Source organism: Pagrus major, chromosome 17 (genome assembly GCF_040436345.1).
Source record: "Pagrus major chromosome 17, Pma_NU_1.0".
Classification (NCBI taxonomy): Eukaryota; Metazoa; Chordata; class Actinopteri; order Spariformes; family Sparidae; genus Pagrus; species Pagrus major.
In genome coordinates, this window is record NC_133231.1 from 25,936,190 (window position 1) to 26,079,655 (window position 143,466).

At 39.7% G+C, this 143,466-nt stretch overlaps 9 protein-coding genes across 10 annotated transcripts; 2 read left to right on the plus strand and 7 right to left on the minus strand.

Annotated features, from left to right (window-relative positions):
* Positions 1–369: 369 nt before the first annotated feature.
* Positions 370–3,538, plus strand: LOC141012485 (uncharacterized). The gene is made up of 7 exons (XM_073485979.1): positions 370–416; positions 1,382–1,574; positions 1,658–1,768; positions 2,018–2,074; positions 2,192–2,362; positions 2,942–3,061; positions 3,297–3,538. The coding sequence occupies exons 2-7, from the start codon at positions 1,404–1,406 to the stop codon at positions 3,363–3,365; spliced, it is 699 nt and encodes a 232-aa protein (XP_073342080.1). The 5' UTR covers positions 370–416; positions 1,382–1,403; the 3' UTR covers positions 3,366–3,538.
* Positions 3,539–4,317: 779 nt separating this feature from the next.
* On the plus strand, positions 4,318–9,292 carry LOC141012606 (uncharacterized). Of its 2 annotated transcripts, none has more exons than XM_073486124.1 (8): positions 4,318–4,447; positions 4,594–4,697; positions 6,256–6,435; positions 6,548–6,658; positions 7,009–7,065; positions 7,839–8,000; positions 8,602–8,721; positions 8,974–9,292. In XM_073486124.1, the coding sequence occupies exons 3-8, from the start codon at positions 6,265–6,267 to the stop codon at positions 9,040–9,042; spliced, it is 690 nt and encodes a 229-aa protein (XP_073342225.1). In that variant the 5' UTR covers positions 4,318–4,447; positions 4,594–4,697; positions 6,256–6,264; the 3' UTR covers positions 9,043–9,292. The 2 variants fall into 2 exon arrangements, with proteins under 2 accessions (XP_073342225.1, XP_073342224.1); XM_073486123.1 differs by having other exon boundaries at positions 4,338–4,447; positions 8,971–9,292.
* A 10,132-nt stretch (positions 9,293–19,424) lies between these two features.
* Positions 19,425–26,109, minus strand: rpz4 (rapunzel 4). The gene is made up of 3 exons (XM_073485949.1): positions 25,991–26,109; positions 22,422–22,485; positions 19,425–22,115 (listed from the first exon to the last, which is right to left on the minus strand). Exon 3 carries the CDS (start codon positions 22,087–22,089, stop codon positions 20,914–20,916), a length of 1,176 nt encoding a protein of 391 aa, XP_073342050.1. The 5' UTR covers positions 22,090–22,115; positions 22,422–22,485; positions 25,991–26,109; the 3' UTR covers positions 19,425–20,913.
* A 234-nt stretch (positions 26,110–26,343) lies between these two features.
* Positions 26,344–30,958, minus strand: rpz5 (rapunzel 5). The gene is made up of 2 exons (XM_073485291.1): positions 30,900–30,958; positions 26,344–29,336 (listed from the first exon to the last, which is right to left on the minus strand). Exon 2 carries the CDS (start codon positions 29,266–29,268, stop codon positions 28,087–28,089), a length of 1,182 nt encoding a protein of 393 aa, XP_073341392.1. The 5' UTR covers positions 29,269–29,336; positions 30,900–30,958; the 3' UTR covers positions 26,344–28,086.
* Positions 30,959–46,612: 15,654 nt separating this feature from the next.
* On the minus strand, positions 46,613–48,422 carry LOC141012514 (uncharacterized). The gene is made up of 2 exons (XM_073486019.1): positions 47,606–48,422; positions 46,613–47,303 (listed from the first exon to the last, which is right to left on the minus strand). Exons 1-2 carry the CDS (start codon positions 48,178–48,180, stop codon positions 46,613–46,615), a joined length of 1,266 nt encoding a protein of 421 aa, XP_073342120.1. The 5' UTR covers positions 48,181–48,422.
* A 4,810-nt stretch (positions 48,423–53,232) lies between these two features.
* rpz (rapunzel) lies at positions 53,233–60,345 on the minus strand. The gene is made up of 3 exons (XM_073485557.1): positions 60,292–60,345; positions 57,589–57,675; positions 53,233–56,230 (listed from the first exon to the last, which is right to left on the minus strand). Exon 3 carries the CDS (start codon positions 56,181–56,183, stop codon positions 55,497–55,499), a length of 687 nt encoding a protein of 228 aa, XP_073341658.1. The 5' UTR covers positions 56,184–56,230; positions 57,589–57,675; positions 60,292–60,345; the 3' UTR covers positions 53,233–55,496.
* Positions 60,346–66,648: 6,303 nt separating this feature from the next.
* LOC141012636 (uncharacterized) lies at positions 66,649–74,017 on the minus strand. Its single transcript, XM_073486161.1, has 4 exons — positions 73,336–74,017; positions 71,221–71,520; positions 67,913–68,003; positions 66,649–67,542 (listed from the first exon to the last, which is right to left on the minus strand). The coding sequence occupies exons 1-4, from the start codon at positions 73,703–73,705 to the stop codon at positions 67,131–67,133; spliced, it is 1,173 nt and encodes a 390-aa protein (XP_073342262.1). The 5' UTR covers positions 73,706–74,017; the 3' UTR covers positions 66,649–67,130.
* Positions 74,018–75,124: 1,107 nt separating this feature from the next.
* LOC141012020 (uncharacterized) lies at positions 75,125–82,756 on the minus strand. Its single transcript, XM_073485401.1, has 7 exons — positions 82,119–82,756; positions 81,694–81,963; positions 79,378–79,483; positions 78,554–78,801; positions 77,805–78,013; positions 76,929–77,088; positions 75,125–76,733 (listed from the first exon to the last, which is right to left on the minus strand). The coding sequence occupies exons 1-7, from the start codon at positions 82,474–82,476 to the stop codon at positions 76,549–76,551; spliced, it is 1,536 nt and encodes a 511-aa protein (XP_073341502.1). The 5' UTR covers positions 82,477–82,756; the 3' UTR covers positions 75,125–76,548.
* Positions 82,757–94,123: 11,367 nt separating this feature from the next.
* Positions 94,124–112,990, minus strand: il21r.1 (interleukin 21 receptor, tandem duplicate 1). Its single transcript, XM_073486150.1, has 11 exons — positions 112,598–112,990; positions 110,533–110,669; positions 106,202–106,403; positions 105,729–105,847; positions 105,313–105,418; positions 103,756–103,946; positions 103,130–103,263; positions 102,814–103,009; positions 102,490–102,589; positions 100,496–100,589; positions 94,124–96,485 (listed from the first exon to the last, which is right to left on the minus strand). The coding sequence occupies exons 4-11, from the start codon at positions 105,787–105,789 to the stop codon at positions 95,742–95,744; spliced, it is 1,626 nt and encodes a 541-aa protein (XP_073342251.1). The 5' UTR covers positions 105,790–105,847; positions 106,202–106,403; positions 110,533–110,669; positions 112,598–112,990; the 3' UTR covers positions 94,124–95,741.
* Between the last annotated feature and the right edge of the window lie 30,476 nt (positions 112,991–143,466).

The following is a 143,466-nucleotide window of genomic DNA, read 5'->3' on the forward strand; positions in this document are numbered from 1 at the left end:
TCCCTTAAAAGTACTTTTTTAGATGTGATTTTAAAAAAGACACTGACTCGACCCACCTTATCACCTTGGACAGGTCAAATTTGATATTGAAGTTGAGTGCAGCCAAAGATGTGAGGATTACCTTGTACACAGTGATGTCTAAATCAGGAAGTAGCTGACTTCCATCATGTCATATTATTTGACAAATGCAACACATTCTACAAACTATAAACAATAATTTGTGCTTTTCCCCTTCTCAATATTACTTTAAACAGCTCCCTCCAGCATCACTGATTTGCTTTTGGGGGAAATGGGACTTTTATTTTGAAACCAATTTGAATGGCCTTGTGGGAAGTAACATTTTTTGCTGCTGCCAGATGAACTGCTGCTGGCAGAGGGACCAGACTGAATACATTACAGCACTGAATCATCAACAGGTGAGTTCTCATGTGTTCTTATGAGAACTTTATAAGGTGAAAACATGTTGAATAAGCTCTGAACTGGGTGTTGTGGATAATTTTGAATAGTAAAGTTTGTACTATGTTGTATTGTTTCTGTTGTCTGTGTGAGTGAGGTGAGTTTTGAGATATCTGAAAAAGTGGTTTAGAGGAAAACTAAAGAAAATGCAGCATTTTCTAAGATACTGAAGATTACCTGAAAAGAAAACTAAACAACCCATTCAGATGAAGAAACTTTGTTTTGTTTTGTTTTTTGTCTTTGCAAAAGTTTCAATAGATTCAAATTATAATAAATTTTAACATAATAAAAGTATACCATATGACTATATGATAAATATTTAAATAAATGCAATGCGCTGTATGTAAAGCACCTCCTGAAACTGAAACAAACAGTGCTTTTACTTTGGCAGCTCAAGCCACTGCAGCATATTTTAGGACAATAAGTTTAATCTCGCTTCCTTAAAGCAAAACCACGGCTGTAATACATCTGCATATTTGGATTTGATAGGGTTGTTGGTCGATACCAGTGACTCTGTTTGCTTTACTTTACTGAGACTTCAACACATTCAAACACTGACCTGTTCAACCCTCAAACACAGACGCACGCAAAACAAAATGAGCGACTTAAAGGATAAGTTCACCCGAAATATTTTGAAAATATGTCATCATCTACTCAGCCTGTGCCGATTGGAAATCTGGTCAATTTGGGATCTTTGGGCTGCCGTAGACTTGCCCAAGTCCCCATCTACTCAATTGTTTAGGAGAATGTTACAATGCTGTTTTGCTGCTGAATTTACAGTTTTGGGTGAACTTATCCTTTAAGAGCTTCAACCAAAAGTCAAAAAGCACCATAATTCAAGGGGACAGACTTGGAGAAGAGGAGGCACACCAATCTCTACCGAAAAAAAAAGAAAGAAATCAAAGTCCGCCGTTTTATGTTTCAGGTGTGTGAGCTGGACAGTGAAAATGCCCAAACCTGTCACCAAAACCAAAGGAGTGACAGTCATCTCTGTGGCAGCTGACAGTACGAGCATGTTTCCACCACTGAGCCGGATCCTGAAGGCTGTTTGCTTCAGTCCATCGCGTTGCTCGGTGTACCAGGGGCTGATGGACACGAACATCGTTCCAGCTCTTGGGGTGAGAGGAATTAAAATGAACGTATGCAAATACAACTTTAAATGTTAAGATGTTGAGATAGGAATGTTTTGAATCTTTTACAGACTATACAGATCATGGTGGGCCTGTTCAACATTGGACTTGGGCCAGGACGAACAAGCACAATTTCTGGGGATTTGGCCAGTTTGGGAGCTGCTTACTGGCTGGGTGCTGTGGTAAAACTATGCTATCGTGCTTATATGACCATGAGACCATATTACTCTAATATCTCTTGTTTAATAGCTGTTATGTGACATTACAGTTGTGTATCCATCACATGTCCACATAGATTCTAATAACAATGTGAGAGGATTCCCTTGTTGAGGGACACAAGAGAACAAAAACAGTTCTTGGTAATATTTATTTAAACAAATAAAGTTTCTTCTTCATTGTCGCTGATATGAGCTGTCTGCTTTCATCATCAGTTCATTGTAACTGGAATCATGTCCATTGTGGCCGGACAGTTCCCTTCTTCCTCCTTGGTAAGTCAAGTAAACCAAACTCCGTTGACTAATTAAAGGGCATTAACACTGCACTGTAAATATGATGACGTGTTTTCTGTTTTTGGGACTTTTAATTGACGACCTCTTTCCTCTCAGGTGGGCTTCACTGTGTTTATGAACATTTCTGGAGCCATCTTTGCCATCACCGCCGTTGCGCTGTATTTTATAGACCTGTCAAACGCCTCTCTCCTCTGGATGTGTGACCAGAGCCGGAACGATGCTGACTATTATGAGGACAACTGCATAAATGTGGCGCTCTATGCCCAGGTAAGTTTGCTCAAGTTAAACTGGAAAATGCAGTTAGACAGCGGTGGAAGAAGTATTCTAGCCCTTACTTAAACATGTTACATGGAATATAGAGTAGTTATGAATCAGTCCCATACGCCTCTATATGAAGATTACCTTTTTGCGTATGTTTATTATAGTTTTTCTTAACACCTGTCACTATGTTGGAGTTCTACTTATCCAGGTCAGATAGGTAATAAATTAAATTACTTTTTGTGGATGAGTGCTGAGGATGAATTGAGGAGGAAAGAAGCATCTCTGTGCAGCACAAAAACAAAGTTTACACCCTTGTCATCTTTATTTCCACAGGATCCACTTCCTTTTAAGTATTAACACCATACTGTGAAAATATTCTATTACAAGTAAAAGTCATGCATTGAAATGTAACTGTATGATTCAGGAAAATGTACTTAAAGTATTAAAAGTGAGTGTACGCATTGCAGAAAACTACTTTGAAAGTACTTACTGTTTGCGAGCTTCTCTGCACTGAATTGTAAGAGTCAACATGAGTTAGAATAATACTTTAATGTTTCTTTTTTAATTGAATTTTTCATCCATCAGACTTTGCTGACTTCCATGGACACCACGATGATCGCCATGGCTGCTATTCAGCTCGCCGTCAGTATTAGGGTTGCTTATCTGGGCATCAAGGCGTTGACCAGTGGGATGACAAAGGAAGAGGTATGAGCCAAGAAGACAGTGCAAACATGTATTAGAGGGCAGTGAAGTTTTCAGGAAGTTCAAGTTAAATATTACAAGCAGTAAAACAATAGCAGTAGGAAGAACAGGAATAGACGTTGTAGTAGGGATAAAACAAGTAGCAGCTGCATTTCATGCAATATTTAATACTTGTAGAGTTCTCAAGTTTATCCTGTTTTTGCTTTTATATGAAGTTAACCTTTTTCTGTGCAAACAGGGTTGCAAAGATGTTGAAGGCCAGCGGCCACAGTTGAAGGAAGTCCTCCTGATGAATCCTGGTGCTTAAAATCATTTCAGCATGACTATCAATAGGCTGCACATCATTGTAATACTTGTGCTTTTACATACAGTACACTTGCAGGAAGTGATTAAAAAAAAGACACTAGCATTTTTTTTTGCCAATCTTCGTGTTTTTTCTACCTGCTGATGAATTGATCTTTTGAAATAAACTCGTTTGAATAAAACATTTAAAATGGTGAAAGGTGTCCAATGAATGAGTTTTAGGTTGTGATATTTTACTGTTGAAGTTGAGTGTATTTTCACTTCTATTTTATATAACTATTTATTATGAAAATTCAGCATTTCTTTTTCAATAGCTTAGTAATAAGATTCGGCATTGGTTTGGAGTCACTGGGTCGCATGACATGGAAGCTATTGAAAAGAAATGCTGAATTTTCACAATAAATACTCATATAGAATAAAAGAAGCAGTACAACCCATTAAAAGAGGTGTGGCCTATGTGGCCTTTGTAGTAATACAATTCGGCATTGGTTTGGAGTCACTGGGTCACATGATATGGAAGCTATTGAAAAGAAATGCTGAATTTTCATAATAAATATTCATATAAAAGAGAAGAAGCAGTCAAATTTAATAAAAAACAGGTGTGTCTTATTCGTCCCATTTAGTAGAACAATTCGGCATTGGTTTGGAGTCACTGGGTCACATGACATGGAAGCTATTGTGAAAAAAAACCTCATTGTCTTCTAAAAATATGTTTGCAAAATAATACATAACACATTACCAATCAAAATAAGTGTGCTACATGAAATCAGTTCATTTTTTTTTATCATAATTTCCACTAATATCATCAAGTCAGCATGAAGAAACAATGTTTTCGTGTAAATCAAACAAACAATAGGGTAATTTATTGATGGTCCCTAAATCAGCCTCCAGCGCAGGGCGAGGTTCTGGGAAGCAGCTAAACGTCATCCTGCTGCCAACACTGGGTGAACCTGGGTAAGAGGCGCCGCTGGGTGTTTCCTGAGTGAATGTCTGTCCAATATCTAACCTTAAAATATACGAGGGAAGTATACTTTTACTTTTGAATGGACACAGACGATTGTAAAACTAACTGAATTTGGATTGCAGGTCAGTAACTTATAATATATACTTACATTGTTATGTATATACTCAAGTAAAGGATCTAGCTAATTCTTCGGCCACTGCTAGTTATCATTTTTTGTGCAAAAGGAGTTTTAAGAGTTAAATTTGGTGATGACGCTTTTATTTTGAAGAAATCAAACAGAAAGCAGGAAGTATCAGTTTTTGGAGCTGCTGTCTGAACTCACTGTGACAAACTGACCGTCGCACTTTCAAGTAGTCTTCAGCGACAGACCAGGTGAGTGCTCCACACTAAAAACACACATCTCCTACAGATATTAACAATTAGACAGTCTTGACTGGATGATGTAGTTGTAGCTTATGTGGACCAGGATCAGAACTTTATGTGTGCTCAGCTCCTTTGCATTTAAAATCCTGTTAATGAATTGAACCCTGAATCCTCATTTTTGTGAGAGCTTTTATCACATCCTGTTTTGTGTCAGCTTTAAGATCAGAGGTTGAGAAGAAAAACACAAGAAGTGCAGCGATCCCACATGAGCCTCACCGCTGCGTCACTGTTACTTTTGTTGAAAGAACACCTTATCACAGGTGTCACATACCTCAAATAAGTGCAGGTTGATATAACTGTGAGTCCTCAACTTCCACTTGGTTTTATTTCCACACGATATACAGGATTGTAATGTAATCTAGTTGCAACTAATGATTATTTTCATTACTGACTAATCTGCTGAGTATTTCCTTATTTAATAAAATGCAAGAAAATAGTGAAAGATGTTGTGTTTTATTCTATCTAACAGTCCGGTTGCTTTACATGTTTTTGTGTTCACCTTGAGTCTCTTTGTAGTCATATGTCTGTTTGTAGTTGATTTGAATGCGTGGTCGTTCTCCGTCTCTTTGGAGTTGTTTTGTGTCTGTCTGTGGTTGTTTTGCATCTCTTTATGGTAGTTTTGAGACTCTGTAGTTGTTTTGTTTTCTTTGTAGTCTAAATTTGTGTCTCTTTTAGTTGTTTTACGTGTTTTTGTTGTTGCCTTTCGTAGTAATCTTTCTAGTTGTTTTGTGTCTGTGGTTGTTTTGTGTCTGTTTTCGGTTGTTTTGTGTTTGTTTGAGGTTGTTTTGCATCTATTTTTGGTTGTTTTGAGTCTCTTTGTAGTCATATGTGTCTCTTTCTAGTTGTTTAAATCTGTGTGGTCGTTCGCTGTCTCTTTGCAGTTGTTTTGGGGCTGTTTTTCGTTTCTTTTTGTGGTTGTGACTATGTTTGGAGGTAGGGCTGTGCAATATATACGATATATGTCATTATCATTAGACTATATATCGTCTTAGATAGATTGTTTCATCGTGATATGGCATAAGTAAAGTGATGCAATTTGATGAACTTACCAGACGGTTCTACTTTTTCTAATACTTGCCTTTACCCACCAGTATTTATCAGTAATCTCATTGTGTTCATGTTATTTGGTAAAGTACCAATAGTCATCCCGACAATATTTCGCAATATCAGTATCAATATCAAAGTAGGGCCCATTTGGTCAAAAATATTGTGATACTTGATTTTGTCGCCCAGTCCGAACATTTATAAAGCGTTTTTGAAAAGATTAAAAAATATCGAGGTATATATTATATACCGCAATACGGCCTGAAAATATTGTGATACTATTTTAAGGCCCAGCTGTAGTCGAAAAGTGAACATGTTCTCTGGTTTAAGTTCAGTTTCCAGCTAATTTTTTTTTTCATTATTTATGATTTGTTCATTTTATTCTTACCTTTTAATAAAGTGGTGTGTACTGTATATTCATTTATCTAACCATCTGTCCCAAAATCTCCGTGTCATGTTGCAGGTGTGAGAGATGACTGTAACTGCTTTCAGACACAAGGGAGTGACTGTGGTCACTGTGGCGTCTGACAGTAACAGCATGTTACCACCGCTCTGCCAAATCCTCAAGAGTCTTTGCTACAGTCCAACATGCTGCTCCGTGACAGAGGGGCTGCTGCAGACCAATGTAGTATCAGCGCTTGGGGTGAGAGAAATAGACATTTATGCATCCACATGCAGTATTAAGTGGTTGTTTTAAGAAGTTAAGTTGTTCAAGTGTAAAACAATGATATTCAATTGTTTTTAATCTTTCACAGGCGATAATGATCATGGTGGGCCTGTTCAACATTGGACTTGGGCCAGGACGAATGAGCTACCATCCTGAAGATTTTACTCGTTTGGGAGCTGCGTACTGGCTGGGTGGTGTGGTAAATAATATTGTTGTATTGATATTAGATCCAAAGCATATCTATTTATTATTTTGTTGAACATTGCTGTAGAGTATAATGGCCGGATCAGGACTCTCTCTGATGTTTTTGTAATTCTTTACTTTTTCAAATGCGAGCAGGATTTCATGGCCGTGGGATTTCCTGAGTAATGAAGTCCACTGTTTCTAGAGAATAACATTGCTTTATGAGGAATGATAAATGAAAATATTACTGGTTTTACATGTATTTGTTTCCTTTTATTCTTACAAAAAAATCACAAAATGAGTAAAATATAGTATTGTGCATTTTAATGATTAATGTCACTAAGCTGTCTGCTGTCCTCTCTTCAGTACATCGCAGCAGGAGTCGTGTCTGTTCTTGCCAGCCGGTTCCCCTCTCGTTGCTTGGTAAGTAAAGACTAAAGGCCTTTTCAGACATGCACTTCTTAATGGTAGGCTGATGGCAATGTAACATGTTAGTCTTGTGTCTGAATAAACGCTTCGCAAAGGATTTCTGTATCACAAGTCTTAATTGAATGCTGTCAGATTAACTTAAAGGCTGCTGCAGCAAAAGGTGCAACATATACAGAGAGAGATCAGATGCCTTCTATGACCACTGGAATAAATTCAATATCTAAATCAGCAGCAGCAGCCAATTTTGATTTATTGATGAGATTCTTGACACATTAGATTAACAAGTAAACCCTATTTTTCCCCTTGCAGTCTGGTGGGGAATAAAAACATTAAGCATGTGAGCACATAGGAATTGATCAAGAGTCCTGTTCAACGCTTCCACACTGTCTGATATTATAAAACAGGGAACACATTACTCCTCTAATGACGTTAAAAGGCGAAACTGTGGATTCACAGAGAAAAATCTACTGGGGATGTGAAAGAACAAAAAAAACTTCTTCCTTGTTGTCATGAGATTTTCATCTCCCTCACTGATTCCCACTTCCTCTTGCGGCTCATTACTTAAATGTCCACTCATATTTGAATAAAGCTGTAAGGAAAACGAATGTGAAAGACACTGACTGTATGTCTAAATGACTAAAAAGGTATAATTTTAAGAGATAGATGAAGTTAGAAATGTTATGGATTCTGTACTTTAAAGGATTTAGGACTCAAACATACAGTTTGTCGGAGCACTGTCCAAAGAATAATGGAGTCTCTCCTCTCAGGTGGGCTTCGCTGCGTTTGTGAACATAATTGGATCCATCTTCGCCATTGTTGGCATTGTGATGTATGCCATTGACCTTAGTGAAAGCAATGTTGGCTGGATGTGTGACTGGGGCACTACTGATGGTCCTGACAGATGCAAATTTGTGGCGTACTTTGCCCAGGTAAGTTTGCTTTTAAAGGATAAAGGTGGTTTCATGATATATTTTTCATATTTTCAGTCTCTCAATACTCAACTTTTCTACTCTGTAGCTCCCTCGCCCAATCCCATTGATTCATACTGATGACATAATTCAAGAAACAATGCACAGATAGTTTCTTTTTTTTAAAACAAACAGGCTCAGCAGTTTCTTAAAAACAAAAAACTGGACCTTTGTTAAATATTTTGAGTTGTGTACTTGATCCCAAAAGTCTGGGAATGTTCAAACCCTGAGAAATCTGAAACTTATTCAAGGTAACAGTAAAGGGATGGAGTCAGAGAGCGAGGAAGGAAGTTGGTGAAAGCGGCTAAATTTAACATTAATAAAACTAAAAAATTCATGTCAGATAGATTTTCCTCAGCGATGGTGTGTTCATCGACAGCATCAGGTTACTTTGGATAGGTTTTGGTGACAATTACAAAAAAAAGTATTTAAAAGTTTTTGTTTTTTTCTCAGCCTTACCCTTTAATGTCCAACTTGAAAACACAATCATACCATATATAGCTTTCAGTCTGAAAAATGAAAGTGAATTTGTTCTTTCTGTTTCATTTCTTGTCTTCGTCAGCGTTTGTTGACAGGCATGGATGTCACCTTGATCGTGATGGCTGTTCTCCAGCTGTGTGTCTGCATTAGCTTTGCTGTTCTCGGCATCAAAGCTCTGCGCAACAGGAAGGTCGAGGTCGAGGTATGAATCAAGTTAAAAACACCGCATCAAAGTGATCAAAAAGTGTGTTTTAGTACAATAGTAGAGGTCGTAGTAGGTGGTCAGTAGAAGTTATAACAGCTGGATTACTGTTTAAAGGTTTAGTACGAGATGATTAAGACTATTATGAGGTCTTAAATTGAACAAATTAAAAACATTTAGTCAACTCTGACACAGCAGAATTCACAGCTTTATGATGTTGTTACTTTAAGAAACTTTGTTCTGTGTCAGCAGGGTGACAGAGATGTTGAGATTTACCAGCCCGTGCAGACCGAAGACGTCCTGACCGGTCCTGGTGTTTAAAATCAATCCAAACACAAAACTGTAAGAGCACGAATAACCAACGTGTCTCCATATAATCCTTACATGTATCAGATGAAAATAATCAAAACTGCTTTTTATCACAAAAACTCTTCAATTTTATACTAAAGATTTCAATCTAGAATCACAATGTAGTTTGGCACAATGTGATTGGAAGTGTTATTAATCCTTTTTATATCAGTTAAAGTAAACTTGCTTGAATAAAGACGGGGAGAAGTGGTGGTAGCTGTCATTGTTTTTGTGTTGTTTTTTTTAATTCATGTCAGCATGGATGTCACTGGGTAATAGGAAGTATGAGTGCGATATACAAGAAACAACTGGCACATATTTAACTGTTAAATCAAACCCATAGATGGGGAAGTATCATTGTTGTTGCTGCTAACTGAACAGACAGGCGGTGAACAACCAGTGTGTCGCAGTTAGAGAGAGTGTTTAACCAGGAAGTCATCGAAAAACAAACAAAGTACAAACAAACAATGTGATCTTACGGAGACGGAGCTGGGGGTTATGAATATTAACGGTAATCATGTTTTTAAATCGGAGAAAGTCTGAGAGGTGAGGGATAAAAGGACAATTTAACATTTTTAAATAGATTTTTTCTAACATATTTGAACAGATTCTTTGTTATGTGGGTGACATTCAAAACCTTGATTACGCAGCTGTGTGACAGATATTATTACTTTCCTGGTATCTGATACTGAGGAAATGTTGAGGCAAACACAAGGAAGTATCTCCTTTTTGGGAAACTTCATTTGAAAATATGATAATGCCTAATATGTCAAGTCATGATCATATGCCTAATAAAGTATTTTAATTGCATGATATAAGTTTAATGTAAAGGTAACACTTAATGCAACGTTTGTGTGGGTAGCTGCGTGTACAGTTGTGTCATGTCCTTCATTTCCTCAACCTGTGATGACACTGTTTGTCACTAGGTGGTGTTACATCTCTTAGAGTCACACACATACTTGTACATTACCTGCTGAACTGTGGGTTTTTCCATGTTTTGCCAAGTGCAGTAAGTGTAACTAAGTACATTTATTCAAGTATTGTACTTAAGTGCAATTAAGAGGTACTTGCACTTTACTTGAGTTTTTCCATTTTCCAGTAATTTATACTTCCACTCCACTGCATTTATTGTTGTACTTTTTACTCATTACATTAATTTAATAACTTTAGTTACTAGTTACTTTTTAGATCACATGCTGCATCACAGCCAAATATGTGCATCGTTCGTCCCATAGTAAACAACATATGCATACATGTAATTTACTTTTACTGGAACTTTTGGTACTTAAGTTCATTTAATATCTGATACTTTAATACTTATACTCAATAACTATTTGTTATATTTTAACACAGTATCTTTAGTTTTACTTAAGTATGACCTTTTGGATACTTTATACAACACTGGAAGTTGAACAATGTTATTCTATCCCCAAGCTTGACTTTATGCAATATACAGTAAATACTGGCTTGTTTAATAATGATGATCCCTGAATCCCTGAAAATGAATATAATAAATATAGATGCAGCATTTGTGACAACTAAATACAAAAGCTTTGATGTATTTCTGTTTTACAGATATCTTTTCACTTTTTCAGCCTTTAAACTTCTGTGATAATCTTGTGTAAAATGAGATGAGTGTTGGAGGAGGGTGTGTTGAAATGGACACGGACAAAGCATGAAACATAATGAAAGACAAATGTTTATTTTAGGATTTGAAACAACTCAAAAAGTGTGGGAAAAATAATAGGACACTGGGTCATGGTGTCTTTTTATCCTTGCAATATAAAAGAAAAACAGGTTTTATTTAAACTAACAATTATTATTTGTCTGTTATAGCTGAAAGAAGGGTTGTTAGAGTCTGTCTGTTATCTTTCTTTACGAGTATTTGTATATTTTCTACCCGACGTGCAAAGATTGACAGGACCATGACAAAGCTGAACCATCGGTTTCTGATTGCGCAGGTATTAATGTGGTGAGAAATGTATTTAATTTACAGCTCTGGTGCAAGACTTTACATAAAGTTATTCTAAATGTTATGAATAAATCTGAGGGTACAGTCAGCGGATGACTTGTATTTAAACTGGTGGATTTAGACACAGTATCTACCTGAAAAGTACTGAGCTGTGATCTAAAACAACAACCAACCAGCAACAAGTTATACATCCAAGCATTGTCATTTCATTTCATTTGATTGTTGCTTTGGTTCAGTCAGTCCCGTCGTCTTCTTAAAGATACAATAAAGATACAATCCCTTACTTTCAAGGTTTTAAATCCACATTCTCTCCCACGTAATTCTTGTACTTTTATAGCAGTGTGTGGTTTTAAAATAGCAACACTGAGCTGAGAGGAAAATGTGGGATTCTGGGCAGCAGAAGCTATTTTTTATACAGATTCAGACTTTTTCTTCCAAATATAAGTTTTATTTCTTGAAGCAGGAACGTGACAGATGCACCTGTCCTGCACTCATTCATCCTACAATATTCTGTTCTTATTAAAGCTACCGCAGGTGCCTCGAATGTACTTGTTGATTCATGTTGAATTCCTGTTGCACAATACGGTTACAAACACACAGAGCAGCTTAAAGCAGAGCCACAGGTATGTCTGTGTTGTTCATGTGTTATCAGTCCTGAATGATGAGGTGTAAGACGTCTACGTAACCTGGATTTAAAGGTATAGCAGGATTAGAAGCTAAAATGACTCACAAATTGTTTGACATTGTTTAGTTTGTTTAAAGACAGACGAATACAAGGCAAAGACTACATGTAAATTAACAATGATTTCTGTTTGCACAAGTTGGGTCTGTAAACACAGCAGAAAAGGGCATAAAGCGTCTCTTGCCCCACCCTCATTACAACCACTAAGGTGTACTTGAGCAGGCCCTTAACCCCCAACTAAAAGTTCATGTGAAATTCATGTTTTCACATATGAAATATGATATTCACATGTGATATGTCACACACAATCTTACATATGAACTATACAAATACCTCACATATGAATTAATCATATGAGAAATGCGGTTTATTATTTGATATTGCATGTAAAAGTGTTGTTTTCACGTGAAATATCTGGAAATCCATGATGGTGTCAACTGTAGCATCAACATGATTTTGAAGATGATATTTTAAGATTTTAAAAAAAGTTACATAATGTTGCTTTATGTATATTTTGACGCTGCTACTTTAGTACTTTTACTTAAGTTGGAATATGAATGTAGAACTTTTACTTGTAACAAAGTATTTCTACACCGTGGTTATGCTTTAAAGGATAAGTTCACCTAAAAACTTAAATTTAGGCGTTACCTACAGTACTTAACCTCATGCTGATGGAAAGTCGGGTGAAGTTTCGTCGTCCAACAAAACATTTCTGGAGCTTCACAGCAAAACAGCGTTACAGCATTCTCCTACAAACTGATGTTGATAGGGACTTATTTTAAAATGTAAAATATAACACAAAAATAAACATAAAATGGCTCCATACAGCTTGTCTGGCATATTCCAAGTCTATGGATGTTGAGGGTGTAAATAACATCTTGTCAAATCAATTTGGGATCTCCGGGCTTCAATAGACTTGGATTATGCAGGATTTGCTGTATGGAGCCAGTTAATGTTTTTTATTAGTTGTTTTTTTACATTTCCCAAGTCCCCATCTAGTCCCCATGCTGCAACGCTGTTTTGCTGTTAAGCTCCAGAAATGATTTGTGGACTACAAAACTTCACCTGACTTTCCATCAGCATGAAGGTGAGTAGATAATGCCTGAATTGAAATTTTTGGGTGAACCAGAACAATGTTGTTTAACAGTTGGTGCTCTGGGAACAAACATGTCACCTACAACTCACATTCTCTTTTTTTCGACTCTTTTCTAACCTTTTGGTTTGCTGTGTAATTGGAGAGAAACCAGTCAGACGTTATCTTGCAGAGGTGGAGATGACTGAAGGCTTTGCATATTTTCTGCTGGTGTCAACAGATAAATAAGAGGTATGAAAGGATTTGGAAGACGCCTCAGGTCACACTTTGAAAACAATAGCAGATCTGGCGATGATACCACCCCAAAGCTCTACAGTAGAGAATTCTCTTTGACACAGAGTCATAGCAGTGCCACATAAGCCTGTTGGGTCTTGCCCAGACATCGGTATGTAAGAAGGGGGAGGACAGAGGATCACAGTAACAACAACGGTGAGGAAGGGGGTGCCAAGTGAAAACATGCTGTGAGAGGACAGGGATTACGAGACAAGAAGTTTGTGGCTTTAGCGGGGAATTCTTCATGGTTCTCAGTTTTATCTCATAAGCATTGAAACAAATCAAAAATTTAACCCTGAATTGATTCTTGCCCACAAGAGGGCAGCACAGAAAACTGTAAACACTGACATATTATAACCTAAAGACCAAAACAAAGAGCTGAAACATGCTAAAATGCCCCGTAGATCTCAGGGGAACTACAGAGTTGAGTGGAGCAGCTTCAAGTTCTGCAATTTAAAAAAATATTCAGAAAAATAAACAAATTATTGGCACCATTTAATCCCAATAACGCATTGCAAGGTGGATCATGACTCTGTTTTCTGCTAAAAGCTAAAAGTTACAGCTAACACAAAATCTTAGCTCATTATTATGATGGTATCTAATGTGCTTTCCCTCTAACATATTTTACAATTTAGGAAAGTATCTACAGAAGGGAACTCTTCTCAGATATCTTTGTAAAGCCTTTTACAGTCTTTAGTTTTCTTCATAGTGAGAGGAATCCTGTCTGAGCTGTAATCCAAGGCCAGACACAGGCAGCTGATCTCTTCCACTGGAAACTTTGTAAGATCATAAAATACAACCAATTAAACAATTATGCATGGATAATCTAAGTCAAAAAAACATATTCTAAAGTAAAATACTGTGTATAAACAATCATTACACTGCTAGGTTGCTTAACCGAAGGCTATGAAAGATGACTACGTCTGGCTGCAGCAGCTGAGCCACAAAGAAGTCCTTCAAAAACCATCGGCTCTACGTGGGAACACGCTGGTAGCTGACTAACTTCATTGGGTTTTCTTTGAAGCCTCCTTCACTTCACTTAGCATCAGCAGACTATTTTGTTTGCTCTTGATAGAAACCAGAAATATTTGTTTCCTAATCTTAAAGTAAGCTGCATTCAGAGCCCTGACCAGATGATGCAGACACGTAGCCCCTCCCACGGCCCATCTGACCCGCACCATCTGATTAAAATATGTGACCACTTTTTTTTTTTTAACCATAATGACTGCGTTTTACCATTGAGACTGAATTAAGGCAGAGTGGAGGGTTTCACTTAGGTGATGGGTAGCAGTACTATGTATTCCTGCAAGGCGGGCGAATCTTTTCGTGGCCACGTGATGTTTTTCTGCGTTCCTGAGATCATCTGATGGGGCCGGGCTCAATGCAGGGCTGTGTGGGCAAATCATATTCATGGAGGAGTAATTCTGGTCTGATTAAAAGCATCACTTCACAAATTCAACTGTTTTGTGTCAGCTGCCCCTTTAACCCACCTGGACGGAGACAGAAAGTGGCCTGTAGCAGCTTCTCCATACAGACGGAGAACAGAGCTGAGAGATCACGGCAGAAACTCTTACATATATAATTTGTCTCCAGCTGTACTCCTAGTAGTAGAGGAGTCTTACTTAGATTCACGATACTATAGTTGCATTAATTTCCATAAATATCAATTAAAATCATCATTGGCCCATCGAGAGCATTACTTGATTTTTATGTCTTTATATCTTTTAGCTTTTTTTAATCTGTTGCTTCTTTTGAACGAGACAAACTCCTGGTTTTGGGCATTTTTCTTCATATGGATCTCATCAACTCTGCTATTCCTTCAAGGTCGAGGTCAAGGTCAAGCAGAAAAATCCTGGAAATGCAAAACTTTATCCACTTTTTCCTCCGAATTAGCTCTGGCTCCTGAACCGTTTCCATTCTAACATGTTCTCACTCCCAACTTGTCAAATACAGCAGCTTGGTCAGTGGCCTTCAAGCTTGAAGTGAACTATGAAGCTCTACCTTTAAAGGGCTCTGCAGTCAAGTTAGCAATAACAAATATGTAACTTCCGGTTGGACTTTCAAAATAAAGCTTGCTACAAACACTTGACATGAATTTTGGATTGTTATTAATGTTGTGAAAACGCTGGTTAGGTTTACAAGTTAGGTTTCAGAAAACAACTTGGTTAAGTTTAGGAAAAGATAATATTTGGGGTAAAATAACTATGTTCAGTCATGTTACTTACATAACATAACTTAAAAAAACAAAACAATCTTGACTATTGGGACACAACCACTCTGACCACCCCCAATTTGGTGTCTTATCGCTCTTGACACTACTGCACTAGACTGCTGCTTCAAGAAGTGAGGCTTAGAGGAGTAACTACAGCATCAGAGGCCACTGACCAGGTTGTATATGACGCCTTGTGAGTAATAACAGGCTCTTTGATTCATGGTGTTTGCACCAGTTGTAAATGGAACCACTGTAATCAATGGCGTATCATCAATGGAGGACATTACTCAAAGCTTAATGGAAGCAAGATGGCCAATTGCATTGATTACCTGCAATCGGGGCTCTATTCATATTCATATACACATCTAATGTTGAGCATAAATGAGCCTTTACATTCATCAGGTGGACACAAACACGACTCTAAATAAATTGTTGCTCCATATCTTGCTCGATGTTTAAATAAGTTACTGTTTGCAAACAAGTTTCAGCGTCTGTTGATCTCTATTTTGTGTTCACGCTTGTGTCCACTTCACCAAAATGGCCAAAATATCAGTCATTGCAGGTTTGAAATATCCAGAATTTTCTGCTTTTGCATAATTACTGCAGATGTTTGTCAGTGTTGATCAGTTTCAGGCTAGTTTTCTGGAAGCATTTTTCTCAAAGTTGCTGATGAAGCAGTGTGTGGGCCTCAGCTCACTGAGCATTGATGTAAGTGGGTCACTTGCCAGTGGAAATTTGGAAAGCACTTGAGAGAGATTTGCTTCGTTAAGAAGCGAAGGGAAAGTTTAAATTCCTTCTGTCTCCGTCTGGTTCCATTGGCAAACAGGTATCCAGACAATAAGGTCGGTCTCCTCTGCATGCAGGGTTTGGTAATTCGAGTATTTTTCTCGAAATCAAAGACAGTCTGAGTTCCTGCTGTTTCTTACTGAATTTCTTATATAACTTTTGCTGGCACTGGCTGAAGTCTCATCTCTGTTCTGGGTTCCTTTTCTCCTGTCATATCAGGTTTAACTCATGTCATTGTCCACGTTACTGTACTTTTGTTTCAGTCTGTGTTACAGTCTGAATTTTTTCTTTTCTCTCTGTTCTCAGCTCTTTTTTTTAACATGAGGAGTAGATGCAGAAACAAAGACGACTGTGGCACTAGACCACAGAATCCCTCAGAATGGTTAATTTGAATATTTTCCAAGGCCTGAAGAAGTAAAACTGCCCAGTATTTCACAAGAAAAGAGCAAAGATAAGATGAACCTGTTATTTGTTTATTTTTCCAAAAGTGTTATCAGTCATGTGACTCCTTTATATTATATTGATCTCTGGATGTGGGGTTAAGTTGGGAACCAATGCAGTGGGCTGACATCTCCCTCTCTTTCAGAGTTTTTCTAGTGAACAGGAGACATCTTAATCTGGAGATACTGTATAGATAAACCAGTTTCCCCTATGTCATTGGAATTTTATGATGAAGCAGTATAAATACCCGTTTCATTGTAAACTTGATTTATTTGGCTCTTGTTTTCATGCTATCCTGACAGGTCAGAGGTCACGTTTAGCTTGAGTTCACTGCGTTGGTCTTTATATAAAGGATCAAATCTCCACAGAGGTAACAGCAGCTTGTGATTTTGATGAAAAAGTCACTATATTAAAAACTAAATATTACAATTTCAAATCTAGATTTATATATCCTTTATTATAAAATGACATGCATGTTGAAAGACAGCCTTAAGTGTCATGATTGGGGTCTTTTGGTTTGTTGATTTCCTGTTTTATTTTGTAAGGTTCATCCTCGTGTCATGTGTTACTTCCTGCCCACCTGTCCCTGATAATCCTCCTGTGAATTTGGTCCATGTGTTTTCCTCCTCTCTTTGTCTGTTTTCCTGCTCACCTGTGTTCAATTAGTCATCACTCCCTGTGTTTTTAAGTCCTTGTCTTCCCCGCTCTCTCTGTCAGTTCATCTGTTATGTTTCCCCACCTTCAGTCCTGTGTTCCCACTGCGTCTTTGGTTTGTACTGTTTTTTATTTTTTATTTTGTACCATATTTAGCTTTTTGTGTACTTATTATTATTATTATTATTATTATTATTATTCTACTTAATTTCGTTTTTTTGTACTTTTTTAATTTTTGTTCTTTATTTAGTTTTTTTAATTTTTAAAAAACTTTTTTATTTTTTTATTTTTGTACTTTATTTAATTTTTAATTATTGTACTTCTTTTGTACTTTATTTAGTTTTTCCATTTTTTTAAATTTTTTTTCACTATTTTTTTAAATGTATTTATTCTTTTCACTTTATTCAGTTTTTCCATTTTTGTACTTTATTTAGTTCTTCTATTTGTTCCTGCCTGCTTCTTGTGTTTCTGCTGCCTGCCTTTTTGTTTCTCACTAGTAGGACTTTGGATTAATAAGTCACTGCTTACTTTTTTAAAGCTTGCCTTTTGTTCCTGCCATTGTGTCTGTATTTGGGTCTTCACCTTTTTGCCACACTCTAACATTAAGTGACTATTCTTTACTGTTTTCCTCAGAAGTTCTCTCTGTTTGTGTCCAAATCAAAGAAATCTTAGTAAAAATACACTTAGACAACAATGTGTGACCCACTTGTTTTGCTTTGCACTTGCTCATTTCTGTTGAGGCACTTGACCCGTCAGTGTGATGTACTGCAGGGACATGAGTCTTTATATGCTGAAGATAGAAAAGCCACAGCCACATAATTATAGAGCACTATGGGTGTTTCCAAACAGGCTAACCATAATAAACTTTTCTCTTTTTTCTCTTTTTTTCTTACAAAGCTGTGTTTTCTCTATAGAACAGCTGAGATTTACCTTCATGGTATGTTGCTCACCTCAGATGGGTGGAATTTGGCTTATTTCTTCCCACTTTCTCTGGTAATTTAACAAGTCTCAGCTGTTTTGACTGTAACTTATGTGGTGAAACTAACCCGTACTTAGTCACAGAAAACAGTAGCCATGGCACAACACTGGTTTTACTGGGTAGCAGGGGGCAACAGCTAAAGCGGCAGTCCCAGAAGAACCAGTGGGCCCAGATTCAAGCGTCTGTGAGGGTGAGAATTGACCTTTGCTAAAATAACTCTGACTGTGACATTGTGAAGGGTTTATCTGATATCACTGTTGGTGTTGTTCATACATCATAATTATTGTTGTTCCAGGGCCAGCATGGAAACTGACCAGTCACGCCGTTGTGATGTCACAGCTTTGTGACTGGTGTTGCTGTTGTTCCTGGAGCGTCATTACAACAGAAACTGTGAGGGGCGAGCTGTTGTGCTTGAGTGGCTTACTTACTCACTTATTATTTCCATGTTTATACAGTTTTCTGTCGCAGTTTTGGCAACAAAAATACTTGGTTAGATTTAGGAAAACATGGTTTGGGTAAAATAGACCCTTTCACAATGTGAAACCCTTTTTTTTTTAGGATTACTTTTCCCATGCGCTCAGTTTTCCCTCTAGTTGCTCGGCTATAATTACAAAAACTTGTACGTATAGTGCCTGTAAGCATTGTGTTCATTAATGTTGTTGTTGACAACTCTAACTCCTCCTGTGGGCGAAAATAAGTGGACAATTATGAATGACAATATAGTAAAACCAACTCAAAACCAGAATAAATGTTTGCTAAGTATGTTTTGGCAACGTTCCTTTATGCTGCAACTTCCTTGTCACAATGCTCTTCTTATGCTCTGCTTAGGTTTAGGCAAAAAAAAAAAAAAAAAAACACTCAGGGTTCCTGCAAAAATGGCTGGAAATGTCCGCAGGGGGTCTAGAAGTGAATTTTTTTTGATAAATGAATGTCTTCAAACAGTAATCGCAAATATTTGCAACCTATGTCATACATGTTCATCTTTTGACCAATAAAATAAAATAACACTGAAGCTGTTTTACAATGATTTTGCAACAATATTAGGATTATTTCAGGTGGTTGCAGTTATTTGGAGTTAAACTCTTAAACAGGTTTAGTTTTATTGAGTTTAAGTGAATATCAAATCCACCAAAACCAGTTGCCCAAAAAAAGAGAAAAGATTTGCTTCATTTCTTCTGAGTCAGTCCTGTAACCAGACAGTCAATGTGTATCTTTTAAAACAAGAAAAACTGCAATTAATTCACAAATATATACACAATGAAATGGTGCATGACCGAGTTTATTTGGGAGAACTATTACATTCATTGCTTTGGTGTACCAACAGGATTTTGAATCTGAGACACTGACCACCCAAATATACTGCATGGAAATGAAAATGATATAAAACAGAAGTATAACATAACTTTACAGTTAATATGGGTCATGTGTTGGTGAGATAATAGAATATTCAGAATTAGTAATGACATGTAAACAATATACAAACAAAGAGGAAACACAAAGATTACTGTGATGTACAAAAAACACACTAAATATGTGAAGCAGTTGCAACAGGTCAGTGGTCTACAAGTTAAAGAACAGAATCTCTCTGCAGCGACTACAACGTAGTGTAAATGTCACGGTCAGGTCAGTCATGCCTATTTTGATCAAAATCCCTTAGAAGAAGATCCCAAAACCCAAATCAAACCCAAGACTGTTTCAAATAACTTCCTCTAAAACCAACTGTTTATTGCTAATTAAAGTAAATTATCTACATAAAAGTACAAAGCAAATGCAGTCGAGGGTTTTGAGCATCTTTCCAGTTTGTGTTGCATTCTTGTGACACAAGAAAAGCTATGTGAGGCATCTGTATGTAAACAAAGTGTTGCCGTCACTACACCTCGGCATGTTCGTGCAGGGCGTGTGAATAAAGTTTCATGGAGCTCACTGAAGCAAATGTTGTTAGAGCATTTTTCTCTTGTGCTTTGTTGCTTGTACAGCAGCCAGAAACATGGTTTTACTATTTTTGTTAGCTGAGCTCAAAAAAGTGAAATCATGCAAGTGATGCAATCATCAATATGTCCACGCACATTTTCTCTCATGGTTTTGGTGTTTATGTTCTTGACCAGGCGACGTCACCGCTTATCAGTACCAGAGAAACCTAATCTCTGCATGACACCTGGATTCTACATCGGCAACTTTCCCAGCATGAAACAACCACGTCAGTAGAAAATACGGTCAAATGTCAACTGTGAATAGTCACCAATTTCTTCACTGGAATATAAAATATAGCCAGAACAAAGGGGTGAGCTCCTCCATCTGCTCTGAGACATAAGCACAGCTGCATGTGATCACAAAGGTCATTATTATTAGTTAAAGAATTTAGTTTATGTTAATTTCTTGTGCAAGTATCTATTGCTAATCTGTCTGTCCTGGAAGAGGGATCCCTCCTCTGTTCTCTTGCTCTTCCTGAGGTTTTGTTTACTCTTTTCCCCTCTTAAAGGGTTTTTTTGGCAGGGGGAGAGGGTGTAAGGATAGATTGTGTAGCCCCTTGAAGCAATTTTGTGATTTGTGCTATCGGACTATGAACATTCTGAGAAAAACAGGGTAATTTAGGAAGTAAAAGGACTATTAGAGAGTTCAAATTAAGGCACGTACTGTGTAAAGTTTCACTGCTAAGGTCAAGAAAAAAGGCAGTGATAGACTCTGATTATCGACCTAAGCTTACAGACATAGAATGAGTGACTTTTGAGAGTTTTTGTCAGTGTCTACAACTTCAAGCCGAGTGCACGCAGACGTAGAAGTTTTTCTGCTCCTCCCAGTAGTGGAGATCGTCTGTGAAGCTCCAGGAGCAGGCCAGGTCTTTGCTGGTTTTGACCGTGTGGACCATGCAGTCGCCGGGCAGCTTCTCAAAGAGCAGCTCTGCTACACTCACCACCGTGATTTTCTTCTGACTCTGGATCAGCTGCTGGATGTGATTCTTATCCACAGGCTCAGCCGAGGAGCTGTAGGACACCCAGACGTTAAGTTTCTCGTCAGATGAAGGCACCTGGAAGCGACTCTTCCCAGTCGGGCAGTGGAATTCTTTCTTGTTGGCGAACAGGCCTGAAGGGGACCTGAATATACGCACAGACCAGCCCACCCAGTCATACTTTCTCTTTAGTTTCTCTATGATAGCATCAGCGAGCTGCTGGTTGGTGAGGTTCGACTGGTCTCTCACCAGTCGACGGGAATCCAGCTCGGCTTGTTTGGGGAAGCTGACGATGCAGTCTTCAATGACAGCATTCATTTTATCCTGGACCACCTTCATCTTCTCGCCCCAGTCTTTCAGGAGCATGTCCTCCTCATCATATCCCTTCAGAGCGGCATGGCCCAGCAGAGCGATGATCCCGATGCAGAAGAGCTTCTTCATCCTGGCACAGAAGTCCTCCATCGGCCGGCGACTCTTCTCCTCGTAGTTCAGGGTGATCTCAAGCACGGACTCCCCAGAGAATGTATCTCCGGTCACAGCGTTGTAGAGGCTGATGAGGTTTTTGTCACCGCCGGTCTTAGCAAAATGCTCAAGAAAAAGCTTCTTCTTGACCTCCCGGAACTTGGGTTTGGCGTTGAGGATGTCCATGTACTTCCTGAACTGGTTAGTGATGTTCTCCTCCAGTGGGAAGTACACAGCATCCAATCCGCTCTTCTTGATCTCTTCGTTGATCCTCTGAAGCTCCTCTGAGACCACCTCCAGACGGTCTCGCACCTTCTGGAACTGGTCCTTCATGAATGCGGCCTCTTTGCTCTCCACGTTGTCCAGAGCCAGTTTAACGATCGGAGCAGCGATGGAGAAGACGGGGAAAAGGTCACCGGCGATACTGGCCACCACTTCAGCTCCCTGTTCGAACACCTCCATCACAGTCTCCACCATATTCTTCTTCTCCGCTACAAGCTGCTGTAGCTGGTTTGCCATGTTTGCTGATGTCTCTCAGACTGATTCTAACAGGAGAAACATAGTGACATGGTCAGAAAGAATCCAAATTAGTTCTGTTGTTTAATTTAAAGGTACAATTTGTGAGATAGTTGATTGTTTGACATCTTCAAATACTGACTCTCTGGTTTGGTAGGTGGGTATGCCACTAACCCAACGTGTCCAAAATGACACTCAACAATCAACTGTCTTACAAATTGGACCTTTAAGCAAAGTAAAAACACAGACTGAGGTCAGAAAACTGAACAAAAGTGAGGCAGAAAGTCACCACTTCCTTAAATCTTACTGGCAGAAACAAACGTTGGTTTACTTACAGTTCTGTTTCAGTGCTGGTGGACTGTGGCCTGCTCCCTTGCTCCTCTTACAACACAGCAAAAACTGATAAGGAAAGAGAGAAACAGCCAAGTGAGCTTCGGTGTCGGCTGCTGGCCACACCCAGTGAGCAATGACTCAACAATGTAAAGGGAATTCAGCAGCGACGGAGGGCCAGTACTGGTTGAACTGTTCGTGTGTTATTTGTGTGTTTACTGTCTGGAAATAAACAGTTTTATTAAAATGCTGAAAGAGATTTTAAAAGTTTAAAAGTAGATTGTATTATTATAATGATAGGAAGTAGCTCTTATATATCCTAAACAAGCAATATAAAGTAGTTTTGATACCTTTGAGTTTCAAGTCTTTGTGCTAAGCTAAGCTAAACTAGGCTGACTGACTGATGACAGACATGAGAGTGGCATCAATCTTCTCATCTAGCTCTCTGTCAGAAAGCGTATAAGCAAATGTCAAATTGTGAGACTTTTCCCTTAACTTTAAGCAAACATGGATGAGATCTGAAAGTGAGAGTCAGAACAGCCCCTCAGCTCGCATCACCAGATTCATTTCCATGGCAACTAAGCAAACTTCATCTGCAGTTGAAAACAGTGTTATGTTAGGCATATTGGGATATGGGTGCACATATGCATGTGCATGGATACGCAATAAGAGTCTAATGAAATGTCTCCTGTCACCTTAAAATATGATCCAATTGTGTGACATAGTTGTGTAACATGGTGCCGTAAAGCTTTACACATTTCTCCTGGTGGATCCTACCCACCCACCAAACACCATTCTCTCTATTACGAGACAGTGTACCATCAAAATGATTTTAATGCTGGTATTAGAAGGCAAAATAGTTACATAGTGTTGCTTTAAAAGCTCGTGATGCTATGGGATTGTTGATATGAAGGAAATTATTTCCTGTCGTGCCCTTTAAAAACAAGAAGTCCACTGGATTTGGAAAATCTTTATCTAGAACGAAAACAGCTCCTCTCAAAGGCCAAAAAAAACCTGACTGTAACAGCAAACCAGATGGACTTTCTGGGCATGTTCAGACATGTCCTTTTGAAAGACTGGAAATGTGTAATTCGGGTGGAAATTACATTTTGAGACAGAATGATTATACAGTCATCTGCTGGCTTCACGAAATCAGTCTCACATTCACTGTCTATGTAGCTGCTGTAGCCAATGAACCTGCTGTCACATGTTTTAACTCAGGTCTCTGGCCTCCAGACTGTTGTTCACACAGTTTTGTAATAGTGGCTGAAGGAGAAGCTGTGTTTCTCCCTCAGCCAGCCCAGTCAATATTGGAGCAGCAGGCGTGGGAAGTGATTAAGTGGAAGAGGTTAAACCTGCTGGGCAAGGGTGCGTTTTCCAGTTTAACTCAGCAAGTTACCACGGCAACAAGACAGTGGAAAATAATCTGTCAGCTCGTTCATCTCCCTGCTGAGGTCTGCTGCTCTGTGGGGTTTATCAAGCTCGACTGCAGAAGACTGCAGCACCCATTACTCAGCCTGCACCTCTGCAGGGGTCAGACACATCTGCAGACAAGAGGGTGGTTTAAATTCCAGCAGGGATGTTCAGATATGAACAAAGATGTCGGCCTGATGGCTCCAAAATGAAAGGAATAGTTTGACATTATGGGAAATGTTACTTTTCTTGCCGAGAGATGATGAGAAGACAGATGCCACTCTCAAATCTGTCATTAAATATGAAGCTACAACCAGTAGGTGGTTACCTTAGCTCAGCTTAGCTCAGCTTAGCTTATCTTAGCTTAGCTTGTCGTAAAGAGGGGAGGAGAGCATGTGGATTTGGTTCTGTACAAAGGTATAAATCCACTACAGTCTTTTTGTTTCATTTGTACAAAAACCTACGTTTAAAAATTGACATATAGCGGTGTTACAGGGTTTTATGTGCCGGACAATTTCTTGGCCGGGGGCAGTGACTTCCTGGAGTCATGACACGCAACCCTGTGAAACTTCTTGTTTTACCTTCAAATTTTGTATGGATTTAACAGACAGGATTTAACATGTTAACTTGTGTGACTTAGAGGTGCTAATAGGGAGATTTCTTCACTTTTGGATGGAGTCATGCTGGCTGTTTCCCCCTATTTCCAGCCTTAATGCTACGCTAAGCTAACCAGCCACTACCTGAAGTAGTTTCCCCACATTGTCAATCTATTCCTTTAAATGGACGTCATTTGAATGATATCCACAAAGCTCTAAAACTTGTGATATGAATTATAAAATATCTGCATGATTTCCTTGTACGACTCGAGAACAAAGACAACAAAGTGCAGGAAATTCCAGCAGGATGTAAGAACATTTACAGACGCTGTATCTTATTTGATTTGGCCGAGCTAAAAACTGTGATTCCTGTTTTCTACTGATGCTCTCCATCTCACTGAGGGTCCCGGGGGAAGTTTAACTGCAGACTGAGTGCATGTGAAACACCTTCACACGGACAACTCAAACATAAAAGTGCTTGAAGAAATCACATTTTCAGAGACAAAGAGCTGGAGGCGCAGATTCAGTTTGCAGAGTACCAGAGGCATGAATGCAGGGATATAAACAAGTAAAACAAGTCTTGTTTTCAGTCATTTTTACACTAATATTCAGTAATATACATGGGTGATAAGTCATTCAATACATTTACTCAGACGGTACCTCAGTGCAACTTTGAGGTACTTGTTTTTTTTGTGAACACAAGTATCTGTACTTCTACTTAAGTAAAGTAAGAGTAAAGAATGTGAGTACTTTTGCCACCTCTGGTAATGAAAATCAACAGTAGGCTTCATTGGAAACATGTTCAATTCTTGATATTTCATAAAGACAATCTCATTTAACAGCATCTTTGATGATGATGATAAAAAAAAATGAACTGAAATGAAAGACACCACATGCATGCTGCCGTCCACTTCACACAGCAGCCACAGAATGGCTCTGACAGGGTTCAGATAGTTCATGTTTCATTGATGTGATGTGCCAGAGCTTCCTCTGAACGCAGAGATGACCAAACCCTTCTCTGACAGCTGACCACTCAACTAATCGCTCTGTTAATGCGCCCTCTTAATGGAAAAAGTATCGATCAGTCTGTGTACAAGGGCTCTAATTGTATCATTTTACAGGCGGTGGACAGAGAGGCAAACAAACATCGCAGGTTAACACCACAGATTAGATTTTTTTTTTTTTTACTACAACGCAGCACACAAGTGGAGAACGCCTTTAAAAACTTTGACACTTCCTGGAAAAAGTGAAGCGGTGGCACCAGAGCTGGCAACCAACGCCCATAAAAGCACATACATTATGTTTAGACAGCATAAAAACCTGCATATTCATCTAATCACCCACTTTGCTTTATTAAACGAAGCTGCGTAATAAAATATGTAAGCGTATTTGACGTTTTCGGTGCGTAAAGAGGGGGAAAAAAGATCGATTATGTAACGAGACACTGGAAAAGAAGTCGATGAAGCTGAATCGATCATTTCCTAGTAAAGCACCTCATCTTTAACACACTGTTAATCTAAATGTGTCCGTCCACAATGAAGCATTTTGATCAGAAATGGACTCACCTTTAAAAAAGTTTGCGGAACTCTAACTTCCAGACTGTTTGTCTTCCTATTGGTCATGTGGCTCTCGTGTTACAGAGGAGAGGCACACCCAGTCACACACACACACACACGCACAGACACGCACACATAAAAACTTGGGTGGTGTTGAGACAAAAAAAAAAAAAAAATGGTGCTGCTGTTGTGATGTTGTTACAGATCAACCTCCACCCATTTGGTAAACAATGGCGTGCTATTAAAGCTTCATAACTGTAGTTCTGAGTATAAAAACAGCTCGTGCTGAGTCATGATTTTAAATATTTTCTCAGCTTTGTTTTAAAGTGATGGAGTAATGACTACCAGTGATGACAAAAACATTCATGTTGTTTGTTTATTACAAATTAAAGTGTATACAAGTTCCTTGATGAAAGTGATTGTGGACTGAAGCTCGACCCGCAGAACTATATTGCACCAAAAGCTGAAGAGTAGAATATATATCTTTTTCTTTATACAAATGTATATCTAGGAGTGGGCGATACTGATATAATCTGCTGCCACAGTATATACTGTTTATTTATTTTGTGATATATATGTCGTATGGATAATACATTCTCTTGAAAATCCATTGAGAAATTGAATAATAGACAAAACAATCTCTACTCAAGGTTCGAATAGTCGTTTTCACCGTGTCCCACAGTCCCCATCGAGGTCATGTAGATGTTTAGGCTTTGCTTTTATTCTTAGATGCTCCATGTTGACGTAAAGGAATAGTTCGCCATTTTCAGAAGTACGCTTATTAGCTTTCTTAAAGAGACTTAAATGAGATGATTGACACCACTTTCATATTTCTTTTTTCAAATATATAACTAGTGAACTTTAGAGGCACTGGTGGGTGGATTTCTACCTTTGGACAGAGCCAGGCGAGCTATTAACAGTAGTTCAAGTCTTTATGCTAAGCTAACAGCGATGCAATGTACATTTATTCAGGTACTTGTACTTCACTTAAGTAGGCTTTTTTCCATTTTCTGCTACTTCCACTCTACATATTGGAGGCAACTATTGTACTTTGCAGATTACATGCTGCATCAAAGCCAAAGTAGCACAGTTTTCAAAACATTTATTTTATTGGCAATTGGGTAAAAAGAAATGATTCAGAAAATCAACCAGGCTGACAATCATCGACTACAAGTACATAAATGTAAATATATGTGAAATGTACTTTTACTTGTACTTTTGATACTTAAGTACATTTATTATCTGTAAGATACTTTACTGTACCATCAACATGATTTTGAAGCTGTTATTTTAAGGTAAAAAAGTTACATAATGTTGCTTAAAGTATGACTTTTGGGTACTTTTTACAACACTGAACTGAACTTTCTTCCGGTTATGGCTTCACATTATCTGACAAACATTAGAGTGGTATCAATCTTCTTATTTAACTTCTGTCAAGAATAGGAATGAGTGTTTTTTTTCTCAAAATGTCAAAATATTCCCATAAATTTTCAAGTTTGACAGTTAATTTTTTGACCTCAGAAAAAGCTGTCGTTAAACAACTTCAACTCTAGTTCTACTTATTTGCTTGTTCTGGAGCTTTCAAAGATCAAAAATGACCTGTAAGATTAAAATCAACCAATATTTTTGGCTAATCTGGTCAGCACCACATTGATGCAAAACAAAATCACATAAAAATCTAATAACGCCATAATGCGTTGACTTACAACATTGCCAACAACGGTCCGATACACCCAGAGATGTCCCAGGGTTAAAAGAACTCAAAGGGGAAGGGTACCTCGGTATAAACAGCTAACAGTCTAATATCATCATATCGCCCATATCTAGTGATATCCAATGGGGTCACGATCATTTTAAGTTTCATAACACAGAATAAGTCAAAGCTGGCATGGAGATGTATGGCTCTTTCTATAACACCCTGAAGCTGCTGTAACATCGATAGAGGAGAGATGTATGTAAAAGAATAAAAAATCATTACAAGGAAGACGTAGCAGATTATGCATCATCACAGATAACATTTATGAATACATTTCTATATTTAAGGGAAATACTTCCAGTTCTCTGGTAAAGACATTCATGAATTGATTTGCAGCTACACTGTGAGTCTACTCGGGGTGGATACACAGGTAGGCTCTTTTGTGCTTCCCGTAGTAGTAGCAATCCTCGTGGAAGTTGTTGATCTCCACCACATCCTTGTAATGGCTGATAGCATGGACCAGGCAGTTGGGGAAGCTCTTGTTCAAGGCCAGAGCCACTCCCATCATGTTGCCCTTCAGCTTCTGGCACTCGATCTGCTCCTGGATCTGACTCTTGTTAATGGGCTTGGGGTTAACGCAGAAAGATACCACCACTTTGATCCTGTTCTTGGTCAAAATGTCAAACCATTTGGCTCCACCGCTTCCGTGGTACTTCTTTCCTGCCAGCCAGTTGAAAAAGAAAATGCGCTCCTTGTCGTTAAAGGCCCTGATGGACCAGTTCACCCAGTCGTATTTCTTAGCAAGTAAGTCCAGAAGGGGTTTGACGAAGTCTTGGTTGACAGGGCCGGGGTTCTCCTGAAGACTGTGCTCCATGTCCAGCTTGGCTTGATCCGCAAAGTTCTCTGTACAGTCATCCACGGCCGCTTTCATCCGTTTCTCCACATCCTCCATCCGCCCCTGCCACTTCTTCACCATCTCCTCTCCAACCCCTCCCTCCTTGAGGGCGGCATGGCCCATGACGGCGATAATGCCGACCACAAAGAGCTTCTTCAGCCGGGCGCAGAAATCCTCAACTGCCCTTCTGCCTCTTTGCTCCGTGGCAACGACTGTCTCCAGCATCGGGTCACCTGAGATGTTTTCCCCCATGACAGCATTGTAGAGGGCGTCCAAGTTCAGGTCGCCATCGGTGTTCTCGTAATGGCTGAGGAACTTCTCCATCTTCTTCTCTTTGAACTTTGGCTTGGCGTTGACGAAGTCCTGGAACTTTTCGTACTGGCTGATCATCTGCGCCTCTCGATCGAAGTTCTGCTTGTTCATTGAAGTCTTCTGCAGCTCCAGGGCAATTTTATCGATCTCATCTTGGATTCCCTCTAGTTGCTGGTTGACCAGTTCGAATTGCTGGGTCATGTAGCGAGCCTCTTTGCCGTCCGGGTTGCTGAGTAACTCGGCAGAAGCAACGAACACGGCCTCCAAGATGGGGTGAAGCTGGCCCACGGTGGAAGCGAGCACCTCAGAGGCTTGCCCCATGATCTCCACACCTTTCTCGACCTTGTCCCTGTTCTGCACGAGCCAATCTGCCACACTGTTCATCTTTGCGTTAGGTATTTTACACTAACTAATCTAATTTGATTCTCACAGGCAGGGCACTTTGCTGGAGCCTGAAAGAAGAAGAAACATGAAACCCTTGTAAAGTTCATTGTAGTGGGACTTTAAGACATTTCAGAAAGAAATATGTTACTCCTTTTGGCAGAGCAGATGTAATCAGCTGACCTGAAGACTTTTTTTTCTCACAGGACATTTTCCTGACAAACAGAGCCCTACAATAAAGCAAACGGCAGGTCGTGTCAGCACATGTAGGCATCCAGTTTCATGCCGCGCCCTCAGAGTCTCAGCTAATGACAGGGACTTGTTTTTTAAGCCTTGGTGGCATTGTATCAACAAAAAAAAAAAGCTCATGAGAGTACACAAACTAGGCACACATGGATGGCAATTGAGAATAAATATCAAACATGGTGTGTGTACTCATGAATTATGACGTGAAGTATTGTGCAACATTGCTGCGCTGGCCCTTGGATGTCATTTTTTTTTTTACTGCTCTAACAATAGCCAAGGCCCAAAGCAAACACAGATGTTCACAATATGGTCAAAGAGGGGGGTTTACTTTGGTGACGATAGTATGGTTTTTCGGTGTAAAATACTCTAGAGAGATGACCTAACTCAATTGTCGCTCCCTGGAGCCCATATCCAGTTCAGAAAAAGGCACACCCAGGTCTGAGAGAAGAAAATCCCCCACCACTGCACTTGTTCACTAATGCAATCACACTTCCCTCATAATTACAGCTCAGATGTAATTAAAACCAAACGAATACAAGAAATATAATAATATATAATACTTTTGAGGATTTGGTATGAAAAAAGAGACAAATATGTGAAACCACAGAATATAAGCTCACCAATAATTGCTGCAGTGATGAGATCAGTGGTGTCATTTTACAGCCTTTCCTATCACCGCACTAATTAGATTTACTTTATTCACCAACATGCCATCAGTGCTTTTTTCACATTTCTATGTAAACAAAGGTGATGAGAATAACAAAAAAATTGCACCATTCAAAATTTGAATTTGTAATCACATGAATTATATTCTAATGAAGGAAAGAATAACAGTGAAATAAAATACTTACTGAGCAATTATCTTGGTTTGTGCTTGAAAATATCGTCCCTTGTCAAAGCAAAAAAAAAAAAAAAGTCTGTCTTCTTTTAACATAAAAAAGTGAAATATAGAAAAAAAGGCGAGTCCCACACAGAGCTTGATCCAACACTGGTCTACCCTCTCAGTGTGATAGTGTGGAGCTACAGAGCCTTAATGGAGACCACATACGCAAGTCCTGAACAAGACCACATCCCCCAAAGGGCTCATCTCTACCTCTGGCATTCCACTTGGATTTGGGCTTTTTTTTTTTTTTTGAAAAACATTGAACTTTTAAGGAAATAAAGGACTTTAAAAAGAAATCTAGATCTTCAGAGCTACTTATTGAGGTCAGTTTTAATAATGGTGAGAAAAACGGACAAAAAACCCTCTAATTTATGAGTTTTTCTTTCTTTCTTTCTTTCTTTCTTTCTTTCTTACATTTTATAGAAACAAAAAATGATGATGAAGTAGATGATGGAGCTGCTGAATAAAGTAATATTGCAACAAAAAAAGAGAGAAAAAAACTCACCTTACTAGCGAAATATCCAGTGGGCTACAGTCCAGTTATCCAGTAGTCCAGCTGTGCCTGTGAGCACCAGCCTCCTCGGGATGTATATATACTCCCTCTCTCTCTCTCTCTCTCTCTCTCTCTCTCTCTGTCTCTCTCTCTCTCTCTCTCTCTCTCTCTCTCTCTCACACACACACACACACACACACACACACACACACACACACAGTGTTTCTGTCTCTCTCTCTCTCGTCACTCCCCCTTTGGAACTCCTCCATCTCGTTCCAGCATTCCTCAGAAACCCACTCAGAGAGAGAGAGGGATGAGGGGCCGGCGCTGACACAGATAACATCCTGTAAACACTCCCCATGCAGGGACACCATGCACCCTGGGAACATTTTTTTTTTTTTTTTTAAATAAAAAACATAGACTGGTTTATGTCTGTGTATGTGTGAGAAAGAGTCTGATAGACAAAGAGAGTGAGCGAGAGAGGAAAAACAAGGAGACCAGTGGCAGTGGGGCTCAGCAAAGCGACCCATCAGGACAAAACCCTTCTTGTTGTGGCTCCAATGAGGTTGCCATGGCCACTGCACCGGTTCCCCTGACTTGTGTGACACTGTGCATGCTCGAAAGCCAAATTTAGCTCCTTATGTTTGCGACAAGTTGGGATTTACAGCAAGTTAGTACCATAAATAAGAAAATAAAACATTATTTAAACAGCAGGCTCTGAAAAATATTATAAATAGCAGGTCAAAGTATTAAATGTTGACCTACTTCACTCTGAATCTGATAATTAGTGATGGAAAGCGATTGGCTACTGGATTCAAGCATTGCAAAAAATGGATGACATTTGCCCTGCAGAGGCAGCATTATCAGAATCAGTCCGTCACACTGCCGCCTTGTGAAAGACTGTCTGTGTTTGGGAGTACACACCATGACCGTCAGAGCTCACTCATGGCCTTTGTGCTTTATAAAGCAGGCCGTGACACACGCAGCCTGAAGTCACTGTCAACCCTGCTCACAGGAAGAGGAGGGAAGGATGTCTGGTCTGCAGCAAAGTGACGCCGGGCAGTGGAGGGTTAGGCGAGCACGTCCGCCACCGCCTTGATCGTGTGTCGTCCCACTGTCAGATCTCACACTTGTAAGCATCGGAAAGTGGACAGCGGCTTTCGCAGGGACTCACCAGTATGTGGCGTGATGGGAGGTACAGGCCGATGCTGGTAAACACACACTGAGCCCTGAGCGTGACGTCACTCTGCTGGAAGACCTTGTTTGCTCTCAATGAGTGTTGTTTGTTTTCCAGACAAATCTTGTCTAAAGATCTGAATTTCTTTTATGCCAGCAAAGAAACCGATCTGCAAAACACTGAACAGACCGACAGCACGTCCTGTGAATGGAGCTCTGGCTCCAGCATCAATGGAAAGTGTTGAATTAGTAAGAAAGTTTTCGCCTTTGTTGTTTGTGGTTTCAGGCTCTCCAGGTGGAAACATGGGTGAAATATCTGAGATAATGACAGCCAGCTGAGCAGAGAGGGTCACAGAGCTTTGTGTGCATCTTGTGTTTTCTCTGGCTTTACTTGGCATGCATCTACTCAGCATGTTTGTTGAAAGACGGGACTCTTTTTCATGATTTTGTGTAATGGAGATGCTCAAAGGCATTACGTGCACTTTTTGATGCAATAATTTATAAGGATAGAGCTGACACAGTTATTTCCAGGTGGTTTGATTCAGACAAATTCCCCAGTAGGATTCACAGGGAGACTGGGGCCCAACTCAACCGGATTTGGCAGAGTGAACATGGCTGGACACTTTCGGTCTCAGTATGAAAAGTATGTGTGTGCAAATGTTTTACTGACCCTTGGGGACAAACCCTGAGAAGTGAATTAATGAGAAAATTAAGCTTGTCTAGGTCATAAAAGAGAGAAACTTGAATTCAGAGGGGATTTTACGCTTGAATTGTATTTTTTCAGTTTAGAAGGGGAAATACAAGTAAGATTATTTAAATTCTTTACACGTTGTGAGTTTATTGTGTTTTATTACACTGTACGGCGGCCTCTTGCCAGAACAAAGCAGTATTACAAGACAGGACGCGCCGGGGCTAGCTGGTTAGCATGCTAACTTCATAGATATCTCTGCAACACAGTACATAGACGTCTTTGACATAAAGTCATCACATGCTGTTTCTTCACACATATCATTTCATTTTTTGAATGTTTAAACTAAAACTACTGGCCATATCTGACACATTTCTCCTTTAATACGATGTTCTGGATCTAATTATAACTGTTATTCTTTGCTGATTGATATTTGCTTTAACAACACAACAAAGTGAGATTCATCAAGTGATTATCTGTGAACTGCAGCTGCATCGTGAATCTGTATTCTTTAAAAAGGATGAAGAGACACTTTTACAAACTTGACTCTGTGTAACAGAGGCTGGGCCGTCCTTTTTGTTTGTGCCTTGAAGCTGAAATGATAAATGACTTCCATGTCCGAGGAAGCTATTGACCACGTTTTATCTTTTTGACCTTGGCCGACGGGCTAATGTTTCCTCCTCACCACAAGATGTCTCCTCAGCTCACAGGAAAAGCCCCCGGTGGCTCATCGCATGTCAGAATACACAGAGCATTTTCTGGAAAGGGTCTGTGTTTAACAAGACATCAATAGTGCCAATTCGGAGATTAGGAGATTCATATAAGTGTATATCATTCAGAAGAAAATGAGATAATACTAAAGAGATGCAGACACATGCTCAGATGACAGAACTTCACAGATTAGATTGCAAGATTACGATGCTAAGATGCTTTGCTGAGCCTTAAATAGAGCCATGAAAAATGTTAATGACCTGCTAAGACCAGGATTTAGTGCCGTTTTATACATACACTATGGAATTAGAGAACAATTTTCATGGTAAGCACACTATTATCTATATCAGTAAACAATCAAAATGCTTACATAATAAATAGGAGTTCATATGTGAAGTATGTGCTCTCAGACATTTCCTCTGGTGTTCTACATTCACCCCCTCAGTATTACATCAGTGTAATGGATGATTGCTTCACAAATAGAAAGTCGTTAGTGGGAAACACGGGATTTAGTAATCGTCATGCTGGATTTGGCTGACTCCCATGGGAAAATAAATGTGGGCAGGACTGACAGGTCTTTGAACGAGCTGAGCTGTAAAAATGAAAATGTTTTCCCGGTGTAATGAATTCCTCAATGTGGGATATTGCCAGAGGCCCCAAACAGCAGACAGACAGTTTGAACCTGCCCAGATTATCACCTAGACATTTCCCTCGAAACTACACGAGTGTCAGGAGGGGGTGTGTTCAGAGCTCTAAACAGGGATATCCTGATGAAGACTATCTGAGGTGTAAACATTGTTCAGTAAGCTAATGAGATAACATCATATGATGATCTCATAGCCAGCTCGCTATAAAAATAAATATCTCTGATAACTGAATATACCTGTAAATGTGTGTTTTAACAGCGTGGGACTGAGGCCTCCAACTGCTTTTAAAGTTGTGAATATTTCATGATTACATTTCTGCTCTCACTGCCACAGCGTGAGATCTGATGAAAGTGAACATTGCAGACACGTGAAAAGCTCACAGCACAGAGAGGTGATGTTACAAAATGTCTGCACCAAATTTCAGGTCAATCCATCTAGTAGTTCCTGAGAAATTAGTGGCGCAAGATGGTGAATCATCTCCTGCGGACATTGAACCTTTCTGTGCCAATACGTCCAATAGTTGTTGAGATATTTACATCTGAATCCAGGTGGTGGACTGACTAATGGGGAGTGTTGGTCCCTAGAGCCCCGGCATGGCACATATATACTTTTCATACTGAGACTGAAAGTTCTTTGTAACTGAATTTGGCGGTCAGGAGTTTTTGTGATGAGGTAACACGTCTCAGAAAGTCACCATGCTGCTGTATTTGAACAGTCGCTGGTTTTGGTTTCATGGTGGTGTTGTTCATTCTGAGTAACGCCGGCCTTCCCACTTCCCTCTCCAGATGTTTCCAGGTCACAGAGAACATGGCGTCCGGTGACAGACGAAGCATCACTCGGTCTGAAGAAGTCAAGGGAGGGCAGGGACTGAGGGAAAGTGCTTCCTTACTCTATTTCAGGGGCAGTTTCATGGAAAATAAAAGTGAGATATCTGTTTATCTGCTTATCTTGAGCAAATGACAGTTTTTTTTAATAAAAGTTGCATGAATTTTACCTCAACTTGGCTTCGTGGCTTCAGCTGACTCCCAATATTACACACTTTACCTGTTACTGCTAAATGTATAGTATCATTGACCCACGCTTATCTCTTCCTAACTCTCTTTTTATTGAGTTGCTGTGTACAGTTGGCTCGGGATCCGCAACACAACTGAACTTTGACCAGTCTTGAGTCAAACACCAACGATCTGTATGCACAACAGCGACTCCAGCAGAGAAAGGCTGACAGGCCGCCTCGATGCAAGCCCATCTGTCACTGACGCAGATCAATACCAGCTCGGGTTAGATCTGAGGAAACAGATAAAGGTTCAGAGTCTGGGAGAAGACGGCTTATTGATTGGAGGCAAATTCACCCCTGAGTACATCTTTGCCCTTACACAAGTCAGTCAAACCACCTTTAAGCCCCATGTAAACGGGAAATCGAATTACTCCTGCTGGCAGACATTTTGTTTAATCATATTGTTGGAGTCCTGATTTATCGAAAGCCTCCAGTCTGATGTCAGACTGCTGCACACAGATATCACAGAAGTTAAACGAATTCTCTAATTATCTTGATACATTTCTTGATATATCATTTTAGGTCATTTTATTCCTACAATGAAGAACATTTTGAGGAAGCAGTTCTATATTATCTGCAGTTATTAAGACAGATAAAAGCCATATCACAGCACTGACTGCAGTAATGATAGAAAGTCACAAGAAAACACTGAGTCACATGTATTGTTCCATGCTGCTTGGACAAAAAAGGGATTGAACATGTTTTACAGAGCCGATCAATAAAGCAACTACAATTGTAATTCACTAATGCTTTTGTGGACAGACAAACAAGCCTCGGGGACTATTTATACCCGAGCTCGCTCTGGGCGGAAACTCCCAGAACCTCCCTGAACGTTGAGGTTACACATCGTCATCCACCTCCTGAAATTATACCGTTACTTCTTTTGGAAACCACAGTGTGTTAGTTACAGACTGGACTCCTACACAAGAATTCAAATTAAAAAAATCTGACGCAGGAGTTGCTGTTTCAAAACTGAATACTTTCATGCTTACTAATCTCCATTTTCTCCGATATCTTCCTGCAGATTTTAAACCCTAACTCTAAACTGAACAAACACTTTTATATCAGATTGTCTTAAAATGTATCTTGCATAATTGCAGCCAAATACAACAAGGAGACAAGCTGAGATAATGTCTATCAACTGTTTCAAAGACCTTTGCATCGTTTTGTTGCTTGGAGTTTGAGTGACTTCTCCATTTGGTCCGTTTTTTATTCAGCTACTACTTCAAGAATAATGTTATAATTTGAATTAAAAAATCAACGTCCTGTCCACAGCTGCACATCTGCTGCTACAACTGTGACTATGATGGCTATAAAGTCAAGTTCTCTGAAAAAACATCAGCTCTGTTTGAACTGCTATTGAAGACCAAAAGCAAATAATACAGGAAATACTGATGAAATATACGTAACGTATGAAGGAAACAAAGGTGATGATCTGCACTGAAAAATGGTGAGTGACGCCTCTTCTATGGAAGATTTCAAATGCCTAGATTAAATTAAAAAAAGGAAAAACAACACACAGTATCTGTGCTTGCTCTTTATTTATGTATTTACTGTGATGATAATAAAATTAAATCCATACGTACATTTTTTAAATAAATAAATGTGTTGCTATATTGTGACATGAATATTTGATGCAACAATAAAATCAGATCACAACACAGAAAACAAAGTGCAGACATGTTTTGCATTTCAGTGTTATCCTTCAGACCACCAGTCCACCCCGACCTCTGACCTCTGTGGACTCTGTGGCCGTATAACAACATTTCACTACGTCCTCTTTTGCTCCCAGTGGACAACAGTCATAAATACTGCGGCCGTTAGAGAGCTCTGTCACCTGAACGTAAACACTGAGCACATTTACTGAAACCATGATCCAGCTGTTTTTCCTGGGGAGACAGATTTTGTAATACATCTGTTTTCATACAATACAAACATGTAGAAACTTGAACATGATTAATGTGATTCATGATTATGTGTAGGCTTCCAAAGTACTTGGTTATGGTTAGAGACAAATGATGCTCTTGATTAGATACTGAAAAAAAGCCAAAAATGACTTCAAGTGTGAAACTTTATGTACATCTAACCAAAACCACAGTCTTTCCCTTAACTAGGGGTTTATTCATCATCTTGTGGGAATAAGATGTTTTCTTGTGCACACAAGTTATTTATCTGGTGAGAATAATTACCAGACAGATATCTTGTTCCCACAAGATCCATATGTTACACGTGCAAAATTATAACTTAAACATACAAGATTTCGTGGGTGTATGATAACAAAAATATCAGCTCTTGGGACTTTAGAGGAACCGACTTACGTTAACCAAAGTGAGACTCAGGATGTAAATCTCACTTTATTATTAATGTCCTGTGCCTTGTGCACTCACCGTCCATCCTGACTACCTCCCTCCACCTTGTGCACTCTAGAAAAAAGCTTTACTTCCTCTACTAGAAAGCAATATTGTAACTGAACAATCAGAGAAGCAATAATGTTTCCCTCAAAATGTATTTTCCAAAACAAATTAGCAGTATGATCATAATTTCTCGGACACAGGGTTGCACTTTTAACAGTCAGGACAGATCAGCTTCATCGTCGACCTTTGTCTTTGTTTTCAAAAATAGACTTCAGACTCTGGGGGCCCATTCTGTGTTTTGCCTTGAGCCCTCAAATCATTACGTCTGCTCCTGCATCTGATCCTCTGTGTTTGTTGACGTTCTCATGAGGATTTGATGCAGATTGTGAAGATTTAACCCACTGAAGGCGATGACTCTGAGTGACGTGGCATTTCCTGGTTTTCCTCTCTTTCATTTCCTCTTTCTCACGCTTTTACTCAATTACCTCCCACTCCCTTGGGGTCATTATCCACAACTTCACCTCCTCCATTAGTGTTGCACAATCCTATCTCAACATGGCTGTAACTAATGAAACCAAATAACGTTTTTGTTGTTTGTTGTTTTTTCACAGAATTGTTTCTTTCTTTTAAAATATAAAAGCATTCCTGGAAATTGAAACCAGAAACGACATCCAAGAGTCTGGCAACTTAATTCTTGATCATTACAATATGTGCAAAGTGTTTGTTTCTCTTTCAGAACATGGAGGAGTTGCTTTTACTTCATCTGCTAAACAAAGAAAAAACAGGATGAGAGAAGACGGGCAGACAGGTAGAGAGCTGCAGACTACAAATGAGCGAAGACAGATGGTTCAGCAGCAGAAACAGAGAGTGAGGTAAATAAAGTTCAAGGAGAACAAGAACACAGATTAATATTCTGAGATTCTTCAGTGCTGTCGGGGGCCGGTGACCTGCTGCAAATGAAGGAGAGAGGAATCAGAGTGAGTGCGTGGAGGAGGGGGGTTCGACTACAACAGTGCTGGGGGTTTGAGTGAAAGAACATGGGGCCTTGAAGAGGGGAAGGCGGACAACGATGGCATCACAGGAGAACAGGAAGTGTTGGAAAACATGAGGGAAATTTTGAGGCACTGCAGATGGCCGAGGCACGTGTTCACACCCAGTGGATTTCCACTTAAAAGCTTCACTGACAGATGGATTCCCCAGACAATCCAGATGCATTTAGACAATTACAGGTCCTCTACAGATATATACAGCAGGTAAACTGCTATTAAAGCTGAATTTTCAGATTGTCTACATCTGCATAGTCCATATCCATCATTACTTACTTCCTAGCCGTAAATGTATATTTTGCAAAATATATTTACAGTCATGTAACTGGGTCAGCTAATGACATATTTGATGCATACCAATATCAACAAACACACTACTAATGCTGTGGCAACACATCTGTGCATCCACTCTATGGTAAAAATTTTAAAAAGTAGGTAATGTGCAGTGATGGAATGTAACGAAGTACAATTATTCAAGTACTGTATAGAAGTATAATTTGAAGGTACTTTTCTTGAGAATTTCTATTTACTGTTACTTTATACTTCTATTCCACTACATTTTAGAGACAAATATTGTAATTTTTACTTCACTACATTTATTTGATGATTTTAGTTGCTAGTTACTTAAAGTGAAAAACCCTCAAAGCCCTCGTTTATTAGTACTATGAACTCTCTGTAATACTAAAATACTTTGCAATACTTCTGAAAATATAGTCAATCAAGCTTGTCTTTCAGAAATAACATTGGCATTTTTGCAGGTTTTTAAAAAAAAAAATTAATTAGGTCTTAAAAAGCATCATTTTTTCTATGATCATGTCTTGTGACTTTGTGGTACGTTTTAGTGTTTGTACTGTTTAATATTTTTTGTGTGCTTTTAATTTGAAATGTCCTTTTTGGAGGGTGTTGCATCCTTTAGAGGCTGGACTTTTATTTGTTTGGTTCTCATTGGATAATTGAGAAAGAGTCGGCCATCTTGTTGTGTATATAAAGTCCATTTTGTTCTACAATCTGTAAAACACCCTGAAGAAGCTAGTATGTGCTAAGTCTAACCATGTGGCAGCCATATTGGAAGAGCTCAGCCTTGTGCCAGCTGCAGTGTACCTGTGAACACCTGATTACGTTTCTAAAGGTAAAACCCAGTCTGCTCAACTCTGTTAGGTAAACATAGCGACTTTCTGTCCTGTTTTGATGCGATTGAGTCCTGAGTGAGCTTTTGTGATCACATTTCACTTTCCTGCTCTATATGCAAGTAAACACAGACATCACTGGAACAAATGGACACAATGTTTTTCACGCAAACAAAGAACTTAACATATAACATTTGCCGAATTTACAAGAAGGCCCAAATGATTTAAAATTCGTCAGAGATGGCATTTCACAATGTTTGTAAAGTTTCTTTAACTCAAAAATTCTCAAAATTTAGCAATCTTTCAAGGGCGTCTGGGGACTTTCTCCACTGGTGACAAAGGAGTAAACTATATTGGTTCCTGTTTACTGTATTTGTGAAACTTGATGGGTTTACCGTCAATAAAGTGTAAAGTCTTTACACATGGAGCAGATTATAGTGATGCCGCAACAAACTGACACTTTTTAAAAGGAAAGAAACAACTTAATGTATTGCATTAAAAGCCAAATTTAGACGAATGCACTCCTAATTAAGAATTTGCCTCAGATGTTTCACAAAGTTTTTTAAAGTTTCTCCTCACTCAACAACTCTCAAAAATTGTGATTTGTTAAGGGAGTCTGGGGATATAGCAGTCACTAGTTTATTGGTTGGATCAGTTGAAACAGACAGTGTATTTACAATCATCTGTTGCTGAGCTTCACTGCACCTTAAGACAGCTCAAACATTTACACTTTTAATTAATTTGGAAATCAGACGGCTTGTGATTCATTCAGCTTGTTGCTGTGGCTCCACAGAGGAGGTCAGTTGAGTAGGCGGTCCTTCAGTGTGACCCAGGCCACATGTGCGTACACACTGCTACAAGAATGTGGTCACATGCGGCCCAGACCACGTCCGAATGTGGTCAGTGTGATCGGATCTTAATTGCATCCTTGATGCGTTTTGGGGGGCATTCACTTCTGTACTTACAGCTGTCCACTTGTAATTAGACCACTCAGGATGAATGTTAATACCACGTCTAAACAGGGATAGATCACTTGAATAATGAATAATCTTCATCTGATTAGAGCATTGATTAACTGGCCTACATCCACACAAAGTCAACCTTTATCAGGTACAGTATGTCTTGTGTTTATTTGTAACAACCCCCATCTGTTCCATGATGGTGCCAGATTTGGTTGCCGGGTCATAAAACTACACCAGCTTTACAATACAACATGTCCTCCATGATGTCTAAAACAGTCAGTCTTCAGCCCGGTGGGATCAGTCCTGATTTCTGGGCTCGGACCTGCAGCCAGTGTGTCACTGAACAAATGTTTTAATGCTTTTTATTGGATTAGCTCACTCACAGAGCAGCGGGCCGGTCGATGGTCTACTCCGACTGATGGGTAAAAGCATTATTGTGCGTGGGCCGGGATTGGCAGACACCAGCGGACAGAGCTATCCCACCATTGATCGACTCTCTCCTCCAGGGCCACTCTGATGCTCGACTCCATCCAGTCTTTCATTTGTTTATGAAATATTGATATTGGCTGCTATATCCTCTCAGAGATGAGGAGCTTCGGCTTGATGGAATGGAGAGGATGTTTGGTAATGCTGGAGAAAGGTTTTGTAAACTGACTGTTATTTTTCTTGGCGGGACGTAGTCAGTTTATTGTTTCCAGAATTACATCATGAGGGAATTTGCTTTTTGTGACATATTTACTCTTTTAAAACAAGCTTGGGATGAGGTTAAAGTCCCGGCAGGAACAACAAAAGGGAAACGTAACTTCCTGGTTCCTATAAGGTTTCTGGTAAATGTTAAAAATCAGGCTGATGAGCAGTCTGTTGTGACACTCACATACTGTAAGTTCATTGTGTATGCAAGCTCAAGCGCTATGCTACACAGGGCTGCAACTAAGTATTATTTTCAATGTTAAATCCTGCCATTTTCTCGGTTAAAAGATCAGTTGTTTGGTCCAAAAGTGTCAAAAAATTGTGAAAATTGTCCATCAGTGTTTCCCAAAGCCCAAGATGACGTCCTCAAATGTCTTGTTTTGTCCAAAAATACTAAGTTTACTGTCAAGAAACAAGAAAATATTCAAATTTAAGAAGCTGGAATCAGAGAATTTGGACTTTCTTTCTGATTAAAGTTGACAACTAATCGATAATCATTGCAGCTTTATCTTAAATCCATCCTGAAATGATTAAAAATGTAATTGTACTTTTCACGTCTTGTGTTGCTTTTGTTGAATCAGCCTTTAGATCTGTATGTTGATAGCGCCCTCTGTCTGCAAACCACCTCTGGTACCGCTCCCTCATCAGATTTCACTCTTTTCCTCCAGAAAACCCAACTTTAACCTTCCCTCAACCGCAAAACAAGCCAACTCCGGCTCCCGTGGCACGAGATGGCTGCAGTAGATCTTATCAGTAAACAGATGCTTCAGTCTTCCCATAATGACAGTCAGGATTGACGGGCTACCACAGCCAAAGCCTTTTATGCAGGGGAAGAGCCTCCTGGATCAATAGTTGTTACCTAGGCAAAGCCCACACAACCACTAATGAATCCACTGGCTTTCAGAGCAGGCTGCTGCTGCTCTTGATGTTTACACTGGAGGGAAAACCTTGGAAATACTTAACACTCTGGGTAATAATGTCAAAATTAATGTCCATCACATTAGATTAAGAGATAGAAATGAGGAGATTGCCATGACAGAGTTTTATTTAAATAACAGGTAAACAGAAATGTGTTATAATAGCTGAAGAGGCCTTTTGTCCACCAGCAGGTTTGTGTTTTTGTTTGTTGTATTGTGTTGGACTCAGTGGTCTGTTCTCTGGGACTGGTTCTGTGGTGTGTTTGAAGACTGCACGCTGTTGTCTGGCACACCCATCTGTCTGTCTGCTCCGCATTCTCTGTTTTTTCAGCGTAGGATTAGAAGTACACATATATCAAAGGTGGTACAGTGTGTTAGTCACCTGTCTGGGATTTCTAATTATAAAAAGGCTTCGTGCCAAAGAGGTAGCAGGTGCAGTGTTGTCAGTGCAGTCCATAAGTATTTAGACAGTGACACATTTTCTTTGTTTTGGTTTTGTTTTTTTACGTCATCTTATTTAATTACTTCCGCCAAGGAGGTTATGTTTTCACCTGTGTCCTTGTGTTGGTTTGTCAGCAGGATTACACAAAAACTACTGAACAGATTTCCACAAAACTCAGATGGAGGATGGGTCTCGGCCCAGATTAGGGACGAATCCGGGATTTTTTTTTCTCACTTTCTTTAAAATTGCAAGGTTCGGCAGATTCAACATTTTCATTTATCTCTCATGCATGAATGTGCAAAATTTGTTATATGCACAAATTTTCTTTTTCCTAAAAAATGCTTTTAAAACCACTGAACAGCCTCATCTTCCAACTGGCAGCTATTTTCTACTGTGCACAGACAAACCTCTGATGATTCAACACAGTCCACTTCCTCCTGCACTGCTCTGTATATTACAGATAACGCTTGATGGATTCTGACAGGTTGATTTAGGACAGGGAGGCCGAGCAGCTAAAGACCCTCCAGATCCACTGAGATAAGCGATGATGGCCGTCTCCACCCGCCCTGCACCTACGCCATGCATTATGACTGATACCATCCTGCTAAGCCAAGCACTTTGCTGCTCGTCTGCAGGATATTAGCTCAGCCAGGGGTTATTCATAGACTATCAAGCTGGAGCTGCGGTCAGGAAATGCTGACTTATGTGTAAATATCAATTAAATTAGTGGAGTCCTTGTTGCTGAGGGTGCACTGCCTGGTTTTAATGGGCTCGGACACTAACAGTGCTGCGTAAATCACATTTGTACAAGAAATGAGAGGCAGATATTAGATTATACGTGTTTACACGTACATTAACTGTTTGTATTTGGTCATTGATTGTCATAAAGCATAATGATTACACTAAACATTGATGATGCACTCATTTTTATTGAGATTAGTTAGTTTACATATAGACGCTGTCTTTTAAGCAGTAATACATGACAACATTTTGGTATAAATTAATGCCCGTTTTACAACTTTATATCTTCAGTTAGTGGGTTTAAATATCATCAGTTTATAAAAGTGGTAAATCTGTTAAACATGTGATAGATCACTCTTTACTGGGGAAATGTGAAATGTATGGAAGCCCAAAGAGGCGAGTGACTTGATAAACTATTGAAAGAAAAAAAAAAAAAAAAACTTTTGCCAGGGTAATCTTTCCCTGAATCTGTTTTTTCAGCTGTGAAAACGTGAAAAAAAAAATTTCAGGAGGAAAAAAAATATATGCGAAAGTGAATTTTTGTTACATACTCTGCTTACACGTAATAGATGTATCTTGTGTTTAAATAAATAAAATAAATAATAAATAAAATAATATTGATTAAAATAAATGATTTAAATTTCAGGCGCAAATCACATTGGTTTGTTTCACATAAGCAAAAAAAAAAAAAAGGAGTGTAGTGTGAGCAGGGATGTCTTACAAACAAAGAAATGACACCATGTAAACAGAAAATCATCCATAAATCATGAAAAAAAACATCACATTTGGTTGGGAAGTGCAAAACAACACAGAAATTGTCATTTATCTCCAAATCTTACAGAAATAAAATGAAGAAATGAAGAAATCACTTCTCATCCAGGCTGAAACAACAGACATGAACCATTAGGTAATTATAGGGACAGCACTGGTGAGCAGTGGGGTTTGCTTGTTTCGGTTCGAGGGGTCTGAATGTGTTTAGAACACAAGGCACATTGTCGCGTCTCCGGTGCCAAACTCCAAGCCTCTTGTTTTTCACGCCTGAAAAACGAACCTCCGTCCCTCCTGTTAGAGTTATGTAGGCCAGCCTGCTGAGCAGAGACAAAATGGGAGCAGAGCTCTGCAGATGCAGCCTCAGCAAAACCATCTTTAAAAGCTGAAAGTGCAGAAGCCATTTCTCAAGGGAGGCTGGATTATGACTGTATGCAGCTGAGGTAAAAGCACAGACGATTATGATATACAGGCCAGTGTTAGTGCAAAATGTCTCATAGTTATACACAAACTGGTTAGTAACTTATAAATTACAAATAAATACACAGTGACACAGATCATAATATGCAAGCAGTTAATATTTAAACAGCTGTAACTTAATATATTTACATGAAATGTCTAAAATTCAAATATCCACTGGAGAAAGAGTCAACACAGAATAAATACTGTGAATAAACAAAATAACTTAAATATAATGTTTCTGACAGGGATGCACTGATCTGACTCTGAAGGCAGTTTTAATAAGTCAACTCCGATACGGACTACTGATCCAGGACCGGTGCTGGTTTTCCCCCAGTTTAAAATCTTTATACCTCGCTGGATGGATCTGATGGAAGTCATTCTTATACGTGTAAAGTAAAATGAGGATATCGCTATACAGAGTGGTGGAAAGTAATTAACTACTTTCACAATTTTCAGATGAAAACATTGCACTTTTTACTCAGCACAGAATCGCCAGAATAAGATATTGTCATTGTACGTTTCTGCAAACCATGAATATGTTAAATTAGCTTCATACATATTATATCAACAAGTTATTGCACGTACAGATTACATAGAGGAGGAGGGGGTGGTGGTGTTGTGACAACCTGTTAGACGGCTGCCAAGAGACCACTGTCCACTTCCTGTTTCATCTGAGGAAAAACTGAGTAATTTTAGCGAACCTCAGGACATTTTCCAGCCATGTTAGTGGTGACAAATCAGGTATTTTAAGCCACAACATGATCTTTTTCTAACTCTGCCCAAACTGTTTTTGTACCAATCCTAACATAAGTTTTAGGTTTCACAGGAGGCCATTATCAGTTTGTTTTCTACTCTCTTCACCTTTCTTTCTTTCTTTCTTTTTTCCTTTCTTTCTTTCTTTCTTTCTTTCTTTCTTTCTTTCTTTCTTTCTTTCTTTCTTTCTTCTGCAGCTCTCTTTGTCTCTTTCTTTTCTTTACTTGGCCTGTTTGGTAGAATAAATCACCGGAAGAGCTGGAATTCGTAGCTTTCACTGTTCCACCATTGCTGGTAAACAGGAGGATCCTGCTCTCTGTGCGGAGGACCGCCTCTTTATGGAGTTGAAACATAAAGAAAGACAAAGTTTCAACATATAAGTGGTTTGCAGAAATGTACAATGCCAACATTTATTATTGCAATTGGGTTGTTTCACTCCTCTACCTTGATCTGATCAATCTCATGGCCCCTCAGATTTAATGTCCTTCTGAAGGGGCCTGAGCCCTGGATTGAAACCACTGGACTTCACTACCAAACTGAACAAAAGGTCATTAAAATTAGCAGTAAAATGCTAATTATGTATCCTACATATGAATATATGCACTCACATTTTTCATTTTTCTACAGAAGGAACACTTTAACTTTAATACTTTAAGTACATTTCGCTGGAAATACTGACGGCAGGAACTTTCACTTGTAATGTCGTGTTCTCACAATGCTGTATTGGCACTGAAGTAAAATATTGGAATACATCCTCTACTGCTGACTATATATACCTACTTAACTGTAAGAGGAAACAATTAGTTACTATTTATGGAGTTACATGAGCTCACTGCAAAAAAATGAAGAAGCAGAACAGAAAAAAACAAACAATGAGGGGCTCCCTGCGGCCACTTGCGTGACAAATAAGATAATATTTTTACTTCGGCGCTCAAAATTCAGCTGCTACTCCGATGTGACTAAATAAAGGTGGAATGACTAACAAACAGGTTTTAATGTGGATTGGTTGCATCTGAAACCCATCAAGCCTGTCTGATCGGTGCATCCCCAGTTTCTAAGATACATTATCTTCTTCTCTTTACGATCAACTTACAGTCTGATATTCTCAGCTCAGTCTTGCAGACGGACAAGCAACACAAGCTACAGTATTTTATTTGAAATCCTAAAATCCTAAACATGTGTCAGCTTTACTCTGAGTGAACACACACTGCCACATTCTTGTGTCTCTCCCAGTAGTGGCACTCTTCCGGGAAGCTCCACGCAGCTGCAGACTCCTTGTGGCGACTGACGGCGTGAACGACGAACCCGCACAGCTGCTTCTCCAACACCTCCACCACCGCAGGAGCGTTCCCCTTCTTCCCCTGGCCCTCCATCACCTGCCGGATGAAGTCATGGGGCACCGGCTTGGGTTTGGTGCTGTACGACACCACCAGGTTGATGTTGTTCACCTGCAGCACCTCGAACCAGTTCTGTCCCGCCACGTGATGAAAGTGCTCCCCTGCTCGCCAGTTCCGGTAGGTGCTCCCTGAATGGTTGATGAGCCGCACGGACCAGCGGACCCAGTCATACTTTTTCACCAAGAACTCGAGAAGCTGCTGAGTTGATTCTTGCAGGTTCTCTTCTTCCTTTGCTTGCAGGAGGTGCTGGGCGTCTAATTTTGCTTGCTCTGGGAAGGCAGCGATGCAAGACTCGATAGTTGCCTTCATCCTGGACTCCACTTCTTCAATTTTGCTGCTCCACTCTCGGATTTTGTCCTCTTCTTCCTCTTGGCGCTGGGTTAGGGCACAGTGGCCCAGCAGAGCAATCAGGCCCAGACAGAAGAGCTCCTTCATCCGGACACAGAAATCTTCCAGGAGGCGGCGGTTTCTTGCTATGTACCTAGAAAACAGAGGAACCATTTCGATTTATCAGATATTTTTGACAATTTTCAGCCAAAAACCTGAGATTTTTAATGGACGTCGGGACAAAATCTAGCCGTGCTTGTGGCAACAGAACCAGATAATCCAAAACATGATCTTATCCTAACCCTAACCAAGCAGTTTTTGTGCCTACACTTAATCAGATCATTAGCGCAGCCTTGTCACAGTATAAATTTTGCAGAAACGTGCATTGATGACATTTATTCAGAATATTGTTTTGGAGAGCTACAAAGGATCCAGAAACATGACATAAACGTTTACCTCTCAACCAGCTCTAAAACCGATTCTCCAAAGCTGTTCGTCCCCATCAGAGCATCATACAGCACAAACAGGTTCTTCTCTCCTCCAGTTTTGGCAAAGTGCTCCAGAAAAAGTCTGGTCTTCACCTCTCTGTACTGCTGTTTCGCCTCCAAGATGTCCATATATTTCCGAAACTGGTTCCTGATGTTCTCCTCCACTGAGAAGTAATGGGAGTCCAGCCTGCCCTTCTTGATCTCGCAGTCGATGTCCTCCAGTTGGCTGGAGAGCACGTCCAGCTTGTTCCTCACCGTCAGGAACTGCTCTTTCACATAGAAGACCTCTTTGCTCTGGACGTTGTCTAAGGCCAGGCGGAGAACCGGAGCGGCGGCCTCACAGAGGGGGAAGAGCTCGCCCACGGCGCTGGCCAACACCTCGGCTCCCCTCTCGAACATATCCATCGCTGCCTCGATGGCCTCCTTCTTCTGGGCCACAACCCTCTCCAATGAACTGGACATGTTCTGAGACACAGAGGGACAAAACCTGGCGTCAAATAAAAATACACCCTGGAGTGCATGACAAAATGGGTCAAAGTCCATATTCTGTTAAAGTATTCATGAATCTCAACCTTTTTTTTTGCTTGTGAAATCTTAAAGTGAAGCGGTGTCGTAAGTGACCCCTTTTCACAGACTGTGCCGGTGAGCGGTTCCACCAAAGAGTGATTTTTCCTTTAAATTTCTCAGATTTCTCTCAAAGAGGTGAATCTCTCTGGTATTTCTTCGGAAAAAGGCAAAGATTAAACCAAAATAGAATATCATGTTTGTGTAGTTGAGCAGTGATTTTTCTTTTTTTTTTAACCATCCCATTAATCCTTTTGAGGATTGGAAACCATAGTATTAAAGCAAATAGAATAGAAGCTAAATGATTTTCAAAGAATCTTGGTCTATTTTTCTCTATGGACATAGGGTTAGGGTTAAACATGAGAAGAGGCTTTTTCCTAGAAGGTTATAAAATACGTTAGTGAATAGTGATGTGAAGATTTCAGAACTGGAACGAGTTGTTCAATCCATCGACATTAATCAGCAACTGTTTTGATAGCTGAATAATTGTTAAAAAGGAAAAGTTCACCCAAAAACGAAAATTCAGTCATTATCGACACACTTCCATGCGGACAGAAAGTCAGGTCAAGTCCACAAAATATTTCACAGCAAAACAGCGTTGCAGCAGTCTCCTAAACAACTGAAGTGGCGGGGGACTTGTTTTTTAACTTAGATAAACAACCAAAAAAGGCATAAAATGGCTCCATGCAGCTCAACGAGCTATTTCTTTAACGTTTTAAAACAAGTCCCTATCTACTTCAGTTGTTTAGGAGAATGCTGAAACTCTGTTTTGATGTGAAGCTCCAGAAATGATTTGTGGACTACGAACATCGTCCCATCTTCCCATCAGCAGTAGGTGTGGCAGATTAATTACAACATTTTCATTGTCGGGTTCCTTTAAGTCATTTTCTAAGCAAAAATGTCAAACACTGATCTTGCTGCTTCTCTAATGTGAGTATTTTTGCTGCTTTTTTGTCTCATGTCATAATAAACTGAATATATTTGAGTTTGGAGTGTTGGTCTGACAAATCAAGTGATGTGAAGCAGTCAAACGAGAGGTCAAAGCACTTAAAATGGGCATTTTCACCTTTTTCAGGACATTTTTCAGACAATCAAACAGATGCAGATGAATCGATAATGAAAATAATCTAATCTAGAATCTTCTTTAGCAAGAAAAGACGCAAAGTTGAGGTTGTCAATGCAAAATTTAAACCTAATGTTCAAATCTTTACCTTGACCCTGTCAGCTGTGAAATGGTGATCATATTCAGTCTTTAGTGAGCCTGTGCCCACCCATAGGGATGCATGTAATGATGTCATATAAACAAAATGGGGGGCCTGAGACTACTTGGATGAGAAAATGACACAGATGCCCTTGGGTCTGCATGTGACTCATATCTGAGCAGAGCAAGGCCGAACCATGTTTAAAAATCCCCTTTCATCCTCGCTCGCAACCTGACATCCATAAATTACCTCGTCCTGTCTGTTCAGATGTCTGTGGATGGACCCCAGATGCTGCGTCACCCAACTCCTCCGCAAATTACACCGACATTAATTTAGTTTGGTTACTCGGATCTGAAAATGCGTCGCTGTTTTCTCTATTTATCGTGAAGAAAGACAAAAAACAAACATCTGAGGATCACATAAGCAAATAAATAAAGTGTGTATGAGTAAAAAGCTCCTTTAAGTGAATAAATGAAGAAAATGTTTGTCATGTGCCCAAACTGCACCATCTCTAACTGTCATGCGCACCCAAGAAATGCGCAACGGCAGGCTTTTTTTACGCACAAATCCCCAGAGAGCACCGGACACACCTTACAGCATGTAACCCCTTCTGGTGGAAGATAAAGACATTCGTCACATTCCTGTAATAACAGCAGTTCTTTCTGTACCTGAATGAAAAGCCTCTGCTGCTCCTTCACGCCTGATGAGCTCCAACAGCTGCAGACAAGTTTTTTTTTTCCCTTCAAGTTGGAGAAAAATTCTCACGGTTCTCTGTCCAGCTGAGGAGCCGAGGAGGGGTCCAAACACAAGATCCAGAGAGGAAGAAGAGATGCGCACTCAATATCTGCAAAGGAGAGTGAGAGTGAAAGAGAGAGAGACAGGGGGGAGAAAGACAGACAGACAGACAGACACAGACAGACGGACAGACAGAGCGCAAACTGTAAGAGGTGGAATGTGTGGTCGGATCCATTTTCTTCTCTTCGTGTCACCATGAAAGGACGCTCCAGTCTCTTCTCAACAAAACGGAACTAATTTTTAATATTTGTTTTGCATTTTTCTCCGGGTTTCTTCCTGACAGAGGTCTCTTGCGCACTGGGTGCAAATGTCCTTCCATCAATATTTTGCGCTTCAGCCGTCGTGAATGTGAAAAGGATCCAAACTTGAGGTAAGAAGACCCAAACAAAGGTGTTGGGTTTTTTTTGTTTGTCCTTTTAGTGTTTAAATACGACAACTTGATGTAACCATAATCATCACCGCATCTCAGATCCTAAATCATGTGCTATACACACATATCTGTGTTGTGAAATACGCCCCAAACGTTTGGATTTTAATAACATTGAGAATCTGTTCTATAAATTAAGATTGTAATGTAAAAGGAGCGGATTTATCAACCTCACAGTGTTTATTTATAACTGCACAGACGTGCGTGACTCAGATTTGTCACGAATATAAACACAGCAGGTGAAAACATTCGTTTAAAATCAAAAAACACACCGAATGTTGTATTTATTGTATCAGTCAGAGGACTTAATGATGATCAAATTAAGCCTCACATCCTCTCATCTGTGCGCTCACGACGCGCCCTGTGAGCGCTCAGGCTGAACCTCGCTCATCCAAAAAAAAAAAGAAAAATCATTACGCGGATCGTTTCTCCTCCAAACCATGAAGGGCTTCACGTCACGTCTGAAGGTTTTTCTGTATCATGACCAACACTTTCATATGAATTTCTGAAACAATGCCTCTTTTCTTCAGGTGAAAAATGATTCACCGAAACGAGCTCATGTCACGGAAAGAAAGCTGAGCTCCTTCATGCGATGGACGACGTGCGTCGGCGGCTCTGAGCCTCATCACAGGTAGGAGCCTCACATCTGTTGTCTCAGTCATCAGTCATCTGCATTTCAAAACACCTACAATGCACTTTTCCCTGTTGTGGTTCCCCAACTCTGAGCTGTGAGTCAAACCTGTTCAGCTGGATAATGAAGCATGAGGGCCATTCCAGAGGTACTTAACCTCGGTCATGCGCCCATTTTTACCTCACTTAAAGTAAATGCCTCCCTCATCTGATCCTTTACATTTATTCATCTGCGCAGGTCTGTTTGGGTCCTGACAAGGAAGCAGACTTTAATTATAAGCTCGTCTGTGTGGAGACGCAGATGCGATGCGTGAGTCCTGCGGGCCCTCAGGGAGTTCAGTGAGAACAGGTGTAATGATGAAGCAAGTGAAGGACTCGCGCCCTCTAGCGTTCAAATCAGTACATAACACTTTTACGTCCCTTAAAGCTGCCTCTGAGGATATTTCTACACATTTGACACCAATCAAGCTCTGATTTACCAAAGATACCAAATAGGCTGAAATATTTTTTCATTCATCATGATGATGATGAATGAACCAAATAGGCTGAAATATAATGATGTACAAGACCCTAAAAATATTTATATTTGATGGAGCGATGCAGTCATAATCAAGAAGGTATCTTGGGTTTGATTATTACAGGCTACAGGCTAAATATCTCATAAATGAAGTGTTGGAACAAAGTAAAAATATATATTATGATCTTGTCAAACTAGAAAAAAATGCTACTTGTTGGTTCATATTTTAATATCAGTCTAATATTCCAGAATAAGAAATGTCCAATACAAATATTCAGCTGTAATTGTGGAGTAATTTGATTTATTCATTGTTGTTAAAAAACAGTCTACTAAAGTCACACTTGAGTAAGAGTAAAGATATCGTGTTAAAAAATTACTTGAGAGCCACACATACGCAAACAGTACTTGAGCAAAAGTATCTGATATTAAATGTACTGAAGTATCAAACATACAAGTAAAAGTAAATAATACATGTATTTTTACATGTCTGTAGATACTGTGTACTGTCGGTCGATTGATTATCTGCCTGGATAATTTTTAAATCTGATATTCAGCATCTTTCTGACAATCAGAACATGTTTTCTTTTGCTTCATTTTTTCAAAATCTTGTCACCGATAATACAAATTAATTTGTGTAATCTGAAAACTAACTAGTAACTAAAGTTATCAAATCAATGTAATTAGCAAAAAATACAATATTTGCCTCCAAACCGTAGTGAAATGGAAGTGTCAAGTACAAGTACCTCACAATTATACTGAAGTATAGTACTTTTATACATTCCATCACTGGATTTACTCTGATATAATTCAACAAAAGAATCAATCAGAAAACATCACATTGTAGTAATTTGAAACAAAAAATGACCCCAAAAGCAGAAACTAGCACAAAGCTGTAAAATGTTCCACACTGACTTCAGTATTCTCCTCGATGCATGAGGGATATTTAATGTTAGAGCGGTTGGTGGTGACTGGACTGTACACACAATAATATCTAGTAGAAAGTGTACAAACTATATAGTCAGAAAAACTGTATATGTGTGTATAAAGTATATTATCCACCTTTACTTGTGATGTATTTTTGGCACTTGTTTTGTGCTTTCTTGTTGTTTAAAGAGACATTTTTGATAGATATATTTACCTATTTACATAGCCAAAAGTATATGGACAGCCACACACTGTAGTATGTGATTGTTTAATCATTAATCTGCATGTACTGTAGTGTGTCTCACAGTAATGAAAACATGAGCGTGTATTCAGTTGATCAGTCTCATACTGTGATACTGGACGTAGATTTCTGATGCAAGGAGACCGACCACCTCCAACATGACTTAACATGAACACATAAATAATTTATGCTTATTCTACAAACCAAATACTTACCTTTTAATACATTTTAACAACAATGCATATGTTTATCTTACTTGTGTATGTATGTATGTGAGAAATGACAAATCTCCAAATCATTTTTTTATTCGCTCACATTTATTTATAGTGGTAACAAAAAAGGCAACATATTCACATATATGACATTTCAAAAAAGCCTTAAAGAGGTTGATATAATAACCCTCCATATCAACAGCATTTTGACTCTATATTTATAGATATTTGTAGCGTATACTGAATCTTTTGTAACAATCAGAGCCATGGCACAGAACCATAAGCTAGTTTAGGACAGAGATATATATTGAAAGGATGAGCGTAATTATTTAATGACGATCAGATAATTTGTTTTAGCTTGTTGACTCTGAACAGTCCTGATGCAGCGATCCAAACCCTCCTGGTACTACTGATACCAACCGTTTGCTAAAAACAAAACAAAACAATAACACAAACATTTACAAAAATTATTTAACCACTTTTAAAATCTGAACTGTAGCGTATAGACGTTTCAAAACATAATGACTTACACAGCATTATACAATATTAAATGATTATGACAAAAACCCTTTAACGAAAAAGAAAACGGCACATCTAGGCACTGTTGGTCAGATGAGGACGTGTATGAGAAGAACATGAAGAGCCAGAAGCTTTATCTTGATTCTGTGGCTTAACTGAATAAAAACAACCCACAAATAAAGGATATAAAAAGTTTTATACGCTCAAAATGGCCATATAGCAAAGAAACCCACTGATAATTTCATCTGTATATTACAACAAAACTTGGTGCACTGCCTGCGTTGTTATCAGGCTTTAGTGAACATATAGTAGAAGAACAAGAGTGGAAGGAGACATCCAAAGTCAAATATAAAGAATAATCGTAAAACAATTATGGGTAGTGGAAATGGAAGACATTTAGTGTATCCTTCTGTGGGGAAGTGTTTTGCAAGACAGTAGTGTAGTCTACAACAAATCAGACTTTAGTTTTACTGTTCTGTTACATTTTCTGGCTGAAAATACCGACAAGTAAAGAAATATAAAGTATTCAGTACAGCAGCGTCAGAAATTAGTGTCAAATTAGATTGAATTTGGTGCGTTTGAGTAGTGTATCATGATCTCTGTTCATATGAAACATACAATATTCACTTGGCAGCATAATCATGTTAGTATATGTCAGTGATTACATGATGATATCGGTGTGGTTACATTCATCGTTCTGAAAACTTTGGGATGCTTGTTCCTTGTTTTGGTTTGCTTAGTTTTTGAAATTGCAGATTAAAATTAATAACTTCACTGATAATTTAACTTAAATCCCTCTGTGTGGCAAAACAGTCTGTCTTATAGCAGTAATACAAACGTTAAAAACAGGATATTGACTTGGCAAAACTTTAAGGAAATCATACAAGGCCCTCTAGTGGAGATACATGAGTATTACAGCAGCCTAAGCCAAGTTTTCTGTTGCCTCCAACTGATTTCCTTGTAGTGTAATACATGTCATTTTACACGACTACAATAAATGGCAAATATTCTGAGTGCATAGTGGGCGGGATACATTGCAACATCACACACTGGAGCTGGGTACATTTCTGTTGAAGCCTGAATGCAGTTTCCTTACACTGCTCATGTAGGTTACTGATTAATTTTAATTATCCTGACAGCTGATGTGTGTCCTGTATCTGTGTCAGTTCAAACCACTGGCAGTCTAATCCAGCGTGGCTGCAGTTTAATGGTATTTTTTGCTGAGGAAGGTTCCTAACTGAGCGAAATGACCCAGAAATATTAAAGTGGCAGCCATGATAAAAGCCGGTCGAATTCTCAAAATACTAAGGAAAGGTGTTGCGATGTTTCCTCTCTTATCTCCTCTAGCAAAGGACACAGTGGACAGGAGAAAAAGCCGTCCCACAATTCCTTGCCATCCTAGTGTAAGAACAGAACTCTCCTTCACATCTTTTCCTTGACCAAATTAAGTTTTCCATCAAGTAAAAGTACTCAGGAAAAGACTAGGATGTCATTTTCTTTTCTGAGTATTTGGTAGCAGCCCAGACTGATCACATATCAAGGCAAATACTGTGCAAAAATGTAGCTGTCTTAACTCAAATTGGACAGAAAATGCTTTCATGCTTTCCGCTTTCACATGCAGCAAGTTAGTATTTTGAAAAGAATGAGACATGTTGCTCATTATCTCGGGGCTTTCAAGCAGTGAACATACTGTAGGTGCTTACAAAGTGCTTATAGGGAGAGAAACAGAAGAGGAAGGAGCTACAGAGGGAATGTGGACACATGAGTCCTGAATATGAAGAAAAAGCAGCAGTGAAGAAAGAAAGAGGCTCTTCTTCTTGCGTCTTCTTCATTTGCACCTGCGCAGAGCCTCCTGCATCTTCTCCTGCACGTGCTCCATCTTCTCGGCCCACTCCTCGCTCAGACCCTCCTCGTCGTCTCCGATGACGGCGGCGTAGCCCATGAGGGCGATGAGGCCGATGCAGAACAGGTAGGTGAGGCGTGTGCAGAGTCGCTCCATAGTCTGCCGGTCGCCCTGCGAGTGCTTCAGGTAGACCTCCAGGATGGGCTTGCTGAAGAGCTTCGGTTTGCCCACCACGCCGTCGTAGAGCGTGTGCAGGTTCTGGTCTCCCAAGTCATTGGAGTAGCTCTCCTCGAAGTCGTCCTTCTTGCGCTCGCGGTGCTCCGGCCGCGCCTCCACCATCTCCATGAACTTTCTGAACTGGTTCTTCAGGTTCTCCTCCACCCGGCAGTACTGGCCATCCACCGTTTCTTTCTTGATCTGCACCAGCATGTTGCGATTCACCTGGGACAGCTGGTCCAGCGCCCGGTTGACCGAGCCGAACTCGCGCTTCAGGGTGCGGATGTCCTCGTCATCGACATGGTGCAGCACAACCCGGATCAGGGAACCGGCCACCCCAAAAATGGGGTTGACCACAGCTGCTGCTGAGGAGATGGTAGCCACACACTCGAGCACTTTGAGCAGGCCCTGCTTCAGCTTGGCCCGGTCCTCGATGATTTCTTCGTCCATCATCATTTTCAGGCGGTGAGGGTGTTGAGGTGACGGTGTGAAGACGTGAACGTCTGTGACAGAGAAGGGAGGAGAAGGAGATCCGTTTACTACAACTGATGGTCTGCAGTATGCTGCAGCCACATTTATCAAAACACTCTATTACTTGCAAAGCATTCAGTTTCAAGTGTAGCGTTAAAGGGATATTCCACCAATTTTAACACATGACGTTCAGTTCAGTTCAGTGCGCTTTAAAAATATTACCCTGATGAGGCTTCAGACTTAAATGTGTTTAACAGAAGCCATCTAATGAAAGACAGACCAATTTTTAATCTTTCTTTTTTAATCTGTCAATTTATTAAGTTTTTTTTATTAGTTGATTATTCATTCGACAAAACACACAGTTTTAAAAACAAAAAGACCAAAAATTCATCACTTTCAGCCTTTCAAACGTGAGGATTTTGTCATCTAGGTCATTATGTCGTCCCAAGATCTTTGGGATTGTTGACGGTCAGATAATGGAGGCTATGTGAAGATACCACCGTGGGCTCCTGTCAGTTATAGTGGGCAACTTTCTGACATTTAATAGACAAAATCATTAGTTAAATTATAAGATTCATGTGTAAATCCATATGTGGAACTCATTCGACAGCGGTGAATAACGTCTCTTGTTTTGGTCAAACAGCTCAGCTTGTCCAGCAGTTTGACTGCCAGTAAATCAGCTGACTTCACTCCTCAGCTGCTCAATGAATCAGCTTAAAAACTGAGGAAGACTGATCTAATAATAAGATTTATAGGGTGTTGACTTCCAGCTGACACTCTTAACACAGAGAAACATTTATTAAGCTCAGCTCTTGAGGAGATCAGCACAAAACTCATAATTTCAGTTTCTTTTAGCCTGAAATGTTCTCGGAGAATAACGGTGCGTTCTATTGACTCAGGGAAAAAAAACAACTTCTGACACCGAAAGACACAAGTCAGAACTCGGACAAAAGTTCACCGACATAAACACAGATGACATCACAGCAGTATGGCGGCGCACATAGTGAACAATTACTTTTCACCTCTTCATTAGTTGTTACTTCATATAGTTTGTTTGTGAAACGTGCAGTAAATACAATTTGTAGATGTCATTTTCACTTTCATTCAGCTGATCTTTGCTCAACAGAAGTCTTTGAGAGTATGCGTTCTTGTGCCCTCAACTGTTAAATCAGCTGCTGTAGTTGCTTGTGAAGTTTGTAGACTTCCCGAGCAAATGCACTGGAACACTTTTACATTGGAAGTCGGAAAGTCCGTCACGGAAATTCTGACTTCCGACCTGCAGTGGAACGCACCATAAGAAAAATAATTTCACGGTACTTTCACAGAATATTCCAACATGATAGCAAAAAATTATCTGCTGTTTGACTGCTGGACAGCTGTAGCTTCTTACATCAAATTTCTTCTTCGAGCCCTCACAGGAACCTCGTCTTGGGTTGTCAAAGTGAGAAAGAGACTCTGGTCCTGATCAGGATGGTTCCTGAAATGAAAAGACACACAGAGATTCAGACACAAATACACACAGCAGCTATAAAGGGCTGATTTGGTTAATTCTCTCTCTGAACCAGGAAGTGAACAGATTTCTGTCCCTTGCTTGTTGCAGTTTCCAGCAGTGAAGGAGTTAACAGCCTCTCTGCTTCAGTATGACACAGCTCCATTCAGCACTGGAGCCTTTCAGCACCAGGCTGCTCTCTGTGTGTTTCTATGGACCGAGCTGATAGCTCCTCAGCAGCAGGAGCGAGCTACATGAGAGGCTAGCAGCAGCAAATGGGCGTGACACTGAACAGTTGGAAAACAAATACGCCATGGCTGCCTGGGCTGTAAGACTTGTTCAACAGGAGCAACTGTACAAGATACTGTATTGAATCAAGCACCTTTGGAGGCAGAATTTAGACGTTTTAAGTAAAATCTGTGTGAGCTGACTGACTGCTGAAGGCTACGAGAGCGAGCAGTCAAAGCTCTGCTGACACTTTGTTAAAACAGGATAACACAGGAGGGTTTTTCCAGCCACAGAGCTAAATGTGGTTCAAGGACTCATGTTAACTATTCTGTTATCTTCCTCAACACGACGTGTGTGCTGTGGTGCTCCAGACACATACCACTGTGAGATTACAACACAGTCTCAAAGATAATCACAACACCCGTGTTGTGCCGACACTGGGGGCCCACACAGCTGATGACCACAAGGTTGTGCAAGTTCAAACAGCCCCTGAGACACACACAGACACACACACACTGTAATGGACAGGCTGGTGTGTCTGTGTGTGGGTTTCTGTTTTGTTTCCTTCTCTTTCTAAGTCCCCGTGTCCACCAGAGGGGGCAGTAATTTACCTATAATGACAAAGACACCCATAATATCCAACATCTGATTTCAGCACCACCACTGTGGACTGACAGCAGTGACACGCAGGAGCAGGGTTTAACCCTTAAGCTTCAGGTTAACTTTAGATGATGTGTTCAAATGCACAAGTTCAACAAAAACATGAGCAAATGTTTCATTTTATTTGAATGCTTGTGAAACCGACTCTTGAAAAATCTTGTAAAATTAGATGAAACCTCCTTCAGATGGTTCTCAAGTGTCACTTTTGCAGAATTTACCATTTTTACATCACATCTTCTCAGCATCTGAGCTGAAAACAATCAACGATCGGCACAAAAATGTCCATTTTCTTGTGCTTTTTTCTATCATAACTACTGCTAAAGTGCTCTAAAGTGTGTATTTTATAGCTCCTTAATCATCAACAAATTAAATTCATGTGTTATATTTTTATTGTTTATACCCTTCTTTTCACAGATGATCTTCTACAACAGAAAACCTTCCGCTTCTCCGCACAATACGACAAACTGCAAGAGGAGACGCAGGTAATGAAAGGGTTAATAACACTTTTTTGATTAAAATTACCCCTGAAACTATAATATCATAAAAAAAATGTTTAATAACTGGATAATCTGAGCTATATTAATCACTATTTAGATTATTTGGATGTATTTGACAGCCTCCTGCAGCTTTATTTTAATCTGAAACAGAAAATTAACCCTTCGCGCAAATAAAATTGGCCCTAAATCGACTCTTCATCATTAAAAACATGCGTTAATGAGTGAGAGTGATCAGTCTGTGCCAGTTATTAATCAATCTGAAGACAATTGAGGACTAATAAATGATTATATTGGTTTTATATATTAATAAATTGTTCATTAAGGACCAAGAAATTTGTCCAATCACAGTCCTCAGGTCAAAATGCTCCCCATAGGTTAACCAATCACAGCTCTGAGGCAGCATGGCCTTTAAATGAGCTGAGGACACAACACACCCACATCTCAGTCACAACGTCTGGGCCTAAAACTGTGTCTCAGTGACTCAGCTTCTGCATTTCTAAGCGTCCATACACAAATTAGCCAGAATTAAATATATGAAGTTTAAGTCATCGGCAGGCAGAAACATTAAACTGTGTTGCTTGTAAACAAACCAGCTGTTTCTGTCTAACCAGGAAGTGACTGACTCCTCTCACCTGCAGTGGAGTAGCCATCTTGAATGTTTTCTATGACACACAGCAATGCTAATGCTAACCCAAATATACGCATTTTATCACATTTAAACTCTTCTTAAAGTTTATTATTTACGTTTTCATGACTTATTCGAACACAATCCAGCCTTTTCTTCATGTTCCTGACAGTTTGCTGTCTGTCTTCACAGACCTCAGCCAGGGACACTTCTCTAAGGAAGTGTACACCCTTGAGGCTAATGCAGTTCAACAATAACTATATTAATGCGGACTAACATTCAACAATGAAGTATCTTCCGGAGTTCTTCTGTATTTGTGAGTACTAATGAAGTCAAAACATCCCCTCTCCTATCAGCTCAGGGCCAGGCAGCTGCCTTCCTGCCCTGCTATGGCTCCCCCTAGCCGTGCCTCCATATTTCCTTGTTAGTGCACACCATAATGCCCTGACCCTCCCTGATCTATCACACTGTAAAGACACCAAAATACACCTGAAAACCTCCATTTCTCTCCACAAATGTTGAGTATACAGCCTCCATCTGCCTCTCAGCCAACATTGGGCTCCATTGGAGTCAATAGCAGACAGGATTTCTTACCTTTTGCACAGTGGCTGTGCCTATGTCTCCCTCACCAAAGTCCCAACCTCGACTGCCTGCTTCTTCTTCCCAGCAATCCCTGCAAAAAAGGACACTTCCATGTATGTTGAATATGTAGGGGTGATCAAATTGGACTAAACCATTTATAAAGAGCCCAGAGAGCCCCAAAAACCCAGAAACTGCCATTTTGGCCCCAAATATCCATAAGCTCCAAATTCATATTTAAAAATCAAATTTCAGTGGCCTTAACCAGTAAAGCCCACTCCTCACATACACAAAGTCCTACCCCCTATGGGTTCAACTTATTCTGGTCCATTCAGTACTCATACAGTTGAGACTGAAGCGCAAGTGTCAGTAAGTGCGCAGCTGAACTCACAGGCGCTTTCTGCTGCTTTGTGCGCGTTTGCCAAGCCCTGGAGCATCTTTGGAAGGCTACAAACAGTCCATTGGTGGAATTTATGAGTCAAAAAGACCCTTTTCTTGTGGACTGGACCAAAGAAACTGAAAGGAAAATATTTTAACCTGCGTGGATTCCGACCACGCAAAAAAAGAGCTATGGATCCAAATAGACCTCTCCAAAAGTGCACTAGTGTATCCAAAGGCACAGGGAGCTCTCCAAAGGCTCCAGGATAAAAAAAGAGAAGATTATCCAGCTTAAAAGGTAATTATCATAATAATTCTGTTTATATTTTACCAATTGTACTGAAAAATCTAATGCTAAACATAAATAAAGTCGAATTTAAAGTCCATTTGAAAGGAAAATGGGTCAAGAAAAACGTGCCAAATGGCGCACTTGGCACTGCAGACTGTACAGTTATTTATTTAACGCATTTAAACATATTATATACTTAAATATATGTGTGCTAATGCTGACAGCACTGTAGCACAGCTCAAAAATGAAAACGACCCTCTCTCTGGCCAACTATAGTTGTGAAGCGGGCAAAAAGCTGCTGTAAACGCACCCATTCAGTGCGCCAAAGTACTCCTGCAATGGACCACAGACTGGTCCTTTATCCAGGCTAGAATGCGCATAAATTCCTTCCAGTAGCACAAAAACCATTCAATAAAAACCCCTGCAGACAATCCAGTGCAGTCTCATGTTGGGGGAATGACTGCGCCGGCGGTTGAAGCTGTTTTCCCCAAAATAAACGCCTATGCAAATCCTGTCTGCAGCTGCCAGCAAAGCGTTAAAGCCTGGCTAATGTCTATGATGTTTACGTCGCATGTTACACCAGCACATAGTCACAAATAGGATGGGCGTTTGCCTCCATGCGTGTCCGGACCTGAGCCCCCAGCAGGTTTAAAGACCCCGCATCCCCTCTCTGAGACACCAAGCCTCCGGCAACGGCAGCACAAGGGAAGCCCTGTCCTCCCTGTGCTGGAAACTGGAGAAAAAATAGGAATGAAAAGGCGAGTACCCGTTTGAAATGACAAAGCCTTCGTTATTTGCTCAGAAGCCACCGTCCACATCACGCTCAGAGCGCATGTGTGGCCTCTATTCAGCACCAAAGCAACAGCCGGAGCTCCAGCCGGACGCGCGCCTGTCCTGTCCTCATTGTGCATTTGCCGCAGCAGCTGTCAAACAGATCACATTTCACACTGAAGGCACAGCGTGATGAATACTCACAGGTCCTATATGATGCTGTGATAAAAATGACCGCACTTGTGCAAGATAAGCTGCGCGTCGGCGGCGGTCAACACGCGTCATGAGGCTGCAGGGAGACAAACAGCCGCTGTTGTAATACGTTGTTTTGTTTAGCTGGGGGGCAGGTGGAGGCTCTGATGACGGTTTGAAAGCCACAGTGATGATGTCTGGAGGCAACCGAGCAAGAGGCTCAGGGGTGTTGGTACAAATCAACCAAAACACACCCTGTTACTATCTTTAATCCTGATAATGTGATTATTTTAACTCAGGCTGTATTTATTTGGATAAAACATGATGCTTTATTATCTAATGTGAAACCAACCAAGCGTTTATGATACTGTATGTGATTTATTTAACTGAGTGTCAATATTTTAAATAAAGAAAGAAAGAATGGGAAAAAATGAAATCTCTTGTTATTTTTTTGTTGTTCAGTTTTGTTTTTTTTTTTGTTTTTTATTGTGCATGATTTCCAGAGAGGAATAAAATATTTCAGAACAAAGAAAACTTGATCAGGGGTCAGCAAGGTCATTTTACTTTCGGGTTTTATGAGGCTGCTGATAAAAAATAAAAATAATTGTGGGTGCAATAACTACGGAAGCCCTGAGGGGCAAGTGAAGATTTATTTATTTATTTTTTTTTTCTGGTCATCCAGGTGGAAAAAAAGTGTTGTCAGGATAATATTTCCAAGTTCCTTACCTTTTTTTCCATCTGTGAAAACATGTGAGAAGAAAAACAATTTCAGAAATTCTTTTTTTTTCTTTTTCTCACATGAAAAAAAATAAAAATAAAAAATTCTCCTGAAAAAATGTTTTTCACTCTGTTTCACACATGAAAAAAAAAATTTTTGGAAAGAAAAAAAATTCTCACGTTTTCACAGATGGAAAAAAAATTTAGACATTAAAAACTTTTTTTTTTTATCCCAGCAAAACTTTTGTAAATGATTTCCAGAGAGGAGTAAATATTTCAGAACAGAGAAAGCTTTGTTGATCAGGGGTCAGCAAGGTCATTTTACTTCTGGGTTTGCATGAACTCAAATATTTATGAGGCTGGTGATAAAAAAAAGAAAATAACTGTGGGTGCAATAACTACAGAAACCCCGAGGGGCTGGTGATCCATTTTCTAAGTCTGATCTAAATAGTTTTCTCTCTTGTGTTTATAACTTGAGAACAGGTTTTAATTGTTTTATTTGAAAAGGTGTGAAAAGAAAAAAAAATCCAGAAATTCTTTGTTTACTCAGTTTCTCACATGAAAAAAAAAAAGAAAATTCTCCTGAAATAATGTTTTTCACTCTGTTTCACACATGAAAATAAAAAAATCGGCAGGATAATATTTATTGTGAGAAAAAAAAAATTCCAGAAATTGTTTTTTTTTTCTTTCGCATATTAAAAAAAAAATTCTTTGGGAAGAAAAAAAAGTTTTCACAGAACGAAAAAAAAATTTTGACCTTAGAAACTTTTTTTTTTTATCCCAGCAAAACTTGTGCATGATTTCCAGAGAGGAATAAAATATTTCAGAACAAAGAAAACTTGATCAGGGGTCAGCAAGGTCGTTTTACTTCTGGGTTTGCATGAAATTTTTATGAGGCTGCTGACAAAAGAAAGAAAATCTTCTCCCACCAATCACCCCACTGCCATCTATGAAAGTTCTCTGACGGCTCTGCTATCGTCGGCCTCATCAGGGACGGGGACGACAGAGCCTGCAGAGAACTTATTCAGGACTTCGTGGACTGGTGCCAGCGGAACCACCTCCAGCTCAACACGGGGAAGACCAAAGAGCTGGTGGTGGATTTCCACAGGCACACAGGTGAACATCCAGGGAACGGACATTGAGATGGTGACATCTTACAAGTACCTGGGTTCACCTGAACAATAAACTGGACTGGACTGATCACACTGCAGCAACCTATAAGAAAGGTCAAAGCAGACGCCACCTGCTGAGGAAGCTCAGGTCCTTTGGAGTGCAGGGGGCACTTCTGAGGACTTTCTATGACTCTGTGGTGGCAACAGCCATTTTCTATGGAGTAGTCTGCTGGAGCAGCAGCATCTCGGCAGCAGTTAGGAAGAGACTTGATAAACTTATCAAGAAGGATCCATTTTCTAGGTCTGATCTAAATTGTTTTCTCTCCTGTGTTTACGACTTGAGAACAGGTGGGAAAAAAAGTTTTGCCAGGATAATATTTCTAGGTTCCTTCATTTTTTTCTCCATCTGTGAAAACATGTGAGAGGAAAAAAAATTCCAGAAATTATTTTTTTACGCAGTTAAAAAAAAAAAAAAAATATCCTGAGAAAATGTTTTTCACTCGGTTTCACAGATGAAAAAAAAAAATTTTTGGGGGGGGGGGAGAAAACAAATTCTCACGTTTCCACAGATGGAAAAAATTCTGATGAAAAAATGTTTTTCACTCTGTTTCACCCATGAAAATGGGAAGAAAAAAAATTCAGAAATTAATTTTTTACTTAGTTTTTTTTTTTAAAACAAAACATTTTCCTGAAAATTTTTTTCTCTGTTTCACACATGAAAAAAAAAAAAAAAAAAAAAAATTCTCATGTTTTCACAGAAGGAAAAAAAGATTTTGACCTTAGAAACTTTTTTTTATCCCAGCAAAACTTTTGTGCATGATTTCCAGAGAGGAATAAAATATTTCAGAACAAAGAAAGCTTTGTTGATCAGGGGTCAGCAAGGTAATTTTACTGAACTCAAATATTAATGAGGCTGCTGATAAAAAAAAAAAAAAAGGGAATAATTGTGGGTTTTTCTGGTGATCCATTTTCCAAGTCTGCTCTAAATTGTGATCTGAAAAAAAATCCAGAATCCAGAAATTCTTTTTTTTACTAATAAAAGTTTCTCCTGAAAAAATGTCTTTCACTCTGTTAAACACATGAAAAAAAAGTCTTTGGGAAGAAAAAAAAATTATCACGTTTTCACAGATGGAAAAAAAATTAGACCTTAGAAACTTTTTTTTTATCTCAGCAAAACTTTCGTGCAGAATTTCCAGAGGAATAAAATATTCCTTATTTTTTTCCGTCTGTGAAAACGTGAGAAGAAAAAAAAACTCAGAAATTATTTTTTTACTCAGTTTCTCACATGAAAAAAAAACGAGTTCTTTGAGAAGAAAAAAAAAATTCTCATGTTTTCACAGATGGAAAAAAAATAGACCGTAGAAACTTTTTTTTATCTCGGCAAAACTTTTTTTCCCATCTGTTCTCAAGTCATAAACACAGCAGAAAATACATTTTAGATCAGACTTAGAAAATGGATCACCAGAAAAATAATTGCTCCACTTTGCCCCTCGGGGCTTCAGTAAATAACAGACAGGTAAGAGAGACACATTTAGACAGATGTGATTCTTTGATCACTGCACCAGTTTATTCACATTCTCTTTATTAATGAACACGTTGGGATTTTAAGTCTTACCTGAAGGATCCAACTTGTAAGTCTTCACTTATCATTTACACAGAGGTGTTGAGCTCATAATTTGACCATCACAGATGCTTTGATTGTAGTTACAGATGTTGGACTCTAGGGGCGCTGTATAGATACATGAGTAATATTGTACAATAGCTTCATATCGCCTCAGGATACATTTATTCAGGCTTCATTTTCAGTCAGCACCTTGAACAGGCATGTAGGCATTTATGTATTTATTTATACTAAATAACTTCAAAATGAAAAGAAAAGTGTGTTGTGTTTTTCTTCTATTGTGCATGCTTTCCTGACAGAAATAAGATATTCTGGAAAAAAGACAGCTTTCTTCACTAAGGTTTACATGAACTCAAATATTTAAGTCTGTTGATAGAATAGAAAATAATCGTTAGGGCAATAACAGATGAAACTGTTTTTAGACAGACATGATTCCAACACTCCAGTTTATTTAAATTGACTTTATTCGTGAACATTTTCCAAAAAAAAGAACAAAAAATAGATTTTTAGTCTCACCATTACAAATTCAACTGGTAATTCTTCATCTATCATTTACACAGAGACGTTGAGCTCATATTATAGGTGTCTTGATTGTAGTTATAGATGTTGGACTCCGGGGGTGCTGCTGTACAACAGCTTCATATTTCCACAGATTATATTTATCCAGGCTTTGTTTGCAGTGAAGGATTGTTGGTAAAAATCAACCAAAATAGATTAATTTTTTTATTCCCCAATTAGACCTGCTTATTTGAATAAAACACAATGCTTTATTCTGGCACTTGGGTGCTGTATTGCCTAATGTGTCACCAAACAAGCCTTCATGATACAGTATGTGATTGCTTTCATTCAATGTGTCCAGGAAAAAGGGAAAAGAAATACATGGAAATCATGTTTTTCTTTTATTGTGCGCAATTTCCTGAGAAGTCAGAGGAGAAAGAAAGCATACTTGATTGAGACTCATGTAGGCAGTCAGGGGGTTGATGCCTTGCTCACCCAGGAGGTCAACTGGCCCCTCTCCAGCTACCAGTCCACAATCCATGCTGACTTGTGTGAGTGGGTCTTGAACAAGCCATCCTCTGATCCCCACGCCAAGTCCTGACTGACTGAGCTACTGTCGCCCCACGACAGTTTGGAACAAAGACAGCTTTCTTCACAGGGTTTGGCGACTTCATTTTGAATAAACTCAAATATTTCAAAGCAAAAGAAAATATTGTGAAGATGCAATAACAGATGAAACTGTGTAATTTAGACAGACATGATTCCCTGATTACAACAGAAATACAACACCACGGTTGATTTAAATTGTCTTTATTAACATGTTCCAAAAGATGAACCAGAAAAAAAAAACATTTTAAATTCACCAGTAAATATTCAACTGCTAGTTCTTCACTATCATTTACACAGAGATGTTGAGCTCATAATTTGACCATTACAGATGCCTTGGTTGTAGTTACAGATGTTGGACTCTAGGGGCGCTGTATTGATACATGAGTAGTGTACAATAGCTTCATATTGCCTCAGGATACATTTATTCAGGCTTCCTTCGCAGTAAGCACTTTGTACAGGCATATATTGCAGTATACAAAAGGAGGTTGAGATAAAGAAAAATAATAATTTAGAAAAATGTGAGAAATTAGAGCCTATATCAGAAGATCTCATCATCATCAGTACAAACCAACCAACAATAGTAACAAAACATTCAGTCCAGTGTCCTACATCACAAAATCAAACCAACCTTTCAATGAGCAGAATACCTCACCAGCATCACCGTCTATCAGCTGCACATTATTCCTCCACTGCTGGTGCCTGATCCTCCTCTGTTGGGTCCCAGTGTTTCTTCAGAGCTCTGCAGCAGGCGTACGAACTGTGTGGGCTCGCTCTGGTGGCGAGCAGTTTTCCGAGCGTAGTACCTCTTGGACGCCGCTCTCCACGCCTCCCTCTGCAGCGTCTGAGACTCGTCGGGTAACTCCGATATCAGCGTCCTCCTTCTCTTATCCATCCAAGAGATGGGCTGTAGAAACCGGGAGTCTGTAATGTGGGGAATGGGGATGGGGCGTGAGGGGGTTGCCTGTTGACGAGCTACTTTTCGGGCGTAGTACCGCCTGGAAGCTGCTCTCCAGGCTGCCCTCTTCAGTCTCTGAGCCTCTTCCGGCAGCTCGGACATGGGCACGCTCTTCTTCTTGTTCCTGAGGAGGTGGGAGAGGATCACACAGATGAGTAGGCATGCAGTTCACCAAACACTTAATATTCAAATTCCTCTAAGGGATTTGTTTTAAAGGGCAACTCCACCAATTTTACAGAATAAAGTGAGTTTACAGGTCTTTGGAAGTACTACTGCTTATGTAAAAAAAAAAAGCCTTTTGTGGCTCCAGAGGAAGCTGCAGATAAATTGCATTGTGGGTAACGTAGGCTAGGTGTTGGTCTAGCACGGCACTCCTACAACAGTGTTGGACTCATTATGGACAGTTTAAAAACAAATAGGGAAAGAAATATCACCTATTTTATTCCATGCATTCTATTTGTATTTGGCTCATTTGTATATAAGATTTAACTCACCTCAAGTGTTCACCCTCAGCGAGGTGATGTCCATCTGGGTCTGCATAAGGTTTCTCCCTGAACTTTATCCTTTCTCCGTTCTCCAGGTGTTCTAAAGAGATCAGAAAGGATGAACATTTTATTAGTCGTACAACCCCACATGCCGATACATTTTTTACAGTGACAGCATTTAGCCAAAGCTTTTCTCTTTCATAGCCTGTTACACAGGGCTGGGTATTGTTTGGAAATGTGCGACACCAGTGCCAAAACAAGTCGTGAGTTTTCGGCTTGAATCCACCTTGATACCCCATTTTGTTGAAAATAAGCCAAAGTTCTCAAATGCAACAGTGATGCGTTTTGACTCAGTACAAAGCAGCCTGCCTCAGTTAAAGAGTTAAAATGCTACATAAAAAACTGGGGGTTCAGTTAGTTGGTTAGTGTTGGTAGATCTGTTATTGGTCACCCTGAGCCATTATAATAGAGGCCTGGATAAACCCCTCCCTTACAACAATAATAATAAAGTTATCTTTACAATTAGTAATCCTGTATTAAAAATATTGCAGTTACTGAAGACTATATATTCATGTGATATGTTGCACACATTCAGGTGATGGGCTACGCTGTACTCAATGACATGATTCATTTATTGGAGAAGAAAAATAAATTGCGAGGGACATGTTCATTAAAAGTAAAATTTTTATTGATAAATGTACAAACACAACTGTGAGTAAAACCACTACTGGCCTCATCAGTAGCTTTTAGTGTCCAACCACTGCCTGGAACAAAAGTTAGCTACAGCGATGGCATCAGATGAGCCTTGAAGTGTCCTTTTGCCGCCACTGAGTCGTAAGTATTCGGTGGCATTCTGTCTGAATGTGGTCCAACATGCAGACGTCTATGATGTGTAGCTTTGTACTTCGGATTGGCTTCCAGCCTTGCCTGAAGTGTGGCACACAGGCCGTTGAGCTTTTGGCTATGAAAGGAGGCCTCACGATCCACCCGGACACTCCCTCAGAGGTGCCGTCCTCCTCATCTCAATCATGACGTCCCTCCAGACATCTGTCTCAGGAGTCCAGCTGGCTGTAGTGGAAGTTCCTGCGTACTGTCTCATAGTAGGTCTTACAGGAAGCTGGAAAACAATTAAATGAGTATGTTATAAATTAAAAAAAAAGGAAAATAAGCAGGCTAATTAACTGTAAAATATCCACAGTAAAAGTAAAACAGAAAAAGAATCACAGTAATAGTTACTTACATAGAATGATGTCATCATCCACTCTGTACATCCGGACTTGCAGCCAGAGCTTCGACCAAATAAGACCTGACTGCCTCATTGTGAGGCGAGCTCAGCCTGTGAAGACAAAATGTAAATAAATCAGAGAGTTTTACACAGCAGGATGCATTGTTCCTATTCATTTTAATCTTTCCCTTGCTCTGGGTCGCAATGACTGCAATTTACTTTAGAGTCGTGAAGACGACGCACTGTTTTTCTAGTCTGCTAGTTACCTTATCTTAGCAGTTAGTGAAGGCTTCTGTCTCTCCCTTTCTCTTTTCAATCACTGCAAACCTTAGCTCTTTTTACAAATGGACTACGGACAATGTCTAGAGAATCGGACTCAATTGTGTGCTCTGGTCACACAAGCTCAATCCGATCCGATCCGATTACCCTGCCAGCTCCCTAGTACAAAGTCTGTTAAGTCCAAGCCAGCTGATCTGGAGTTTCAGGGTAGCAGTGCATGTGTGAAAGGGGCTCTTGTCACTAGATATATTCTTACCGCAATTTTGGGATTGAGCGCCCGTCTTTTCCTGTTGAGCGCTTCAACACTGGAGTCGCACTTTATTTGGTTTCCAAAGCAGCCATCTTCTCCTCCATAGAGAGCAATCTGGTGTTCACTGCCATCACTTTCTGAGCCAACTGGCAAGGTTGCCCACTCAGAGCAGCAAGCAGGTTCTTGTCTGTGTCCAGGGGGCCGGCTGAAAGGGGTCGATCACTTGACAGCCTATCAGGCGGAGGTGTTTCTGGAGAGGTGAATGGGGAGACGCCATCCGAGCATTGTAGCGATGCAATTTGTGTTACTATAAAGCAGCAAAGAAATAATCTAAAAATGGTACATAATGGAGAATATGTCCGTGTTTATATATACAGTATATCTTTATATCTTGTCTCATGGGCTCGTCTGAGTGCCAAGACCTCGGATGTGATTGGACGAGTTCTCGATGACGTTACTGACCCACATGGCGTTTCAAACTTGTAACTTTAAAATGTACTGAGCAGAAAGGTCAGGATAGGTATGTGTTAAGTGGCGTGGCAAAACTTTCCTGGCTTCATCCCCGTCTTGACAGACATTATGGCATGCTGAAGAAGTTTGGAGCTCGGAGGGAAATGACACCTCACACCCAGCATCATTTTTACCCGTTGAGCGTGTTGCTGCAAGATGTGTAGCAAACACATCCACTGTGCATCACAGCAAGACAAGAGATAAGGTGACTGTTGTCATGTCACTCACAGTGTTTTAGATTTAAGATAGTGTACTAAACTCTTCAAAGATCAGATCAGAAGTCTGAGTAGCCCTTCGAACACTGCATGTATACAATGATTTGTGAAAACATAAAAGTTACTGAACTTCCTTGGGTAGCATTAAAATAAATTTAAATAAAATGAACTGTTTTGTGTCCTTTTTGATAACATTAATGACCATTGCTAGTGGTATACAAGATGATTCATCAAAGCAGTTACATTAGGAAAGCTGTAAAAGCCACAATGAGAATATAATTATTCTGAGCCTGATCTATTTGTAACAGAGAAGAAAAAGGTACAATCTCTGCATAAGTGTGTCAAAATCCCCCTACTATCATCACTTACATTTGTTTAGCTCACAGCATTTTCAATTACAAGCCCCTCCTAAACCTGGGGACGTTGGGGGTCAACTGCCAAGCCTCTCAGGTTTGTAAAACTGCCCGAGATTGAAACCCCACATACTTTTGTGGAAGTTCCCGGCAGTTTTCTGTGCTGATTTTAAGAGATTTTAACCTGCACTCCCACAGCAATTTACAAATGACAAAAATCCCACTTCTCATGCAGTGCAAAGAGCAAGATCATGGTTTAAAATCATGAAATATATGATTAAATAGTAACTAATGAAGCTAAAGAATCAAACTGTATGCCAAATTTTTGATACTTTACATTTTTTGATACTTGGTCAGCATAGTACTGAGGTACAATACCCAGCCCTGGTGTTACAGAACATGTCATTAGTGTAACAACGGATAATCTTGAGAGATTACTTTAGGAATTTATAATGCATAATAGGAATACAAGTAGGATACATTACTTTCTACACTGGAGCTCTCTTGGTCCTGATATGGACTGCCTGTGCTCTCCTGATGCTCCCCGAGTCTCTCCTCACTCATTTCCCATTTGATTAAGACCGTGTCCACATCACACGGCTCCTCTTTGATGACAAGGCTGCTGGGAGATGTGGGCAGATTCCTCGTTGCCTCTGATACACCTGAGGACACTGAGGAGTGGGAGGTGAAGCTCTGGTCCAGACCCATTCTGCTGGGGGATGATGGAAGAGCCGACTCGTGGCTTTGGCAGGAGACATGTGAGGGGGGTCTTGCAATAAGGCCCACTGTGGAGAAAGAAGACAGAAAATGGCATTCTCAGGGGTAGAAGTGACAGATTACATTTACTTCCTTTTGCTGTTAACAAAGTTATTTTTGTTTATTTTAACAGCATAAATGGTTGATCTAATGTAGAACTTCAAGGATTTATTGATTTGTTGTCAACTATTAAATGAATGGCAACTATTTTGATTTTGGGTACATTTAAGAAAAAAAGAAATTGGAATCAGGCTTCATAAATGTGATTATTTTGTGGTTTCTTCACTCCTTTATGACAGCAAATTGAATATCTTTGGGTTGTGGACGAAACAAGATGCTTTGGGCAGCACTGAGCAACATTTTTCACAGTTTTCTGACATTTCATAGACCAAACAACTGATCAAATAACTAAATTAACTAGAGCCCCACCAACACTCAGTTTCAGGACCGGTGCCTTTAGGGACTGACACAATTCTGACATCAATATATCGGCTAATATACACACACTTTTGTAGTGATCCCTCGAATGTGTGTATCAAACACTTGGGACAAAGATAGATAAGAAAGGCAGGATACTTTACAGATTACTAGAGATGGATGATACTGAAGCTCCGAGCTTGTTTCACTCCTGTGAAGTACACTGTTTCAACACATTGAAGCTTGTATCAAATGAAAAATCACCTGAAGACATCTGAAGCTTCAAACATCACTGGTGCTGGTCAGAAAGCGCTTCTTTCAGTGTGACAGTTTGGAAAGTTTTACAGCTCAACTCAGAAGCGAGCAGAATACTTGATAAAATGTGTTGGTGTACATTCGAAAGACATAATCATAAGTAACATATCCTCATATCAAGTAATGATTTAATGAAAGTAAGAACAATTTAATCACTCAGAATATTACTCTCCAATCACATGCAACTTATATGAAATGTCACATAAATATAGCTTAACAGTTAAGTTTAAAAACATGAAGCACCGAAAATAACAATAATGTTTCGTCTCAGCAAAAATATTTTATATCTAGGCTTTTTGGACAACACACATGTATTTCATTGTAAAATATTGCACCATAACATCTATATAATTTGGCACGTCTGAACAAAAGTATACAGATTCAATAAGACGAAGGTTTCCTGAATTTGGACTGCACACATACGAGACTATGAAACCAAAATATTAATTGTGATGGTAGTGCTTTGGCCAAAGTCTTGAAGGGCCGCTCTTACAAGCCACCACATGTGATAGTGTTTGCTAAAAAAAGTTATAATTTCACAACATATATGCTAATAGTGATATGTCCGTCATAACTTAACTAAAGGATCATTCTTTGCCAACTCACCCAAAATCCAGAACTTTACCCAGTTCATGTCATGGATTTTCTTGAAAAAACTCATGTTGAAATGTCTATTAAATTTATGGGATCTTGCAAAAATCCTATAGCTGTGCTCTAAATACTTTTTAAGTTATGAATTTTGAAAGTTTGGCACGCAGAGCTGTGTATTATAAACCTTGTCAATTGTTTATTTTTTACTGGTTTGGGTTGAAATTTGTCCTGAACATCCAAGAAACCCTAAGGAAACTTCATTCAAATAGTTGTTGCTTGATGGTTACAGTAATCACATTAATAACAGGCGGTCCATAGGCCTCAGGTGAGTTGGCGTGGAATGACCCTAAATGTAAATAAACTATAAATGTACCATTTATTAATGGTTATTATAAAGTGTAACTATTTACCTGACAATCAGATAGGTGCTCTTCCCAAACCTAAACATTCCTGTATTTGTGAACCAGAGAGGTTGTGTTCTTGCTCTGATATTCTCCATAATGTTTATCATGTTTACTCACAAGAGATGCTCATTTCACACTCCTGCTGCCCTGCGGTCATCTCAGTGTCAGTGCAGCTTGGTTCAAACCCGCCCGGCTCCGTCCTCTGTGGGTCACCGGAGCTCTGTGCTTTCTCCAGCATCCCGCAGGTGTATCCCTGTCGTCGAGGCACCTGCAGCTCGTGCTCGATCTCCTTCAGCCTGCACTCCAGACGCTGGATCTCTTTGTCCCTATCGGCCACCATCCGCTGGTACTCATGAGCCCTGGCACTGTTTACACCGTACAGCACGTTTATTATCGAGTCTATCGCCAGCCGGATGGCGTTTTCCACCACCAGAGCTTCCTCGTCGCGCAGGTGTGGGTGCAAAGTCCTGTTTTTGACCAAATTCATCTTCAAATTCAGCCTGTTTTGATGTTAGCAAGCTACGTGCAGAGCGTCAGAGCTAGCTACAGTGATGCTAGCTACAGTGATGCTAGGCTATCAGACGATGCGGCTCACTGAGACACCGGCTGCACGCAAACAAGTCGTCAAAATAAAAAAAACCCCGTCGCATTCAACGCACGAATCTACGCCTCATCGTTGTTGAGAAACAAGTTCATACAAAACAGAGTAGACACACTTGTACTAAGCGAGCGTTGAACTAGCTAAAGGCTACACACCAGAGAGGCAGGTTTGCTTCCTGCGTCGTCCTCTTCTTCGCCTGTCAGCTGATGTTGGTTCTGCAGCCACAGCGCCACCTGGCCGCCACGCCCCTTCCGGTTTCCCTTCAATGGGACCTTATAGCAGAATAACTTTGCATGGTAGTGAATGGAGAGAGACAAATTATTTTCCTGATCCCGCTTGAATTGTGTCATGAATCACACATATGATGTTTGTCCATTTTAAAAGATAATTTTCCAAGTCAGTAAAGTAGCAGTTTGTAATAAAACTAATGAAATATATTATATATATATATATATATTATAAAGACTGCAGGGCCAACAGTAGCGTTAGTGATGTCGTCTCATTGAACGGTCATCAAAACCCATAATTTAAACCTTGCAGAGCTGGTCCTGTATATTAGCAGCTCACAGCTGATAAACTACACTTTCACATGACTGCAGTTGTCAATATGACCAAATTTATTGTGATTTTCATCTTTTATAGTTCCTTTTCTGTGACGAGTTGGCGGCCATGTTAGTGTTGGTGACGTGTGTTGAGCGAGGCTTCTAAGAAAAATAACAGGATCAGTGTCAGGCTCATAAAAGACCCTTCATACCAGGTTCCAGTCTTGTGTTTTGAAATTTGGTGTTGATGCATGCTTCTTTAGGTGTCACCAAAACCTGCTCTACAACTGCTTACATACATAAAATGTGACTGAAGATTGAAAAAGGAAGAAAATAACAACATTCATATTACCACAGTATGAAAAAGAGTTCCCAATCCTCCTGTTCAACATTTGAAAATAACTTAAATAACCTATGATATACTGTTGTCTCAACTTTATTTAAAAAAGCAATTTGTTTGACAATTGGGACACTATTTTTTTTCAGTTTATTGGAAAACATGAAAATGAGATGATATCAAACATGTTGACAAATCTGACAAGCAATTAAGGCAAACAACAACCAGGCAACTGCTTAAAAGAAAATGGTTTTCATTAGCCAATTCAACAAATATATATGTATATAAAGGCAGCAATGGATAAAAACTCATCACAAAGGTGTGATTGTACTGATATCACCAACTCAACAGTAAATGCAAAACATTACCTGGAAGAGAACAATACATTATTTAAAGAGACAATTTAACACTTTTAAATGATATTTCCTAAATTAACATTTTAACAATGTAAATTATAAGGCCCATTAACAGTGAATACAATAAACACATTCTCTGGAGTAAAAATAAATATGATAATAATAGCAACATGAAAACTAACATCAAGATAAGATACATTATTTAAGTGTAAGTGCAAGCAACGACAACAATAACAGTTAAAGTGCCAAAGGAACTGCACATTTTTGTGTTTTGTTTGTCTATCAGATCCTTCCTCACGTTGACTAATAAAAAAGGAAGAGAAAGTGTGGCATTGTGTGTGTGCGCATGCATCTGCTTATGGTTGTGGACATGTTTTGTTATTCGGTTGTTAGTGTACTGTGTTTTTACGAAAAATGAGATGATAGAAGTGAAAATCAGTCATGTTGACATTCATTGAAGGGATAGTGTATTATTTTGCAACGTCTTCTTCTTAAACAGACTAATTCACACTATTGAAATGATATTCCTTGCATTAACTTTTTAACAATGTTAATTATAAGGCCTATTAATACAGAATACAATGGACACATTCTCTGGAGGAAAAATAAATATGATTGATAACAACATTAGAAAACTAATATCAAAGTAAGATACAATATTTACGTATAAGTGCCATGAAAAATGAGCTCTGTAAAGCGACGACAACAATAACAGTCAAAGTGCAAAAGGTACTGCACATATTTGTGTTTTGTTTGTGTCTATCAGATACTTCCTCACTATGATTGACAAAAAGGAAGTTATCCCGATAACCATCGAAATATTCTTAACGACAAAAACTAAAATTGCACTGAAACATACTGGAATAATTTTTAACCTTACATTTTGTTAGGAAACTTATATATGTATTTCATCACAGATAGGACACACATTGTGTTTTAGTGAAAAACAATCAAAGAACCTTGAATATTTTATCATGATTCATAAGGTCATCCTGCAGAAATAAAGAATAATCAAATGGGGGTAACCTCATCTCCGTCGTTTTTTAGTTTACGTCAGCCATTGTAACAGGCTTAGATGATTGATAATAAATCCGGTAACCAATGTAGGATTAGGCGCTAAATAACTTTTTCAATTCATTAATGTGAGGGTATTCATGATTATCTCAATTCATGATTATGAAAATTCACCACAAACAACTTACTGTTTTTTTCGTGATCTGCAAAAAAACCTTTTGTCCCATCTCTAGCATCTATGCATGCTTCTTATGGCTGCAGACCTGTTTTGTTGGTTTTTAGTGTGTTACATTTTTATCATTATTACAGATCACGTGAAAGTTTAACATAATATGATAGATCTGAATCAGTCAAGAGGACATTCATTGAAGGGATAGTGTCTTTTTTTGCAAGGACCCACTGTGTCTTCATCAGCAAGGGTTAAAATAAGTGTGCTTGTTTGCATGACATATACAATATGTGTTGCAGATGTACAATGTACTACTCCATCACATGAGTAAACATGTCGTCCACACAGTAATCCTGCATGCTGTGTGCTTCCTTGCACTTTTCCCTTCTTTTTCTCCCTCCGTCTCTGTCTCCTGCCAGCTGCAGCCAGCGCTTCATATATCTCTCTATCTCCTCATCCATGGCATCCTTGCAGAATGAATTCTGCCTGACTGCATCTGCAGGAGTGGAGGGTGTAGGGTAAATGTTAACAGAGAGGTAACACAGAGTAATAGTTTACAGAATAGTGCTCAATAGTGGCATTGCCTCTTGACAGTAAGTAAAAAACAGCTGACAGTTTGTTACAGCAAGCTTCAAACATGTCTTCTTTCCCAATCATCAGTTACATCAATTACACATCACAGCATACTCACTGAGGATAACTTTCTTGATGGTGAGGTTCTCGATTTTCTGCTTGTTATTCCTTCCCCTCCAGTTTATGTTTGTGGCCAAAGTGTTCGTAAAAAGCTTGGCCATTATCCTCCAGACACTCTCTTTGGTCGTCATGCCTCCAGAAAGACCCAGGTATGAGATCTGCAGAGAGTCAATTGAAGATAAATTTAAAAAGCTGAACTTTTGACAGTCAATATACACAACATCAGCAGCCTCATAGATGAGAAGCATGATACAACTGTTATTAGTCCAGATGATATGCGACAAATCTTTCATAAAAGCATGAAACTTGGTACACTTGTACAGTTTGGGGCCCTGAATTAAGCATTAACTGTTCACCTGAACAGTTTATGACTGTGGAGATACTGCTTGTCTGCCCTTTCTTGAATATAATGAAACTAAATGCCACATGTGGTGCCCATAGCACCAAAAAAACGCATTTGAAATAATAAAACTGCTCAAGATAATCCAGATAATCCTTGCTGTGAGTAGTTTCATAAAGGAACTATTTTCTTTCCACTGAACTACACTCGCAGGAAGTGTGCATCTACTAAACTTGCTGACAAAATAGCTCAGCCGATTAATGTTTACATCCTGCGATGTCCGGATCTTGAGCCTCTTGTCCATGGGTAGATGCATGCATCCTTCTGTGCAGTGACATGGTTGGTGGGTGTAGCTCTAGATGGATAAATAGCACTACAGAGAGGAAAAATATGTATTTTTGATGATGGGGTGAACGGTCCCTCTGAGTCATTACAGTTAAAGCATAAGTTTAAGAAAATGAGTGGATGCGAAGAGTGACGGTGACATTGGCGTGAGCGTTATGGCTCTACAGAAATCGTCTCTTTGACCCTTACCATTTTTTTCTTCAGCTCTGGCTCAGTGCAGAGCCTCTGCTCCAAACTTCTCAAGTCCTGCACCGATTGAAGTGGTAGGGGAAGTGACCCGACATCTGGAGGTTCATAGAGCGGCACTCCAGATGAGTTTCCTGACTGCAGTATTTGAAGAACAGTCGTGTTCTGTTGTTTGATTGTCTCGAGTGAAACGAGGACCTCTAGGAGTATTGCTTTAAAAAACAACAAAAAAAAAATCTTAATTGAGTACTTTTATTATCCATTATTGATTTGGATTCTCCAGTGATGTCTACTTTGATGTTTACTCACTTGGGAGCTGCTCGCCCTGCGGTTTAGCACAGGGTGTGTTTGTTTGTGCGTGTCTGCAGATTAATGAGGTCAATGGAGGGAAGCAATGCCAGCTATGACTGGTGGGTGACAGGATATAACCTACTTGTGTCTGATTAAAGTTGTTTTACTTTTTTGGATAAAGCTTGAGGTGAGAGACCTGGAAACTATTAACTATGAACTGCTTTCAATATTCATTTTAGTCACATTGAGAGGGAGAAAGGAGATATTACAACCTCTGAGGATTTAAGACTGAAACACTTGGGCCTAAATCCCACAGACTTCCTACAGTATCATGTGAACCAATAATTGACATTATAGAATTGTAGTATAAACAAAAATATGACTGCAGTCTGTGTCTGATTTATACACACACTTTAATCTATTCTATATAAAATAAATATAATAAAAATGTTAGTTCTTACGGTCACACGTGGGTTGTGGAGCTGACATGGTGATGTACGTCTGCTGCTGACATGCCGGGGGTTCTTGTGCATTTAAACTGGAAGTCAGGGAGCCATTTAAGCTCTGCCTCTGTGGCTGTGGTGAGCCAATAATTGCCAGACCGTCTTTTGGAGCAGTTATTTTAGGTGCAAAGGGCCGGGTCACACAAGCTCTCTTCACCAAAGCCTCCTCTTCCTCGCTCTCAGGCAGGTGGCATCCATTTTTTTCTCTGGATTCAAAATAAAGAATTTGAAACAGGAAATATGAATGAAATGTTACTTCTGTCTGTTGCAGTTTCAAATTAAAAGTGAGGATTCAATGCAAATACAGGATCTGGGTCATTCACTGATTTAGCTTCTCTGTACTCCCTAAAACAATTTACAGAGAAAGAAAGCTATTTTCCTGTCCAATAGGAGGGGTGTCATGATTTTGATTCTAAATCGAAAAATTGTTCAAAATGAGCTTTCAACTTCGATCAACGAAATCAAAAGCATATCGATGATTCTCCCAGTATCTTTTGTTGTTTACTGGTGAAACCATCTTTATTTTTGGTGAATGTTGTTTTGAACTTGACTCAGCTGTTTATCTTTACAAATCCAGATGTGAAAGTCTAACAATGGCATAGCCGTCAGTGCTGAAAAAGAAAGTTAAAAAAATAAAAAATTCAAATCAAATCGTGGCCCTAAAATCAAATAGATTTGTAGATTTGGAAAATTATGACACCCCTATCAAAAAGACATTCTGGGTTTCATGAAACAGTCTGTATGTGCTTTTTATTATTCTATTAAGATGTAAAGATCAATACCTCCCTTTCCTTTTTAGATGGTCAGCACGCTCATCTTCAGGCTCTGTTGCCATCAACTTGCTCATCTGGGGATTAGCGGTTTTTGCCTCACCTTCAGCCTGCGTGTCTGCAAAATAAGATTTCAATATTGTTCAAACTGGCATTCAAAATCTGAAATTGTGGAACAAATTGTTCATAAGGAGTGTAACAGATTTGATCCATGATAGTATCTTATTAGTACAGAAATCAATAACATTTGTAAAAATAAACTTCTTTGTGTTAGCTACAAAAACACTGGTACAAGACTGAAGAAGGTACATTGAGGGAAAGATTTACGTACAAGTATACTTCTTGTCGGTTGGTCCACCACTTTAGTCCAGACTGTAAAATGTCAACAACTATTCGATTGATTGCAATGACATATTCTACAGACATTCATGTTGCCCCAGCAATGAAACCGACTGACTTTGGTGATTCCCTGACTTCTGAGTGAGCAAACTGATAGACTCAGTGTAAGTAATCAGAATTCAATCATTCACAAATGGTGCTGGAGGTACATGTCACATGGTAACCACTGTCATCAGCTGCAGTGGGTTATTTTAGCAGTTTCTGATTCTGCATGATATCCTCAAAAGCAGATACTTCGAAGGCAGTAATCTGCACTTCCTTCAAGTTCACACAGGAAATGGCAACTTGCTACTTGAACTGAAAGGAAGTTGTTATCTAACAAACTCAACAGCCAGTGAGGCTGTGTGCAAAAGAATATGTTTGGACCTTTTTTTGATGTCATGCAAAGTCTACTGTGCACTGCGGCTTACTTTGCTTTACAAAATCGTATAATTCCATACATTAATCATTATACTGTACCTGGTAATTCTTTCTAATGTTGCATGTGGTCTTTGAAACTAAACAGAGAAAGGACGGAAAGATTTATTGATACCAGCAATAAGCGCATAATACTGTACATGATGGCTATGAAAACATTAATGAATTGCTCTGACATGCCTTTGACAGGCTACTGGCTTCAGCAAACAAGGCTCATGGGTATTGTAATATAGATCCATCCAGTGGTTTTTACATTCTCAAGATATCACTATCATCACATCACTACACTATGGAGTGAGTGTCTATTCTATATTTCTGTTCAATACTTTCACCCGTTTCATTAAGAACTAATTTCAAGATTTTATTGATAACTCACGGAGCCATGAGAGGCCTCACTTCAAGTACTTTAACAGATCTTTTGTTGCCATATGTCCCTTCCTGTTACCTGAGATCCTCAGATGCATCATTCATAATTATTTCAGGTCTAGATTAATACACAAAGGTGATAGAGCATTTGCAGTGAGGGCTCCTAGACTCTGGGATGACCTGCCTGAGGAGATCAGGGTTGCAAACTCAGTCTCATCTTTTAAATCACTTTTGAAAACTGACCTTTTTAAAATTGCTTTTGAGTGATTTGCTTTGCTTGATGACATTCTGTTTTACTCTCTGTGTTTGCTGTGTTGTGTTTTTACAGCTTTTGGCTTATATTATTTGCTGTGTCTTTCATTCAGGTCTGTCAAGCACTTTGTAACTGTGTTTGGAAAGGTGCTGTATAAATAAAGTTCATCACTATCATCATACTTGCTGATTTCACCGATGCAAAAGTTGAAATGAACTCATCTGCACGACAAGTCTTCTGACAATGTCGAAGGGCAAAAGTTTTTGTCTGTATATGTGGCGGGGCGAGAGGCCTCCTAAATGCCTCAATGATCTCTCTCCAAGAACTGATGGCACACATCTTATCACAGAGGCATGCATGGATGGTGTCACACTCACGTGCGAACATGAAAAGTAGCAGAAGTAGTCACTTGAAGAGTGAAACAATGTTCAAACCCAGCCTGCAAAAAGTAGCCCTGATGTAAAAGGTTAAAGGCTAACAGAAATTGTCAGATGCCACCCTAGAAGGGGTTTCAAATGCTGTAAGATCATCTGATAAGTTCTAACTCTGCCTGGAACATGCTGAGACCCTGAAGTCCTTACCATTTCCCCCTCAAGTTATTCAGGGGGCTGTGGGTTCATTTACCAGCTTACCAACCACAGGTAACACCTACAAGCAGTGTGGGAGAGAAGTTCAACCGCCCGCTAATTAACATTTTTCTTAAAAATGTACTGATTGTAGATCAGAAAAACTGATACCCTGCAGATCACGTTACCATCCTATTTATAGTTGCCATTATAGCGTTCTCTACTCATCTGTGTTTGACAGATTTGACTTTGAAGACACACCAGAAAGGTCGAAGTTATACATCACTCAACCGACACTGGAGGATGGCATCAGTAGGCTGAGCTAACCTTTTCTTGCAGGTTTTTCTTTGTGCTGATATTCAGCTCCACGTTCACCCTGCGGCTGGTCCAGCAAAATCCCCTCACACACTTCCCATTTAATGACCGTCTCCAAGTCAGAAGGTTCCTCTTTCACCAGGGGGGTGAGGCACCCAAAGCCTGCTGTTGCTCCTTCACCCTCCCATGAATGTTTCTCTGGCTGGGCATGTTGGTGGGGAAAGGCCTCCGTGCTGTCATGGCACTTGGGGGAAAATTGTGTGGGTGGTTCCGCACCTACAGCTGATGAAACAGATAATGAATAGAAAAATGAGTGGGTAGACTTCCTGACCACACAGAGACATGCAGCTCTGCAGGGGGAGTGCAGTGTCGCCTGTTGTTGTCTCTCCACATATTGAACTCATTCATTTGATATGGACTGATGTCGCTGTGCTCACCACAATGCTCGTTACTGGAACTTTTCACAGCTTCACCTGAGCTTCTTTCCCTTTCACGAGACGTGGTCGGACAGGAGAGCTCATCCTCTGGCTGCCTCCTGCCGACCTCCAGTCGCAACATCTTCAGCTCACTTTCACTTTTCTCCAACTTGCCCTCCAGCCTCCTTATCTCCGTGTCCCTGTCGGCCACCATCCTCTGGTACTCCTGCACCCTGCGGTTACAGGCGCTGTAGATCACGTCCATCACCGTGTTTATAGCCGCCCTGATGGCATGCTCTATGGCCAGGGTCTCGTCCTCTGTGTGTAAATCTGGGGCCGACCCAGACACGTTGTAACTATTAATATTACTATTACTCATCGTTACTCACTGACCGAGAACACGCTGCAAAGATGACAGGACTTCTGCTCTCGCGGTTTCGCTCAGTTGCCAGCGAGACACCAAACAACACCACACAAATAATCTCAAGAAATACAAAAAAAAATTTAAAAAAAAATACCCGCAGCCACAGTTTGGTGTCTGAATGTTTACAGAAATGTTGTCAGACTCTCAGTTTCGGCCACATAAAAACACACAGGAGGTTAAAGGCGCGTCTAAGTTGGTGAGGACTGTTGCTAGCCCCCTCTTCTTCTTCTACTCTATGTTTATATGTGTCGTTGAGCTTTGGAAGGATAAAGAGCTGCAACACCGCCAACTACTGGACTGTTGCGGAACTGCAGCCAGTGTGGCTGAACCAAACTCACATGTTAGATTTGGATTATTTAATAAGAAGCAATAGTGATAATGAGCAGATCCATCATATCAGACAATAATAATAATAATAATAATAATAATAATAATAATATATCATGATGTACTATATGAATATATAATTTCATAGATGTAATATAATTACACAGTGTCAATATTAATGTGTAAAAAGAAATTAATAAAGAAAAACATTAATATTGAGATAATTCTTTATTGATCCCCTTAGGGTACATACTGTACATCCTGAGCATTTGACCCGTTCTATTGATTTTAGGAGCAGTGCCAGGCGGCCTCATCCAGGCAACATGTCTTTAGTTTCCACTGCGCTGATCAAATTAAACAATTTAAAGATGGATCTTGGTTAATGATATATCCTAAAGCATTTGACCGCTGTAATTTTGAATTCAGAAATGACAAAATGCCCCTTTAATGACCTAAAGTACATACAAAAAAATCAACTATGCATAAAAAAACATTGTTTCATAGACATCTGAGGTAAAAATCATGCACATTCACATGTCATCACATGCTGCAGTCAGTCTGGCAAAAGCACCAAGTATAACATTCGAGCGTGATGTCAGAGGAATGATGGTGAATTCAAGGCAAACAATCACAGACACCTGCACTGGCTAAATACGAAGTCTTTAGTATCTGGAACATGTAACATATAGTAAGCGTGATATAATCATTTCCTGCAATGCAATATACAGCCATTATGATTAGCATCACGTCTTGTGACTTTTCCTTTCCACAAACCACCGGACAGACTCACTTCTTATTTTTAGCACTTCCCCTCTTGTAGGGAATCAGATGGAACATTTGGCCTGCCTCCTTTGGACACTAAAACAGGAGCAAAACCTTCTGCTGTTTTATTGAGGATGCAGTAATCAGTGCAGATACATGGTGGCGGACTGTCATCAACAGGACTGTTTGGTACACTGCACTCTGGGCTTTGGGTCAGGTCCTCAAAGGTGCAGCCAGAGTCTGCACTGCTGATGTTGAAGATATCTTGAGGTGGAGAGGATGCAACTTGGACTTCTCCAAAGCCAACCCCCCAGACAGAGCAAGGGAGCTGAGTGTAAGACATGTCTGCTGGACACACCATAGTTAAAGGCGGAGGGGCCTCATGTATCCCGGGTAAACCAACATAGGAGCTTGGACACTGAGTGAATGCCAGTTGTGTTATTGCAGGGATGTTGAAGTCCTGGTTCTCCTCTTGGTCCTTTCTTATTGGTTTTGGCGAAGCGATCACGCAATCAACGGTCAAGATCTCCTCAGGTATGTATGCTAGCATAAATTTGCCTTGAGGTGAAAGCCATTCCTGCAAATACAGTGGCATAGAGATACATAAGGTGTGACAAAGATGCAGGAATCATTCTCACTGTAGCACATGTTACACACCGTATACTTATATGATTATTAATATAATTACTTCTATATGTTACACGCCATGATGATCTGGTAGTTTGTCGGTCCAACACTTTGGACCCAAAGTAAATATCTCTGCAACTATTGGATAGATTGCCATGAAATTCGGTGTACATAATTATGTCGCCGGGAAGATGAATCCCCCAACTTTCCCTGTAGGCAGGTCAAAGTTTTAGTTATGTTTTTAAAGGAAAGTTCACCCAAAAATTAAATTTCAGATAACTAAATTTCAGTAGATGGGGACTTTTCAAAATGTTAAAAAAAAAAACTAGCTTGTTACGGGTTGGCTGTCTCAAGACGTCATTGCAGCCATGACTTGACCCTTATCCGGAGCAACTCCGGTGATATGCTACTCCTTATCTGCTTTCAGTATGACTACGACAGGGGTGAAGCACATTGCAACTTTAAATTTTGAAGATCATCCGACAAGAGGACACTGTGTTACCGCCTCACCTGGAGATTGCCTTCATGTTGTTGAAAAAGTGGTTTGAAGAAAGGGGCAGGCGACGGTGTGTGGGACAGAGTCTTTATCTTCATTCTGGTGAACAAATCATGAAAGATCAGAACCACCAAATCCCATTTTACTTTTCAGGCTCCCAGCTTTTATGCAGAGCAGATAGACATTTCAAAGTGCAGATGCATTACCTTGCAGCAGGACTGTAGAATATAAACAGCAGGACTCCAACAGCCACACACACTGGGCCCAGAGTTTTGGTCAAAATGACTAATATATTATCTTGTTCTGAGAAAGTGCGATGAAATAATACAGAACTAGTGAGTCATACTACAGAGATGACTGGAAGGCTATTAGGTGGCTGATGTCTATGAATTATCTGTTTTATTCTAAGAAGATGGTTCGTTATTCATACAATAAAAAATACTTTCTTGATGACACTGAGACACACTAAGACAGCACAGAGAAGACTTTAAAAATCCCTTCATATCAGTACATTTACATGCATAATTGACAGTTAGCACCATGAAGCCTTTGCACTTTACCTTCTCCTGCACCATTTTTTATGCATTTCGATGGACTCCATTCACTCCAAGTTGCTTTATAATCAGCGGCATCAGGTATAGATCTCATTTTGATACAATATGTAGCACCTTTTTTAAGCTGTGATCTTTGAACTGATTCAGACATCCTTTGTGAATTGGAACGAAGAGTCTGAGGAAAGGTTGAAACAATCAAATGTGTGATTACTGTTGTTTCTTATTATAGCAAAACGTGTTGTTGAAGTTATAAGAATGGATCTTACTTTGCTCTCCCCTCTTTGAGATGATTCAAGTAAGAGTTCGTAGTCAAGCGAAGTATAAGGAATGCGTAAGCTCAGATGCTTTTCATACCCACTTCTCCAAGTGATGTTGATCGTCTCTGGTGTTTGTTGGACCTCAGTTATATTTGGTGGTGTCAGCTGAACTGATAACAAACATTAATGAAATTGTATATTAAAGGAGCAGTTCACCCAAAAATGAAAATGTTGTCCTTTCAGGTTAAGTGTTTCCATAGGATGGGAATATAAGGTGTTGGTGTTAATATGCAACAAGGAATTTAATTGGAGCAGCTGCGTGACATATGCAATAGTGATATCATGCATTCCTTTTCCTCTTCGAATATTTTATCTATTTCATATTTTATCCTATATCTTTTGGCGAGTGTTTAATCAGCTCCCTGTCCTGCAAATGGATATCTATCGTCGTCTATGTTAAATTCTCTTAAAATTTGTATTAAAAACAAACTCCCCACAGTAGACCAGTTCACCTTGGAAGCTGCCATCTTTGGTAAGTGGAAAAACGCACGTCATTATGCAGTTATATCGTTCACATGGGAAGGTTGTTGTTTTGATAGGTTTGTAAAAAAGATTAAACTACCACTCTGCAACTGATTGAAATTAAGTTTGGTTTGGGCCTTTTTTTATTCTGATTTAAGTGTTTATATGGAGCATTTTTATTCTGTTTCGCCTTTTAAACAGATTGTAATTGCAATACTAGGCTCCAGCAGTTCAGTTGTTCAAGAGAATGCTGCAATGCTGTTTTGATGTTTTGCTGTGAAGTTCCAGAAATGTTTAGTGGACTATGAAACATCAGCCGGCTTTCCATCAGCATGAAGGTGAGATAGGTATTTGGTGAACTTATCCTTTAAACTCATTCTAAGACATGCAGTACATTGTGCAATGAACACACCAAATGAATGTTATTTTGTGTTTCTCCTGAATAAAAAGGTACTATACTTTCGAAATATCACAATTTCCTAAAATTTTGTGTCCTATGTAGACATAGTTGCATGTATGCAAACAAAAACATAAGCTTCAACACATATGAAAGTCAATTATTTATACAATTATGATGAATAAGTCATACTTACTGTTTTTAGATGGTCGAAAAACTTCATTTGTTACATTGTAGCAGCCAGATTCATGACACAGTTTTATGTCATACAAATCAAGATCCTCTAAAGTATCTTCATCATCGCCCTCCTTCACTTTACAGACGCAGCTGTAACTCTCACTCATCCCCACAAGTGGACAGGAAATCTCGTCCATCCTAAGGATTCAAAAACAATAACAGAACATTATCATTTGTTTATGGCACAAACACAAACAGAAATTAGTAAGAAGAATTTCATGTTTTTATTTAATCATGTACCTCTGCAAGCCCCAGTAGTTAGTGAATTTCAGGCTGTAGGCAGACTGTTCTTGGGGGTTACCAGTGATGTTCAACACACAGGTAATTGTGTACCAATAGTCAGTAAAACATGAATATCCATCAACTACGGAAGTGGGAAGAAAAACATAATTGTTAGGTACATTTTGACACAATTTATGATACAGCAAAAAACATTTATTGTAGTCAGACAATTGCATGTTATCACGTACAACACCAACATAAGAAGATGATGAAAACGCTAGCGTGGGGGGAAGTTGTTGGTTTCCACTTTAAAGCAGCTACAAGGAACCTTCATTTTTTGTTAATTCTGGCAGCCCCTGTGGACCGCCTCCTGTCTTAATGATCTTGATCTGGCTAGCATGTGCATTTGTTTTGTGAAAGACACAGCATATATTTATTACTACTTTTCTTTTGTAAACACAGCTGTTTGCATTGTGCATGGCGATGAGGGATAGTATCTAACTGTAGTTATAAGATTAATAACTTTAATATGATGACGACGAATCAAAGCAAACTTTGTTTTAGTTGACAGTCATACACCAGGTTACATGTAATCCCACAGCTTACACATGAATTATTATGAATTTCCTAATAATGATACACTAACAGCAAGATATAGCTCCATAAAATGTTGTGTTAAAAGCCAGTTGTTCTGCTTGCGTCTAACAATACAGAAGAATCCGGTGCCGTACCACCAGACTGCAGAGCAGCTTGTTTTCCTCGGGCTGTGAGACTCCTCAATTTATCCTCAGCGCTCTGTGATAAAAAATAGTTCGGATTTCTGGAATAACTAAGAATAACTATTTAGAAATAGCCAATCTTCATGCTGATGGCCTTGTTTGCTTATGTAGGTCATGGGGAGGCATCAGTATTAAACTGAGACTGTTTCATATTCAATTAAAACTCCCCCTAGTATGTTTGTGAAAGAGATGACTATCATATATTACATTATCAGATTGTTTCTGATTCACCACTGTCTAGGCAGCATTTTACTGTTGTTGCTGGTTGAGGGGAACTAGTTTAAGGCAGTCTTTGCAGGGTCATAAGATAAATTAGTTAAGACAGAAATAAAAGTTCTGTTCCACAAATATGAATTGATTTCTTTTCTTCTTTTTATTTGATTCGGTAATCACTCCTCTTTTATGAAATATTGGATAATTTGACCTCTTTGGGCCTTGACCAGCTACTTCAAATGAAACCACCTAAGAATTGTATTTGGTAAATGTCCCTTTGGTGGAACTGCTTGCAACTCATAGACGTCTGACATTTAATAACCCAATCTACATTTAGCTTTTTCAGGGATCACAAGCCAACAAGGCTGGAGCTTCAAGTTTAATCTGTAGTATTTTATACATTTATTTTGCTTTAATTGAATTACTTAAACTTTTAATTTGTGAAGCAGCCAGCCACTCCAGCTGTCAGATAAATGTGCTGGACTAAAAAGTATGTTTCAATAGAAGTATAAACTTAGATGAAATAGAAATACTCAAGCAAAGTACCTCAAAATTCTACTTGAGTACAATATCTGAGTAAACTTGCCTAGATTCTTAACACCACTTGAGTAATCACAGTATTTCTCAAATGTAAATCACAGATGACAGATTACATAATAATAAGATGGTATGAAATCCCACATGACATTTCTATAATTTCCTTTCAGCCCACTGTGGTTGATGACTGGAATATATGACAGTAAAGTTATCTGTTCACAATTAATCACACAAAGGAGAGAATTTGATCACGTGAATACAGGCCAAAAGATGATATATGCCTCAGGCTGCCTTCATAAAACATTTCCCACCGAATCAGTTCAAAAGGGAAATATCGGTGGGTGCGGACAAGTGAGCATTACCTCTGACGCTGCTGGTCACTGCAAGGATGCTGGAGCACCAAGCCATCAACTGGAGCGACAGACACTTCATCGCTTTGTGGATATGAGTATCACGCTGTGGATATGAATACAAACATTTCTTCTTAAAGTCTCTTTGAATATCAACTAGTTCTGTAATACAAGGCATTTTCAGTGACAGGACTTGATTTTTCTGTAACATACACCTGTGATAACAAATTCACAAACAAAATAATAATCCTCAAGTTTAGGTTATTTGAAAAACATCTAGAGTTGTCATATGTGCTATTGTGTGGAGTGGATGGAAAAGTGCTATTACCTCAGGGGATGTTCTGCTGCTGTTGATGTCTCAAAGAGTGAATGAGACATGGAACTGAGGTTTAACTTATCACTGGCTGCATCACAGGAAGTCAAACCTTTATTACGTCACAGGTTTTACTTTGAACATTTTGGCTTGGTTTAGGGCACATGCTTTTGCTCATAGTGCCGGTAAAACAATTTAGGCTCTTTTAGACTGAAGGTAATTCTGTTTCTCTGTAGCATTATATGTATATATATATATATATATATATATATATATATATATATATATATATATATATATATATATATATATATATATATATATATATATTCTTTCTATATAGATTATTATAATTATATATTCATTTCATTCTAGCTTTGCCTTTGTAATTAATACAACTTAAATGGGTATATGTTTATGTATATATATCTATATATGTACAGTATATATACAGCATATATACAGTATATATATATATATATATATATAGAAACATACAAGAATATTTAATATCCCAATTAAAAATAACATTAATTTAATAAGAAATACAGTCAAGACATTATTAATGTGGTAAATGAATACACTCACTGGAAATGGCTGTTAGTAGAATATCTACATCAGTGTTCAGAGGTACATCGTGAGCAATCATCCTGTGATCCAGTTGGCAGATTGTGTTAGCTGAACAAAGTTTGTCATGTTAACTGATCATTAACTGTAAACTGACCTTAGGCTAGCTGAGTATCTGAGGCATCACCATTTATGGGTTCAAGTATAGTCAGAAACAAATAATTTTTCTTCTGTAGCACTCTCTCCTTATATATATGTTATGTAGATAATAAACATGTTTACATTGTAATACTGTTCTGAAGAAGTGCACCCAGCTTCCTCATTCCTCTTTATGAGAATGATGAACAACTTCTTCCAATAAATATTTCCTCATTCGGGTCTCTAACAGCTGGTCTGTGGTTACTGCAAAGTACATAACATACGGAGAATTATTGGTGAATACAGTCTGAGGGTTTTATGGGAGTAAGGGTTGACATATGACACACAAGGTTAACCATGTGTGTCAATTGTCAGCCCTTATTCCTAATTTCTTCTTGTCATCGTTCATCTGCCTGTATACGCTGACGACACAGACAGCAGCTATAAAAAAGTAAATAACCCAAAAATACATAATTCCTTAACATTTACAACTCAACATTTACATTTCAAAGAAAAACAGAGAAAACTGGAACATTTGAAAAAGCCATGCCCTCTCCAGTGTGACCACTGGGGCTATACGGAAGGTTGAGATGTGATAACTGACGAAAGGTTCGATGTCGTTTGAAAACAACAATGACGGCTCCTCAAGAGGTTAGCGTAACTGCTATAGCCTCAGTTGTCAGAACTGGAAGATATATTGTACTGAAAGAAGAACAGCACTGAAGGCTCTCCTTGATGGAAAAATGTTTCTCTTGTCATCTAATGTGTTCAGCAAGAGTTTGATTTACCAAACTAGTAGTGCTCTCCGACTGTTGATTTGATTGGTTGAAGTTAGCCTATAACAGACGAAGATAGACAGATGGTTCGTACAATCACTTGCCAAGCAATCTTTAGAAGGGCCTGCCCTTTTCCACATAGTTTTGGCTCTTCTCCAGATGGTTATGTGTAACAAACCGTCATGTGTGTCAGGTTTTTCATGTTTTCTTGGAGTGTACCTCGAAGGTCGACTCAGTGCCCTATTCTTTTCTCATTTGACATACTTTCCCTTGGTCACATAATTAATGTACACTATATATTATTTCATTTTTATGCAGATGACACACACTTACATCTTCCTCACAACCGAGGCTGCACTGTAGAATGAATTGCTGTTCTCAATCCAAACAGTTACGACATCTTTTAAAAGTATAATGTGTATTAATTCGGTATTTAAATGTCTAAAAATGACTACACTTTTGTTATATAGTTTGCTGAGTTGTGTACTTACATTATCAATGTTCAAACCCAGGGAAATCCACAAGTTTACTCAAGGTAATGGTATGTTTTATAAGAGTGCCGCCACTTCTTCTGGCATAGGGAAGACGACGAACAAGACTAAATTTAAAGTGAATAAAACTTTAAAACATGACCTGATCTGTGAACATTTGTACCTGAGTCACCTCAGATGGATTTTCATCAGCAGTGGTGGTTAATCTTTTGTGTTTACATCAACAGTGAAGTGAGTTTGACAGCAGGAACATTTGTGTTCATTTGCGTTGCTCATGCAGTGTTTTTCTGCCCTAAACAGCCAGTTTACTTTACAGTACTCTAGCCATAAGCTAACGTTAGCGACAACAGCACATAACAAGGGTGTGTGTGTCTGTGTGGTTAAATGTGGCCCTCAACAATCCACAAACATCTTTTGTTTTGTTTTGTTTTGACAGAGAGACCCTTAGCGGCAGAAGTTACATATTGTATGTTTAAACATCATCAAAAACTTGCTGTTTAAAACCGTCTTTAACAACTTTCATGAATGTACATGTCCTAGAATATATTATGTTATATAATTTTTTACCTCCATGAATTAAGTTATGTTTTCACCCGTGTCCGTTTGTTGGTTGGTTATTTTGTCAGCAGGATTACACAAAAACTACTAAATGGATTTCCACGAAACTTGGATGGAGGATGGATCTTGGCCCAGAATAGCCCCCTAAACTTTTTGGGGGATCCACAATTTTTTTGTGAGATAGGGTGTTTTTTGACATTTTTTGATAATGTCTTAGGCAATAATGCATGGATCTTGATTTTTAAAAAATCCATATAACCAAGGCTAAGTACTAGGTCATTTTTTAAAATTATCTACATAGTATCAATTTCTATGCAGATGATGCAAGCTTGATGCTATGATCATGGCTCTTCTACAACTCAAGACATTTGTAGATCTTATGCCTTCTTTTGACATTCTGCAGGAATCTGCATAACTACAAACTTACATACATAATCCTGCTATAAAATGTTTTCTTCTCAAGGACCCATCATACTATCTCACAATTTCTTTTCCTTTCATTCACATGATGGTACAGAAATTGAGGTTGTTCAAGCTTTAAATCTTACTATCAAAACACATGTGGAACAACTGGCACAGAAACTGGAGATAAAAGAGATGGAGGTTTCTCGTAACAGTGAAGCACGTTTTTCTATTGAGGGTAAGGAAGTCGTACAATCAATCATCATCTCTCTCTCTACCTGATCATGGAGATATCTAGTACTCTCACACTGGTAATGCTGCGTTTAAACAACTTGATGCAGTTTTAATATATGTATGATGATACAATAATCCTGCGTTTTAAAACAGGTGATAAATGTTACGCTCATTACAAAAAACTATGGCCGCCATTGTCCACTGACGTTCACTTGCAGCAGGAAGAGAACTACAGTACATGCTATAAATCTTGTTTATAAACGTCTTCTGCTAAAGTTGCCTCAGTATATCTATTTAAAACCAGATCTCAGGCCTGTTTAGTTCGTGACACAATATAAACTGCATACATTTCAAAGGACATTGAATCTCTAATGTCCTCTCAGCCCATTCGATAAATCAGATGAAAAACTTTCAACTTTGGGGTGCCCTGCAGCTCACTTGGTAGAGCGTGCTCCCCATGCATAGACGCTGTTTTGGACTGCAGTGGCCCATGGCCCAAATCTGTCCTGCGGCCCTTTGCTGCATGTCGCTCCCTCTCTTTCTCATCCCATTTCCTGTCACTCAAGAAAAGTATTAAAATATTTTAAAGAAATCTAAAAAAAAATTGAAATTCATTTTTAGAGAGAAACAGTGAAGTCCCATCCCATTTTATGAATTCAAACATTAAAACTTTGTTTGCTTGCGACTTTGTGGCATCTTACGTCTGCTCTCACAAAAGAGATATTTACCTCAGTGACACTACCTGATTAAATAAAGGTTATAACGTATGATGCTTTGCATGCGGAATATGTCCTCGTGTTTTCTGACATGTCGGTTTGTTTTGTGAAAGGTTTTTTTGTTTTGTGAAATGTTGCTTTGTTAAATGTCCTTGTTTTGTCAAATGTCATTGTGTTTTGACCCTGGAAACCACTGTTATTTAAGGTTACATACCATTGCAAAATACAGAGGGAGTGTTGTTCCATCAAAAACAAAAATGTTATTTTGTGTCATTGACCTCTGGACCACATAAAAGTTCTTAGAAATGCAGAAAGTGGAAGTCACGTCTGAGTGCTGACCATTAAAAGGTCACAGCATTTGAGCATTATCCCTGATCCAGTGTTTCTTTTCTTTTAAGCCCCTCCCCATTTAAGAAGCGTTTTACTTACTGTTACTCTCGACCTGAATGTGACTTTGACTGTACAGAATGCAGTTTGAAACCAATTGACTGTATTTTTTTAGTATTTTGCTCCAAAATGTACAATATCATATGCTTTCACAGCCAAACTACATTGACACTTTTTCCTTTTTTTGCCCAATGTTTATGCCTTACCTTGCCTTGTCGGCTGTTGTTGCCTTACACGCTGATGAACCGTCAGAAGGTTGTGGAAAGTGTAGACAGTGACAGGTGTGTGCACGGTAAGGAAACAGACTCTTACTTTAACAATCATCACTGTGAGACCATTGCTATCAGGGAAACTCTGGACCTGGAAAGTAAATATGCCATATTTCCCCCTCCCACACCAGGAACCCTTTCAGAAGGAAAAATCCACCCTCAGACACACTATTAGAGATGTTTACCAGATGTGTATCTTCCAACTCCCGATGCTCTAAAACTTCAAATATCACGATGTAATGTCAGAATTACATTTTCCGACAACATGAACATGGACCCAGAACAACAAAATACATCAACAATACTAATTTAGTTAATGTTTACATATTTTTCCCACTAGGACAGTAAAATACTGCACTTTTATATGTACAATAACTTTATAAAAGCAATTCTGTAAAACAGAACAAATATACTCCACAAACATTCTGTATATAACTCAAGGTGAAAGAACAAAATGAATGAGGCCAAGACCACAGTAGTAATCATTTTCTTGTGTGTACAGATGATAAACATTTGCTCCAAGTTTGCACTTTATACTGACTTTGCACAAAAACAGGACATATGGTTGCAGTGGTTACTGACAAAATGCATGTGCAAGGAAAACAGACATTATCAGACATCTTGATAAGGCATCTTGCTTGCTGGTGCTGTAGTGCTGCAGCCAATGAAGCATGCATGACCATGACATTATGAAGCTATATGTACAGTGACAAAAAAGAGAAAAACAGCTTCCAGTAGTATAAATCAAAGCGATATGCAACATCTGATCACATGTTGGAGCCAAAAGTGTCCCCTTAGAAAATGGTAGACTTTATACTATTAATCATCAACTAATAAATTAATACATTTCAAAATAAAAAAGCTAAATTAGCAAACTAAATAATTAAAAGATCATTACAAATGTGAAGTTTCATCACTTTAAAGATGTAATTTGAGAATAAGAATAAGAAATGGCGAGAAGTCGAAGGGAGCCCAACTGCTCATTATCCACTCTGCTGTATGTGTCTTTGGTAGTAGCAACTAGCTGTCGTAAGATAGTAGCTCAGTTAGCCATGGAGCTAAGTGGCCCTGTTAGCTGGCTGGAGTCTGGAGGACAGTATCCTCGGATGACGGGGGAGTCAGTGTGGTCAAATGGGCTCAGCAGCCTCCCAGTAAACATGGCTGGATACCAGACTGGGACTTAAGACAGTGCAGTGGTGACTGTGGACTATGACTCTGGGGACAAGAAGGCATGGTAGGTGAGTAGAAGAATCATGAAGCAGCAGAGGAGTGAGAGAGAGCCGGGAGTCAGCAACAAGGGAAAACCGTTGAGGATTTATTTTGACCAAACCAGATTTGATTGTGGAAAGATGAACCAAAACTGTTTTGACAAATTTTTTCCCATTTATGTCGAGTTTGAATTAAATGTATCAGACGATGAGTTAACGTGGCAATTAAGCTCGTCTTAGTTTAGTAAAAGAAAGAAACATGAATTCAGACAGTGTCTGGTTGTAGTTATCTGTTAAGTACGGTAAATCGGTATAAAAATGTTTCCTTTCATGACCTTTTGTGAGTTTATTTGTTTACTTATTAGACTACAGTGTAAGTAGCCACCTCCCAGTTGAAACTACAGGGACTATAAGTGGTATTACAGGACAGGACGGGTCGGCTAACTGCAGTAAACATCTCTGCAAATAAATACATAGATGTCTTTGACATAGAGTCAACACTGCTGTGTCTTCACACTCTGTTGGTAATTTTAGTTCACTTTTTGGATCTTTTAAAGGTAAAATTCTGTCCATATCTTACAAATTGCCCCATTAGGCGATAAATATAGAAGTGATGGACTTCATACACCTCATGTCCCTCTCTCTCCAACCTAATCTCTACTGTATCTTTGAACTGTCTTTTAAAAGCAAATAACACGAGAACAAACAATTTAAAATCAAAAAAATCTGACTATATACATAAAACAAAGTGCACAAACTAAAACAAATACTTCCAGTTTACTTTAAGTTCAAGTGTTTTTTCTGGAAATATCAGGAAATCTTTTAAATCGTTTTTAACAGCACTACTCATTTCAATTGTCTCAGTAAATCAGCAAAGCTAATCACTGTATTTCATGGCGTTCATTCTCTGCATTGCTGGAGTCTTCTTGAATAGTGCTACATACCATCCACTGCTTGACATAGTTAGAATTTGAGCTTTTGTGCTCAGGAAATGAATCAGAGTCTATCTGCTCTGTGCTGTTTGAGTCTGAGGCTCCTGGGCTGCTGCACTCTCCAAAACCACTGTCAATGGTGTCCAAGTCCACGTGAGGGTAGCCGTCCTCTGACGCCTCGTTTGAGACGAATGAATCAAGTGATACCCTCTCTGGTTCGTTAAGCTGGACATGTGGCTGAAAGTTCAGTTCATTAGATATTTGGTTTTCACGATGTGGTAATAGCCCCCTGGCCATCTGATGTTCCTCTAAATCAAAGCCAGCTTGTTCTCTGTTGTCTTCTCTAAATGAACCAAAGCTTTCTCCATCTTGGTAACTTCTGAGGGACCTCTGTGACGCGACTTCCTCCTCAAACTCTTCTTCTCCAGACAGGGTTACAGTATGGATGGAGATGTGTCCAGTGGAGTGACCGGTGCCCTGTGAACTGCCGCCGTCCGGGAAGAACAGCAACGAGTTGCTGTGAGGCTGCAGCACGTGGAGGAAATGACCACCTTGTCTCGTCTCGTTGTCATCCATGTAGCTTGGTTTCTCATTGTTCCATTGGAGGACGTCGGGCTGCTTCTCACTTCTCATCTGAACCTGTGAGCTGGTCCCCATGTAATCGTACTCGCTGAATACAGGCTTCACCCAGTCCTGCAAAAGAGCAAATGGAAGACATTAATTTGGAGTACAGGACTAACAACACGGTGACACTGAATAGCTGCTTCTTTGCTTTCTTGCAGAGCGTTAGATCAGAAGAATTACCACTCTCAAGTGCGTACTGTAAAAATGCAAGTGAACATCAATGATGGTGAATGCGGGCTGTGCAAATTGTGAGGTGCACGGAACTCAGGTTTATAGTCCACTTGAGGTGTCAACCACACACACGTCTTTGCTAGTGGTTGAGGTTGCAACTTGGGAACTCAAACTTCCCCATGAAGTTGAACTCCATGCAAAGCTGTGATGCAAATTTGCTTTGCCAACGAATGCAAATGTATTAATTTCTTCCTTTGCACGTCAAAAGAATGGAATTGAACGAGAGGCAATATTGCCACTAGAGCCCGACCGATAATTGATTTTGAAACATAAATCTTTTGCAGTGATCCTGCAAATCTGGTCATCAAACATTTGTGACACAGATTTGTAACTATTATATAAAATGACAGCATTGCAATGGAACAGTAGACTTCACTGGGAATTTAGTCATTTTAAATTCTATTCCACTTTTTTTCTGCACTATAACCTTTAAAAAAGGTTTACATACAAGCCGATACGATCGATAGGCCAATACTGCCCAATAACATCGGCCAACAATATATCGGTCAAACTGGCCATTTTTACTCTTCAGTAAGTGTTCATTTGTGAGCTGTAGAAATGTTGGTAAGTTGATGTTTTTAGCCTTTGGACAGGCTAGCTTCCAGACTTTAAGCTAAATTAAGCAGCGGTTGCCTGTAGCCTCATTTTTAGCTCACAGTCACACGAGTGGTAATTGTACTTTCCATCTAGCTCTCATCAAGAAAGCAGATGAGTGTGTTGATTAAAAAAAATTCTATTTGCATATTTGAAAATAAAGTGCATAAGGGCATTTTCACACAACTTATCAAAGGGAAGAAACTCTTTATCTACTTTGGTGTTCAGCACGCGTTTAACCACCAATACTACTTGATTGAACGTGTGGTTGGCGCAAACCTACATGAAACTATTACTTGGGGCTTTCACGGTGTTCATCCGGATTCATCTGACATTAAGCTGCTACTGTTAAGGACCACATACATCTTATAATTAGCCCAGTACAGGCATAACATGATGCTAAAGTACAGGGAAATATTTCATGGGTTCCCCGAGGGAAGGACATCAGTTTTCATTAATACCTGAGTGTCTGAACGTTTGTCTTGTGTATATGTTTTCTTCTACCTGCATGTTGAAAATATTGCCTTTTTAGGGATAAAACAAGAGCATTTTCTAGTCTAGCAGAGTCTGTAAATCAAATAAAACTGAGTGGATCAGCCTAACATGAACAGACTGCAGGGATTAACTCAAAAACATAATGAAAAAAAGCCCATTTTCATATATATATTTATATAATACTTGAGTTTTACCAGGATATACTTTTAATGTAGGACTCCCCACAAATCTACGTGGCTGTACTTCAACACTTGCATGTTACTGAAAGCCTCTGCAGCCAACTAATGCCTCCATTCAGCAAGGTGATGCCCAGATAAGCATGAATCAGTCTTTTCAAAGGCCACCACATCCTGATATACAGAGCTCGTCAACATCACTCACAACGTCTCTGATCCGCTGAGAAAAAGCAAACAGTCTGCACCACAAGAGTAAGATAGTGCCGTCAAACTAGAACAATGATTTATAAAAGAGGTTCAGCCTGCTGCAGTGATCCTGCAGATTCGACGTACAAAAAATAAAATATAGCAGATTAAATCTCTCCGAAGCGTGACAAGGACTGCACTTAGAGAACTTCAGACCTCTCACAAAGCTCCATACAGTAAAGACGTGTTGTTTCACTCTCGCACTTAAACCTATAATTGCACCAGATTTAGGATGATGTGATCTTTTGATTGATTTGATGAAATTGAGAGTGCAATATCCTCAAACTGGGCAGGAGAATATGAAACTACATGTAAACTATGAGTGAACCTCTTTAATAAAACAATACTCATTGTGATTTGAGATTGGTGGCAAATTTGAATTTAAAGTGCTCAGTGGATTATTTGAAAATATGTAGGACTAAACATTGGGGACCAAATCTTGTCATCAAAACATGGAAACTGTTTAATGACAGAGATCGGAGTAGATTATAGATTATTGTCAACATATTTTACTGTTCCTACGTCCACTAATGAAGTCCTCAAAAAGGCACATGCAGCTATCAGTGTCAATGTTTGTGTGGTTTTAAGCTTGTAAACAAGTTTGCTTTGCCTGACAGCATTTTGCTTGTAATCTAATTATATCTTAAAAAGGTCCTCATTTAGGGCAGATTAGCACATTTAGTGTAGTGAAGAGAATTTCATTTTTCATTTTTTTTCTTTTCTATGTTGTTATCTGTCTTAGCTTCCATTCTGAAAGTATGTCCTCCTTGTCATTTGCTGCAGCAGCGCACTCTGCTGACCAATGTTTGTAACTCCACACTGAGCTCAACCTCACAGGCTGGTTGAGGTTAAATTATTCCATTCAGAGGTAATTGTGTCCAGGAGCAATTATGACAAGATGAACTATCACAATGTTTTTGACAGAATACTCCAATACAGATGATGTGATGATATTGTAAGGAATGGAGGAATGTTTTTAACAGATAAAGTATCAAAATACAAAACAAAACTCTACGGGGAATCATAAGTAACAGTGACATACTGATGAACCAGGTGACACCAGAGGCATTTATCATTTGTTTCACTCAGCTAAAACTGCTACACCTGTCAGGCCTTTTTAGGTTCGTGCTTTTATTTTAGGCGTCTACAGTCGTTCTCTACATTTTAGTGTTGCAACTTCCCAGAAAAATCTGGTTGATGTTCACCCCTCCCAGCACTCAGGCTTTTACCTCACAAGGGGTTTTTTGAATCCAATCAGAACTCATTCGCACGCACACACTTCAAAATTCACAAACACACTCAATAAAATCTATTTTAAAGCAAATTATATAACCAGTACAGGCAATGTAATGTAAAAAACTATTCCCCAGTCTAAAATATGTTATTTTTATTTTATTCTACACATCCATCTGTCCTTCCGTAGAAATAAACTGGCCTGAGCAGGCACACCCACCCTGTCTCTGTATCAACTCTGCGGGAGTTTTTGCAACCACAGCCGTGCTGGGTGCGTGTCTAAGGGCGTTAACTGCATAGTTCTGACAACACAGCCTTACAGAAGTCCTGGTAGCTTGTTAAAGGCAATGTTTCTGAATGTATTTATTTGTATTTTTTTTTAGCAACTAGACCTGTTTTATCATCAAAAAGACATGGGACCAGGAAAACCTTTTTCATAGTGATAAAATATATAAGACAGCAACACTCAAGTCTATGACTGAATTCCCCTGATCTGGGTTTCAACTATTTAACAGCTGCTTCTTTACTGGACACTGATCATTTTAACCATTGTTATGTATTCTGTACATATTTTAAGGTATTTTCATAGTTTTGGTTTCTTTTGTTATTTAAGAAGGAGTATATGTAAGTCAGTTCTGTCAAAAGACAGAAAGAATAATTTCCATGAGGGGAAAATATACAAAGGTGATGGAAAAGATAATAATAGAAACATCCGTAAGAAAATAAAGACATGTAAACCACACTATTTTCACTTTGTGCACCTATCAAGTGAAAAACAGGTTGTTTTTAGCCTCACACAATGACACATCAAAGATCTGAAATCGATGTAGCAGGGGTATTTTCCACTGGGGTGGAACAGGTTGGGGTGTCATACACAAGTATCTACCCACAGTATGTCAGACAGATGAAAAACGAAAAGCCTCTTGAAGCCCCTGCACACTGAGTCATTCTCGTCATGGGGACCTTAAATGTGAAGTCAAAGGGAAAGTCCCATTGAGCAGGGTCCAGATGTGCCAAAAGTCCCCTCTTGGGCAACACCTGCTGGGCCAATTTGGAAATTACACACAAAGCCTACTGAACTGTGAGAGTTTTGCTTTCTCTTACCTTGAAGTTCCCTCCATAGTTGTTGTAGAGGGGCTTGAAAAACCTATCTGGCCTGGGGATGTATGTAATCACTTGGATTTTATTCCACAAATACCTGAAACAGATATAAAGTTGTATTATTAAAAGAGAGGAAACAATTAAATAACTGAAATAAATTAATTATACAGTGCAAAGCTGAGTCAAAGCCACACTTTTGTGTAAGACTAAGCATGATTCTTAACAATTTTTCTGACAAGCATTGAATGTGGGACGAAAAAATATCGTCATAATGAAGTTCAGTGGTGGTGCAGAGACGCCCTGGCCTTCAGGTCACATCATGATTTAATAGTTTTTTCAGTGCAATTTACAATTGTGGTGCAAAAATGATCAATCTCCATAACAGTGAATCATATTGTAATATCTGTCAAAAATAATTGCAATGCTATTTTTTTCCACTTCTAACTTATATCTTGAGCGCTTAGAAAGTAATTCAGGTAATTATGTGCTAATGTGCAGTGTTTCTGTTAACCCATTTTGTTCCACAGGCATTGCTTTTAGCTCGCCAGAAATACACTCACTTGCCAGTTTATTCAGTACATCTAGCTAAAACTAATGCATCTTAAAACGATGTTGATGTGAAATTGAAAGGAGCCACTCTGAGACCTTTTTTTATAAGGAAACTAAAAATAATGACGAAATCATCTTCTCTGTTCTGCTGCAGAGCACCTCTGGTAAACGAAAAGATACACAAGGGATCCTTTGTACCATAAAATAACCAAACTGCACTATAATATCCTTGTGCCGAGAGATTTCAGTGAAATACGTTCACATTTATGGCTGTATTCCTGATGATTTGCGAAGCATGTCACGTTTTTGTTTTTATTGGTGAGGCAAAGAAAAATGTCCCGGGCCGGTTGGACAATTATTCTATTGTATTCAAGAGCAAGAGAAAATTAAAATGAAAAGCTTTTGTTGAAGCTGTTTCACAGAGGTGTCACTTTGGAGGCTGCAGTTTTCTGGTGCTGTTGATTTGAGACACGTTTCTAATATTTTGTCTCCGGTAACTGATATAAAAGCAGCAGTGTTGTCACCATACTAGAATTCCTAACTTCGATACAATACCGTGAAAATAGATACAACTTCTCTTTTCTTTGCTTCTAGCAGAGAACAGCAGAAAGACTTTATAACCACTAAATATAATGCTGCAGAAACTGAGCACTGAAACTGTTTAAAATATTCTGAATCTATATGTATCACTTTATCGATATATTTGACAGCCCTCAAAAGCAGTGGACAAAAAATACAACCAAACCACAAACTGCAGCCTCCAAAATGACCATGAGGTTGAATCGACACCTTGCTAAAACAAAAACTGAACATTATAGCGAACATGAAGGTAGGATTAGTTTTATCTCAGTCTACCTCACAAGCTGAAAGCTGAATGAATATCACAGATGTCTGTGAAGCAAACTGAAAATTGTCTGAGCACAAAAGTTCCTCTACGACTTTGAGCTCGTATTTGTTTCATGTAACTGTGTGCACGTTATCAGTGAGGTGTTCTCGGTTCTCTGACACTGATGCTCTGCATGACTTCCTATGTCTGCTAGCCTTTTCAGTGCATTGTGTTTCTGCACGTACAGCACAGCAGTGGTTTCTCTATATGTGGGAGGTGGTGCCAGGAAAGTGTAGATTGAAGCAGTGAGAAGCTTTACTAATCATTTACAGGAAGACAAGTGTTGCTGACCTTAAGATTTAAGTTGCTTTCATTCTGCTGAGCTATTTTTCTGGGCAATGGATGCCGATTCAGCTATGTGTGCAATCAAAAGGAAATGTAGCCTTTAACACCATTTCCGCATTTTATTTCTATGATTAGCAAGTGGCAAACTCCACTGTAGTTTTGCAATATGGAATTTGAGCATTACGAATCGCACATGCACGTGCTTTAAAAAAGAAATGGGCTGACATTCTCACACTTGTCAGAAAAAGAAAGTAACTCCAGCGTTTATAGTACTTACCTTCTTTTAAAGTACAGTATCAACAGGAGACCAAGGCCAAGAATGATGGATGGGGCGATGTATAACCATAAATAATTAACTCCTGTGACGGAGATATCATCTGGAAAAAAAGAACAGAAGTTATATAATAAACAAACTTTGCAAACGTGCTTCTGAAAAGTTTGTATGGTGGAGCAGTGCAGAAGCACACACACGTATGATGGTCTGAAGCATAAAAACCTTAACAAAAACAACATCTGTGACTGGCCTCAACAGTCTGATTCAGCACGAGACAAAGGTTAATTATATCCTGGTTCCAGGATCGAAGGCACAATGCTCTCTTACTTTCAGTCTCTGCAGAAGTCGAAGACTCTGTAGTCGTCCATTCCGCAGTGGAGCTCCACTCGCTCCATGGACCATCATAGAGAATGCCAGGACAGTATCTGGTCTGGACATCCACGGTATAGTTGAAATGTGGCTGCAGCATCTCGTGTTCTAACAGAACGTGCGTTTCTTTTGCAGAAAGGGAATAAACTCGATCCTGTGAGAATGAAACAAAAACACAGCAGAGATTTGCATGAGGGTCATTATCAAAAACAAATGACGGTAAAACACTGCAACGGACTCGGAAGTCCACTTTCATTATCATTATCATTATTACCTTTGACAAGTCTTTGCTTTCTCTTATGCGCACTGTGTACTCGAGACAATCTTCCATATCGTTGTGGACCCAAGAGAAGTTGTAGAGCCCCTCTGTGGTTGTAACTTTAACATCAAAAGGAGGCGGCAGTTTCACTGTGAAAGTACAGTCCCAAGAGAACAAGGGGAAAATTATGAAATTTAAAACGTGTGTATGCCAATAATACTCCACACCACAAGTGGCAGTTGAACATCATTTTTAGCTTTTGTTTTAAAATGGAGGGTGAAGCAGGTGGGTGGGCGTTTGCAATTTTGGTAAGTTGGGAAAGTTGCCAGAATTATTCTTGTCATTGCAACATTTCTGAACTCCTAAACAAAACAGAAAATCGTTTGCAGGTTTCAATGAGAGGGAAAAGGTTTGGAGTGTTTCACATCATCTAAAATGTGTAAAAAGAAAAGCTCAGACTGATTGGATTCTTAGAAATCCACATTCAACTTCTTATCAACAACTTTAACACACGTATTTTAATGTCAAAAGTGAAGTAATTGCTGTGACCTCTTTTCATTTCTGTGTTATCCTCTTATTTGTTTAACAGAAATGACGAACAATGAAATGTCAAATCGAGTATTATTATCAGTTTAACTTACCCATATCACTCAGGGCCCATGAGGATGACTCAACAGCGTTCATTATTACTGAATCATCATGTTGAATGACTGTTGAGTTACAATTTGTTCCAATGGATGCAACGTCAATGAACATATCCGGAGACATTACACACCAGGATTGAGGTGGTGTGACTTCGCAGGAGTCATTAACCTCAGCCCCATCTTCACCCCTACAACAGATAAACAGTGTGTTATAATCAGTGACGCCATGTGCCATCAGACAACATCTCATCTCAGCGGTTTTTCTAGAACAGAGCAGATGCAGTGCAGGTTTAATACCTCACGGTGATGCTTCATGCTGGTGTGTTTCAGTATCTAGCAGCTTAAAGTTCTTTACTAAAGCCTGAACAACACATCAGAAGACTACAAGTAATGATTTTTTTTCATTATTGAATAATCTTGCGATTATTTTCTCGATTATCTAAAACGTAATGATTATTTATTATTTAAAGTGATTGCTAATTCAATTTACAGTCCAAAATCCAAACACATGATTTTTTGTTTTTGCTGCCATTTTTGCTTAGTTTAGAGGTTTTCAAAGCCTGAGACAGTGGGCCTCCCCTCAGAAAAAGCTTTAAAAAGGCACCCCCTCACCCCCCTTAGTTTACTTGTTTGGGTTAGCTCAACTCCTGGATGATCATGAGTATGCTATTTGATCTTGTAGACACTCAACAATCGAGCCATGACAGCCAAATATTGCTGTTTGACATAACTGCAGACTATAGAAATACATTAAAAAGGTCCGTCCTAGAGCATTTATTAGTTTCGGACTCTGGGAAAGTGGAAAAATTGCCCAGATCACACACCTTTACACTTTTCTACATGATCGCCTTTGATAATTAATGTAATAATTAATGTAATATTTTCTCGCTTCCATTCAAACAGCCTCCCCTTTGAAGCCCCTCTGTGACGGCCCGCCCCTCACTTTGAAAACCTCTGTTTGAGTCTTTACGGTCGTTTAGAAACAGCGTAGTCATTACATAGTTTGTCCACCAGGGACTGATACATATCTGACTGAGGAATCCTTCGACGAATGTAAACATTTTTTATGTAAAAAGTGTTCAAATTCCTTTTTTTTTTTAAACTTTAAAACATATATATTGGTTTCATAATTGCATAACCAGTTGGGCTGTATGTTACATCATTGACAATTAAACGTGACATAAACTGGATGTTATGACTCAGTGAAGGGTGTTAATAATTTAAATATTATGATGGAAATTTTGCAGCAATGCTCTGAGGAAAGTGCAATACAGTGCACTGTGTCAAAAGTCTAATCAGCACCCTACAGAATTTCCATTAGATCAAAACAATTCTTCAGAAGCGACTCCATTTTCAAAAGGTACCCGAAAGTGACTGACGGCCTACGATCTATCAAAATGTTGGTAATATTACAATTACAAGGAGCACAATATTCAACAATGACCCAACTTGGTGATCCTTATCATAATTATTTGTAATTCAGACAAGGAAATCAACAGCTAGCTCCGAGACTATCATTGGAATTAAAAGCTTGTGGTGTGAGACAACTTGTACCTGCACTTGACGTTGATGAGGACAGATGTCGGCAGAGGGCCTGTGCAGGAACAGTTCAGTGAAGTTTCGTAGTCGGTCGAGCAGGTGACATTGCAAAAAGACGTGACTGCAGCAGAAAAAAGAAAAATGCAGTCCATCTTACAAGGTTGTATTTAAATTCAACATGAATGTCTAACTCAGTAAATCATTTATTTGACAAATAATTGATATTTTACTGAAGTTAAAAACTCAATTTCAAGGAAAAGTTGGCCAGAGCCGCACCATCAAGACAAAAACACACTTATTTTAGTATTTTAGTAAAATACTAAGCTCATCTTGAATTGATTACGTTAAGTGGGGAAAAATTTTGTCATATCATTCGTCATTCAGTTCATATCAATACAGGAACAAGATACTGATTAGATAAGCCAACTCACCACCATGACTGAACAAAGTGAGGTCCCACAGCAACAATAAGAAAACAGGTGGAAGAGCCATGGGGACAACCCACTGTTATCAGCCGCTGGTTAGACAGGAGGAAGCCCAGCAGCTGAAACTAAGTATAGACATACTGGTTATTGATTTGTTTTGTAGATAAATAAAATGATTAAACACTAAAAGAAAAAAAAAAGATTCAGCTTTTGCGGTGGGATTTGCTGCTAAACTGGGACAAAGGTTAGTTATAAAATCGACAAAGCCTCAAAAATCCATCTACAATCTCACATGTGGTAAGCACCATTCACATTAACGTCAATATTTAAATTTATTAACAAGCATTAACGTTTACTCGACAGAATTAAATGGTAATTAAATTTAACAACTTATCTCTCAAACCATCTTGAACAAATCATTTTCAATCAACATTTCCTGTTCTTATTCTAATAAAGATGAAAGCATGACACCATCTTACCTTTTTTCAAATGTCAAATTCTGCCACTCCAGTCAACAAGCTTACAGAGTCAACGATGCACTGACGCCTTTGTGAGACCGTCTGGTGGAACATGCTCTGGTTCGTCACAGTGAAGGCGTCATCATCAGTGGCGTGACTAAGGATGTGGTTTCAGACCCTTTTCGCTGCGTCTGAGAGGTACCTTCCCACAACATCCACACTGCTGCTATGAATACGCAAAAGTTAACCAGAAAAGAAAGAATTGGCAACAGGAAACTAAAAGTATTCTCTACAAAATAATTCTGTCACTATTTTTGTGACACCCAAGCAAGGAAAAAAAAATATAGGATGTTTGTAGGCAAGTTCTTAAGTAGTTTCAGATTAGGACGGAAATACACAGACTTTTCATGAACTGTAAACAACCACTTCTTTCCAAAACAATGTGTTTTTACTTTCAGAAATTATATATATATATTTTTACAAAACACCTCCCCGCTCATGCCATTTTGAACATTTACCATTTACTCAAAACACGACCAATACATGTCTCAGTACTGAAATGAGTCAAAACACTGACACCCGAGATGCTTTTTGATTGCTTTCACAAGACCCTAATCATACTCCTACATGTCTACAATAACAGTTTATTAGGGGTTTTCGGCAGTTCCCAGTATGTGTCTTGTATGAAGCCAAATGAGTCAGAATCCAGCTGTAGAGCCCCTCAGAGCTTACTTTTAATAACTAAATTAGCTCTAAATATTATAATATTATTATCTAAATATACGCAGAGCCTTTTCAGCTACATGTACACATTCTCCTGCAGGAGTTAAAGCATTAAACATGATCCATGTCTATTAGTGTGAAATCGGAACTATAAAAAAGTGCAACAACAGCTTTTTTTTGTACGACTGGTGGGCTTTTGTGATATTTAGATCACCAAGTAGGTGTGCAGACGTGTCTCATCTGATGTCATTAAACAGACGTTAGTCAAAGCAAAATGTCAGTGTATCACGCAAAAACCACACATAGCTGAACACCTGCGGTGCGTCGGATCGCATTAGTGGTCCATGACCAAAGCTAAAGCTGAACCATAAATAATACCTTTGTGAAGCTGTTCCTGTGTTCTGACTCCCCTTCAGATTTTTGCAGACGCTTAAAGCCACCAAACAAAATTTGACTCCCTAATCTATCCTCTGTTGTCACTAGTTATAGTTGACTTTATACATAAGTAGTAGAGGTCGAGATTAGGGATGCACAATATATATTGGACAGATAAATTATCGGCCCGATAATGAAAAATGCATATAATCTGTTATCGGCAGATAAAGAAATTACAGCCGATAAATCTAGCTGATAATACAAAGCCAAATTGCTTGACTTGCTGACTTAACAAGTGCAGCATCTACACACGGTAGGTGGTGGTATGCACCTTAAAAATTGTTTTGTGAGCATCCAATTAAAACAGAGAAGAAGAACAACAAACACGCTGTTTTCGCGCTCATAACGCCGAATCGATGCACCTGTGGAGAGCCACGCAGTGCAGACATGAGCCACACGTCATCACTGTTTTTTTTTTACAAGACAAACACAACAACGAGGGAAAAAGTCTTATTACAGCTATGGAATATCAAATAAAACATCTTTGCTCACTGAATCTTAGCTTTTCTCACACTCAGGTGTGCATGTATGACAGGTTAGCAATTTATTTTTAAAATATAAAAATGTTAGTTTCTATTATTGGTTATTTTATCGGTATCAGCCATGAGAGTCAGGTAATTATTGGTTATCGTATCGGCTGAAAAAAAATCAATTTAGTGCATCCCTAGTCGAGATATGCCAAAAGTGAGTTTGGTGTGTGTCACAACTCTCATTTTTGGTTTCAGAGGGGAGTCAGATTTTGGTAGATGCAAAAAGCGACACAACAAAATTCAGGATTTTGGTTCGTGTCACACTTTAAACTGTTTAATATAAGCCTAAGAGAGACTTAAAATTTGTTTAGTCAAAGTTGCAAAACGAAACTACATGAATCAAAATCCCCCATAAACCACCTCACTGCCCATTTACTATCACTTTTTATTTTATATGCAGTAAACCAAATACAATTAAACTGTTTCCAGTAAACACGTTTTAGCTGAATGCAAAGCGGAGTGTGATTCTGTGGGGGAGTGGAAAAATTATGTGCCAGCCGAAGTCTTTGTGTTGAAGAGTGGCGGTTAAATGTCTGAAGTGATTTTTATGCAATGCAATGGGGAGGTCGTCTGAGGACAGGGCAGAAAATCACTGTGAGAAAGAAAAATTAGATTGCACCTTTAGGTGTTAAAGTTAAACTGCCTTTTCGCTGATGCAACATACTTGAAACATAAACTTCACAAGAGTTAGTGAGTCAAGTTCAACCAGTGATGACTTATTCCAAGCATAGATCGAATCACTGATCTTAGTTGTCATTCTTTTAAAATCACACACAATTAACTGATACATTTCTCACAAATAAACTCAAACACCACCCCTGTCAATCTCCTACAATACAGACTGCCACTAATCAATCACAGCTATTAAAACATCTACCACTGGTCATGAGCAAGGCACTGGGTTTAAAACTGGGGTTGGTCTCAAGGTGCTGCACTGCGGAGCTGCAGCAGTTAGTTATCCTCTATTCTTTCACTGCCCTTAAACTTTTTCTGTTCTTAACTCCTCTGATGTGATGTTGTCTTCTTATCGTCCTTTATTGATTTTATTCTTTTATTTATCTCTATCTTTGAATAACATTTCCACTCGCTTTATGTTTCTGTGATCTTGCCCGTTTTATGGCTTTTATTCTTTTACTTATCATGACTCATATTGTCTTGTTGTGTTTTACATTTTCTGCTCTGCCTTCTTGTTTTATCTTCCTTGTGTTTGGCTTGACTGTTGAGTGTTTATTCTGTAATATTGGCTTTCCAAGTGTCCTGCTTTTTCTTGTTTGTCAAAGCACTTTGTCAACTCTGCTATATAAATAAAGTTTATTATTAGTCAATTAATCAATTACTTGATCAACAAAAACCTAATTAGGTGTGTTTCACCATTTCAACAATCAATTAATCAAGTTGCAGCCTAGCTGTACTGTAGCTGCGAGTTAGGATGGGTTAAATGCAGAGGATGAATTACTTGTCATGCTGTAGTTCCTTGTAATGTGCTGCTCCTGTGTCTCTCATTTTATTGCAACTCAGGTGCAGGTTAGAGCCTAAAGTCATGTCCAGCGTCCTCAGAAGCTTGATGCCCAAGACGTTCCTAAAGCTTACAGCCATTGGGCTAAATGCAGCTGCAGTGTCTTGTACAATTATTTTACTGCCACTAGAGGTCACTGTAAATGAGCCTTAACTGGAACCTGCTGCAGGCCACAGTTCATCTCAGTTGTTGATTGAATGATTTCGCCCACATACATTAGCAAGCGTGGTTTGCACCACATTTAACAGAAGTGCAGATTTCACCTGAAGGTCCTCTGATCATAATACTCTCAGTTTTGTTCCCAAAGAGAAGAAATCAGTTTCTAATGTGTTGGCTCATTCTCTGTATGAGGAATGCAAATGTGCAAAACATTTGGCCGTGATCAGTATGGAGGGACACACTTGGATGGTTTGTAAAAAATAGAGGTGTGAAGAGGCAAAAATGCAGCTGTGATTTCGGGGCAATGAGGTGGGAAACGGAAGCCGTAGATTGCACGTGTCATACTGGACAATGCGACTTCAGTTTTTAATCTGCAGCAGCAATACAGGAGCCCAATGTAAAGAGTCTCTCTCAGGTGTGATGTGGATGAAAGACTGTGGCGTAATGTAGATGACCAACATATGAAAAAGTAAACAGGCTGCCTGAAATATTTTTTTTATTTTCAGTTTTTGTTTATTTCCACTAATATGAACAGATATGAAGAACTTATTCTGTGTTGAAACAGAAGCTTGTTTATATTTTTGCTGTCTTGAGAAAGGAAGTTTTTGTTGCAACATTTTCTCTTTTAGACTAGACTAGAATTTTTGAGTGTATGGAGACCTTTCGGAGCATGTTTTTATTTCGGCATTTCTGTTGGTCATGCCATTTATCCCAGGTTATTGTTTCCATGAGGGAGCTTATTAAGTTATCTCTCACATTACATGTAAACCCAGTGGTTCCCATTGATTTCCTAGGCTGTGGCTCTGTTTTTCAATGACTGAAATGTTAAAAACTTTGCCTCTTTCATCTGTTTGGAAAAAGCACAATAAAATCTATATCAACGCACAATGATAATGGGTGATGACAGACACACTGTTAAATACAATATCAGCTTAAACTTTGAGTTCCAACCAATGAAAAATGAAGAAAAAAGTGTTGAGATAATGTACCTTTGTTTGCCTCAATAGCTCTGGCATGTCAACCCATGCTGTTCACCTGAGAATAGGATGCTGCTGAAGTAGGCCATGAATTGCAGAGGTTGCAGAATTGCCATCTTTGCACTCTGCAGAGGCTGATGAAGGCGTTGCTGTTTCAAAACACACAGAGGGAAAGATGTTTCTGAACAAAGAGAGAACCGTGTCTTCATGCAAGGAGGAAGTAGTTTCAATATATTTTAGGCTAACAGATTTTCTGGAGAAACTAGAAGTCAAACCACAAATGATTCAATGTCTGGGATGGAGGTGAGGATATTATTCATATTAAGGGTGTAAAAGCAAGAAATGAAACTGTAAACATGCTTCAAAAATATGACAACAAAATAAAAATGACAAATCATAGGCACGTGACAAGTTTAAACTCTGAAATTTTACCACTAGTTAAAGGTGACTATCTAGACTTTGGACCAACCTACCAGAGATAAGGCTCTAAAAGTTAACGACTTCTTTGAAATCACCTCTTATAGACTTGTTTGTTATGTTACAGGCTGTCAGGATATCAGATTTTCATTACATGATAATTGTGGCTGAACAAATTCACAATAGCGATATTATCCTGATATCTATAGAAAATTTGGGAAGATATAATGCTATCAGTCAAATTCATCTTTAACGCTGTTTATTGTCCAATCCAATCCAACTTTATTTGTTAAGCACTTTAACACAACCAAAGTTGACCAAAGTGCTGTACAGAAGAATACAATATAAATACAAAAATAAATTAAAAGACAACAAAAACATGAGTAAAAGCCACGCAATACAAAGCAATAAAAACAAGGAGATAAAATCGACGTCTTACCGGGTGTCAAAGGCCAAGGAGAAGAGATGGGTTTTAAGAAGAGATTTAAAAACAGACAGGGAAGAGGCCTGTTTAACGTAGTGAGGCAGATCGTTCCATAGTTTAGGAGCCGACACAGCAAAGGCACGGTCCCCTCTGAGCTTCCGCTTGGTGTTAGGCACACTCAGGAGCAGCTGATCAGCTGACCTGAGAGAGCGGGCGGGGGTATAAGGGTGTAGAAGCTCAGAGAGGTAGGGCGGGGCAAGACCATTCAAGGATTTAAAAGCAAATAAAAGAATTTTAAAATGGATCCTAAATTGAATTGTGTGTTTTGTCAATTGAATTACACTTAAAGTACAAGTGTGGGGAGGTGGAGAGAGTCGGTAGCCATAACTGTACAAACACAACTACACTTCATGATTTTTTCTATTTTATGACGGGTGGCAACCAGCGTTACAGGGGCACTATGTAGTTTCGGAAAAGAAATTCAAAGTCAGAATTTCAATATTTACAAAATTAACGAGGTAATAAAACAAACTCTGAATTTTTTATTTTTTCTATAGCTGTTCTCAGAGGAAAATAAGGTCCCAGGACACTGTTTGAAGCTAGAAAGGTGGCAGGGTCCGCCACATATAAACAAAGTAAAACAGTATGAAACTGTGTTGTCCTTTAATGTCAGTTTGTTTATTCAGTCATGAAAACAAAGACAGTTTGTTTATTTAATTTGGCACAAAATAAAAAAACATTCATTGAAGATCTTTCTCTACTGATCCCAAAAACTACATAGTGCACCTTTAAGGTATATCACCACCATCTGCTATAAGAAGGAAAGAAAGGGACAGAAATGATTTAAGAGGCGATGGATTATTTACACAATACTATCATTTTTAAATATCGACATCGATATATGTGGCAACACCCCTGGTGTATTGTTCTGTTATATTATCTTCATGAGCTTCCTGTTTTTGCTTTGTCTGTCAAAGCAGTCTGCAAACTTTGTTTTTAAAGTCTCTATGAATAAAGTTATTATTATTATTATTATTATTATTATTATTATTATTACTGGTCTTCAAAATAGCCAAATGATGTTGAAGCATTATGACTGCTGCACACACACACACACACACACAGAGAGAGAGAGAGAGAGAGAGAGAGAGAGAGAGAGAGAGAGAGAGCGACCTAATTTTAGTACCTTAACGGGAATACACAGTAGAAACACAATCATATCCAAGTGTTACTCACTGGGGAACTCCATCGTGTCTTGCTGGTTTCGTTTTCACATCGTGATTTCTCTCCTAACTCTGCTGTACGTTGTAAAAACCATCAGTTCCTTTCCATTTTCCATTTAAAAAGCCACTTGTCCCTCTCGTGCACCACCAGGTGACACTCGTCCATCCTCACCTCACCTGCAGAGTCCTCTTTAGTTGTCATTTCCACGTTCACAACACTTAAATCGAGCAGTTTCGACTTTAACGATATGGAGTCATTATCCATATCCAGTTAATTGATGAGCTAACAACTAACACTGAGTTAACTGTCTAATAACTAATAGCTAACTAACTGTTAGTGTCAGAAATTGATGTTTTCACTGGGAGAAAATTAGTTACGTGTACATTTTTGACTACTTTTCTGCATAAAAAAGACGCCCATTAAAAGTGAAAGTAAGCCAAAAGTCTCTGCTGCTGCAGACGACGACTTCTTCATGTGAGTTTCAGCTGTATTTCAGCTTACAGACGTGGTAGACCCACAGCGCCACCATGTGGTGCAATGGTGGTAGTGCAACCTACTCTCAGGCTTGTCAGGCTGAGGTGGAAAATAACCAGTTGACCATATTAAAGTTCAAAGTTCAAAGTCGACTTTTTTTTTTTTTTTTTTTTTTTTTTTTTTTTACATGCATACTCACATACAAAACTACACGCACATATTGTATTACATGCAAACACATTTACTGTCAAATGTGCTTAAATGGCCTCAGATGTTGATCAAGGCCTGGCGACAGACTCACTGCACTCCTAAAGTATTGTTTAAATGCCTTGTTCGTGCAAAAACTCCCCTAGAAGTCCTAATAGGCAGTGAGTTAAAAGGTGAAGGCCCCTTTGCTTTCTCAATCTTATGAGGTAAATTCACAGGCGCCTAAAGAGGGAGAAAAGACCCCGTTGGTGGAAAACACCAAAAAAAGTAAGTGTATAAATGAACCTGCATTTTGTTCTCTAGCTCTAAACTCTGCAGACTGTGGTGCTCATTGTTTGTTAATTAAATGAAATAAGGACAAGAAGACTTCTCTCGAAGATGTACTTAAGTAACAAAAGTAAAAGTAAATTGTTGCCCACGCATTTTTACATGAGGCCTAAATCATACCACGGTCCACGACTACCTGAGTCCATATTCAGCATTTTTCATTCATTGCATTTTTGATCCAATTGCAGATAAAATTAATTAATTAAATATTGACGTTGATGCAAAGTTACTTGTAATTAACGTAAGCAAATACGTTTTGTGGAGTGCAATTTTTTGCATCCAAAATGTAGTGGAGTGCAAGTATAAAGTAGTAGAAAATGGAAATAACACTTGCAGACTTTAATTCAAGTATCATTCGGATGACTTTCGATATCTTTTCTTTTACTCAAGTATCCCTTTTGGTTACTTTCTGCAGCTCTGAACCCAGTTAGGCTACATTTAAAATGCAGTAACATTTGACAGATACAATGCAAAAAGTTATTAAAACATGATTTCTCCAGTAGTCTGGCCCGTTAGATCATTAAAATACTTACAGTCTGAGGCAGATCACACAAGATGCAGGCTGAAGCTGTTGTTGTTCTGATAGACTGGAAGCTGGTGGAGGAACTGATACAGAGGATGTAGTTACAAGTTAACCTTTATGACTGGTATGAAAACAAATTTACCCTGGTGACACAGAGGGGTGTGAAGGAGCAGCCCATAATGCAATGCAACCATTGTTTGGAGAGCAGCTGATAAACACAACACTGTGAAAATGAATCATTTTACACACAATGAGTAGTTTTACTTCTGACATACTTTACGCTTTAGGCCACGTGCTTCTATGTTTCTCTGGAGCTGACATTTTAAATGCAGTACAGAATCTGAATACTTCTCTTTATGCAAACCAAAAGGTGACGCACAAATCAAAAAATGTAAGCTGCTTCCTGATCTCAAATTTAGTTTGTATTAAGTGTTTTTTAGGGATACCAAGAAAAACTCCTGCGTGCTTTGGTGACACACAAATGTTTTGCCTTTTCTTTTATGATGGAAGCAATGCACTGGAGAAAGGCCACAAACTAAACCTGTTGAAGAGGAGCTGCTTGAGAAGCCACTGTTAGAAAAATGTGTAAAAGCATTAAACACGAAGAAACATTTCTCTGTATAATGAAGACTGACATGTAAATACTTCACAGTCTCTCCAGTACTGGTACTTTTTTATCTTGTGCAGGCCTAGTTGTATGTAACATCTCTTACAACTGTCACTGTTTCAATCTTGCTTGACTCTTCGAAACAAAAAAATCAATTGTCAAAATTTTAAATTGATTTGGAATATAGGCAAAACTTTAAAGCTTTAGCCAACTACAGCTGATAACAAGTCTAAAAAAAGTGATACATTTCAAGGAAAAAAGGATTTTTGTGACACTAAAAACACAACCGAGTCAGTCGTCTAGCAACACAGTATGTGTCCTCTTTACTCGAGAAAAAGTGTTACACAAAGTAAATATCTGTAGTATTATAAAATTCCCTAGAAGACTGAAGCTTGAATTTCTAATACCTGAAAACAAGATCATGTTATTTTCCTCACATGCCTACTTTATGTAAAAAAAGTGTTCTGCAATAAAACAAAAATACAGAGTAAAACTCAAATGTTTCAAGTTTTGTTGTGAGTCTGCACTTTGTTTCGAGTCTGCACTCCAGAGCACCTCAGTGTGAAACAGTATGTGACTTTCTCCACTGGAGGGCAGTACAGATGGTTTTGGTTCATGTAAAATAAAACATGTCTGTACAGTCTAATGGGTCCTGATAATGCTGGAGTGGAGTTACTTTGTGCTGTGCATCAGTCCTGTTCCCCCTCAGTATGAACTGTACTCATGTCTGTGAATGAGTCAGTGAAGTGAGCTGTGGGGAAACAATGTTGTGTGAAAAGGTGCTTTCAAGAACACTTACCGAACATATGACTCAATGAGTCATGAGTAAGACTACTGATGCAACTGGTGAACAAACTCAAACCTGTTTTTTTCTTCAATTTTCATGTTTGTCTGAGTTATTTACTTATTTATCTTTCATTAATGAGCACCACATCTTTGCTGTAACTCCCTTTACATAAAGTCAACTGTCAGTTTATATCTTGACAAGTCTAGTTGGTCTTTCACGTCACAATCTGTACTCCGATACCATTATTACATTATGTACAGCATGAAGGGTTGGGAGGGTTACTTTAAAATGTATTCTGATACAGTTACTAATTACCTGTTAAAAAATGTAGTCAGTAACCTAATCTAAGTATCACAATATGAAAGTAATGTAACCTGATTACTTTCCGTTACCTCAATACCAAACACATGCACATAAAGACAAGAAAATGAATATCAGTGAGGTGGCTTTGTGTCCTCTGTAAGAATTCACACTAAACACAAGTATATCATCCTTTTTTTAAATTGTAATCCTGTAATAATCCTCTTTTTTTTACTAAATACATCTGTAATCTAATTACATCTGTTATCTGTAACTTCAATGGAATACAATTACTTTCTTTTGCATCCTTATCATGTAATCCTGTTACATGTATTCTATTACTCCCCAAGCCTGACAGTATATATGAAAATAAAAAAATATGAATAAATATGCAGGAACACTGACTTTAAAAAAAAAAAAATCCTTTGCTTTAAAATGTCACCGATGTGAAGTAAACAGAAGTTAATCCAATAATCCACACCTACTTGTTAGCGACAGGAGAACAAAAAAAGACAGTTACAGCATGTATGTTTGTGACCTTTTGCCAGGTTTTGTCAGAGGTTGTTCCTGTGGGCACGATTTATGTGTGTGTGTGTGTGGTGTGTGATGGGGGTGGTGGGGGATTTGCTCTTTGTGGTGGAGGTGGCTGCAGCAGCTCTCCTCAGGTTGAGAAAGGGGTTTTATCCCTCTCGAGGACTGCAGGCTCTCGTCGAGTTGTTCTGTGAAGTGACCCGCACACTGAAGCAAAGTGGTTGAGGTGTCTTTACCGTGAGGGTGGCGAGGGCGGTGGTGCGGTCACATGCTCAGAGGTGGTGGTGATGGTGGGGGTGATGAAGTTGGCTGTGTGTGTGTGTGTGTGTGTGTGTGTGTGTGTGTCTGTGTGTGTGCTGGGGGGGGGGTATTTGGGTTGTAGTGGGTAGATATGCAGTCTTGCAGCTGTGCGTGTGCTTGTCCATGTCTGAGTGAATAAGGGGAGGAAGGGGCAGCGAGGGAGAGGGGCGATTCAGGTTCAGAAGTGTTGAAGCAGAAAATCTCTCTCTCTCTCTCTTTCTCTTTCTCTGCCTCTCCCCCCTCTGTTGCCGGGCCAGACGCAAAGCAACAGCAATTTGTGCGATTTCACAGCTCACCGGATCCCTAAAACTCTGACAGCCTTGTGCTGAGGTGGGGGGTAATGAGGGAGGGGAGGGAGAGATGGAGCGGCAGAGGCGATGAATGTGGAAGTGACAGTGGAAATTGAAGATGGACAGATTGGTGGATGAGTGGGAGAGATGAGGAGCTGATGGCTGATAAGATGGAGAAGACGGTCTTCAAAGATAGGCAAGGTCTCAAAACACACAGCACAGACATCCACGGCGTCTCGGCACTTTGTTCTGATGACCATGAGGAACAAAAAGATGCTTTCCATATTTGAGCTTCTGACACTATCAGCTCACTCTTCAACGGACATCCAGAGATACATGAATTAATGGTGTCTGTGTTTGACTAAGGAAGAGCAGCATTTACAGCAGGGGTGGGAAAAAATCAATTCAAGCAACAATCATCTTTTATTACGATTCTGAAGCAACAAGTTTTTTCAGCATAGTTTCGATTTTCTCCTCGCTGATGGAAATGTTGACTCGCCACGTGCCCTTTCCAGCTTCTGTAAAACACCTAACCCTCGCTGCAAAGAAAGCGCTATAGGCTTGAAGCTAATTTGACATCTTGGCCAAACAATGTTATTACAATGTTGTGTGATGCACAGGGGCTCAACAAGACTTTCCTCATACACTTACATTGTAAAAGAAGCAGCAGCAAAACAAAATGACAGACTCATATCCATTAGGTCCGAGAACATTTGAAAATACTAGAATAGGAAATCATTTTATCTCCATTTAAGTTAGCGGACGGCTAAATTGAAAGCTAGCCAGCTCTAGTGTGGGCTATGCAGAAGATCCGTTTAATTTTTTCCTAGGACTTGGCTTCTTGTGCCACTGTGCAGCTTTCATAGAGATGAACTGAGCTCTGCCTCTGACGCCGTATCCAGTTTTTATAGTACATCTACGGTCGGCAGCCTATTTAAAATGACCTGTCCTGTCTTCATTGAAGGCAGGTGTTTAGGCACACGTTGGATTCTACAAACATCCGGGGAAGAAGATCGATCAATAGGTCTGTGCATTGATAAAGACCAGTATGCATGGTTTGAGACAGCTTTCCCTTTACAAGCCAAATTAGCTAAACGCTACCACTGCATCCCAGGTACTAGTGGTGCAGCGGAGAGTATTTGTCACTGGATATATAATCCTACACACCAAATCAAAGTTGTTTCAAGCACTTTTGTGTGATATGTTGGAAAATCACATAAAATGCTAGTTTTACAGTTTCAGTTGTGTACAATTAAAGCTTTGAAATGTGCAAGTTTCTGAGAAATTAAAAGGCAGCTAGCCCGAGACTTCCAATTCTATTTATGTCTATAAATATACACACATTCATGCAATTATTTAGCAAAGCAGACTGGAGTAGATGCTGAATATTGTACTCCCAATATGACTTTATAATATAACTTTTTAATTTAGTTTTATGTAGTCCAAATTCAGCACAGACATTTCTGACCATCATCACAGTTTGGATGAGGAAATATAGAGGATCAACTGACAAATAGTTAGAAGAGTCTTTGAAGATTTTGAAAATATCTTATGTGTAAAGTAAATAAGTGTTACAGACAAATAGTCAGGCAAACTATAGACAATAATCTATGAGAAACAGGCTGGAGTTGAAAACCTGATAATTATAACTAAATTGTCATTTTGTTTATTTGAAAGCTAAGGTCGGCTTGAAGAAGAGCCCATGCTACCTCAAAACTCATCTTCAGACACTTCAGCCCACCAAAGAAGGCGCTAATACAGAAAATAATTATCTAAACACCTAATCTCACATTTGGCTTAATTCTTAGATCTGCAAGGGTCTCTGCTGATTCAAAGTAATCTTGGATTGTGCCCCCCGGAGTGATTTAATCCATTCATTGTCCATCGTGCCCCTCTTAGCCTTAAATGAAGCTCCAATTGGGTGGCCATTATTTTGACCGAGACATGACTTACAGCCCTAAAAAAGGGGTCACAACCTTAAAGGACCACCACCAACCTCAGAGGACCTCTCACCGATCTCCATATAAAGTGTTTATTTCCTATTTTTATTGAGATGTGTGATTCAAAGTCTCACGCTCAGTGTCTTTGCCGGTGCCTCTTGACCTTGGTTTCCTATTTGAAAACACACAGGAACCAAAGGGCAAGCAGAGTATTGAGAGTGACAGGCTCATTTCCATGCTAAGGTCATTCAGAAATCTGACCATGCTCGGTGTCAAAGGACAGCCGATACCAGGAGTGAGCCCTCTCAGGACCAGAGGCAAGACGGAGGGACCAAGAAAGAGAAAGAAAGATGTACTGCAGAGAAGATGAGATACCAGAGATACCAATTCAAAGAGCCGGTGAGAGCTCTTGTGATAAGAAATGTCACCTGAGTGCTTTGTTTTGGTCGAGGGGTCAAGAGAGAGTTCGAGGAGAGGGGGTGTTTGAGTGTCTGTGTGTGTCGGTGGGTGTGTGGTGGGGGGATCAGGACATCTGCGCAGGCTTTGAAGAGGTCAGCCACGGGACAGGAACCATTCTTAATCCCCCCAGCTGGGCCTGCAAGAGAGGATTTGGACCTCTGCTCGCCCATCGCCCCCACCCACAACAGTAGCTAATTGAGCTCCAGTCCTCTGATCGCAGCACTTCCATGTAAAGTCCCGCATGCTTTCACAGGGCTTTGGAGTCTGACCAGGAAATCCCCTTTACTGTCTACCTGCTATCACCGACAATAGCGGCCACAGGATTATCCACATCCTCTAACACATGTAAGCATATGTGTGCCTTTTAATAGATAGATAGATAGATAGATAGATAGATAGATAGATAGATGGATGACTACTAGGGACGACTATCAGAGCCCATCTTATGGTAAACATAAACTTAAATTATAATGAGATTAAGCATCCGATCACACCAAGATGCGGTGCTACAAACATGTGGCTAGCAAAACCATTGTTTTCCGACATTGCATCTGACGCGCTTCTGTGTTTGGACATGCCTCACATTTTTCTAGCAATTTTTTAGACACACATAAAAGTTAAAATAACTCTCGCTAGATGTGATTGGGGCCTCAGAGTCTGAGAGTTGGGAGGCTACACTTAGGAACAGCTACTCATCATGCTAACATGTCAATCTCAATGTTAACATAATGTTTATGATGCTTTCGAATGCTATCGTTAGCTATTTAGTGCTAAAAACAAAGTACACCTGAGGCTGATTGCAAGTGTTGGAAAAACAAGAATTTGGTGATGCAAGTCTAGGGATCACCAAAGTCACCAAATTCAGTGGCAACCCATCCGATAGTTGTCAAAATATTTCACTCAGAACTACAAAAGTAAACCTCACGGTGGCGCTAGAGTGATGGTCAGGGGATCTCCAAAGTCATTAGGGTTCATTGTCTTAAAGTCATGAATGTCTGTACAACATTTTGTGCCTATCCATCCAGTAGATGTTGAGATATTTCACAGAATAAATGAAAACCTTCCTTAGGATTTATCCTCTGGGGCTCATGAATGTTTCAATGGCAATCGGCCCAATAGGTGTTGAGATATTTAAGCCTGGACTAAAGAGGTGGACCAACCGGACCAACATTGCTTTCCCTGGAGCTACAGTGCTAGCATGACTAAAAACATTGATTTCAAGCATCACTAAGTATTTCACGAATGATGAAAAAAAAGTTAGTTTTTTGTTTTTTACTGATGCACATGTATTTTCTGAAATCATATACAGTAAAAGGTTTCTATCAGATTTCTGTTGTTCTGGACATCAGTTACACTTTGGATGTGACAAGATGCTGAGAGGCTGCTGGCCTTGAGCTCGGACTGCAGCGCAACATCTTTTCCCTGATCAGTGACCCTCCCCCTATTAAATGACATTACCATGCAGGCTGAGGGGGGTCAAGTGAAGGTTCTCGCCCTGTTCAGCCAACTGGAAAACTCACAGTTTCAGAGGTCATGGATAAGCTGCCCTATTGGGTGATTGGTCAGACAAATCAAATTAGCATCCCCTGGTGATCCCCTCTTAAATCGCCACCCATGAAGAATTGGATGAGGTGGCTGCACATTTCATTTGATTTGTGGCACTTGATCTGAGGACATGTAGAGAAGTTAACAATTAAACATACCTTGCAGTTCAGATATCACACAGGTGTAAATGCTGTTGGAGTGTCACTAGTACAGTATGTGACGCTCTGGTGTGCTTTTACATTTTTGTCATCATGTGGTGATGCTCCTCCCACAGTGCAAAGACAGCTGATCAGGTTAATTAGTGAGTCTAAATGGACTCTTTCTCTGTGATCTTTCACTGTTTTAGTTGGCGTTCTCATCCGTTCTACTATCTGCATGTTAGCATTTTGAAAACGCCCAGCTAGCAACAGCTCCCCTCAACACTATTTTGCAGGGGAACTGTCGCTGCACCCTGGGCTTCAAGCTGCTCAAGACAACTGTGATTGGTTCAAAGAAACACCAACAAGGCAGGCTATTTTTTCTTCCTCTACAGCCCAATGATAATGGGTTTAGCTTGACCTTTCTCCAACGCTTCTATGCAAGACTATTTGCATGGTGACTTATGGCCCAGACACACCAAACCAACATCAAAGATCTAGTGGCAATGAAGGCCTCACGTCACCTGTGTCTCAGCCAAAAAGATGCACTTGAACACACCACAAGACTACAGCTGATGGCCAACTCACTGGTACTTCTGCACCTGCATGAGAGGAGATAACTCTCCATACCACCAGGTGGCGGTCGCCAACATTCAAAATGGGAAACCGGAAGACTCAGGACTACAGATATACAAACTGCTATGATAGTGAGAGCGGTGTCTAATCCAGAATACGTCTGATAAAAAGTTGCAAATGGCACAGGCGAAGAGGCAGAGGTAGAAAAATAAAGAGAAACCGCACTAGATGGGTGAAATCGAGCGAGAGGAACACAAGGAGAACTTGGCTGGAGCTGTGAGAGGATTATTGAACTGACCAACAAATGATGAAAGATGCAGCAGTTCTTTGTTGAATTAAGCTCAATCATATAAGAGGATACTGACCGCGACCTCCTCCACGTGCACCTCATATAGATAAATGCATGCAAACAATGGACGTCTCAAATCTCTATTGAAATTGTGTGTATTATAAGCACCAACTCGTAGGACTGTGATGTTGGCACTCAGCTCGACCCACTATCTCTGTGATTTCATTTCTATCCGCTTCCTCCACTTTGACCTTGCGCAACAGCAGCATTTGGTAAGCAATGATTTATCTGCCAAATAAATGTGTTGGCTCCATTGGAATGTGTTTAAGGTGTGGGGTCACTTACTAGGTCAAAAATGGCGGCTCATAAATTGAAGCCTAGCATGACTTAGATGAGGTGAAAGATGAGCGAGGAAACGGTCATTTTGAAGGAAAAGGTTTCAGAATGAAAAATTAGTCGGCTAATAAAAAGTAAAACAATCTAGAGAGGAATACGGTGCAATTTCGAGATGCATGAAAGCAGGACACTTAAGGTGCCGTCATTGGACACCTTACCTTGAGTGAGATCCAGTGCTAAGATGGTATATCAGTCATTTTGACAGCGTGAGGTTAGAGGGCTCATTTGAGAAGTGAAGGCCAGTGTCCCTCTCGGTGAAGTGAGATCATGAAGCTTTAGTTGCAGCTCACCTGCCTGGAAAATCTACTTACCTGCCTCTCGTTCAGACTTATAAGTCTTGCTGAGGCTAGTGTGTGCTGTCTATTGTGACATTGAGTGTCACTGAGTGGAATGATGAGTGATGGCCAGACTACTTTGTAAAGGAGTGTTTGTGGGACTTTGTTTGGAACTAAAATTCTTCTTTTCAATTCAGACCTGAGTGACATGTTTCGCGAAACAGGCAGTAACATTTCTTCATGTCTGCCTGGCCCAGATCTTGATTCACCAGGTTAGATGTCAGTTTCCCGAAGATTTAATAACAAGTCGATGCTTGCTCTACACGACACGTAACACAAAGTCACACGTTGGTGGTCAGTGTCTGTTGAGCTGTGACAAAAAAGAGCGAGACTGCTACTTTTACAATTAAGAAGTTCAGTGGGATCAATACATTATTTGGTGATTCTCCTAGCTTGCATTTCACTCATTTTGAATTTTGCATGCGTTGCAGATAACAATTACTTCCACACCACTCCCTTCCTATCCCACCAAGAGCTGCTTTGCCAAGGTAAGCACATCGCTGCATAAGGTATGAGCATACACGTGAGGACGGCATAGATTTTGTGTGCCTCTCTGTATGTAAATTACATCACACGTACTTCCTATGAATCTACAGCTTTGTATCAAAGTATCAAAGCTCCATTGAGCAGCTTTTTTTGGTCACACCAGCGAGTAAAAATGTTGGTAAACCTCAGAATGTTAGCACTGCAAACTGAGCATACTGACATTAGCATTTGCTCAAAGCATATCTGGTAGTAGTGCACCAACCTGCAACAGCTTGAGTGGGCAGATGATTCGAACAACAGCGATGTTGTGACATAAATGCAATGGAAGAGAGGAGGGTGAAGCATTTTGAATACTGAAAACGAACACTGTCCAAGTTTTGAAATACTCATGTAATTGTTTTGTAGCACTAGCGAAGCTGGTTGAACCTTGAATGTGACATAACAGACAAAGCATTTACGGTACATGAGGCTCGTTGGCGAGAGCTCAGCCTCGGTCTGTCTGCAATCAGCCCTTTGTTTGGTCTAATTTGCCACCTGCAGTCAGGCCACGACCGAGGTGGTTAATAAGGGTACCAGGGGTCTTTTCACACAGCTCGAGCCTCACTACCTCACTGTGGAAGGAGATCTGAGAGATTGCAAGTGGCCAGTGCACAGAGCAGATGTTGGGACATTAACTAGGCCTAATCACTAATTAGGGCGGGCTTCTGATGAGGCCCTAACAAGAGCCCCACTGAAGGTTTGACTCTGGCCGGGTGGATTGCACAACAGCTGTAATCATGCAAAAATAATTAGGGGAATTCATGGCTGCAGTTGTACATAAACACATACATGCACTCACTTTTGCCTCATGCTAATCTAACAAAGCAATATACTCTGAGGCTCTAATAAATGGAAGAAACCCAAGGAAAGAAAACAAAGCTAATGCTCTTCATTGTTGTCTTTGGGTTGAGTCATGGGTGCAGTGGCTGGTGGGGATTTGAACTGTACACGACCCGAGGGTCAGTCTCCGTGTTTGTTTGTGTTGGAATATGACTGACTTTGGTCTGATGATGCATTTGCCCTGTGGACCGTTCGCAATGAGGAAATCAAAAGCGGGGGAGAGCGAGAGAGAAAGAGAGGACCAGATGGGAGACTGAGATGGATTGGCCGGGCTAACAGGCAGATGTTTATGGGCCATTATTTACAAGCTCTTTAATCTGGGCTATTTCCTCGCCCTTGGCAATGGATAGGTCTATGGGTCATGCTGCCTGAACCCCTCCACCAGTGGTCATCCATCTCCCTCTCTAAAAGACAGGGAGGGAGAGAGAGAGGGAGGGAGGGGGGAGGGGGCAAATTGCTCTTTATTCATGATGTGTTTGGATGTTTTACTTGAAAATAACCTCAGAAATATGTGACTATGCATCATGTATTTAATCACTAGTAATCAGACAAATGTTGCAACTGCAACACCTAAAGGATTTCCAGCTATGGGTCACTTTAAAGGGACAGTTCACCCCAAATAAAAAATGTAGTGTAGTCTGTAGTGCTATTTATCCATTTCTATTGTTATTGTGTGAGTTGCCAAGTTTTGGAGATATCAGCTGTAGAGATGTTCACCTTCTCTCAAATATAATGAAACTAGCACTTGGCTTGTGGTGCTCAAAGCGGCAAAAGAAAAGCCTTTGTAAAACCCAACAGCAATGTATTTCTTTAGAAATCATGATCCGGTCTCTCAAGATAATCCACAGACTTTGTTGAGAGCAGTTTCATGTAGGAACTATTTTCTGTCTGTAGCGCCACACAGCAGGAAGAAGCCAACCAACTAGGCTAACTAAGCCAGCTAATGTTACAGCTCAGCTGAGGGGGACGCCTTTAATGTCTACACCCCGCGCTGTAATGAGCTTGAGCCTCTCTTCCATCAAAACTGAAAAAAATCGAGGAAACAAATTATTATTAAATCAAGTGCCATCTAGTTCCATTATATCTGAGAGAAGGCAGACATCTCTACGGCTGATATCTCCTAAACTCAGCAACTCACACCAAAACAATCTAGATGGATAAACAGCACAACAGGTAAGAGGAAAAATATGTATTTTGATATTTGGGTGAGCTGTTCCTTTAAGCTAATTTAAATCAGAAACATATTGTTTACACTGCTTAAGAGGCTCTGCGACAAATCATGCATTTTTACATGAATACAGAGAATCATTTGGATAGAAAGGATGGAGGGGTATAAATAAGGAAAGAGAGCGATAATAGGCTATAAAACCAGGAAAGAAGGAGATGAGAAAAGGACAGGGGAAGTGATAAGAGAGATATACATGATGAAAAGAAGGAGGATATCGCAGGAGAGGAAGAATGTGCCAAAGCCCAGTGAGATGTTGCCTCACTGAAAAGCTTGTCACAGCTATTCCCCTGAAATCCTTTCCCCACTATCCAGAGCTTTTCCCTCGCTGCTCATACAGTACGTTCAGTGAGAGGAGTCTGAGTGATGCTATGACCGGCCAACAGCATGTCTCTCCTCTATCTCCTGCAGGCAGACTTGCGCCTAATTTTCCCATCTGCTCGATGAATATTAGCCCAATTGCTGTCTATATCGATTTGTGCTAAGGTTAAAAGCTTACAAGACCTTGGCTTGAATACGGGTTGCCTGGCAACTGCTCCATTCGACCCCCTAAACCCCACCCTGTTCCAGCCTGCATGGACAGCTTCATGTGGGGATGTGGATGAGGGTGAGGCTGGAGGTGATGAGGGGGGTGGGTGGGCTCGTCCGGCCCAGCCAGATAGCAGAAGCCCGGGCCTTGATTTCCAGCCCCATCAGTGATTAAAAGCTCCCCCTTCTGCCTGACATTGTGACCTTAACCCCCGGACCTCCGTGCTCCAGGGTCACTTAACCTTGAACCCAATTACAAGATAAGGTTACTTAAGTGTGACCCTCTCCGTGCTCCTCACTCAGTTAATAGGACAGGCTCTAGGAGAAAAGGGCCAGCGTAGCTGATACGCCTCTAGGTTAATTCGCTGGGTTGACAAAGGTCGCGGGCAGCGGCCATAAAGAACGGGATTGCACTTCGATTTCTCATGCAAAGTGAGACTCAGCAATACGATATCAAGGCGGGAGCCAAAGAGCAGAGGCAGCAGAGCTTGTGTTCTGATAAGATGGTTTCATCGCCAGGTGCCATTGCTGAGCCCGTAGTTTGATCCAAGTATGCAAAAAGCTGCCTGTGCATAGAATCACTCTTTCTAAAAACTTCCCATATTTCCCTGTGGACACACGACTTGAGTGTTTCTGTATGAGTGTGCTGTTTGAAAAGTTCACCCTCAAAAATGCATACTGTATATACATATATATATCCATTTTGAATTAATATTACATGAAGTGAAATTTTTACTACATACCAAAAACCCCTTCACCTTCACCCCACCACTTACTATTTTTTTAATCTAAAGCTCTACATTTATCCTCTGGTTTCAAACGGTGAATGTCATTTTTGAACAAGCAGATTATGAATGTGATGAGATTAAAAACAATAAAACTTAATTAAGCCAAAAATATATTATTGACTGAAAAATGAGCCAACATTAACTTGTGTTTTCTGTGGACGTATTGTTCAAACTGTGTGTTATCTCTTTATATTTTTACCAACCAGTCAGACAGTGCAACATTCTGAGCGTCAAGGCGTCTCAGCTTAACTAAGCCAATAATGTATGACTGGTTTTGTTTTGTCCTGTGTCACGTCCTGGCTGTATCATGTGGTAAACTCTTACCCTGCCTCTAACCCCTTCAATCTGGCATTATCCCTCTTGGATCAAAGCCAATGGGGCTGGCTTAACAAGCTGGGCCACATCAGAGCAGACATGCAGGGAGGTGAGGGGTGAGCGCAGCCAGCAAAAATGCACTGTATATCATGGCGAATCCTGCTGTGATATTGGCTGTGATTTGGTGAAGCCTAAACAACGGGTCACTTCAGTGTTTACAATAGCAGTTGCTTATTAAGTTGTTCTTCCACTCGGGAGCTTCCTCTTCAGCGGCAAAGTCGTCGATAAAAACAAGTTCTCTGACACGTAAACATCAGGAAATTAATAGTTAATCTCCCAAAGCTATACATTCATGTGGAGGTAATTAATTTCTCTGAATATTCCTTTAATTAAAGTGATTGAACTGTTTTTGTTCAGTAGCATTTGGCTGAACTATTAGGTCAGGCAGGAAACAGCTGCTTAGAAATAATAAAGCTGGTCAAACAATTATTTATCCACTTCATTTACCATACATGGAGACAATCTGAGACTGTTAACATTAACAGCATAACTCAACATGAATGTGCGAAAAGCAGTGGTGCAGAGTACATTTACTGAAGTGCTGTACTTAAGAATAATTTTCTTGAGTATTTCCATTTTTCTACTTCTGCTCGACAACATGTCAGAGGCAAATATTGCACTTTTGACTGCACCACACTCGACTACAGATTTAGATTAATAATAAAAAATATAATCAACAAATAAATTATGAAGTAATGCTATGGATGAGGTAAGATGATCCCCAGGGTCAAATTCACAAGTTACCCAGCAGCATAGGCCTATATATAGCAAGAAAAATAGCTCCACCTTTACCACCAGCAACATAAAGTAATATAGATATTAATGCATGAATAATTAAAGTTCAATAAAATAAAATAATTTTTTTCTGAAATGGACCATTCTGCATGATGAGTTACATTTATATTGTAAGCAGAAGGCGATTTGGGGGTGAACGAAGGGGGATGCAAAATGACCAAAATGCATCCCCCTCGTTCACCTGCCAACCATCTGCATCCCCCTGAGATCACAAATAAGCAGCCCGCCAACTTGACTGGACCAATAAAACTGATAAATTAGTGACAAGAGAGTTTATGTTGGTCAAGGAAAGTTGCTTTTGGGGTCCTGATGGAACTTACTGGGCTTCATTCACAAAAACGTAAATGACAAAATCTGATCGTGAAGTGTACAAATGCAAACAAGTGCAAACAGGGGGGGACGGGGAGGAAAATGGATCCCTGCACCGTGGATAATTTGTATGCGGATTTTCCATATTGCCGCACAGTACTAACCGGTGCAGCTTTTTCAACCTGATACTTTGATACTCAGCCAATCGATTCTGTGCATTGTGGTAGGCATTGTGATGCGAGGTGAACAGATAAACACAGACGAGAGACAAGAAAACTGAGAGTTTTCAATCAAGAACAGACTCTTAAATGTTCATTCTTCCCACTGGCAGTTCAAAAGTGGTATGACTCACATCTAAGATGGTGGCGATAATTAAAAAAGGCAATGTGATGCGTCACACACAGCATGTTTGAAACAACCATAACTGCTCAAATCTGAAGTGAGGGCACGGGAAATATGTTGAAATGTTTTCTATATCACTGGCACCAGCATACTTTATGCTAATGCTTAAGACTTTTAATTGTAACAGAGTATTCCTACATGATGGTATTGAAACTTTTACTTGAATAAAAAAGATCTGAGTACTTCTTCCACCTAACATCTCTGTTTGAAAACTGACTATACAGGGAAAAAGAACAACCTCATACTCATACCATTACTACCGATAATACATTACAAAGTAATATTAAATAGAATCAGTGGTTCAGACCGCATGCAATCCAAATAAATTTAATGTTTCCAAGCGTTTGAATGTGATTTGCTTTTTAATCTTGTCGGTCAGGTCACTGTGCGTGGCGCTGCCCACAAACAAGGCTCTCAAATCGAGTCCCGACACTCTCAGCACCACTTTGTTTGAGGTCAGCCGCTGAAATAGGTCATCATTTTCCTGTAATGAGAGACAAAGGGGTTTCTGATTAAATTTTGCAGCCGTAACGGTCATCAGGCTCACGGCACACGCTAGTCAAGCAGAAAAGGACTGTATGTCCTCATCAAAATTCCAAATCATAAAACCAAAACAAAAGCTTTCAGGTTCATTTATACAAAGTGGATAAATGACCTGAGAAAAGAAAAAAAGAAGGATTAAAGTTGAGTCAATTAATGCCAAAATATCAAAACCTTTGGCTGTCAGTGATGAGCAAAAGACAGTTAATTCAACAACAATAATTTCAATACAGAACTTTCTGCACCTGCATATATTTGCTACGTCTTGTCCTTTTTTCTCCATATTAATGCATTCTTACCTGCATTTATTGACCTTATATTAATAGCCACATTAGGACAGAGAAAAACAAGGAAATTTCACCTTGTGGTGGTTATTTTTGGTGTTTGTTTAATCCAAAATAAGAATGTTAATATTAGGAGTTAATAAATAATACGATGTAATGTTTTTGCCACCTGATTGCGCCACAACCTGGGTCAAACAGAAGGCAAAAAATCAGCTGAGAGCAACAGAGAGGCGAAGCGTCTGAGTCAAATAGAGAGCTGTATGTAAAGAAAGGGAGAGTGTGTGTTTGTGTCTGTGTGTCTGTGTGTGTGTGGTGGTGGTGGTGGTGGGGGGGGTGGTATTACAGAACAGAGAGAGAGAATGAGGCTGCTCTAACAGTGGCCCGCTGACCGGCAGTTGAACCTCTCTCTGAACTGAAGATGAACCTTAAACTTGAGGATCTTCGGTCACGGATCTCCCTGGGAGCTACGAGCCGCGGCAGCTAGCCCGCAGAATGATGCTCACACACACACACACACACCCACACACCCACAAACACACACACACACACACAAACACACACACATTACACACAGATAATTCCATCATCATCACTGTACTGTACACAAATCGGCTCAAAACAAAATCGACTGGTGTGAAGTTTGCGCACACACAAAAAGCACAAAAACACCCACACACACACACATTGATCCTCTTAACATGCATGTTAACCTTGCCCTTTCGACCCACGTATCTTTTCAGCTGGCACATGCTAATCCACAGAGCTTTGCAATCATGTAAAAAAAAAAAGTAACACGTAGAACCTAAAGGTGTGCAACGTACACACTGACAAAAATACACACAGACACGCATGCTTTTGTGCATATAACATAACACTCCAGCAGACATGTCAGAGGTTGTGGTAGCGCTTTAAACCACCCCCACCGTGGCACACCCAGGAGGGCACAGGAGAATGCGCTGCGGGGTCACGGACCGGTCACCGCAACACATAATGATCCCGGTCCTGTCCTGTGCTCAGCTGACAGACAGACAGAGAGGAGAGGAGAGGAGCGGTGTGGGGGGGTGATGATGGCTGAGGTTAGAGCAAAAATAAAAACACATTACTGTTATTTTTCTCCTGCATTAAAACCTGGCTGTAGAGTTCATAGTGCTCCTGCTTGATTTAAGGCTGCAGTAGAAGATATAGCCCCGGGGTGAAAAGTAAGAAAAGCAAGGATTTTTATCTTTCAAAAGGTGTACCCCTCGCCCTCTCAGGCCACTCCTACTTGTCAGGTCTGGATCAAGATGTCAACATGCCACAACAAAGCGTTGGAAGCACTGTATTTGAACCTTTATGTCCTACTATACTGCCCCAGGTATATACAGTACAGTACAGTAGAAATGCATTAAAGAATAACTAATCTGTTAACATCAATATTTTACATAAAAAATCCCCCTGAATGTATGAATACTGAATCCTGTAGAGTGTTTCCTCTCCTCCTTTTGTTTGACAGCTTTCACACACTTAGCAAAAGAAACATTTGAAGGCAACAGAAACACATTAAACGGTTTCTCTTACGGGACAAATCTACCCCCTCACCTTCTCCTTTGACTTTTACATTCAGCTGCTTTGTGAAATAAAGACTTTCCTCTAATGACTTATTCATATCCCACAGGTACAATGCAAGGAAGAAAAGTGCCCGGAGTGGAAGTCTGCATTTCTACAAATGGACCTTAAAAGGAAATGGTAAGTCAGATGTCAGTAAAGAAATTTTTAACCTTTATTCTGAGAGCATGCATGCTCATTTTCAACACCGCCATACCTGACAGTTGTGCATTTGCACGCGTTCACTCCTGGGAGCTGCTCAGTACAACCACAGCCTTCGACTGGCGGCTGCTGAGCAGCTCCAGCCGAGCAGCTGGGGGTCAAGGGCATCTCGACGGTAGCTGTTGAGGGGCAGATTGGCATCTTAGTTATACAAACATCTCTCAGAGGCAGAGCTTCTCTGGAGGCAGAAAAAAATGTCCTTGGTTGAGTCAAACCTCGACGTCTGAGGCAAGTTTATTTGTGCAGCAACTTTCAGCAAAAGGACAATTAAAAGAGAGAGAAGATCTAAAAGAAACACAAGGTGAAAAAAAGATGATATGATAGGATTTAAATAAATAAAGAGTGGAAATAAAGCAGATTAAATAAGCAGTAAAATATTAAATTGCTTTGAGAGATCTAGAATTTAATTTGATGAAAGGCAGTGGCACACAGAAGGTTTTACCCTTGTAGCAGACCTCAAGGTAATAGAGTTTGATCCAGATAAGAGGAACAAAGAGAGGAAGGGCAGACGTTTGTGGGAGTCACTTTCATTTTGTGCAACATCTGTGTGAGCACACATTAAAAATAGTTCAGTCTATCTCTTCAGTACAGACCACACAAACATAAGCAGCCAGGGACAGTTTAATCCCATCTGTGATTCCAGCACTCTGTACGTTGCTCTGCCAAACAAAGCCTCGCTGCTACTTTCTGAATGAAAAACGAAACAGCACAATGAGTCCTCACAAATGTTGAAAGGAGAAGTGAAATGCTTTACCAGTGAAGAACAAATAACACACGGCATAGAAACGATTTTCATGAGTGATATGATAGTATTTGGATCATATAATAAATTTACCCTTAAAGCTGTGAAGGAAATTATATTTTCTGTTCTTTCCCTGGTTGCTGAAAACTGTATAGGTGGACAATTTTCTATATCATTGTCAGCATCTTAATCAAATGCAGGAAATAATGGGAACATGAAACATGACAGTCGCTGTAATACTTCAGTGCTGTGTTGACAGACATGAGCCGTGAACCTCAGTGTTGCTTCCAAAAGCCACAAACTGCCAGCGTCTCACGAAATCTATATTATATAGATTTTTTTTTATAAAGACTCAACACTCATCAGAATCTACCAGGTTAACACCTCTACTTCCTTCACAATAGTTCAAATCTGGAGTTTCTTATTTGAGCTAAAAACTTTATGGACTTTTGAATGGCAGTCTACATTGCACGTCTTTCCAACCAGTTTGTTAATCTACTTATATACATATTTTATTTTTAAAGACGTCACAATGTCCATCCAGGAAATAGACAATTACTTGTAAGTGTTTGACGGTTCAGTTCTGCCGGGCTTTTTGAAAAATCTCAATTTTATAACGAGGCGTCTCCTTTTTTTCATCGTTGTTTTGTGACAAACTGAACACAGGCTTCAATACACAGGGACTAATTAACAGATGAAACACAGGTGTGCACAGAAAGAGGGCGGGGACGAGACAACGGCAGGAAGTGGAGCGTCAATTCTACAAAATAAAACAGGAAACATCTAAACTGTAAACCAAAATCATGACAGTAATGAGTTTATTAGTACAGCCCCTGTCAAACACTGTGCTTAAACACAGTGCTTTACATAAGGTGATAATGCTTTCAATGCTTTCTTTATTTTTTACAGTAGAACAGACATGAACAGAAAGACATGAGCACTTTTCTCCCTCTGTAAAATTAATCACATTAAGTGTATATTCACACACGTGGATCTGTGTGGCTGTCTTCCAAGTGAGAGCTTTAGTATCTGTTTGTAAACAGTGTTTCTAAGCTCATTATAGAGGGTTACGGAGGGGTCAGTCTTTGTGGTCTCGTTCTGAATCTCAGCCTTTGATTCCACTGCTGTTTGTTCAGGTGTTAAATCCATCGCTCAGAACGATAAACATAAGTATATTTTCATTTCAGACACGTGCTGGAGTTTATTGAGGCAGCTGTGTGGGGGTGAAAAGAGGATTTCCGATTGATCCGTTGTTGTTTCATAATTCTGCATTACCACTGTTCTCCTGTAAGGTCACAGGGTGTGTCAGCCAGAGATCACAGGGGCACTGTGTCTGTGTGTGTGTGTCTGTGTGTGTGTGTGTGTGTGTTTGTATCACACATGGACCACATGCTGGTGTCCAGCCTGGAGGGCATCACAGAGTTCTGCCAGAACAAGTCGTGTTACTTGTGCTACCCCACACATTGTATGTGAAAAGGTCACAGAGCTGTCCCTGGAGGAGCGGCTGAGAGACCCTGTGTTGTTCATAGACTGACACTGTGTCCCAGTTTCATGAAATAAACTAATGCTACCAAGTGGATTTTTGAAGTGTGTATGCAAGACATTAATGTGTTGCAACACTTTGTTAATGCCTGTCGAATTCTGGACTTAAAATCTGAAAATGTTAGAAAGACCTACAACCCAGTGAGCATTTTCGTGTTGATAAGACGTTTAAAGACATCCAGGGTCACAGACCATTTAAAGATGTTAATTAAACATTCACATTTTGACAATATTTCACTGAAATTTGCAATACTGGCTTTTAACTGAGAAATCATGGTGCGTTCCACTGCAAGTCGGAAGTCAGAATTTCCTGAGTCTGTCTTTCCGATTTCAAATCTAAAAGCGTTCGAGTGCGTTTGCTCAGAAAAACATGGACGCTCGCCGCAAACGAGTGTTTGATGGCAAGTCTGCGATCTTCACAAGCAACTACAGCAGCTGATTAAACAGTTAAGGGCACTTAAAAAAAGACAGAGGGTTGTGTTTCGTTTCACAAACAAACACTGCATGAAGAGAAAATTGCCGAGGAGGTAAAAATTGATCGTTCACTATGTGCGCCACCATACTGCTGTGATGTCATCTGTGTGTATGTCGGCGAACTCGTGCTACGCAGATCTTGCCCGAGTTTCCGACTTGGATGGCCATTCCGTTGCACTTTTCCTTGTCGGAGGTCGTTTCTTCCAAGTACAACGTGATGCACCAGTCTGCCTTGATTCCTCCGGGGATGTCTCTGTGACCTGGCACATGCGACGTGGTTTTGTTTCGTCCTCCATGTGGTTTCACATCCCTCCAGGGGGTTTTCAGAAACGGAGTGTCATGCTTGCCTGATTGTCGACCTGCTCAGATTGTGTTTGTTTCGTCATTTTTCCTTGATTTTTGTGCTTTACCATGGCTGAGTAGGCTACAATCAAGGTTGAAATCTTGTTGTTGCCGCTCAATGTGAAAGACATGAGCTGTGTCAGGATGAAAATTTTTTTTTTCCAGCCAGTTGTACAATTCATTGTGTGTTGCATCATGTCCATGGACAAAATAGCATCCTACATCAGTGGTTCCGAGCGCTTTTTGGCTTGTGACCTCTCAAAATGAATCAGTACCTTCTTGTGATCCCTCTTCAAAGAGTGCTGTGACTCCTCTTTGACCACATGTGATATAATAATTATTGTTATCTGATCGATTCATCTTTCTCACTGGAGTAAATAGCTCGGGGACTTTACTCTGTTGCACACCAAAAGGGATCAGAAGGAATAATTTCCCTTTTCTTCCTGCGCTTTGAATTGGGACAAACAGCCTCCCTCATCAAGGCAAGGCAAGTTTATTTGTATAGCACAATTCAGACACAAGGCAACTCAAAGTGCTTCACAGGGGCATAAAAATGACATTAAAAGACATTAAAAATTGCATTTAGAATACATTAAAAACAAGTAGGAAGACATCAACAAACAAAAACAAATGTACTTCAACGTCAACTATAATCTCAGGGAGCCATGCGGTTAATTTACCTAAAATATATTTTTGGCATGAAGTGGAAAGTTAGACATCCGAGGATTTTCATTTCAAATATTGCACCATCTTATTTTCAAGCGGGTCCTCAGGCACAAAAGCATGCAAATGAACATTCCTTGTAACAAAAACAACCCCATAAATAATAGTAATGATAATAGATTAAACAATCCGAGCAACACAGTAACAAAATCAAGAACATACACATACACATACTGTGAAGTCTCTGCTACAATCCCAAACCACACAACCACATCTCTGTTAGAAATGTAATCTGCACAAAATTAACATTAAGTGCATTACCATTACATTAACATTACCGAATCTACCTATAAACTAAACAGGAGGTTAAATTCAATGGAGACAATGCGGGGCGATGTTTGAGAGGTGTTTTGCTAAATGATAACACCACAATAAGTAAAACAAATAACAATGATAAATCTTTTCTTTTGTCCTTTTTAGTCCAGCCAGATTTCTTGCTGACGGCTTTGACCTGCGTCTGAACTTTGTTGCAGTCGGTAAATTGGCCCAGATGAGGGTCAAATCCTTGTCAATATCCCTTGTTAAAGCCAGGTCCGTGATGTAAAGAGGATTAGTCTACGTCTGGGAAATCATGCCTCTATCTCGCAATGGGCAAAGGATTTTAGGCAGATCATACTGAACCACTAGAGTGCAGAGTAAAATGTTACAGGCTTTAAACTTCTAAATCCTCCCACATTAGTGGCTCTACCATTAAAGAGAAAAACAGAATTGGAGAGTTATCCCTCAGGTCATGACAGGTGGTGGCATCCCGAGGCTGCGACAGTAGAAACAACTGCCACGGAGACCAGATAGTGGACTCTCAGGCCGGGTGTAGACTGACAGGTGGTCAGTTAGGGGGGAGGCCGGTGTCAGCACCACCTATCATGACCCGGGATGGGGTTTCACCTCTAGGGCCAAACAGAGGTCACAGTTTCCAGGTCCGTGAAAGTCTTCCATTGTCAGATTACATGTTTGCTTTTCATCGTATGCCTGTTGTCTTGTTTGTTCGAAACCTCAATGTAACCACAAGGATTATTTGGTGTCTCCAGTGACATCTTCTGTTCCCTGCTTACGGGGAGGAGTTGCGAGCGTGTCCCACAGTTCACCTGTTTATTTATACACTTAACCTTAATCCGGAGTGCCCTTCACCACTGCAAGTGTGACTTCATGCAGAGAGACACTCTGTAGTGAAGTGCAGGTGGAGAGGAAGCAGTTTGGGAAAGAGCCAAGCTGAGTTTTGATCTACCTGTGAGCAGGATGTCTCGTAGTCTGAATACTTATTGCTGCTACTTCTGAAGAGACACGGTGTGGAAGTGGAACAAATTCCTACCATGGCGGTTCCTCTCATTTAAAATCTAATATGTCCAACAAAGGCGATCAGTTTGTGGAGTTCATGCCTTTGTAGCTCGAGGACAGAAGAGGGAACGCAAACACGGCTGCAGCAAGAATACACACAATGCGAATACTGTCCATACAACTTGTGTAATTCAGGAAAAAATTCTTCACAGATTGTACTGTACACATACACACACACACACACACACACACACACACACACACACAGCTGCATCACCCAGCACCAATTACCACAGCTGTGACCTCACACGTCCGGGTCAGTGATTCGCACAAAACGGACAAAAAGAAACTTGTCCTGGAATCTCGGTGCCCAATTACCCTGCACTGAGCTCCCCGGGCGGACAATGCTGCAGGTGAGAAGTTGGACGGGGCCCTGTCATAGTTTGGCAGACGCACAATAGAGCCCTGTGGCATCGCCTGGAACGGCTGAAAGCCCGGGTGCCAGGACAGAACTTATTTAGAAACGGGGCTTTTAAGATGAGATATCTTCTTTCTCTGTGTTTTGTCTTCAGAAGCTTGTTTCATGTTTGTAGTTCCACTTCACAGAAGTGTCAGGGAAACAAGAGTCAATTTTATCTTGTTACCCTTTGAAAAAGTTGAAAGGGAAGTGAGTGAATACAAGTCATTCTATCTAACACAACCTTGTTACTGATATGCAGTCTAGTCATAGCTGCATCATGACTTAGTAAAGTAAGGCAGTTCTTGCAAGTGGGAGAGTTCTAAGCAAAATGCTTGCTCATGAAGGAATGTTGGGTCTGTAAATGAAAGTATGGTTTTCCCCTTTTAGACCAAGGCACTGCAGGTGCTGGTTCGGAGCCAGTTCCTGCTCTGGAATCAGTTTTTTGCATTTAAACAGCCAAAGAACTGACTCTTGGCTAGGAAAACTGGTTCCAGAGTGGCACCAACACTTTGCTGGTCTAGAACAAAGAACCGCTTACGTCCGGGCCTTCAGGGCAGGGTTAATGTGACCAATTTCCAGCTAACTAACTGTAATGTGTTCTGACTCATCCAAATGAGAATAACCAAAAGATTTGATCTATTTTCACTCATCAAAGCAAAGGTCATATTTGTTCCGAGTTCCATAGTTGTTCCTAACAATGCTGGGAAATTACAGTGACAGTGTACAGTGACCAAATAATGTGACTTTACAGTGACTCTCAGGCCCATGGAAAAGAAAAACTGGTTCTTAAAAGGTTCACAGGTAGAACCAACTTTGAACCAGCACTCGCACCAGCCCAGAACCAGCACTCAGTTCACCTTGGTCGAAAAGGGGTAGTCTCGACCTGCTATAAATGAAAAGTGTCATGAGATAACGTTAGTTAGTTTAGTTGTGTTTTGGCACTGCAAAAATAAAATTGACTTACTGTATGTGAGATTGGGGTAACACATATACTTAAAAGCGGAAAAAGATAATTTTTCAAATCCCCCCTAGTGTTCCCCCTGTGGTATTGCTATTGGCGCCACTGCTGCCAATTTGATCCAGAATCCCCAATCTCAGTGCTATGAAAAGGCAGAGTTAAATATGCGTTTGTATTAGTAAATAGGCAGGTTTTGTTACTAACTGATCTGCTGTTGGGTTTTACATAGATGGACTCAAACGCAAAACACCAAGACAGGCAGGTAGAAAAACATAAAGTGATGTGATCAGAAGCTGTAGACTATGAATCCAAAATGGAAGCAATAAAAGCCAGGCAAAACAGTTTATTTTTTTGCTCTTGGATTACACCTGTTTTGTTGCCAGCTAAGCACAAACCAGGATAACACGAGGACACAGGCAGCGAATGCAGGTGAAACATGAGAAAAAGACGGGACCAGAAACAGACAAGAAACACAGACAGACAAACGAAGAGTGAAGGAAAAACACAGACTTAAATACACAGAGGGTGATTAACTAATGGGACACAGGCGAGCAGGAAAAGGGCAGGCAGAAAAAGAGAAAGACAGGAAGTGGAAGGTAGGACGCTATTGGGACACGACGATAGGATAAAATCACCACAATAAAACAGGAAACGAATAACCAAAAGCCCAAACCATGACATCTTGTAGAAACGAACCGCCTCGAGTCACGTCTCAAAACACATATCAGCGAGGGAACGACCTTCGGCACTCTCCATCGAGTGAATGCCCGTCTGTTCGCTCTTGTTTTACCACAGCTTCTGTCACTCTCCCTCTTTGCCTTCTTTGCCTCAGAGAAAGAAAAATCTGAAATATCTGTCAATCTCAACAGCTCTGCAGCTAAAACAACCCAAATTTAAAGGCACGAAAACTACTTGTCTCCTTTACTTGGAACATGTCGAATAAAACAAACATAACACTATATGTACAGAAAAACTAATGAATACAGAAACACGATGTTCAACTGTGGTGAGATATATTGATCCTCATCTCTTGGATTCATCCCCTGAGACACTCAAAAAGTTTCTAACGAGGTGAATCATCACAGCTACAGAAACCTGAAGAAAAGTTGGGGAGAGAGAAGAGAGGGATAAGCAGGGAGTCTGTGCGTGGGATGTCTTTAGGAAACAGAGCAGTGGTATGTGTTGCAGGGAACGGCTAAGGTCAACAACAGAGCCCTGCATTGATTCCACATATGTGGTAAGGTCAAAAACTATCATGGGACTTTTGGCCCTGGGCAGTTTCCAATCATTCTGCTTCTCATAATCTGTGGAAAACTTGTCTGCTTTTCACAGTTCAATGACCACTCAGCTCTGCAGCAATTACAGTGCCCTCTTTGCACCCTGACAGTTCAATGCCATGTACAAGTGATCTAATGTGATTTGGCTCTCCCACTGCTTTAAGCACAATGGCAAATGGTAAACCGTGGTGCAGGACGATTACATTCACATTAAACTGATTAGATGTAAGCAACCCTAATAAAAAGTTATACGAGATTGGTAATTAATGTGCCTTTGATACGCAGACGGCTCCCGAAGGAACTGTGTGTTGTTTTAAGAGTTTTAATGGCTTATTGATTTGTAAACAAAAGCAGCAAAAACTGAGCTTTTTTGGAAAGAAGCACGCTTAACTCGTACTGACATTACAACAAAAGATTAAACCACCTTTAGTGTCAAAACAGCCGATACGTGTCCTGCACATTGTTGAAAGTGTTAACAGCCAGCTGGCAACCAATTATGATGGCCTCCTTCTGCACACAACACTCAATTGATAACCCCCAGGGGCCATGTGAAGATGACTTAGTGGGTCAAATGCAGCCTGCAGTGATCGCAGATAGTGAGAGAGATGCAGGAACACACACACACACACACACACCGTGCAGAGCATTCACAAAGTGGAAACAGACGGCTCTAAAAATAAACCATCTGAAATATTTAACTTACTGACCCAGAAAACAGCCTCAGCGTAATATGTTTGCACAAGCAGAGGACAGCACCACCACGACGGAGCCATGATATCATTAGGGCTGACGGTAACTCTTAATAAAACACAGGCTACGTACGGAGCAGTCCGCCCCAGGTTAATGCATCAAAGTGACATGCAAATGACGCATGTGGATTAGCTGTTTAGTCAGTTAATAAAGGCTGATAAATCATCTTACGCATCATATGTTCTTAAAGGGGCACTCAAGCAGTTTAGTATGCCCTTTTATGAAGTCTGAAGAATCAAAAGAGACATATTAAGAAAAAGAATGGTAAAAATGGAAGCAGATTTCTCGTTACTATCTATGTATTATAATGTAGTTAGTTATATTACACCACTGCCAACAGAGGAACCATACTGCTATTCCTATGGCTGAAAAGACTAAACATATTTTCAACCATCCTTGCCGCAGGTAAGACCCATGAAATGATTTTAAAATCTTATACACCAAAAACTGTTTTTTAAACGCAGGTAACCCTGCTGAAAATAGATGATTGACTCCTGTTCCCACTGCCAGAGGAGGAGTTTGCCTTTCTGTTTGTTGTCCTTGTGTTTAAAGTCCATCATCACAAACGTGCTGGAAAAACAGGGAACAGTAGAAATCAGCAGATTTCACCTCAGATGTCACCAGACTACATCCAGAAGACATTAGAGCTTGTTTTAAAAAGGGTTAATCACTAACTTTCTGAATTAGAAAGAAGCCAGCCTTAGCAATGTGCCAGCCAAAGGGCGAAAATCAGTGTGTCCACATGGGTGTTGTGTTTCCATCACAGCTGATCATTACTGGAGTTGACTGACTACAGTTGGAGTGAATGCCAATCGGACCCTTTTGCATGAAAGACAAAAGCCAGATGTTAGAGGGTGTTAGTGGGTATTTTTTCCCACTGTGAAAATGGTAAAGAAGCTTAAATCTCACTGGGCGGTTGATTAGAAGAATAAAAATTAAATGAAGTGAGATTCAAAGTTCCTCACTGACCCCAGACATGCCCTTCTTAGGTTGGTCAGGTTGACGAAGAGGACATGATTGGCATGGCCCCCTGTCCTGCTCGCAGCTAAACAGCCATGTCCATATTCAGCAATGATATTGGCCTCTAACCCCCGGTCCAGATGCCATTACCATTTTCGAGTCACACAGAGCGTCCGGGCTGGTGCACAACACTATCAATATTAATGTTCTGTGACTGAGGCGGCTTTGGAAGAACTTTCTCCCACATCAATATTGATGGTGTTGCCATACATTGGAGTCGGGGCCCTCTTTAAGGATTTATAAGAGGAACGATGGTTCGGGGGGGGGGTTGGGTGTCTGTATGCGAAGGAGGCCAATGCCATTTTTGGTCGGCACCTCAGTGATGTACATTTTCCTGCGGTTCAGAGCAATTTCCGTGGGAGAGGGGTGACTGCAGCCCACGCTTGATGAGATCTGAGTGGAGAGGGGTTGTGCAGGGACAGATCCAATTCCCCCGCAATGCTTTGCCGGAGATGATAGTTATGGAAAAATGAACGTTTCATTTCAGGGGATCTGGGAATGCTAAATGGGGGTGTGTTGATTCTGGAGACGGTGGTATTGCTTTTGGGACATCTTCACAAACAGTCCACTGTTGGGCCACACACGTAGACACAGATCCAATTCATTATAATATTAGCTTTGGAGATGCATTGCTCTATATATCAAGTGTCAAGAGGGCGTGCTCAGTAAAGAGTTTCAGGCCTGGCTCTTTTGTCATGCATTCAGATATAAATCATACAGAGTGAAAAAAAACATGAGGAAATTAATGAAACTCAGAATGAACTTTGGCTTTGTCCTGTTTTCATAAAACATTTGCAAAGTCTACACTCGTAGTTGATTTTCAACTGCATTTGTCATGCTGCATAAAAAGAGTTATTACAGCGATGGAAAACTAAAGAAGGATTCTCAGTGTTTTGTAAAAAAAAGACAACTTAATGGATTGTAAGCAAACACTTACATACTGTATTTCCATCTAATGAAATGGTAATGGCAAAGGTGTTAGTGTTTATTTGGAGTTTTGGTCACTAATGTGAGAAATTCAGGATTCACCCTTCTTTTTTAACTCTCTGGTCTACAAAATATCTGGCCTGATGGCTGCTAAAAGGGTCATTATCTTCTAGCTGGTAACTGTGTCCTGTCATTTAGCGCTGGGCAGGTAGTGTAACGCAGGCGATTTGTGGTTTGTTGCCTGCTGTGACAAAAATGACGCTATGAGAGCTGTCAAAGTGAACCATAACGATACAGTTGCAAAGGATATATGTAACATTTTTGCGTACAAATTTCTAAAAATGACCAGAATGTTTTGTTGTTTCCTGACATTATTTCAACTACGAGAAATCCATATTTTTTTTCTTTTTGCTACAAAAGGCAACCAAATACTGCCATTAGAAAAATATCATTAGCAAATGTTATTGTAATTATAGACCACCTGAACAAATTTCTGGTTTTAATGCAGCTCTGCGTAACATTCTGCATGCCCTGCTCAGATCGTGTTTGGAATTTATTTACTCTTTTTTTTTTTTTTTGCATTTTCAGCAGCCACCGTAGGGGAGGGTGAGACGAGGGGTATTCAGTAAGTTGCTTTCTGCAGCCTCACTGATAGATGATACTAAATCCATAAATTATTATTCTTTTTACTTTATTTTGACTCAATCATCAGAAATGTAATTTATGTAGTTTCTTTCAAGCAAATTATTAATTAATAGACTCATTTCTGTAGCACCACTCCACTCACCTCACAGATGTGCATTTTTATTTCCAGCTGAGCAGAAAGGCTCCAAATTCAGTCTGTTTAACATTTAGATAGAATTAAGCAACAACAGCCTCATCACATCCCATCAGATTATTGATCCTGAACAGACTCCGTCAGTGTCAGACACACACCTTCTCTCAGGACAACTGAGAATAAACATGTTGCAGAACAAAAAGCCCCGCTGCTCCGACAAGACAAGGGTCACCGATATGACTGTCCGGCCTCCTCCCCCTCCATACCCCCGCTTTCACTTAATGCCCCGCTACATTTTGATGGTGAGCCAGTAAGTGGGACCTCTTTTGGGAGACAAAGAGTGACCTCAATTCAAACTGACATCCCACCTATCGATCTATGCTGCCTTATCCCCCAGAGATGGACGTCTAGCTCGCCCTTGTACTGCTCATTCACATTTAACAACAAGACAAAACAGGCCTTTTTATTAAACAAAATCCCTCCACACGTCTCGCCTCCTCAGCCCGAGTCTAAATCACACACAAAGCGACCTCCTCTCACACAGGCCTTCCTCCTCCCACGTAGGGCACTGTTCATCTTCGATGGGGCCATTTTGCTAAATTGAAAGTGTGTCATAACAAATAGCGGAGGTGTCTGGCTTAAATGCATGTGACTGGCGCCGATGTCATCTCTGTCAAAGGAGCATCCCTTGTATTTTTAACAGGGGGGACTGTGACATGGACCCAGGACAATTACTGTCAGAGCACACGGGGTGATGAATCTGCTGCCTTATTGTGTTTGTCATCTCGACCTCTGGCTGGGACCTGATTGGTATGGTCGCCCACCTGCAGACGGTTCAGATGGATGCATTGTTCCTGTCCTGCATGTGTAAATGTGTGCATCAGAGCACTTACACTGCGGCCTAACTGACTCTCGCTTGGTTTGGTCGTAGGGGGGAACATGGAGATCAAAATGAGTCATCCACAGAAACAAAAACATCAACTGTGCTTGAAAATAATTACATTTTGTGTATTGTCTTTCAATTTAATTTAACTTTTTATATTTTGCGGTACATTTAAGGTTTTTCTTTAAAGTACTTAAACATTTTTTACTTTTTAAATTCTTTTTACATACCCAGATTTAAACTGCTTCCCAGCCAGATTTTCAGTACTCACACAAGTTAAAATGCCTTTT

Excerpts from the sequence above, each read along its gene's own strand:
- LOC141012606 (XM_073486123.1), top strand. The coding sequence starts at position 6,265 with ATGACTGTAACTGCTTTCAGACACAAGGGAGTGACTGTGGTCACTGTG. Across the intron at positions 6,659-7,008 it reads CGTACTGGCTGGGTGGTGTG|TACATCGCAGCAGGAGTCGT; the intron begins GTAAATAATATT and ends TCCTCTCTTCAG. Across the intron at positions 8,001-8,601 it reads TTGTGGCGTACTTTGCCCAG|CGTTTGTTGACAGGCATGGA; the intron begins GTAAGTTTGCTT and ends TGTCTTCGTCAG.
- LOC141012020 (XM_073485401.1), bottom strand. The coding sequence starts at position 82,476 with ATGAGTAATAGTAATATTAATAGTTACAACGTGTCTGGGTCGGCCCCA. Across the intron at positions 81,964-82,118 it reads TTCCAGTAACGAGCATTGTG|CTGTAGGTGCGGAACCACCC; the intron begins GTGAGCACAGCG and ends CTGTTTCATCAG. Across the intron at positions 78,802-79,377 it reads CATCTAAAAAGGAAAGGGAG|AGAAAAAAATGGATGCCACC; the intron begins GTATTGATCTTT and ends TTTTGAATCCAG.
- rpz5 (XM_073485291.1), bottom strand. The coding sequence starts at position 29,268 with ATGAACAGTGTGGCAGATTGGCTCGTGCAGAACAGGGACAAGGTCGAG.
- LOC141012485 (XM_073485979.1), top strand. The coding sequence starts at position 1,404 with ATGCCCAAACCTGTCACCAAAACCAAAGGAGTGACAGTCATCTCTGTG. Across the intron at positions 1,769-2,017 it reads CTTACTGGCTGGGTGCTGTG|TTCATTGTAACTGGAATCAT; the intron begins GTAAAACTATGC and ends TTTCATCATCAG. Across the intron at positions 2,363-2,941 it reads ATGTGGCGCTCTATGCCCAG|ACTTTGCTGACTTCCATGGA; the intron begins GTAAGTTTGCTC and ends TTCATCCATCAG.
- il21r.1 (XM_073486150.1), bottom strand. The coding sequence starts at position 105,789 with ATGGCTCTTCCACCTGTTTTCTTATTGTTGCTGTGGGACCTCACTTTG. Across the intron at positions 105,419-105,728 it reads CACTTTGTTCAGTCATGGTG|TCACGTCTTTTTGCAATGTC; the intron begins GTGAGTTGGCTT and ends TTTCTGCTGCAG. Across the intron at positions 96,486-100,495 it reads ACTATGGAGGGAACTTCAAG|GACTGGGTGAAGCCTGTATT; the intron begins GTAAGAGAAAGC and ends GCTCTTTTGCAG.
- rpz4 (XM_073485949.1), bottom strand. The coding sequence starts at position 22,089 with ATGGCAAACCAGCTACAGCAGCTTGTAGCGGAGAAGAAGAATATGGTG.
- LOC141012514 (XM_073486019.1), bottom strand. The coding sequence starts at position 48,180 with ATGGACTTTGACCCATTTTGTCATGCACTCCAGGGTGTATTTTTATTT. Across the intron at positions 47,304-47,605 it reads GTTTTAGAGCTGGTTGAGAG|GTACATAGCAAGAAACCGCC; the intron begins GTAAACGTTTAT and ends TCTGTTTTCTAG.
- rpz (XM_073485557.1), bottom strand. The coding sequence starts at position 56,183 with ATGATGATGGACGAAGAAATCATCGAGGACCGGGCCAAGCTGAAGCAG.
- LOC141012636 (XM_073486161.1), bottom strand. The coding sequence starts at position 73,705 with ATGAATTTGGTCAAAAACAGGACTTTGCACCCACACCTGCGCGACGAG. Across the intron at positions 71,521-73,335 it reads GTGTGAAATGAGCATCTCTT|TGGGCCTTATTGCAAGACCC; the intron begins GTGAGTAAACAT and ends CTTTCTCCACAG. Across the intron at positions 67,543-67,912 it reads GCTGAGGGTGAACACTTGAG|GAACAAGAAGAAGAGCGTGC; the intron begins GTGAGTTAAATC and ends CCACCTCCTCAG.